Genomic DNA, 108,360 nt, shown 5'->3' with positions numbered 1-108,360 from the left:
GCGGTTACCAAGAGGTACCACCAACTTGGTGCCACCAAGAGTGTGTACCAACCAGGCCAGTCTGCAGTTGCCATTAGGGGAAAGGGAAGCGGCAGGCCCAAGAATGCCCCGGGGAGACTGCTGGATTTTCAAAGTCCTTGTGTGAACTCCTCACCCCACCCATTTGTCCTTCTTGTAATCTAGGGAGTGGCCAAGAGGAGATGCTTCCTTTCTGTGGACAGCCACATCCAGTGACCAAAATATCCCAGCTAATGTCTATGAACGAGGAGAAGGCGAGGGATAGCGAGTAAGAAATCTTTTTGAGTTGATTTCTGAAGTGAACTGTTCCAACACTCAACACTACCAGATGCCTGTGATTAGCAGAAAGCATGGGAAGTCCATTAAGTACCTTGGCCATTAGCCCGTCATTGAGTGGCTTTTGTAATAAAAAGTACACCATTTTCGGGCTGCAAACAGTCCAGAAAGCCTAACACGTGACACAGATTAGCTTCAAGGACCACATTATGTGAGTTGAGTCGGTCAATTGGACTAGAGCAGTGACACTGAAGCTCAAACAGGTCAAAGGCAGGGAGGTGCCCCTGGGCGCCTGGGGAGAGGCTCACAAGGCTAAAGGAATCCAGGAGTAGGCAGGGCCACACTCTCGCAGGGGGGCCTCCTTTGCTGTGAAACAAATGTGTCACATTTTGTCAGGGGTCCTGGTATGGCAGGCAGTGGTAAGGTAGTTTCTCTTTGCATGAGAAACATTAATTCCTATACTCTGCACCCAGTCTATGACTGGTGTGGACTGTGCCCAGCACAGTGACAGATGCAGATGGCAGTGGTGGTCAGGGCAGCACAAAGCTCTGCCAGAAGCTGGACTCTAGGCAGTCTCCTCAGAACGGGCCCTTCCAGGGACATCTCCATGAAAGACGCATGTGGTTGGCTCCACAGCTGTCGTTTGTTTCCATAGCTCACGTCCCCAAAGAGGAGCGATCTATTCCATCTGCCAGTCTGTGGCTTTCCAAGTTCAAACCAAAGAGCCAGACCATTGGCAACAGCCCAAGAGTCAATAGGGCAGAAATAGAGGGGCCTTGAATTCTGCCCACTGAGGGTCCCACTTTTGGTTCTACACGTTGACTTGACTTGAACGGCTGTTACAGTTCTGAAACTACAGCCAAACCATCAGTGAATCAAACCCAGGCATGCAGGGGGAACTGCGGATCAAGAGTTCCATTGAACCAGTGGTTTTGCTTCCAGCAGAGAAGTCAAAGGGAGGAGAAGGCAAGGAGAGAGCTTCTCTCAGGAGGTAGCTCCCAGTTGTTTGTATAAAGCCAAGGTGACACAAGGGCCAGAGCAGGCGCAGTCTGCTCAGATGGATATGCCATTTCCATCTGATAAGCAAGACTTACCGAGGCTTTCTCACTTGGACAGTCATTCGATCCAAGTTGACCCACCCCAAAATAGGAGTATCAAGCTACCAGTTGCAAGACCTTTACCAGTCAGGCCCTCAGTTGCAACAAGAGCTCAGGAGCTGCTCTTCAAAAGGGGTGGGGTATACGCAGTAGCCGGGTTAGGGAGGCTGGGTCCCAAAGCCCTCACTGGCACCTCTGGCAAGAGGAAGCTCTGATTGGCAAGATCATCAGACCCATGGACTTGTAGCTCAAACTGTGGAGCCTCAAAGGTACTAGCATTGTGCTAAGTGATTGCTCTTCCCAGTCAGGAGAATCTTGCCTGGAACTTACAGGAGAGGAACACAAACACCTGCTCATCAATTCCCATAGACATTCAGATGTAAAACTAATGACAATAACACTTTTGAACTGCCTGGAGTGCCCCAGCTGCAGGGTCCTGGTAGTCTCTCCCCCCAGAGGAAGCCTGCCCAAATCCTTTTGGCTTAGTCCAGATGCCAGGTCTCTGTGGAACTATTAGAATGGTGGCTTGGGCATGTTTCTCCAGCACAACAGCCACACAGGGGTGAGTTTCTCTCCTCCCCAAAGTTGCCCAGCATACTTGTTGGCTGCATAGATCTTTGGTTCCCCTTGGTGACAGGGCAAACTTGGGGCTCTCCTAATCATCTTTCCCTTAAAGCAGCAGAGGCTGGCACACAGGAAGAAGGAGGGATGTAAGGGGCATGGAAAGAGGGTGATTGCATGCTGGAAGCGAGGTGCCTTGACTGTGGGAAGTGCAGTGGTTGACTGCAGCTTAACCAGACTTCCAATGTCATCCATGTGGCCCAAGCCCTGTGTTAAGCAGCAAAGCCAGCATTCGCTCACATGATTCCAGCTTCAGGAGCTGTGTCAGGCCACTGCCATGTTCCCCAGCTGTGGCTGGGGTTTGTGTCCCATGGCAGATGACCTTTTTTGAGAAGTCCTCCTTAATCTGAGGCATCTCCTGCCTGTTATTGAAATAACATCTTTCAAATTCAATGTCAATACTAGGGGAAATTTTTCCATGATGGAAGGGCAGACTGTAAGAGTTTATCTATGTTTCTTTGGGTCTGTTTCTCAATCTTTGGGGAGTTACCTCATCAGAAGCTTTTGATCTTGATGAAGTCCCAAAAGTTCATTTTCGCTTTTGTTTCCTTTGCCTTTGGAGACATATCTTGAAAGAAGCTGCTGTGGCTGATATCGAAGAGGTTACTCCTATGTTCTCCTCTAGGATTCTGATGGATTCCTGTCTCACGTTGAACCCAATGTGAGATGCTGACCTCATCAGCATCGTAAACTCAATATGGGGTGGAGAAAATAGTTAAATTCTTTCCCACAAGAATTAGTTAGCCTCAGAAAAAGCTGAGGGGGCTAATCCTTTTTCTAAAGTTTGGATTGTAAGTGCACACACACACACACACACACACACAACAACAACAACAACAACAACAAGAACTCTGACCCTACTGTCATTTCTGGATAGATCTAAGATTAACATGATAGACTTAAGGGAAAGACAGCTTAGCAGCTGCCTTTTTAAAAAACTTTATTTATTTATGTATTTAGTAATCTCTATGCCCAGCATGGGCTTCCCAACTCATGACCCCAAGGTCAAGAGTCATACTGAGTCCAACTGAGCCAGTCAGGCATCCCAGCTGGTGCAATTCTTAAGAAGCATTGTAGGCCTACTCCCTCATCTTCCAAGCCAATCAGTTGAAGTTCTAAAAATTCTAAAAATTTTCCGGGTTTCTGCCCATAGCAGTTGTGAATCTCCCTTTCATGTTCACTGGTACATGTCTCTGTCACTGCTTTCTGAGTCATACCATCAGCATTTAAAACCTAAGACTTTGCAGAGACGAAGGCAATGTTCAGCTAAATGATGACCATTAGGTACACCGTCAACATAGCCCAAAATGCACAATCTGGATTTTCTGAATTCTTAGTAGACAAACACTCGCTAGCTTGTTGAAGGGTGCCTCATCTCACAGCCACCTGCACCTCACTTCAGAAAAGTTAGTTTTCCATTTAGTCGAAAGACTGGATAAGTAATACTTTTGAGTCTCTGATTAATATAAGAGCAATAAAACCATAGGAGCCTTTATTAAATAGTTTGAGGGAGCCAGGACAAAAAGAAAAAAATTTTCCATTAAATACTGATGACATTAGCCCCAAATAACCTGATAATTTGAAATAGGGAAACTGCCTCTGTGATTTCACCTCCAAAGATCAGAGGACAGTTGTATTCTCTCCTGGGTGAGCAATTGGAGGTAGAAATCAACTGTTGAGCAAACACAACTGAAGAGGGGGTTATTACTTCAATGATTTTTCTTTTTCCTATTAGCAAAGCTATCAGAAGGGGGCGGGGGCTTGGTTCAATGCATGTCATGTTCTGTTTGCTCTATTTTCCATCCTGCAGTTGCTTGTTTTCTGAGTTTTACTTCAGTTAAATTCTCTTGTTTGAGCTGCTTTCTTGTTTAAGGCTCAGGAGGCACTAGACTGTCTTGACAGAGTTGTTTGTCAAATACATTAGGCTTCCCTAAAGAAAAAGTTAATGAAGAAAGTTTATATTCAGAACTCTCATTCTGAGAGAGTTCTGAGAGAGAGAGAGAGTGAGAAAGAGAGAGACCTAGTTTCTTCTTAGAAGGATTTAAATAGTTATTTTTATTTAAGGGGCTGGGATCTAGGATCCTTTTCATTTTCTTGCATACCATGAACTTCCTTGTGCAGAGTATTTAAACAAGAGATACTTGCAAACAGCATCCGTTTTTTTACTAATTTTGTGATACATAATAGTATATATAAAAAGTGCATTATAGGGGCACCTGGGTGGCTCAGTGGGTTAGAGCCTCTGCCTTCAGCTCAGGTCATGATCTCAGGGTCCCAGGATCGAGCCCCTCGTAGGGCTCTCTGCTCGTCAGGGAGCCTGCTTCCTACTCTGTCTGCCTGCCTCTCTGCCTACTTGTGGTCTCTGTCAAGTAAATAAATAAAATCTAAAAAAAAAATCATTAAAAAAAAAGAAAGTGCAAGTGCATGATATATACATGTATGTGTATATATATGCATGTGTGTACACACACACACACACACACACACACACGTTAACCATATTTACATAGAGATATAATTATATCCAAGATCAGGAAATAGAATATTCTCAGCACCCCGGAAGACTCCATTAACTGTGTGTCTTCCTATCATAATCTTCTCCCATCTGCTAGAGATAATAAAGTGACTTTCAGAATAATCATTTGATTTTATGTTTTTATCTCCTAAAATAATATGCAATGAAGTTAATTTTGCCCACTTTCAAATTTCCTTTGCATAAATGCATACTATTTGTATTCTTTTCTGTCTTCCTTCTCTCATTTGGTATTACATTTGTAAGATCCACCCATCGTATTGTTCTCTATATGTGGATGGGGCTTGTTAATCCATCTTAGATGGACGCCCCCCCCCCGTTTTTTTCCTATTACAAACAATGCTCTTGTCAATATTCTTATACATATAAAACATAAGGTTCTCCAAGATATAAATACTTATGGGAGGAACTGTTGGGCTATGGGGTCTGTGAGTCTTCAGCTTTGCCAAATAACGCCAAAAGATCTTCCAAAGTGGTCACGACAATGTACACTCCTCAGCTTTGTATGAGAACTTCAATTGACCCCAAATTTCACCAACTATTGGTATTATCAGACCTTTACACTTCTGCCATTTTGGTAGTGGAATGGCTTCTCTTTGTGGTTGAAATTGTGGTTGGAATGTAAATTTTCATATTTTTATTGGCCATTTAGATTTCTCCTTATGTAAAGAGCCTGATATTCTTTTGCCTATATTTTTCTGTTTGGTTTTAACAATCTGCCGGCTACATAACTGTGATTTCAATTTTTATTTCCCTTATTACTAATAAAGCTAATCACTTTTTTATATGTTTGATGGCCATTTGGATTTCCTCTTCTGTGAAGTACCTGTTCAAGACTCTTGCCTATTTTGAAATCTCAGTCTTTTGTCAGTTATATATATTTCAAATAGCTTTCCATACTCAGTTGTTTGGTTTTTTAGTCTTCATACTATGCGTTCATGAAAAGAGGTACTTTTAATTTTAACTTAAGATAGTTGATCTTTTCCTTTATGACTAGCGCTTTTGCCCTTTTTTCAGACTTTGAGGTTATGAAAGTATTCTCCTACATTATGATATTAGTTCCTAGAGCTGCCATAACAAATTGCCACAAGCTGGGTGGCTTTAAACAACAGAAATTCATTTTCCCACAGTTCCGGAGGCGAGAAGACTGAAATTAAGGTGTTGGTGTGTTGGTTTCTTCCGGAGGCTCTGAAAAGGGAATCTGTCCCATGCTTCCATGCCAGCCAGCTCTCGGCTTGCTGTCAGCAGCTCTTGGCGTTCTTTGGCTTCTAGTTCCAGAATTCCAGTCTCTGCCTCCTGCTCACATGGCCTTTTGCCTTGTGCTTCTCCTGTGCATCTCTTCTTTCTCACATAAAGGCACTCACAGTTGGATTTAAGGTCCACCTTAATCCAGGATAATCTCATCTCGTTATCCTAATCTTAATTACATCTGCAAAGACTCTCATGGGGGGCCTGGGTGGCTCAGTTGGTTGAGCAACTCCCTTCAGCTCAAGTCATGATCCTGGAGTCCTGGAATCGAGTCCTGCATTGGGCTCCCTGCTCAGTGGGGAGTCTGCTTCTCCCGCTGACCTCTCCTCTCTCATGTTCTCTCACTCTCATTCTCTCTCTCTCTCTCAAATAAATAAATAAAATCTTTTTTTTTAAAAAAGACTCTTTATGCCAAAAAAGGTCACATTCTGAGGTTCCAGATGAACATTTTATTCAAGCCATTACAGTTATATCCTAAAAGTTTAGGGTTTTGCCATTCACATATAGTTCTTCAATCTATCCATAATTAATTTATTCCTATGAATGGTATGAGGTAAGAGGGTTTTTTTAAAGATTTATTTATTATTTTGGAGGCCAGAGAGGGACAGAGGGAGAGGAGTAGAATCTCGAGCAGGTTATTTCAAGTCTATAAATCCACTTGGAGATCATTAAAATCTTTAAAATATAGAACATAGATACATGTATTTATTTAGATCTTTATTGCCTCTCAGTAAACTTTTATACTTTTCTTTTTAGCAGTCTTGCACACCTTTTTTCAGATTAGTGTTATACACTAATGTTATCTTAAATTGTATCTCTTAAAATTTTCTTTTACATTATTTGGGATATATAGAAATGAGATACAATTGTGTGTGTGTGTGTGTGTGTGTGTGTGTTTGGCTAAGATGAATTTTAGTTGTTCTCTTTGCTTGTCCAGATTTTTTTTAACATGGAACATATACAGTAGGAATTTTTATTTATTTTATTTTTTTAATTCTTTCATTTTTTTACAAACATATAATGTATTATTAGCCCCAGGGGTACAGGTCTGTGAATCGCCAGGTTTACACACTTCACAGCACTCACCATAGCACATACCCTCCCCAATGTCCATAACCCCACCACCCTCTCTCCCTACCCCCCTCCCCCCAGCCCCCCTCAGTTTGTTTTGTGACATTAAGAGTCTCGTATGGTTTGTCTCCCTCCCCATCCCATCTTGTTTCATTTATTCTTTTCCTACCCCCCAAACCCCCCACGTTGCATCTCCACTTCCTCATATCAGGGAGATCATATGATAGTTGTCTTTCTCCGATTGACTTATTTCGTACAGCAGGAATTTTTTAATCTACTTTTTTGAGATATCATTTACACACTATAAAACACACTCAATTTTGAGTGCATGGTTCTGTGAATCTTAATATGTGTGCACCTGTATAACCACAACCACAACCAAGACAAAGAACATTTCTATCATCCTGGAAAATTCCTTGAGCGCTTTTCCAGTTAATCCCTTTCTCCCACTCACCCCTCACACCATGGGTCCAGGAAACTATTCATCCGTTGACTCTCATTATAGATCATCTTTTTTAGAGTTTCATATAAATTAAATCAGTATGTAATCTTTCATGTCTGGTTTGCTTTATTCAGGAAAATTACTTTAGCAAATTACATGTAACAATACATTAAAGAAATCATTCACCCCCATCAGATGGGATTTATTCTTGGGATGTAAGGATGGTTCCACAGACACCAATCAATGTCACATATCTCAACAAAACAAAGTCTAAAAATCATGATCATTTCAGTAGATGCCACAAAAACACTTGATAGGATTCAACAACCATTTATGATAAAAACTCAACATAATAAAGGCCATATATGAAAACCCATGGCTATCATCATCCTCAATGATGAAAAACTAAGAACTTTCTTTCTAAGATCAGGAAAAAAACAAGGATGTCCACTCTTACCACTTTTATTCAACATAGTACTAGAAGTTCCAGCCAGAGCAGTCAGATAAGAAAAAGAAATAAAAGCATATTGGTAAGAAGTTAAACTGTTACTACTGACAAATGACATGATACTACACATAGAAAATCCTAAAGACTACACCAAAAAACTACTAGGAGTAACTAATTTAGTAAAGTGGCAGGATACAAAAAGAAATTAGTAGTGTTTCTACACACTAACAAGGAAGTGGCAGAAAGAGAAATTTTAAAAAACAACACTATTTACAATTGCACCAAAAACTATGAAATACCTAGGATTAAACTTAACCAAAGAGATAAAAGACCTGTTCTCTGAAAATTAGAAGACTCTTAGGAAAGAAATTGAAGATGACACACAGAAAAATGGAAACATATTCCATGGTCATGGATTGGAAGAATTAATATTGTCAAAATGTCCATTACCCAAAGTAATCTACAGATTCAATGCAATTCCTATCAAATACCAACAGCATTTTTTGCAAAACTGAAATGATGCGAAAATTTATACAGAACCCCAGAAGACCTTGAATAACCAAAGCAATCCTGAGAAACAAGAACAAAGCTGGGGGGTATCACAATTCCAGATTTCAAGATACACTACAAAGCTGTAATAATCAAAACAGTATGGTGGGGCGCCTGGGTGGCTCAGTGGGTTAAGCCGCTGCCTTCGGCTCAGGTCATGATCTCAGGGTCCTGGGATCGAGTCCCGCATCGGGCTCTCTGCTCAGCAGGGAGCCTGCTTCCTCCTCTCTCTCTCTGCCTGCCTGCCTGACTACTTGTGATCTCTCTCTGTCAAATAAATAAATAAAATCTTTTAAAAAAAATAGTATGGTGCTGGCACAAAAATATAGATCAGTGGAACAGGATAGAGACCACAGAAATAAACTCACATTTTTATGGCCAACTAATACATGACAAAGGAAGCAGCAACATACAATGGGGTAAAGACAGTCTTTTTGACAGATGGTGCTGGGAAAACTGGACAGCTCCATGTAAAAGAATGAAACTGGACCACTTTCTAACACCATACACAAAAATAAACTCAAGATATATTAATGACCTAAATGTGAAACTTAAAACCATAAAAATCCTAGAAGTGAACCAAGACAGTAACTTCTCTGACATTAGCTATAGCAACATTTTTCTAGCTATGTCTTCTAAGGCAAGGGAAACAAAAGCAAAAATAAACTACTGGGACTACACCTCTGCACAGAGGAAGAAACCATCAACAAAGCAAAAAGATAACCTACTGAGTGGGAGAAGATAACTGCAAATGATATATCCAATAAGGAGTTAATAGAAAAAAATATAGGGGCACCTGGGTGGCTCAGTGGGTTAGGCCGCTGCCTTCAGCTCGGGTCGTGATCTCGGGGTCCTGGGATCGAGCCCCGCGTCGGGCTCTCTGCTCGGCAGGGAGCCTGCTTCCTCCTCTCTCTCTGCCTGCCTCTCTGCCTGCTTGTGATCTCTCTCTGTCAAATAAATAAATAAAATCTTAAAAAAAAAAGAAAAAAATATATATGCTCATACAACTCAACACCAAAAAAGCAAACCACCTTATTAAAAAATGGGCAGAAAACCCAAATAGACATTTTTTTTCAAAGAGGACAGACAGATGGTCTGCAGATACATGAAATGATGCTCAACATCACTCAGCATCAGGGAAATACAAGTCAAAACCAGGTATCACCACACATCTGTCAGAATGGCTAAAATTAACAACACAGGAAACAACAGATGTTGGTGAAGATGTGGAGAAAGGGGAATCCTTTTACACTGTCAATGGGAATGCAAACTGGCGCAGCCACTCTAGAAAACAGTATGCAGATTCCTCAGAAAGTTATAGAGCTACCCTACAATCTAGCAATTGCACATTTACCTTTAGATCTTAAAATCATTTCAGCTATTACCTAAGAAAATTTTCATTTTACAGATAAAGAAAATCAAAGTGAAATTGAAGTTTTGTGAACTTAAAATACTTGGGAAGTATTTTGGAAGTTGCCAATAGAAATGACTAGTATGTATACCAGAAAAAGCAAAGTTAATGTGGGGATAAGATGTGTAAGCTTTTCCTGGGGAAGTTTGTTAGAATTTTAGATACCCAGTCCTGCCTCCAGAAATACTGATTCACCACAGCTGGAGTGAAGGCCAAAATTATGTTTTTAACAAATACCACCAGGTAAGTTTAATGCAGCTGATTTGTAAACCACTTTGAGAAATAGTTACAGTGGAATGAAACTGCATCCAGAATTCTAGTTCCTGGCCCCATGATTTGGTCACAGGGTGACTTTGTGTAAATCAGTGGTTAATCTAATTAAAAACTACTGATATCCTGCTTCCACATGAAAGCAGCTTCCCTTTTATTCTTCTAGTGATCCCATTCATAGAATATAAATTATCCACAGGAAATAATGTTGCCTTCTGTCTCTTCAGTGGGGAGTCTAGATGAAGGTCTCCAGCCAAAGATAAAAAGAGACCTTCTTGCCATTCCAGGCACACACAGTACCTTGAAGGTGGGTGGGAAGAGCTGAAGAAGAGTAACTGTTCCATCATCCTGGGGTAGGAGAGGTGCCTCTAGGGAAGTCAGGGAGGAACAGTTTATTTACTGAGTCATAGCATATTTAACACATACTAAGTTGTGTGGCCTTCTTAATTCAAGCTGCATAGGAGTATAGGCCCTCTATTTTAGGCTCACTGGATGCCCTACTGGCTCTTAGTGTGAACTACTATGTTTGTGGCTTGACTGTGCATTTAAGTCACTCAACTTTGATATTTCTAAGATAGCATGTTTTACTGTATTCACACCACTGCAGTGTAACCAATTTGCATCACCTTTTTTTTTTTTATTACTGAGGCATTTGGCCTTCTCGTATGCCAGAGGTGAGTTTGAATTTTATTTTCTGTGTATTGTAAAGGCAATGAGGGGTTTTAGACAAAGGAATGGCATAGTCTGATCTACAGTTTTGAAAAGCTGACCTGGTTGTATGTGAATGGATGGTGTGGGCGTACGAACAGATGCAGGAAGACCGATTAGAGGCTTCTGCACTAGTCTGACATAGAGACGATGACTGGGGACACGGTACTGGCAATGAGGCTGGGGAGATATGGGTACATCTGAGATAGATTTGGAAGAGAATTTGACAGCACTGAGAGATGGCAGGATGAGAGGCAAATATCAATGACAAGAGAAGCATGTGGGTGGATATTTGAATTATTTACTGAGAGGAAAAAATTGGTGGGTGATAAAAATAGTTTTGAGATGTGCCTTAAAATATCCAGTAAGGATAAGTACAGTTGACCCTTAAACAACACGGGTTTGAACTGCGTGGGTCCACACATGGGATTTTTTTCAGTATAGTACAGTAGTGTAAATGTAGTGTAAATGTATTTTTCTTCATGATTTTAATAGCATTTTATCTAGCTTAAGAATACACTACATAATACGTAGAACATACAAAATGTGTGTTAACTATTTATGTTAACAGTAAGGTTTCCAATATCAGTAGTTAAGTTTCTGGGGAGTCAAAATCATATGCAAATTTTTGACTGTGCATGAGGTCGTTGTCCCTAACCCAGGAATTGTTCAAGGGTCAACTGTAATTGAATATGTTATCTGTAGCCAACCAATCTTTGAGAAGCCAGATATGGATATGTAAGTTTGAGAGACTTGAATGTACTACTAGTATTTAAAGCACAGTAATGGATGAACTCATTAAGCAGCATGAGGAAAACAGACAATTCAGAATGAAGTCATGGAGCGCCATAGCATTAAGAAGTCAGACATGGAAGGTCTTGCAGAGGAGACCATATGGCAAGATAGGAAGGAAATGAGAATTTGATGATGTAGATGCTTTGCTGATGTACTCTTCCTAGGACTGCCATAACAAATTACCACAAACTTGGTGGCTTAAAATAACAAATTTATTCTCTCATAGTTCTGGAGGCTAGAAGTCTGAAATCAAAGTGTTGGCAGAGCCATGCCCCCACTGAATGCTTTTGGGAAGAATCCTTCTTGGCCTCTTCTAGTTTCTGGTTGCTCCTGGCAATCCTTCCCATTCCTTGGCTGATAACTGCACCACTCCAATATCTGCCTCTGTTGAAACATGGCCTTCTTCCCTCTGTGTATGTGTCCAACCCCCCCTCCCTTTTCTCTTACAAAGATAACAGTCTCTGGATTAGGGCCTAATCTCTCTAATCTCACTCTAATACAGTATGACCTCATCTTAACTTGATTTCATCTGCAAAGACCCTAAGTCCGAGTAAGGTCACATTCACAGGTCTTGGGGGTTAGGACTTGAACAGGTCTTTTGAGGGGGAGGTGCACAATTCAACCCATTATGGTTGAATATTATCAATTTGTGATCAGCATCTGTTCTCACTTTCTTCCAAAAGAAAAGGTAGAAACTGTCACTCTCTTAAGGATAGGGATCATTCTGCCATATTCTGTTGGTCCAAGAATACTCTTGAACTACTCAGTTTCAAGGGACAGGGACACAAACCCCTCACCTTTCTGTGAGAAAAATATAAAAGAATTGGTAGCTATTGCTCTACTACAATCTGCCCTCTGACCATAAACCAAATACACTCATTCACTACCATGACTCCCAAGGTTTCATGTCATTGCAACCTCAGCTCCAAGTCCAGGATGTCAGCATCCGAATCAGGCCCAGGTGTAGCTCCTCTCAATTCCAGTTCTCTGGATAATCGAGGGACAAACTATCTGCCCCCTGTGGCCAGATATCTGCCCCCCTTGTGGCCCCTATCCACAAACAGGATAATCACAATACACACTTCTACTCAGAAAGGAGGAAATTATGAGACACTCAACAGTTACTGGTCTACTTAGCAAATCTGAACTCTAGTGAGGCATTTGTTGCCAATCCCTTGAGTAGAGCCTAATTCAGTTCTGTCTTTGGCTCATCTCTGAATCATGATTTTTTCTTTAAAAAAAAAAATAGTAGCCCTTATTTATGTTTGGGTAGCTTCCTCAGACTGCTTCCTGCCAGTAGAAGTTTGATGATCCGAAGGTCTTTTATTTTGTACTGTTCCTATCCCCTTCAGTTCAAGCTTTAAATTTTTTGTGCATTTCTTGTAATCAGCTTCACTAGAGAAAAAAACATATCCATACTTGTTTCAGAGACAAAAACTTCTCTACTCTGCTGTCCATTTGGCTGTAGCCCAATGCCCTTAGGATTCTCTGTAGCTCTGCCAGGCACTCCCTAAGTCTCTGAAGTCTTAACCAAGGGTCTTAAACAAATACACCTTTGAGATCTTTATCCTGGAATATTTATTGTTATCCCTCTAATTTGATCTTTGCCCTGAAGCCCTTTATTATTTTGAAAATCTTTGGCAGGGAAGCCCGAGTTTAAGTTTTATTTTTGAATTCCTGACTCCTTTATATTTTCTTTAAATTCTGCTCAAGAACTTGTTGCTTTAGTTCATCATTTTCTTCCTGTATTGTAGCACAAGCAGTTACAAAACACCAGTTGTAACTCTCTATATTGTATGAAAAACCCTCCCAGCCAGACTTACCTTCATGAGATCTTCTATTTTCCATGCTACTATAGGCAATAATGTTGCCAAGCTGTTGTCATTTCAAAACAAGAAGCCCTCTTTTTTTTTTCCAGATTTTAAGCTCTCACCAAAAGTCTCAAGTCCCTTCCACACCCATGAACAAGACCTGTAGGGTCTTTCCACCTTTGGCCAACACCAATATCATATGCACTGAGTTTTATTACAATATTACCATTCTTCTAAGTAATAAATTTTGCCTTGGTTATTTATTGGTGCATAACAAACTATTCTCAAACTTAGTATCTTAGGAAAACAATTTGTTGTATTTGTTATCTCTCACTGTGCTATGGGTTGTTTGGGCAGTTCTCACTTGACATCTCATGCAGTTGCAGTCAGAATGCAGTTCAGGCTAGGGTCATAATGAAGCTTCGACTGGAAGAGATGTCCCAAATGGCTAGCTCACATGGCCTACCATTGCTGCTGGCCATTGGCTAGGCTGTGGTCATCAGCCAGAGTCCCTATAGGTGGTCTTCCACGTGATTTGAATTTTTTAAAGCATAGAGATCTCAAAACAGTTACACATGGTATCTGATTTTCCACACAGGGAGCACTCCAAGAGGGTGGAAGTAGAAGTTGCTAGTGTCTTAAGGCCTAGGCTTAAAACAGGTATAGTGTTATTTTTGCCATATTCTATTGGATAAAACAGTCACAGAATCCACCCAAATTCAAGAGAAGGAATCATAAATGCCACTTCTTGATAGAAGATAGGTCAAATAATTCCTGGCCAAATTAGAGGAAGGGGCAGTCCAGAATATTTATGTACAATGAATTTCACACTCACAGGTATGCACATGCGTGCGCACATGCGCACATGCACACACACACACTTTCCCTGATTCTGTTTTTCTCTTTTTCATTTTAGCCCAGTGGTTTTCAACCTGGCTGGCAGAACTGACAAACATAAAGAAAAGTAGACAAACCCATAATCACAGTCCGATTTAACATATCTCTCATTAACTAATAGGACAGAGGGTAGAATCATTAGGGATATACTAGATATCAAGAAACTTGATCTAATTGGGCATACATAAAAAATAACTACAGAACACACATTCTTTTTAAGCCCACACATAACACTTACTAGGTAGGTTACAAACTGGTGCCTAAGGCAAATCTCAAGAAATATCAAAGCATGTTCACTTACCCCATTTATTGTGTGCAGTTGTATGTCAATTATATCTCAATAAGGCTATGTTTTAAAAAACTAATTTTATACAACATGGTACAATCCGTACTCACTATATATATTGAGGTATGGAGAAGAAAATTATTGCTTTCTTAAATTCATGATGAGAAGCATATTATATTTAGTATTTATAAAATTCACATCTTAATTTGTAATATGAATATCAAAAAAGTTAATATTGGAAATGTCACCAGAACAGTATGACATGGTTAATGGCAGTAAAACTTCTAAGATTTTTTAAATGGGAAGTAAAACAGGGAAACATCAAGCTGGTTGGTTAAATTTTATAAGTTTTCTTACAGCCATACATACATTCATATGATTCACAACAGTACCTTCTCTGCACCAGTTCTATTGTAATGAACTGGATTGAAAGATAAAACAAAACCCGCATGTCTCTTTAAAAATGTCTCTTAATATCTCTTAAAAATCAACATAATTCAACTGAACATGTCAATATAAGGGGTAAGTTAATACAACCTACTCCCATAACAGCAAATTACTTAACAAGTAAGTGTTTTTCCTTTTAATTACAAAAAACAGTACATTAGATGAAATTTGGGGGAGAATAAACAATTAGCTCATAATTCCCCATAACCCCCATCCCAAAACAAGAAGTTTTTTATTTCAGAATTATTACTTTCCAGTTTGTCCATGTGCACATATATTTTAACATAGCTATAACCAGTGTCCAAGTTTTTATTTGTTTTTATATTTAAACGTCATTTAACACAGTCCATGTTTTTATACAGTCATCCTAATTATAATTTTTTTAAAGGCTGCAAAATAAAATTTCCACTGATGTGTTATATTATTTAGTCATTCAAGTTGGATCTTGGGTGAGACATTGAAGTTGGACATTTGGGTTACTTCATGGTTCTCTATTATACATACTGTTATACCTGTCTGGATCTTTTATATTTTTTTAAATATTTTATTTATTTATTTGACAGAGGGAGAGAGATCACAAGTAGGCAGAGCAGCAGGCAGAGGGAGAGGGGGAAGCAGGCTTCCTCTTGAGCAGAGAGCCCAATATGGGGCTCAATCCCAGGACCCTGAGATCATGACCTGGGCTGAAAGCTGAGGCTTAACCCACTGAGCCAGACAGGCACCCCTGTCTGCATCTTTTAAAACTTATTCTTCTCTCAAATTATTTTCTAAGGGTAACTTATCCAATACCAGTCATTTGTGGGTATAAATATTTTTCTGGCTCTTGAAACATTACTATAGTGCTTTTCATAAAGGCAAAAACCAAAGTATAACGCTGCTAATAGTACATATAATGGTACCCCCTTCTTAGCAACCCCACTTGCAGTGGATACTCATGTTAGGTAACATTTTGAATTCAATTAAAAATTTACCCCAGGAAAACTCCTCAGTGTCAGACTTTAAAGAGTCTTAGACTATCTTTCACTTACCATCTTTCTTGTTGCTTCAGTAATTTTTCATTCCCATATTGTACAAAAGCTAAGTTATCAAAGTTTACTAATGTCTGTCTCATTGTTTCTTTTTTAAATCCTTTAGTTCTGCTCAAACATTCTTAAATTGTTATATGGAAAAGGTTATATAATTCCACTAACAGAGAGCAGCTTAGCTTAGAATTAAACTACAAATTACAGAGGGTTGATAAGGCAACGAAATTGTGTGATGGCAAGAAAATACCTAATTGGTGAGCTCACAAGACCATCCCTCACCCCCACCCCCAAACCCTTTGTTATCTCAACTGGCTCCTAGTGTTCATGAACTCTGCAAAGTTCTCCTCAGTCCCACAAAAAACAAACCAATCCTCAATCCTTTAAATTGCTAGAAGTGTTAAAGAGTTTAACTTGTTTCTCAATGCCTTGCTCTGTGCCACTGAAGAACTACTTTGAAGGTCATTCATGTGTCCTTCAGCTGTCCTATAGTTTTTTCCTTGGGCTTATAAACAGACCTCTCTACAACAACATTCATGACCATGCTACCCACCTAACTACTACCATTCCCAAAGTCTGTCCTCAGCAATACCTCTCTTCAAAAACTTTTGCCTTTGAGTGTGTCAACTATTCATAGACCTCAATTGTATGAATTACAGTTCATACTGTTAACTTTTCTCAAAAGGACCAGAACTGAATTCTTAACTCGATGGACTTTAATGTTAGATGCTCTGTGGCCAAATTCAATTTAACAAGTCAAAGCTCACTCTGTCCATTATGCTACATCCATTCCACCATCAGTCCACCTGCTAATGGCACTATCATTCTCACTCCCATTTAGGACTGAGATCCTGTTTACATCTCTGACGCTCTTGTTCATTTTCTCTACACAAGTTTGCTAGATTCCACCTTGGGAATATTTGTTACTCTATTTTCTGACTCCTACTGCCATCTCTCTAGTTCAGATGCTCTTTACCCCCTATTTCTATTATTGGAGCTTCCTTGACACTCTTCCAAACTAAATTCTTCTATAATTTGCTATTACATCATTGCCATTTCAATCTTCTTAAAGGGCAACTTGGATTACATCACTCCTTTGTCCATAAACCTTCCCATGCCTACAGATTATATAGAGATTTCCTAATCTGAAATTTAAGATGAATGATAGCTATCCCCCAAACACCTCTCTGGCTGTCTCATTACTGTCCTATACTCCAAGCAAAATGAAGGCAATCTCCTTCCTCAACACATTCTTTATCTTTCTGTTCCCGGAATACTCCATTGTTTCTGTTTCTTCCATCTTTTTTCCTCTTTCTTTTTCGTTATATGACCTATACACTTAAAAGCTGCCTGTCCTTCAGGAAGAAGTTAAAAAATATTATTTTTTCTACAAATAACATCTGACTTTCCTATCAAATACCTCTCCTTATGGAATCCACTGTATTCTATTTTGAATTTTAGTTACTTATGTGCTGTTTTTTTTTTAATTCCTATTAGTCTGAAAATAATTTGAAGGAAGAGATTGCATCTTAGTTTTTTTAACCCAATACTTTCACTAGCTGTTCTCATTTGACACCCAATTTCACTCTGTTCAGTCATTTATGGAATATTCACTATGAGTCAAGGTCATACAACTAATAATAGAAGTGGGACTTCAACATAGTTCTAGTTCCTCTGGCTTTACTAACACACTACAGAAAATGTCAAAAATCCCACAGAGGCAAAAAATATTTGCTGTATTTAATTAACCAGTTATATTGCCATAATCATATTTTAAGAAAGAACTTATTAATGGAGTTTGAAATAATTAAAATAAATTGCCTAAGGTAACCTTTTAAAATGGTAAGATGCATTTTTTTTCTGTGCTCCAATAGCAATCTGAATATATTACTATTATTTATTGGAATATTTTATGAGTATTTCTTTACATTTCTGTTTTCTTCCAATTGGCCATGGATATATTTGCATCTCTTGTACTTAGCACAACATCTAGCACATGATAAGCTATCAATAATTTCAATGAACATTCAGGAAATGGAAAAGAATCTAAATAATAATTATTAAAACAGAATGCCCAAGAAATCAATTTAATGGAAAAGAAACCCCAATGATCACTGATTGTGTTTTCTCTCCCTTACTAGATAAAGCTTTCCTGGATGAAACTAAAGTATCAGCCTAGAGGTGATAGATTAAGCCATAGAAGTCAATGTATCAGTCAAAGAAAAAGAATTCAGAGAGAAAAACAGAGCAATGCTTACAGTATCCCAACTCAAAAGAGGATGATCAATGATGTTTTCTATGTGCCCACGTGATTTTAAATCAAGATATCCCAGTAGAAAATGGCATAACTGTTCAGCGTTTACTATGTGCCAGGCACTGTGCTAGATGCTAGATAATGTACTAAATGGATGATTTGCAGGCATCAAAAGCAGATGATACAGTGTGCTTCAGTAATTCAGTTCATAAACTACTTGGGTAAATCAGTTATAAATGAAACCATTCAAGTTCTGTCTAGCTTGTTCATATAGAACAACATTAGAAATTTGATTTTGTTCACCAGAGTTGAAAACTATGGCACCATGGAATACAAACATATATATTTAATAAATTAATTAGGTTCTAATGGCACTTATTCTTAAAGGTAATATCAGGGAAAAAAAACTATTTAAAAAAGCTTTACCACTTTATTGAACAATTATTCACCATCTATTCTGTACCACACAAAGGATTAAGTGCTGGGTATATAGGGAAAGTAAGAAGTCACAAATCTTTCCAAGGTTCATGTAACCTCATGAAAGAACCCAGACATAAAAGCAATGATGACATTAAGTATTTTTTTCTTTCAAACACTTACATGAAGTGGAATTTTTCATATAATGCTGGTTTTGGAGGCCAAGGTCAGTATTTATATATTCATTTTTGTTGTAAAACCAAAAAACCCTTTGTATTTTAATGAATCATATTTGTATTTCACTGACTATACTAAAAACAAAGTAAATTCCATATACCACTATTTATTTTAGCTATTGATGAAAACCATGACAAATCTCTCATTCATTCCTCCCCCACTTTAACATTCTTTCTTTTTTCAGTGTGTCATGATTCTGTCCACAAGACAGACTGTTCTTTAAACGAGTATTTCGGTACAGATTTTGCTCCTTCTGCCTGGAATGCCTCTCAACAAATTTATAGCAAAGTTATCTACCCCCCTAAAACTACCTCATGCAAGTTTTCTCAATTTCCAAACAGTATGCTATCATACTCTAATATGTATGGTAATTATTTTTGCTGTTGTCTTTACACCTCCCCCACTTCTATGTCTCCTGAGCATAAGCTACTTAAACAATCCATCCAATTAATTAATAATACTTTCACATTGTTTCTGAAATTTAAAAAACCAAACATATTAATGGAAGAGTAAATTAATTTTATTGACTGATGAAAAACTAAAGTGATAAGAAGTATGGATAATAAACAATAATCATTGAGTTCTGCTGGAATTCTATTTTTCTTCTTTTCACTTTAAGCCAAAAAGACATAAAATTATAGACTGTCTGTTAGTGAGCTAATCATTTTAAAGTTTCTTCAACAAAAACTGCATAGTTTAGCAGTTGCACAGCATTAAATATATACATTTTGCAAAACCCTGAAAGTTTTAATTTTTGTGTTGACCTCAAAGGCTAATGGAATCACCTACACTGGTCGGATTCAGAGTTTCTTTTCCCTTTTCTGCCACCCTGTAAAGAAAAATAGGGTAAATTATTTAGGAAGTATCATTTTGGGGGCATTTTCATTTTAAGAATAAATGGGACAAGGGGCGTTAGAGAGGAGAAGGGAATTTGGGTGAATTGGAAGGGGAGGTGAACCATGAGAGACTATGGACTCTGAATAACAGTCTGAGGGGTTTGAAATGGCGGGGGGGTGGGAGGTTGGGGTACCAGGTGGTGGGTATTATAGAGGGCACGGCTTGCATGGAGCACTGGGTGTGGTGAAAAATAATGAATACTGTTTTTCTGAAAATAAATAAATTGAAAAAAAAAAAGAATAAATGAGACCAAAGGCATTTTGAGTACGAGAAAGAAGCAATTTTTTGAGTTTGTTGCAAATTTGAATGTGCATACCACTGAATTATTTTTACAAGTTTTTTTTATTATGTTCAGTTAGTCACTGTATAGTACATCACTAGTTTTTGATATAGTGTTCAACTATTCATTAGTTGTGTATAACACCCAGTGCTCACCACAACACATGCCCTCCTTTCTACAAATGGTTAAAACATGTTGTATGAAGCAGTTACTTCTACTTGAATTAGTTTAGACTTAGTAATATCACCAATATTTTATTTTTTAGAGCTCATTTGGACTGTCTCACGTTTTTAAAAATACGTAATTTTTGATCAATACTAAAATAAATAATTTGCTTCATATAATCAGCAAATTTGCTAATTCAGTTCATTACCTTTAAGAATAACTCAATTTCTAATCCAAGTTAGTCTTATTCATATTAGATAGGATTAGAAATCTGATTTTGTTCATCAGTGGGTTGAAAAGTAGGTTATACTCTTCATATTGCTCAGTGACATTTATGAATCTGTATTTAATTTGATCCAAATGAAACTCTAACCTATGAGGTAGGAGCATAAAAGATAAGAAGCATTTTACATTTATTACTTTTAACATAACATTTTCTGACTGATTTAAAAAGCAAATACTTGTTATAGAAATACAGAAAGTACGGTACAAAAAAGAAATTAAAATTATCCTTACCTACTCTACCCCCATTTTAACCATAAGTAATGGTTTGATGTATTTTTCCTTACAATAACTTTATAGTTTTCTCCTCTATTTTTATAAATTATGGCAAGAATACCCAAACTTAGTTGATCAATAGAATCACCTTAATGATAGTATTTTTCAAATTCTGATGTCTAGATTTTGTCCCAGATCTATTTATTTATAATTACCAGAATTGAGCTGAACAATCTGTAATTCAAAAAGTTCCCAAGTGATTCTTGGTCAGCCAAGTCTGGGAACTAGTACTTGTCTGTGGAAGTGCATTTCTTAAAGTGGTGGTGGTTCTGTCAGGGGCACATGGAATCCAGACCCACTTACTAGTGTGGGCAGCTACTCTTTGTTGCTTTCATCTTTATTCTGCTTATAACTTCCCTTTTGGTGGTCACAAACAATTCTACACCAACATTTTTTATTAAAAAAAAAATCAAGTGTAAGAATGCCCTTATTCATTCCTTACCACATTAAAGTTTTGCGCAGGTTCATTCAGAGGGAGGAAAGAAAAAAAAGTAGAAGAGGGTATATGGGACCTAAGATGTGTAATGCAATGTATTGAAAACAAAATTTATTTCCTGTAGCAGGAAAACACAAATATATTTACTAAAAACTCTTCTACAAAGTAGATATCCACTATGCGAAGGACCAGTGTTATACAGCTTAAAAGTCTTACCTTGTTTTTCAACAAGATTAAAAACAAAAACAAAACAGAACAAAAAACCCCCTGCATGAAATTCAAGGATCCTTTTTGAAGTCTCCCAAGCAAAGAGAATTCTCCTTCCTAGACGGGTAAGAGGTAAACCTCAGACTGTTCAAACTTCTATGTTCTCCAGGCCAACAGTGGTGGCTTTCAAACCTTTTTGATTACGACTCCCCACATTAACACATTTTTATATCATGACTTAGACACACATATATACATACAAATATATATGTGTGTGTGTGTGTGTACACACATATACATATACTGAAACAAATGACTGATTTTTTTTTTACTGCTTTGTCCAGAAAAAAAATGCTGAATGCCAGCTTGTAAATGCAGAAGAAATAATAGAATTAGAAAAAGTTTGTTTTGCAACCACCAAAATAATGACTGATACAAATATCATCAATGGATGCTAAAACTACTGGGTAAAAAGAAAAGGATATTCACACAATCTCAAAGTATCACTTCATATATTTATTAATTATAAAGGAGAAAAGATATCTTTACAATGGAGATATCAACTGCTGTACCCATGTGATCAAATTTCTATAGTAGGACAAATGTCATTTATGTACCTTCCCTCACTACGATTCACTGACACATATACCACATCATACCAAGGATTTTACTTTAGTTATTGCTGTATTTACCAATATTTAGAAAAACTCTAACATTTTCTAAAGTTTAAATTATATGACCAATAATAACAAAATTATTAATATGTTTGGCAAACAGATTTTGGACTGAATAAAATAGTGCTTTATTCTCACACAGTATCTATTCTAAAGGTATTACTTGTGATGAGAACACTTTCAAAATTATAAAAGCATACCTGGTATTTGGCTAGTTCTGCTTGTAATACTTTCACTTTAGATCTTTCTTGTTCTAATGCAGCATGAAGTGAAGTCACCTAAAACCAAATATTCAATTTAAAAGACTTTGTCTCTCTAGGCAAATACTCTTAATTCTTAACATTTCTCACAATGGTGAATTTGACTCAGAGAACCACCTCCCACCCATCAAGCACACACACAATTTCAGTTAAGCATTTTACTCATTTATATATAAAAGATAGGAGAAACTATTTTTTTTTAAATTTATTTATTTTTTTCAGCATAACAGTATTCATTGTTTTTGCACCACACCCAGTGCTCCATGCAATCCGTGCCCTCCATAATACCCACCACCTGGTTCCCCCAACTTCCCATCCCCCGCCCCTTCAAAACCCTCAGATTGTTTTTCAGAGTCCATAGTCTCTCATGGTTCACCTCCCCTTCCAATTTCCCTCAACTCCCTTCTCCTCTCCATCTCCCCTTGTGTTCCATGCTATTTGTTATGCTCCACAAATAAGTGAAACCATATGATAATTGACTCTCTCTGCTTGACTTATTTCACTCAGCATAATCTCTTCCAGCCCTGTCCATGTTGCTACAAAAGTTGGGTATTCTAAGAGAAAATGCAGAGTAAGGATGGGAAGGGAAGAAAGTCACATCCATGAATAAGGTAAGTTCTATTTGCTCTTTTTATTTCTATATTAGTCTGCATCAACTAATATACAACCTTATCTTCCCTTAGGCTTTAGGACATTCCTACCTCCCTCAGCACAGTAAAAAGAACCTTAATTCATTTGCTATTACATGATAATAAAAAGTATAATTTGTTTTACTTTATCACAGTGCTGATGGGCTATATTTTTATTTAATCGATTTCATAATTTAGGACTAAAGAGAAATAGCTTAAGAAAACCAGTCCTGTATGGGACGCCTGGGTGGCTCAGTTGGTTGGACGACTGCCTTCGGCTCAGGGCATGATCCTGAAGTCCCGGGATCGAGTCCCACATCAGGCTCCCAGCTCCATGGGGAGTCTGCTTCGCTCTCTGACCTCCTCGCTCATGCTCTCTCTCACTGTCTCTCTCTCTCAAATAAATAAATAAAATCTTTAAAAAAATAAAAAAAATAAAAAAATAAAAAAGAAAACCAGTCCTGTATATTTCAGTTTTTCTTACCTGTATAGTTAGCTCGTTCTTGATACTTTGTGATTCATCAACTTGCAGAAGTATTTCTGCTTTATCTTTCACTGACAAGAAAGGAAAAACAGCATTATTATCTTTTCAATCACTCAAATATTTGAATAATACTTTAGTGAACCAAGACAGCAGTGCAGTTGGGTGAAGACTAACTGTCCTTATACAGAATGGATGTATTTCTTAATTCTATATAGCTCTTATTTTTTTCCACTGGTAAATTCTGATCATGATTATTACTACAGCAGTTTTTCTTGAAAATTTTATATTTTTTGTGGTGTTAAAATATTAATTGTATAGATATCTTGAAAGATAAATTTTTTCCAGCTATTCTAAAGAAGACAAGGACATAACCAATTTCCCATAGGGATGAAGCAAATCTCTTGACTTATCTTAAAACAAGATTTTAAAAACAAGGTAGAATGTTTTTGTTTCGTTTTGTTAAATTGTCAGGGTGAGCAGTACTGTAAGGCCCACAAAAAATGATTTTTAACTGACTGTTCATACCAATAAAGCACTGTCAAGTAAATGTAGCTCATATGATATAACTGATTACATACACCTATGGTCCTTTGTCTAGAGGTTTTCCGTCTTTGGGGAAGCAAGAGATCTATCTACATTTCAACCCCTAGGTTTTCTAGGCTTCAAAGATCTCTACATGGCTATCAACTTCTTTAATTCATGGTAATAGTTATAATGTATGAACAAATAACTCCTCAATTTTGAAAAAAACTAGGAGAGACTGAAGAGGTAAAACTGTAATTAGTGAAGGAGGAAAAGATCAAATATATGAGTACTGTTCTCACCACAGCTCTACCAATATAACACTATAATTCAAATTTATCTGTCATAGTTTAATGCAGTAAGGTGAGACAGTGCATCAAGAATCAAATCAGTCTCTCAAGATTCAACTTGGTAACTTTTACATCCCCTCTCCCCAGAATTAGGCGTACTCACTGAGAACAAGTGATTTTTAATAATTATGTAACATTTCAATTATAGTCAATTTTCTAGTAACATGCTTGTTTTGAAAACACAACTTTGTTTCATTGAGATTGCTGTATTACGGAAAAACCTGAACAGAACATGAATTTTGCATTTGCTTGAGCATAATTTCACAAATACAGAAAAGAGCACCCATGCACACACCTCAAATATTGACCAGCTATCTCTGTCCACTGTTACTAAACCACACCAACTTTCCACTCTCCCATTGCTTCACAGTAACACACAATCTGTGGACTCTCTGAGGCCTATTTCCACAAGCAAACTAAAGGCAGCCTTTCAGGTAAAGTGCCATATTTATTATAGTATTTGTGTTTAATCACTTTAACATGTATAAAACTGTGTTACTGTTTTTATTAGGTTCCCAACTTTTTAAAAAATGTGTCTCTGATGACTTTTTTTTTTCCTTTGAGTGTTGCACCCTCTTAACCCCTTTCCCCATAAACTGTGTGGTTTTAACTGTGTGCTTTTGCAGAGATGGGTGATGTATGTGTTGCGTTATAAGGGAGCTGACTCTATTCACATTCACGTTATCAATGCTAGTATATGTGTGGTCTAATGTACTGTATTTTTCATGTAATGGTTCTACAGAAAATTCTTCCACTTGGATTTTTTTTAAATTTAAATTCAATTAGCCAACATGTAGTACATCATTAGTTTTTGATGTAGTGTTCAATGACCCATTTGTTGTGTGTAACACCCAGTGATCATCACACCACATGCCCTCCTTAATGCCCATCACTGATCTATTTGTATACATATTTTTTAAGTAATCTCTACACCCAACATGGGAACTCATGACCCCAAAATCAAGAGTTGAATTTTTACCAACCGAGCCAGCCTGGCATCCCTATTTGGATTTTTTTAATAGTATACAGTATGGACAACACTGATGTTATTTACTGGTAGCCATTTTAATGTATTTTTGACAGAAAGCTTTTATCAGTTAACTTTCTAACGTTTCACAAATGTTTCCCTAAATAGGAATATTACTTTGTTTTTACATAGTTAAAAAATCATGCATCCAATGTCCAATGAACCCCTAATTTCTTCAATTAGAAATAGAGCTTGTAAACAATTTTTTTCATAATTTTGTTCATTAAATGATCCACATGGAAATCTGAAACATGCACAGATCTAAATTAATCTCAGAATGTTGATATCTAATTGTTCAAATAATACCTTTCCCCATTATTCTTTAACTTCTATTTTATCATAGTCAAGCTATATAAGTTAGATTATAAAAAATAGTAAAGTTATTAAACAGTAAGTTCGAATCTATTTCAACACTATATATTCTTTTCAGCTGAACATGATTCTTGGTTTTTACTCATATGTTTTGATAACTGTTTTTTAATGTGGTTAAAATTTTTATTAAACAATTCCACTCCAGTATGTTCAATTTTTGGCATCTTGCTTATTCTGATTCAAGATGAGTTTCACAATTTCTTGAACACTATACAGTACTCACAAGAGATCTATTTGGGATATCACTGACACTTATTAACAGGGGCTTCATACAACATATACTTTACTAAATGTGATTATCTCTAATCACTTTTTATTGATTTCCTCGGCTTCCTGCTGGTGAAATATTGCCAAAGTTTAGAGTGGCTGCAAAAGTATAGTTGGGAAGGGGCATCTGGGTGGCTTAGCTCAGTTAAGTGTCCAACTCTTGGTTTTGGCTCAGGTCATGATCTCAGGGTTGTGAGATTGAGCCCTATATTAGGCTCTGTGCTCAGCACAGAATCTGCTTGTCCCTCTCCCTCTGCTCTTCCCCCTACTCATGTGCACACACACATACACACTCTCTCTCCCACTCTAAAATAAATAAATGATTTTTTTAAAAAAAAAAAAAGACTGGGATAACAAATAGCATGGAGGACATGGGGAGTTAGAGAGGAGAAGGGAGTTGGGGGAAATTGGAAGGGGAGGTGAACCATGAGAGACTATGGACTCTGAAAAACAATCTAAGGGTTTTGAAGGGGCGGGGGGTGGGAGGTCGGGGTACCAGGTGGTGGGTATTATAGAGGGCACAGATTGCATGGAGCACTGGGTGTGGTGCAAAAATAATGAATACTGCTATGCTGAGAATAAAAAATAAATTAAAAAAATAAATTAAAAAAAAAGACTGGGAGGAAGGGAAGAAGGAAAATTTAAAAGGATAGGCATTCTCCCTCTAATAATTAAGAAGAGAATCTTAAGTAAGGTCTATTCTTGTTTTCCTGCTGAATGTAGTCCAATACTTTATAAGAATTGAAATTTCAAGCTTTCTCTTACCTGACTAGTTGGAAACTTGTATTATACTAAGGTGCTGTAACACTAAGGTGCTGTAAGACCAAGTTGTAATAGTAAAATTATCAGCAACAATTCAATCTGAATCCCTCTAGGAAATTTTTTTTATTGAGTTAATCATATATCTTGAAAAATTACCTTCAAACTTTTTAAGGTTACTTTTAATTCAAAAAACAGACAAATCACTTACTTTCACCTTCCTGAAGCATTTTCAATAACTGTGCATTTCTTGCTTTTACTTCTTTATACTTTGCCTAATAGTCAAAGAAAAGAGATTAAATTTTTTAAAGTAAATGATGTAATTAATGACTTACTCTGAATTTATGGAGCTATGAATCTAGGCTTGCTGAAAGACAGAAACTACTTTTGAAAGAAATAGGATGGAGGAAAATGTATTCAGTATTATCTCCTTCTAAATTAATTCCATGGTATAATAATAGAAATTAATACTATAAGTGGTTGAAAAATAAAGAAGGAAGAGATAAAACTGGAGAAAATTGAGGATAATACTAAATTTTCTTGAAGTTCTTTTTTTACCTTAAGCAAAAACCCATAAAATATAAAATAATTAGATGAAAACAAAGAAGGATGATTCATAGCTCTAGATCAAGACTGTCCATTTCTGTATTAGAACTTTCTCCATCTGTTCTATATCTGCCATTTTCCAATATGTGGCTACTAACTACTGAGAGTGCCGAGGCACACACACGCAGTACTTACAGAACTGTACAGCACAGTCCTATGTCTCCTCATGTAAGGCTTTATTAATCTCTCATTATTTCATTAACTATACGTTGTTAAAGTAACTTTTCGCTTATATGAATTAATAACTTACTGGAATATCTTTCAATTTCTTTATCCATATGATTTAGCTTCTCCTCATACATAGATGATATAACTATACACTTACAAACAAGAGGAAACACCCTCTCTCATTAACATCTTTTTTCCAAGGAATTTTCCCCCTACAATACCCTTAATTCAACATATCTTAAACAGATTTATTTATAAATATTTAATATATTAATACATTGGCGAAAACAATACATTAACTACATTGTGGAAAAACAAAAGACCAGAGAAAGAAAGCAGATGAGTAAGAAACTTGTCATTTCTTCTCTTAACACATATGTACATAAGTCAGAAGTTGCTGATCCCAAAATCTTTCTTGTAAAACGTATTTACTGTATTTTACATCAAAGGCCAGTAAAGATGGCTTTTACTAAACACTATCCAGTAAACTGCTAATAATAAACCAGTAATGACATTCATAATGTTGCAGACAATACCCTGAACAGAAATAAACACCACAGTAAATACAAAGGGAGGAGAACTTCTGAGAAGCTTAGGAATGAACGAGGGAGGTAAGTCAGACAGACACATAAAAATATGAAGGGGAAAAACATACATAGTTAACTACAAGTATATTCACTATGAAAATTTATCCACTGTGAACATGAAACTTTCTAGGAAATTCTCTATCAGGGCCTCAATCAATGTTAATATCTTGCCAAACTCTATATCCAGCTCAAGCCTTTTGTCTAAGGTACACATCAGTGTCCCCAGAGACCTCTCATAGCAGACTTCAGGTCTAAAATCAGCTCATAAAGCAAAAATTGCAAATGAGCAAAATCACCTATGAAAAATCCTAGGCTGTCCATAAAAATAGCATATATAGTTTTGTATATACAACCAGAATAGCAAATGTATCTATAAAAACAAAACATACTAATGTCATGTATTTTATAAGAACATAAATGAAATATACAAGACCCTTAATAGTATTTTTAACTTCATGAAAAAAAGAGCACTTAAGCTAAATGATACATTGTGACTTTAGCTGCATTCTGAACATCTATGCCTACATCTATTGCCCTTTCAAACTTGGCATATACAAAATGGGATACTGGTCCCCTCTGCCCAAACCTGTTTGAAATGTGCTCTTCCTCTCACACTCCACACCTGTTCATTGCTTTACTACAGTGTCTTCACTTCAGGCCTCATGCATATATGTATATATATATTATATATACATCTTATAAATATACTTATATACATCTTATATTTCAGCCAAATTTTTAGATAAGAATTGAAGTATATATTCATTTAGCACCAGTCCAATGGTTCTCATTGTGGTTCTTTTTTTTCTGTCTACAATTTATGAAGCTTTAGGTTTATTTATTTAATTCTATTTTCTTCATCATGATAAGAGTACTCTTTTTTTTTTTAAAGATTTTATTTATTTATATGACAGAGAGAGATCACAAGTAGGCAGAAAGGCAGGCAGAGAGAGAGGAGGAAGCAGGCTCCCTGCTGAGCAGAGAGCCCGATGCGGGACTCGATCCCAGGACCCTGAGATCATGACCTGAGCCAAAGGCAGCGGCTTAACCCACTGAGCCACCCAGGCGCCCCCCGATAAGAGTACTCTTTAATCCCCATCACCTATTTCTCCCCATCCTTCCCCCCACCTCCCCTCTGGTAACCATCAGTTTGTTCTCTATAGTTAAGAGTCTGTGTCTTGGTTTGTCTCTCTTTTTCTCCCCTTTTGTTTTGTTTCATTTCTTAAATTCCACATATGAGTGAGATCATATGGTGTTTGTCTTTCTCTAAATTATTTCATTTAGCGTTATATGCTCTAGATCCATCATTGTTGCAAATGGCAAGATTTCATTCTTTTTATGGCTGAATAATATTCCATCTCTCTCTCTCTCACACACACACACACGCATGCCGCATCTTCTTTACGTTGTTGTGCCCAACAAAAGAAAAGGAAAATATAAATCACAAAGAAAAAGCTAAGGGAGATGAGTGGATATAGTCCAAAAAGGCTTTAGCAGGGATGATTCTTAAAGGCATGTGTAGCAGAGAAAGGAAAATATCATCAGAGCTGGGACTTGATTTATCATTTTTTTCACTATTACATTGTGTGGGGCCCAGAAAAGTACTTGACACGTTATAGGCACTCAATAAATAACTGTTGGGTGAATAAATATTAATCAAAAAAGAATGACACTTGAGATGAATAAGAGATTTTTTGAAAAGCCTAAGAAGTGCGTAGAAGAGTAACATGTAGGTTTTGGTTTTAAAAAATTGTATAAATAACAAGTGTTGGCGAGGATGTAGAGAAACTGGAACCTTTGTGCATTGATCATGGGAATGTGATGTGGTGCAGGTGCTATGGAAAACAGTCTGGCAATTTTTCTAAAAGTTAAACACAGAAGTACTATATGATCCAGAAATCCCACTTTTAGGTATATACCCAAAAGAACTGAAAGCAGGAACTCAGATACTTGTACACTAATGTTCATGGCAGGAATTGTTCAAAATAGTGAAATCATGGAAACAATGCAAGTGTCCATAAACAGAACAAATTGTAGCATATATACACAATGGACTATAAAAAGAATAGAATTCTGATACATGCAAAAACATGGATGAAACTTGAAAACGTTACGCTAAGTGAAATAATTCAGACACACAATGACAAATATATGATTCCACTTACATGAGGTATCTGGAATAAAGCAAATTCATTGGGATTAGAGGTCATGGGGGTCGAAAGAAAAGGAAAATGGGGAGCTACTTAATGGTACAGAATTTGGGATGATGAAAAAGTTTGGGAAATAAATAGTGGTGATAACTACACAACACTGTGAAGATAATTAATGCCAATGAATTATACACCTAAAAATGGTTAAAAAGGCAAGTTTAATGTTATATGCATATTCACATGATTAAAAAAATCATATTGCCATTCAGATTTTATATTAGTGAGAGTTTAAAAACCTAAACTGCAGAAATATTTCTATTAATCAAATATTATATATATTAACATATAGGAAAAACAGAAAAGTGTGATTTTATAGAATTAGTTTACAGCAGTAAATAATTACAAACCTCCCATTGAGTGATCACATTTTTCAGCTTCTGGATTTCAGCATCCTTCCTTTCAAGTTCCAACTTTAGTCTTTCAATTCTTCCATCTTTCAGAACTACTTCCTGTGGGAGAAAAACACTATTTTAGAATTAAGATAGTTCTGGGGCACCTGGCTAGCTCAGTCAGTATAGCATGTGACTCTTGATTTCAGGGTTTTCAGTTTGAGCCTCACTTTTGGTATAGAGATTACTTAAAAAAATAGTATCTTAAGGGAAAAAAAAAGAAAAAAATTAAGATAGTTTTTGGAATAGTTTTGGAAAACCAATTCTGGTTTACAATATTCCTCTGTGGAAAGTTTAACAGGAAAACAATTCTGATTTTCCTGATTTCAGTTCATTTTCTAGAGCAACCTCAAACTACTGACTACATTTCTACTTCTACTCAAATATATAATTGTAATTATTACAGTGAAAGCAAATAAGATATTTATGATTAATCTCAAACTACAAACATAACAGAATAATATCAAAGCTTCAAAATATTTCTATACTGGAATAAACATTAAAAGTACTCTGCTACAAGTTGTTATTAGTCTATCTTTAGAACCCAAAAGAATTTAAAACTTATGAGAAATAATAAATAGTAGCAAGTTTTTATAATTATAAAAAGTAAATAACAAAAAACAAACCGCAAAATTAAGAACTTTTTCTAAATCAGCAATTAGCAGATAGAAAATATAACTAGAAAAACCATTCCCCCCAAGTTGCTATTAAAAAATCCCTAAAAATATAATTCAGAAAGTTTTAGGATCTATAAAGAAATTTGTAAAATATTGAAAAGGACAAGGAACAACGTATGTTTGTAGATGGGAAGACTAATTGTTACTTTGTAAATTTAATAAAATTTCAATTGAAATTCCAGTCAAAACTTCATCTGGAAGAACGCAAGATAGAAACAAAAAGTTAAAGCAATGAAGGAGAATTTGCCTACCAAATAACCGTACACCAAACAGCAAAAATAGCTACAATAGTATGGTCAGGCACTTGAGTTGACAGAGCAATGTACCAGAAAACAAAGTCCAGAAAGAGATTTAAGATACAAGAATTTATTGTAATATAATTATGGTATTTTAAAGATGTGAGCAAAGGCTGAATTACAGAATAAATGTAGGTTATAGGATAAGTGGCTAACAGGGAAAAAAAAAATCAGGTTAAATAAATCCTTGACATCTTGTACCACATACCCAGATAATTTTAAATGCAAAAAAATCATTCCAAAGTCAAATGAGAGTATAAATTGGTTCTATTTATCTAACGAGTGATGTGGCAACTTTAACTTATTCTAAAGATACTCTCTGAGCACCTAACTACTAGGTATTGCATGTACTATGCTGAGGAGAACTGAAAAGACGCTCTCATGGGACTTGTCTGGGAGAGGAAGCAGATATAAACATAAATGCTGCAATTAGAAAGCGAGGTTTAAGCTATGAAGAAAAGAAGCATGAAGAAAAGCGAGCTCTCTCTGATGTAGTGACACTTTAAAACGGACTTTGAGTGATGGGAAGGAACTGGCTAAGCAAAACCTGGCTAAGCAAAAAGAGATTTCCAAGTAAAAAGAACAGTATGTTTAAAGGCCCCAAGGCAGGAAGGAGCCTAGAGAATTGGAAGAAAAAGAGGCCAATTTGGTTGGAGTTTAGGGAGGGGGTAGATAGGGTAGGACAGAGGACTCATCTTGAAGGGTCTTGTGAAACCATGAAGGAATTTGAGCAGACTATCAGCTTTCTATTAATGCTACATTTATGTTTTTAAGGGATCACTTTGGTTGCTGTGGGAAATGCATCAGAGTTGATAAAAGAGGTGGAAAACACCTTTAAGTGCTACTGCAAGCCCACGTCAGTTAAGATTAGGCCGAGATCAGAAGCAGTTTAGATGGAAAGAAGTGTATCTTGCAAGAAATAATTTGGGAGCAGAATCTACATATTTTATTAGCAGTTGAATGTGGCAGGTGAGGATGATCACTTCAAGATTCTAGTTTAAGGGATAAGGAGGGGGTGGATTCAGATTAGAAACATATATAATATTAGGCCCAAGAATTGCACTACTAGGAATTTACCTTAAATAGATAAGTGAGGTGGGGGCGGATATCTATTTGTGTTCACTGCAGATGTATTACAAAAAACTAGGCATCAATTTAAATGGCCAACAATAGGATATATACTAAACATATGGTAAATTTATAAAACTGAAAACTCTGAAATCACTAAAAATGATATAGAACTATAAATATATTCACATGGTCTCAATATTATGACACTATATTCAAAGAAAAAATTCTGGAAGGACATACATTAAAAATTTACTAACTCTTAGGAGATTTATTTTTGTGAGATTATGGAAATTTCACCTTATTGTTTAAAAAATTTCTTTGATCAAAATTGTTTTATGCTGAGTATAGAATCACTGAGTAATATAAAATATTATTCTAATTTTGAAAAAACAGAAACACATAAGTATTAAAATAAAATCTACGTGAGTAAGAATATCATCTTTGAGTAGGAAAGCCCTTCTGAACATAATACCAAATGGAGGAAACTAAAAGGAAAAGCCAATATATTTAACTTGATGAATAATCTCCTTATTGTTATTATTTAGTACTTACAAAGTACTAAAACAAAATCTAAAGATAAATGAAACCCTTATGGTTTGCCTCCCTCTCTGTTTTTATCTTATTTTATTTAAACTGGAAAAAACAGCCACAACCATATGAAAGGCATATAACCAATAAATATGAAGTATACAATCTCAGTAGTAAACAAAGAAATGTTACAACAAACTGGTACATTTAAAATATTTTTTTCTCGGGGCGCCTGGGTGGCTCAGTGGGTTAAGCTGCTGCCTTCAGCTCGGGTCATGAGCTCAGGGTCCTGGGATCGAGTCCTGCATCAGGCTCTTGGCTCAGCAGGGAGCCTGCTTCCCTCTCCCTCTCTCTCTGCCTACTTGTGATCTCTGTCAAATAAAAAATTAAAAAAAAAAAGAACTTTAAAAAATAAAAATATTTTTTCTCATTTTGGGGTACTGGAAAGCAATTTAGTTATTAAAAAACTCAATTACTTCATGTTGTAAGAATTATTACTCAAAATTCTCACCATCTTTAACTAAAAAGTGGTCCATTTAACAGTTTCTACATTATTAGAGGGGAGAAAAAAGTATATATCTACAGAAAAGTAGGACCAAAACAAACTATCAATAGTTTTCTCCAAGTGAATACATTTAAGGTCATTTTTTCCCACTGCATCTACAAACTGGGGACAGTATCTACCAACTTCATAGCTAACAGTGCAAATTAAATGAAATAACCATTTTAAGTACTTAATATAGTATCTGGCAAATATATAGTAAAACCCTCAAAGATTAATTTTTGCCATTATCATTTCTCTACTTATCAATAGTTCCCAAAATTTCTTTAACAAAGATTACTTTCTGGGATGCCTGCGTGGCTCAGTTGGTTAAGTTTCTGTGTTCAGCTCAGGTCATGATCCCAGAATCCTGGGATTGAATCCTGCCTGGGGCTCCTTGCTCAGTAGGGAGCCTGCTTCTCCCTCTGCCTCCTGCTCCCCCTGCTTGTGCTCTCTCTGACAAATAAATAAAATTTAAAAGAAAAAAAGAGATGACTTTCCAGGGGCGCCTGGGTGGCTAAGTTGGTTAAGCATCCAATTCTTGGTTTCGGCTCAGGTCATGATCTCAGGGTTCTGGGATTGAGCCCTGCGTCAGGGTCTGTGCGCAGTGGAGAGTCTGCTGGAGATTTTTCCTTTCCCTCTCCCTCTGTCCCTCACCACTGCTTGCACACTCTCTCTCTTAAAAATAAATAAATCTTGAAAAAAAAAGATCACTTTTTAAAAAACAAAACCATATTGTTTAAATGTGCATTCATGTTTTTATTAACATATAATTTATTATTTGTTTCAGGGGTACCGGTCTGTGAATCATCAGTCCTACACACTTCACAGCACTCACCATAGCACATACCCTCCCCAGTGTCTATCACCCAGCTACACTATCCCCCGCCCCAGCAGCCCCTAGTTTGTTTCCCGAGATTGAGTCTCTTCTGGTTTGTCTCCCTCCCTGGTCCCATCCTTTTTCATGTGCATTCATGGCTATTAAGTCTTATATTTCAATTAATAAATTTTAGAAATATTTTCTAAGTATAAAATGTTATACACTAAAATGAGGATACAAGGATGTACAAGATAAAGTTCATGTCCACAAAGGATGTGTAATCTGTTAAGAATGATAATAAAAATGTACTTGTGAAATGTGCCATAAGAAAAACAAAATGCTGTGAGGTAAAAAAAGAAGGAAAAATCACATCCAGATTTCTGTTTTTGGTGTGTGGGGTAGAGCAGTGAGAGAAAGCTTCAGGGAGATGACAAGCAACATGAATCTTGAGCAAAGCCAGGGAAGATAGAGCATTCTGTAATAGGTGTGCTTTGCTCTAGCTAGGAGAAAATCTGGGAAAGAATTTGGCTGAAGTTTAATTAGGTTGAAACTATACCATAGAACAATGATTTTATACTTATTTGACAGTGATCCACATTAAGGAATGTTTTAGATCATGACCCAGGATACACACAGGTCGGTGCATGAATATGTACTTAAGTGTGTATGCTGTGTATGTATATGTAGACACACAGATTATGAGACTGATGCGCTACCTACTGCGCTAACGAGGCACCTTATATGTAAACACACAGAAACAAATTTTGTAAAATACGAATAGATATCATATACTCTTGGTATTTTTCTTTTTTTCCCTATTATCTACTGTATTTTTCTACTACCTATCTATAAACCTACTAAATTGATTTCTGGATGGGTTAAATGAGGGGGAAGTCTCAGTTTGAAAAGCACAGCCTGAGGACTTTACATATCAAGGCAAGGATACTATACTTGATTCACCAGACACTGAAGTTTAAGGACTTGGTGTGGCATGGTAGAAGTCACGCTTTTTAAAAAGTCATTTGGTCGCAGTGTAGAAGAGAAATTACTCCTAGCGTTAGAAGGCAGGAGGCAGAAAGAGTTGTTAAAAATTACTGAAATAATACCAGTAAGAGAGAGAAAACCTAAAATAGAAACGTGCTCATGAAAATAGAAGATAGATTTGAAAAATATTTCATCAATTAAAAACTCCCAGACCTTCAAAAACAGAAAAGTGAAAAAGGAAGTTTAGAGTCTATATATCTGGCTAAAATGACAGAACCAAAAAACAAAAACGATGTAAGTCAAGCCAAATGCTTAGTTTGGAGTAAATGATGGACATGAGTTTGGACACAGTGAGTATAGGTATCAACAGAGCAAAAGAGCAAGATACACAAAGACAATGAATAAAACAGCTCTGAAGTCCATAAGATGAGCAGTGGATGATCTACCCAATGCTGGTAAAGTCGTGGACAATGTAATAAGCTCATAGCCTACTTCTAGAAGACAATGTTGATAAGAAGATGTTTATATCCTTTGATTCAATTACTATCTTTTTTTCCTTTTCCTTTTTCTTTTCTTTTTTGTTTTCTTAAAAAAAATATTTTTTAATTTCTTTCCAGTGGTCCAGAATTCATTGTTTACCCACCACACCCAGCATTCCATGCATACGTGCCCTCCATAATACCCACCATCATGCTCTCTCAACTTCCCACCCCCTTCCCCTCCAAAACCCTCAATTACTATCTTTTAAGAATTTTTTCAAGGAGCACCTGGGTAGCTCAGTCAGTTAAGTGTCTGATGTTTGCTAGGGTCATGATCTTGGGTCATGGGACTGAGCCCCATGTCAGGCTCTACACTCAGTGGGGAGTTTGCTTGAGATTCTCTTTCCCCTGTCCCTCTGCCCCTCCCCCCACTCATGCACACTCCCCCCACAAAATAAATAAATAAATCTTTTAAAAATTTTTGTTTTAAGGAGGTGTACCTGGCTGGCTCAGTGGGTAGAGCATGTAACTCTTGATCTTGGGGTTATGGGTTCAAGCTCTACACTGGGTAAAAATCACTTAAAAATATAAAATCTTTTTTTTATTAAAAATATAAAATCTTAAATTGGGGATGCCTGAGTGGCTCAGTCAGTTAAGTGTTCGCCTTCAGCTCAGGTTATGATCTCAAGGTCGTGAGATCAAGTCCACATAGCGCTCCTTGCTCAGTGTGGAGAGCTCACCGAGCAAGGAGCTCTTATCCCTCTGCCCCTGCTCGTGCTCTCTCTCTCTCTCTGACAAATAAATAAATAAATCTTTAAGAAAAAAATGAATTTGTTTCAAGAAAATAATTCATAGAAAAATTAAACATAGGAAGATGTTCAATGAATATCAAGTGACCAATTCTATACAACCTAAATATTCAATAATAGGGCAATGAATGACCAAGTGAATTATACTGTATTGACTTGACAATATAATGCATGGTTTATAAAAGGGGCTATGAAACTAATTGCTTATTATTATAATTATTTTCAAAATACCTATGCATGTGACATTTTCCTTTAAAATCAGCATTCAAAAATGAAACCATATGTTAAGAATAATGGGTGAATTAGAGTTGATTTATTTTGTACCTTTAACAATTCCTGAGTATATTAATGTATAGTAAAAGAGGATTTAGAGGTGTCTGGGTGGCTCAGTTGGTTAAGCAACTGCCTTTGGCTCAGGTCATGATCCTGGAGTCCCAGGATTGAATCCCACACTGGGCTCCCTGCTCTGCAGCTGACCTCCCTCCTCTCATGCTCTCTCTCTCTCTCATTCTCTCTCTCAAACAAATAAATAAAACCTTAAAAAAGAAAAAGGATTTAACCATGGCAGAAAGAAGAGCTTGCTTTCTTTGAGAAAGGAGTATAATGGAGAAAGGAAGGAGATAAAGAAAGAGAGAAATATTTTCCTAAATGGTCTCAATCTTTTCCTTTTCCCCATTACACTCAATGATACTCTCTGAGAAAATCCTAACTTTTTAATTATGAAAGATTTTGCATACGCAATAGAAATATATAATGACACATGAAGGTAAAAAGAAAATAAGCCAATAGGTAGATTAAGAATTTGAACATTATGGGGCACCTGGGTGGCTCAGTGGGTTAATCTAGGGTAGAATTTCTAGAACATATGGTCTTCCCACCATCTTCAACTTGAAAAGTTACTACCAGTTGCTAGAGTCTGGGGGACAACAAGGGAGAGGCCAGTAAAATGGTCCAAACTTACAGCTATAAGATGAATCAGGTCGGAGAATCTAATGTACGCCATAGTGACTATGGTTGATAACACTGCATTGCTTAACTGATGTTTTAAGAGGCTAGAACTTAAACATTCTTAAAAAAAAAAAGATAAATATGTGAGATGGTATATGTGTTTAAATAGATGGGAGGAAACATTTCACAATGTTTATGTATATCAAATCATCATGACACGCATTTTATTTTTTATGATGTATATTTTAAGTAACTTACAATTTTATATCTCAATTATACCTCAATAAAGCTGAAAAAAAACTGTTGCACCTTTACACACACAAAAATAAAAACTCACTACCAAACTGTTTTCCAAAATGGTTATACTAATTTACACTATACCAGCGGCAGTATGCTACTGTTGTTCTATGTCTTTAATAATACCGAGTACTGTCAAATTCTTAACACTAGTCTTCAACTTCATTCAGTTTTTCCTAGGCACTGCAATGAAATTATCATCATATAAAACTGTTCTCTGCTTAAAAACCTTCAAAAATTCTTTAGTGTCTACTAACTAAACCATAAATCAGGCCTTTGATCCTCCACAATCTTTTCCAACCTAACTTACCAAACTTACACTATTCTCCTCAAAGGTCCTTCTGTTTTAATTAGGTTGGCTTATACTTCACTGCCTCCATACTCACAGCATTCTGGTTTCTTCTCCCTCACCTGTGCATATTCAAATTCTACTGTTCTGTACATTCCAATTCAAAATCCATTTTTTCCTAAGAAAGCCATCTCCGATCTCCATTCCTGTGAATTACCATGGCACTTTACCAATATATCTTTTTTGAGACACAACATTTTCTACCTTGTACAAAAACAATTATATATTGAGTACTATGTACAACATACTCCGATAAAAATTTAAAATCTTAACTACTAATTAATTGCAACTCCTAACAATAGTACATGAGAGGCAAGTAATTTCTTCCCAATAGAAAAGAACTGATAAGCTACTGAAGCTGTAGTTTGTGTTATTAGGTTTGATTGAATTCAAAGTCTTTGTTTTTGGTTTTGCTTTGGTTTTATTAATTAGATCATTAACATTACTTGACTGAATGTTTATATGCCCAGATTTGTTCTACGAAGGATATGAGACACCTATATGCTGAAATACACAAATATAATTCTTTCTATCCAAAAATAATCTGAGATGGCTTAAAAAAATAAAAAAGATATGGACCACAAAGAGAAGAATCATAGTCGATGAAAAAAGCAGCAGCACATATCCTAACCATAAATGCTAACCTTGTTGCATGGATCATACATAAAATTTGACAGTCAAGGCAAAACTTCAAAACATTAAATTTAATTCAATGTTAGAAAGGAAAAAGTTCACAAGTACTTCTTGTACAGGCAAGGATTTCCTGCCACTAAGTTGAAAATAGATTTCCATGCAGAATTATGTTAGTGTTATTTATAAACCCATCTTACTGTTGCATTAGAATAAAAAGGGTCTGACTTCTTTTGTGTCCTATACAACCCAACACAGTTGGGTGTTTAATTCGTTGAGTGACTGAATTTATCAATCTTAATGAAACAAAGAGGTCATGTCCACTGGAGAATAGGAGGATAGGAAATGGGCTTTTAGATTTTGGAACAGCCACTCTAGGAATCTGTCGAAGTCAAATTGTACAGAATTTCTGAATCATTATATTGTACACCTGAAACTAATGTAACACTGTAGGTTTATTATAGTTTGATTTAAAAAAAAAAAAAAGAAGAAGAAAGAAAGGAAGGAAGGTGAACCAAAGGACTGTAATGTGGAAATGAAGACCTGGCAAAAGTTACATTGCACTGATTTTCAGAACAGAACAGTAGCATTGTCTTAAAATATATATGTATTTTCCAGCAACACCTGGCAGCCCAGGAATTAAATCAGAATAGGGAAAGTGGGCAATACTGCGGAAGCCAGTGCTGTGCACCTACAAGGGAAGAAGAGAAAACCAAGGAGGTAAAGGGAAAGCACTACTGCTGAACACCACTGAAATTGCTCACTACAAATTTCAGGCTGAGAAGTTATTGATGGATTGGAGGTCAATACATGGTAAAGAAAAGGTACAAGCTTAAGAATAAGTTAGACCCAAAAAAGGGGGGTAAATAAAACAGAAGACTAGCAGTTGTGGTGAGAAAAATAAATGCAGACTTATAGGTCTCTTTTGATGAGATCTTTTCTTTCTTTTTAGTTTTTGAGTAATGTATTTTAAATGTGAATACCATTTTTAGCTTGCGGACAACAGCTTGCAACCCGTGGTCTACAGGTTAAAATTCCAACTTCTTTGTTCCCCTTAAAAAGACCTTCATAATCTAAACCCAAGCTATTTCCCTGGCCCTGTCACCCCAGCCTCACACTGTGCATCTCAGTGCAGAACCTTCTATTTCCTGAATATTCAGTCTTGGGCTTGTGCAGCTCTTGACCTCTGCTATTGCACTTCCCATAGAGCCCCTCCATTTCTCTGCTTACAGTTTATTCATCATTCAATGTCTATCCCAAATGTCAATTCTTCAGACACCTTTCACAATTCACCCAAGGAGGGAGCTAGTACCGTCTCTATTCAAAACCTCATTTGTATTGTTAATCTCTCTCTCCAGCCTTCATCATGCTGAATGATATCTCTATAGGTCTGCCTCCTCTTATCCCCACTGCTCTGAGTATCTAAGGGCAGTCTCACCCATCTCAGTTTTCCCACTCCCTTATACTGGTGCCTAACAGTACACAGCACACACTTGATAAATATTCAATGAATGGGGTACCTCATACTTGTTAGTAGAAGTATCTATGCATGATAATGACTAATATCCTAAAACTTTAGCATTATATCATAATTGGATTCTACTGTTTTAAGTTTTTTTAAAAAAGGAAAATTGCATTTTAATTTCACTATGATTTTAAGAGAATTTTCTATTTTACATGCCTGGTTGTGTTCATGAGCTGCGCAATTATCTGTTCCATTATATTCTGTAAGCTGTTCTCTTCTTTTTTCTCTAATAAGAATTTTATGAACATCATCTTCCAGTCTATTGAAGAATCCTCCATCATGTGATAAAGTCTGAGAACTCAATTCCTGTCAAAAATGAATTACGATTTACTATCATTCAACACAAAAGTGTATTCATTTAATAAACCTAGTCAGCCACCAGAAGGTTGGAGAATGAAAGAAAAATGGTAACTAGGAGACAATCAACCATCTGATTCTTCTCTATCTCCAGAAGATAAACATTAGAGACACATTCTTAAATGTCCTTTTCTTCTTTTTTTTTTTTTAGTTGGGTATTGCTTGATTTAAAAAAAAAATTTATCCATCTACTGGATAATTTGCCCATTTAATAAGCACATTTCCATGGTTTTTAATATATCCAGAATTGTGCAACCATAACCCTTTTATCACCCCCAAAACAAGCCCTGAACTTTTAGCAGTCATTCTCCATTTCTTCCTAATACCTACCCCCCCCCCTCAGTTTCCCCTGCACAACACTAATCTACAGTCTGTCTGTATAGATCTGCCTTTTCTGGACATCTGATATAAATGAAACCATATAGTATGTGGTCTTTTGTGACTGGTTTCTTTTACTTAGTACAATGTTTTCAAAGTTCACCTATATTATAGCATGTATCAGTACTTCAATTCTGCACATAATATCTCAATGATGGATATATGATATTTTACATCTCCATTCATTGGTTGATGGACATTTGGGTGGTTTCCACTTTTGGACTACTATGAATAATGCTACTATAAACATTCAAGAACAAGTTTTTGTGTGGCTATGTTTTCAGTTCTCTTGGGTATATATGTATAAGTACAACTGCTGGCACATATGGTAACTCTGTGTTTAATTTTTTGAGGAATTGACAGATAGTTTTCCAAAGTGGCTGCACCATTTTACAGTTCTATCAGTAGCATGTGAAGGTTCTAATTTCTTCACATTCTCACCAACACTTGCCTTTATCTATCTTTATTGATCACAGCCATCCAAGTGAGGGTCAAGTGGTATCTCACTGTGGCTTTTAGCTGCATTTCCCTATGGTTAATGGTGCTGAGCATCTTTTCATGTGCTTATTGGATATTTTTATATCTTTTTGGAAAAATGTCTACTGAGATCCTTTGCCCACTTTTTAACTGGATTTGTTTTCTACTTTTAGGTTTTAAGAGTGCTTTATATATCCTAGATACAAGTCTCATCAAATATATGGTTGGGAAATATTTTCTCCCACTGTGGGTTTTCCTTTCATGTTCCTTTTTTTTTTTTTTAAGATTTTATCTATTTATTTGAGGGGGAGAGAGAGTGCCAGCATGAGCGGGGGAGGGAGAGAGAGAGAGGGAGAAGGAGAAATAGACGCCCCACTGAGCAGGAAGCCTGATGTGGACTCTGGGATCACGACCTGAGCCAAAGGCAGGCACTTAACCGACTGACCCACCCAGGTGCCCCATCCTTTCACATTCTTGGTAGTGTCCTTTGTATTACAAAATTTCTGAATGTTGACAATGTCCAATTTATGCAAGAAACTACTACTTTACTCAAAGTTCTGAAAATTTACTCTTATAATTTCTTCTAAGAGCTTTATCATTTTAGCTCTTTTAGACATTCAGGTCTATAATCCACTTTGAGTAATTTTTTTGTGTGTTTGGGGTGAACAAAGGGTCTAAACTTATTCTTTGGCATGTGGATATCCAGCATTATTTGTTGAGAAGATTATTTCTTCCCCACCAAGTTGTCTTGGCATTCTTGTACAAAATCAACTGACCATAAATTTAAGAGTTTCTTTCTGGATTCAATTCGGTTCTGTCAACCTACAGGTCTACTCTTATGCCATACCACACTGCCTTGACTAATGTAGTTCTGTATTGCTCCATCTTGCACATTACATTTAAAAAATATTTTCTACATAAATTCTACATACTCATGATAAAGAGATAAGATTTTATCACAACCTACTCAATTACATTAAATTAGATATTGTACATGTTCTCAATTAAGGTAGCATTTCTTCTCCAACTTCTTGTTACAGAGAGAATGAAAGGGGTGCCTGGGTGCAGTCAGTTAAGTGTCTGACTCTTGGTTTCAGCTCAGGTCATGATCTCAGAGTTGTAAGACTGAGCCCAGTGCTGGGCTCTGTGCTTAGCAGAGTCTGCTTGAGATAGTCTCTCTCTCTCTCCCCCATACCCATTCTCTCTCTCAAATAAATCTTTTAAAAAAATAGAGAGACTGAAGAAAATACTCTTCTTACTCTCATTAGTTTCATATATGTCCAACAGTCTTGAACTATAACACTCAAACTTTACTCATTTTAACTGTATTTGTAAGCAAATGATCCAAAAGTTCAAATTCCTTTCCCTATATATTATCTTAGAAAGTATTTGAAAGAAACAAAAATGTGGATCACTTCTTAATAAACAAATATTAAAAATATTTGTGCAGCACATTGTATTTTGCAAAGCACTCACGTAAAGCATCACTTTGACTCTCACTAACATCATAAGAGGTTGATAGTGCAAGAATTATTATTATCCTTAATTACAATTACAAGAAATATTATTATCCTTAATTACAAGTAATTAAGGATACACTAAAGTTAAATAACTTGCCCATGAGTTATTCCATTGCTAAGTGCTACACATACAACTCAAAGTCTACTGCTTCATAAAATATGTCCAGTACATTCTAGTAAGATTTCACTTTAAATAATAATTACAACAATGCTTAAAACAGTGCTAAGCTTCTACTCCTGGGTATTTACCCCAAAGATACAGATGTAGTGAAAAGAAGGGCCATCTGTACCCCAATGTTTATAGCAGCAATGGCCACGGTTGCCAAACTGTGGAAAGAACCAAGATGCCCTTTAACGGACGAATGGATAAGGAAGATGTGGTCCATATATGCTATGGAGTATTATGCCTCCATCAGAAAGGATGAATACCCAACTTTTGTAGTAACATGGACGGGACTGGAAGAGATTATGCTGAGTGAAATAAGTCAAGCAGAGAGAGTCAATTATCATATGGTTTCACTTATTTGTGGAGCATAACAAATAGCATGGAGGACATGGGGAGCTAGAGAGGAGAAGGGAGTTGGGGGAAATTGGAAGGGGAGGTGAACCATGAGAGACTATGGACTCTAAAAAACAATCTGAGGGGTTTGAAGTGGTGGGGGGGGTGGGAGGTCAGGGAACCAGGTGGTGGGTATTATAGAGGGCACGGATTGCAGGGAGCACTGGGTGTGGTGCAAAAATAATGAATACTGTTATGCCGAAAATAAATAAAAAATAAATTAAAAAAAAAAAAACACAGTGCTAAGCTTCTATGGAAGGAATAACAGGATGGCAACTAACTGGCCTCTGGATTTCACTTCTTTAAAGAGTGCAATTCCGGCCAGTGTCCTCTGTTATGTGATTGATACTACCATCACCAGCATGCCCATCCCAAAGGTACTCCGCCCTTGGGTATTTTTCAGCGAGGCAGAAAATTTCTTTATAGAGTAAGAACAGAATTTTTCAAAAGACAGTTTGATGAGAAACTAGGGAGAAAAGCAGCAAAAACAAATTACCCACAATTCCCCCTAAAACACCCACCCCCAAAAGACAAAAAAGTGGCAAATGTAAGAACACATATTCTTTAAAAAGTTGGGCCAATTCAATTTCAATGTAATTCAAATACTGAAATCTATTATGTGCCAAGTAAACAGCAAAAAAGACAGTATGGTATTTGTGTAAGTATAGCCTTACAGATTACTGGAACATACTTGAGAGTTTAGACATAAGCCTGCACATCTATGGTCAGTTTTTTCCCCCCAAAGATTGTACTTATTTATTGAGAAAGAGAGAGCATAAGCAGGGGAAAAGGACAGAGGGAGAGGGAAAAGCAGGCTCCCCATTCAACATGGGGCCTGATTGCAGGACCCTTAGTCCATGACCTGAGCCGGAGGCAGACATTTAACTGACTAAGCCACCCAGGTGCCCCTGCTCAGTTTACTTTTTACAAATGAATAAGGTACTTCGTTAAGGAAACAAGAGTGTTTTCAACAAGTTGTGTTAGGAGAACTGGATATACACATTCCAAAAAGTGAATGTGGCCGCTTTTTTCACACCATACACAAAAATTAACTCAAAAAAGAATCAAAGAGGATTCTGAGAAGATTGATAAAGAAGCACCAGGAATCTGTCTCCTCATCTAGACAACAACTGCACTGGCAGAAATGTGACTGCTTTAGAACTTTGAAATCTGTTGAAGGCTCGCGACTTTCAGGACAAGATGGAAATGGTAAACGAAGGTTAATTTTGGTTAATTTTAGCTTTTAGCACAGTAGCAGCTACTCATTCCCCAAACTCAGCCACATGGCAGGCAACTATGTGAATGTTTGTGGAGCAGCTTGCACAGTTTATGGGAACTAGGGTATTCAAAAAGGACCCTGTCCTCCAAACGAAGGGAAGCTGCTCTCGTTACTGATTGTGCTCTGACCACAGAAGTGCGAAGAGACAAAGAGGCAGGCAACCATTGTAGTCATACCTCTTCAAATTGTAGCAAGCCTCCAGCTGAAGTGACTTCTACTGGATTTAAAGCATTAGTGCCCTTTTTTCCTACCTTCATTTTTTACTTTTTCACTTTAGAGACCCAGACATTAAAAACTAGGTCATCGTGGGGTGCCTGGGTAGCTCAGTCGTTGAGCGTCTGTCTTGGGCCCAGGTCACGATCCCAGGGTTCTGGGATCGAGCTCTACATCAGGCTCTCTGCTTGGTGGGAAGCCTGCGTCTCCCTCTCCCACTTGGCTCTACTTGTGTTCCCTCTCTCACTGTCTCTGTCAAATAAATAAATAAAATCTTTTAAAAAGCAAAAACAGGGCACCTGGGTGGCTCATTGGGTTAAGCCGCTGCCTTCGGCTCAGGTCATGATCTCAGGGTCCTGGGATCGAGTCCCACATTGGGCTCTCTGCTCAGCAGGGAGCCTGCTTCCCTCTCTCTCCCTCTGCCTGCCTCTCCATCTACTTGTGATTTCTGTCAAATAAATAAATAAAATCTTTTTTAAAAAGTAAATAAATAAAAATAAAAATAAGAAGCAAAAACAAAAAACAAAAACTAGGTCATCCGAAAACAAATGCCTATAAGGGGAAAATTAGAAAGTAACTGTGCATGTCTATGGAAAAGGGCTCAGAAAAGACCTAAGAAATTAAGTATACACCTCATGTTCATACCTGGAACACAGACCACCTATAACAATCATAAAAACAAAAATAATTAAAAAACACCACTCCCTGAGGAAGGAGGAGACTTTGATCTCCAGAGTTTCCACATTATTAGGTTAAATATCTAGCATTTGACAAAAAAAAAAAAATCACAATGTATTCAAAGAAATAGAGAAGTATGGCCCATTGAGAGGCATAAAATAAATCAACAGAAACTGTCCCTGAAAAAGACTTCTGCAGTTATGTGAGACAAAGGCTTTAAAACAACTGTCATAAAGATGCTCAAAGAAGGGGCGCCTGGGTGGCTCAGTGGGTTAAGCCGCTGCCTTCAGCTCAGGTCATGATCCCAGAGTTCTGGGATCGAGTCCCACATCGGCTCTCTGCTCAGCAGGGAGTCTGTTTCCTCCTCTCTCTCTCTGCCTGCCTCTCTGCCTACATGTAATCTCTCTCTGTCAAATAAATAAAATCTTTAAAAAAAAAAAGATGCTCAAAGAATAAAAGGAAGTTGTGGAGAAAAACAAAATAATGTGTGAACAAAATGGAAATATCGAGAGACAGAAAACCTACAAAGATTTTTTTAAAATCCTGGATTTGAAAAGTACAACTACTAAAATGACAAAGGCAGAGTTGAGTAAGCAGAAGAAAGAATCAGTGAACCTAAAGACAGGACAATGAAAATTATGTAGGCAGAAAAATAAATGAAGAAAAGCAAACAGAGTCTAGGATACCATCAAGGAGACCAACATGCACAGTGAGGGGATCTCAGAAGGAGATGAGAGAAAAGAGCATAGAGAATATTTTAAGAAATAGTGGCTCAGGCGCCTGGGTGGCTTAGTGGGTTAGGCCCTCTGCCTTTGGCTCAGGTCATGGTCCTGAGGGTCCTGGGATCGAGCCCTGCATCGGGCTCTCTGCTCAGCAGGGAGCCTGCTTCCCCTTCTCTCTCTGCCTGCCTCTCTGCCTACTTGTGATCTCTGTCTGTCAAATAAATAAAAATAAATAAATTAAAAAGAAATAGTGGCTCAACTTTTTTTACACCACACACAACAATAAATTCAAAATGGATGAAAGACGGAAATATCCACAGGAAACCATCAAAATCCTAAAGGAGAGCACAGGCAGCAACCTCTCTGACCTTGGCCACAGCAACTTCTTACTAGACATATATCCATAGTCAAGGGAAACAAAAGCAAAAATGAAATACTGGGGCTTTATTAAGATAGAAAGCTTCTGCACAAGAAGGAAACAATGAACAAAACTAAAAGGCAACTGACAAAACGTGAGAAGATATTTGCAAATGACATATCAGATAAAGGGCTAGTACCCAGAATCTATAAAGAACTCATCAAACTCAACACTCAAAAAATAAATAATCCAGGGTATCTGGGTGGCTCAGTGGGTTAAGTCTCTGCCTTCCGCTCAGGTCATGGTCTCAGGGTCCTTGTATCGAGGCCCACATCAGGCTCTCTACTCAGCAGGGAGCCTGTTTCCCCCTCTCTCTCTGCCTGCTGCTCTGCCTACTTGTGATCTCTCTCTCTCTCTCTCTGTGTCAAATAAATAAAATCTTAAAAAATCATAAAATAAAAAATGAAAAAATAAATAATCCAGTTATGAAAATGGGCAGAAGGCATGAACTAACATTTCTCCAAAGAAGACATAAAAATGGCTAACAGACCATATAAAAATGCTCAGTGTCACTCATCAAGGAAATACAAATCAAAACCATGGTAAGATACCATCTCATACCTGTCAGAATGGCTAAAATTAACAACTCGGGAAAACAACAGAGGTTGGCAAGGATGTGGAGAAAGAGAAGAAAAGTCTTAGTAAGAAAATTTTACACTATCGGTGGGAATGGGAACTGGTGCAGCCACTGTAGAAAACAGTATGGAGGTTCCTCAAAAAGTTAAAAATAGAACTGCACTGCAACCCAGCAATTGCACTATGAGGTATTTATCTAAATACAAAAGTACTAATTCGAAATGGTACATGCACCCCAATGTTTACAGCAGCACTATCAACAATAGCCAAATTATGGAAAGAGCCCAAATGCCCAACAACTGATGAATCAATAAAGAAAAGAATATGTGGTGTGTATGTGTGCATGTGTGTGTGTGTGTATATATGAATGTATATGTGTGTATGTGTATGGATATTACTTGGCCATCAAAAAGAATGAAATCTTGGGGCACCTGGGTGGCTCAGTGGGTTAAAGCCTCTGCCTTCGGCTCAGGTCATGATCCCAGGGTCCGGGGATCAAGTCCCTCATTGGGCTCTCTGCTCAGCGGGGAGCCTGCTTCCCTTCCTCTCTCTGCCTGCCTCTCTGTCTACTTGTAATGTGTCTGTCAAATAAATAAATAAAATCTTTAAAAAAAAAAAAGAATGAAATCTTGCCATTTGCAACAACATGGATGGAACTAGAGTATATCATGCTAAGCAAAATAAGTCAATTAGAGAAAGACAAATACCATATGATTTCACTCATATATGATATTTTAGAAACAAAACAGATGAATACAGAAGGGAGGAAAAATAAAATAAGATAAAAATCGAGGGGCACCTGGGTGGGTCTGTTGGTTAAATGTCAGATTCCTGGTTTTGGCTCAGGTCCTAATCTCAGGGTCAAGGGATTGAGCCCCACATTGGCTCTGCACTCAATGTGGAGTCTGCTTGAGATTTTCTCCCTCTCCCTCTGCCCCTCCCCCTACTCACCCTTTTTGTCAATAAATAAAATCTTAAAAAAAAAAAAGATAAAAACAGATAGGGAGGCAAACCATAAAAAACTCTTAACTGGGGCACCTGGGTGGCTGAGTTAGGTTAAGTGTCTATCTTTGGCTCAGGTCATGATCTCAGCGGCCTGGGATTGAGCCCTATGTTGGGTTCCCCGATCAGTGGGGAGCCTGCTTCACCCTCTGCCCCTCCCCCTGCTCATGTACTCCCCCCTCAAATAAAATAGACTCTTAATTATAGAGAACAAACTGAGGGTTGCTGGAAATTAGGCAGGTGGGGGGGATGGGCTAAATGGTCAATGGGCATTAAGGAGGGCACTTATGATGACCACTGGGTGTTACATGTAAGTGATGAATAACTAAATTTTGCTCCTGAAACCAATACTACACAATATGCTAACTAATTTGAATTTAAATGAAACGGGAAAATATGTAGCAGAAAACTTCCCAAATTTGATGAAACACATGAGTATAAACATTTAAAAAGCTCAAAGAAGCTTCCACATTAAGATGAACTGAGAGAAAGCCACTCCAAGACCCATTATAAACAAACCTTCAAGGGCCACTTTGGTGGCTCAGTCAGTTGAGTGTCAGACTCTTGGTTTCAGCTCAGATCATGATCTCATGGGCTGTGGGACTGAGCCCTGCATTGAGCTCTGAGATCAGCAGGGAATCTGCTTGAGATTCTCTCCCTCTGTCCCTTCCCAGCTCTCCTCCCTCTCTCTAATAAGTAACTCTTAAAAAAACAAGACAAATTTTCAAAAGACAAACACAAAGAAAAAAAATCCTAAAACCAGTGAAAAGAAGTGAATTATCACATACAAGGGATATTTACTAAGACCATTAGCAGATTTCTCTTCAGATACTTTGGCACCCAGCAGACATGGGCCAATATATTTGAATGCTAAAAGATAAAAACCTTTGAACCAATTATTTTATACGTGGGAAAACTGTCCTTCAAAAATGGAGGGGTGCCTGTGTGGCCCAGTCACTTAAATGTCTGACTTCCCTAAGGTCATGATCTTGTGGTCTTAGGATGGAGCCCTGCACCTGGCTCCACACTCAGTGCGGAGTCTGCTTGAAATTCTCTCTCTCTTTTACCCCTGCCCCACCCCTGCTCATGCTCTAATAAAAAATATAATCTTTAAAAAAATTGAAGGAGAAATTGAGACATTCCCAGATAAATAAAAACTGATGCTGTTTGTGAACACTAGAACTGCTCTGCAAGAAATGCCCAAGGGAGTCCTGGCAAGGTGGAAAGGACAGTCATTAGACAGTATCTCAGAGCCATAGAGAGAAATATACATCTATATAAAGGTAAATATATGGGCAGTTATAAAAGTTGATATTACCACAACAATGACATTTAATCATATTTTTTGTTTTTGACATGATTTAAAAGATTAATACATTTAATGAAAAAAAATTAGTGTAAAAGGTAGTATTACTGTAACTTTGGCTTGTAACTCCAAATCTTGTTTCCTATATAATTTAGGAGACTAATGCACTTAAAATAATCATTAGTTTATGTTTTGGGGCACACAATGTATGAAGGTGTTATTTTGTAACATCAACAACTGAAAGGGCTAGGGATGGCAGTGTAAAGGAGCAGAGTTTTGTATGTTAATGAAGTTATGCTGCTGTAAATTCAAATTAGAGTGTTATAATAGGATATTAAATTTAATCCTCATGGTAATCACAAAGAAAATAACCAAAGAATATACACAAAAGGAAACAAGAAAGGAATTTAAACATTTCACTACAAAAAATCAACTACACACAAAAGAAAAGAGTAATGCAGGAAATGAGGGATAACAAAGCTATAGGGCATTTTAAAAGCAAACAGCACACTGATAGAAGTTCCTCATTAGCCATAATTACTTTAAATGTAAAATGGATTAAACTCCCTAATCAAAAGACATAGATTGGCAGAATGAATAAAAACAAACATCCAACTATATGGTCTCTACCAGAGACTCACGTGGGATCAAAAGACACAAACAGGTTGAAAGTGAGGAGTGGAAAAAGATATTCTGTGCAAATATTAACCAAAAGAGAGCTGGAGTGACTATGCTAATATTAGTCAAAAGAGACTTTAAAATCAAAAAAGGTTACAAGAGACAAAGACAGACATTACATTTTAATAAAGGGTTTAACATAGCAAGAAAATATAACAATTATTAATATTTACATATGCAATGACAGACCATAAAGATATATTAAGAAAAACCTAACAGAACTGGAGAAATAGGCAGTTCAATAGTAGTAGAGACTTTAATACCCCACTCAAATCAATGAAGAGAATAACCGGACAGAAGTAAGGAAGTAAAGAATTTAATACAGTAAACCAACGAGATCTATCAAATACATATAGAACACTTCTCAACCATAATAATATACACATTCTTTTCAAGGGCACTTGGGATATTTTCCAGAAGAGCCCACATATAGGACCACACATGAAGTCTCAATAGATTTTAAAAGGTATTATACAAAGTATATTCTCTGACAATGGGAAAGAGTTAGAAACCAACATTAGGTGGATAATTTACAAAATTACAGAAATTAAACAACATAGTTTTAAACCAATGGATCAAGAACAAAATCACAAGGGAAATTAGAAAAATACTTAGGGACAAATGAAAACCCAAACACACCACACTAAAACTTAAAGAATGCAGCAAAAGCAGTGCTAAGGGAAATCAAAGCAACAACTCAACTTTACAACTTAAGGAACTAGAAAAAGAAGAAAAAACTAAACCCAAAGCTAGCAGAAGGAAGGAAATGATAAAAATTAGAACAGGTACACAAAACAGAGAATAGAAAAATATCAGAGAAAATTAAAGAATCCAAAAGTTGGTTCTTCAAAGAGGTTAACAAAATTGACAAATCTTGAGCTAGAAGCATGAAGAAAAGACTCGAATTACTAAAGTCACAAATGGAAATGGGGACATCACAACTGGTTCTACAGAAATAGGATTATAAGAAAGTACTATAAACAACTGCATGCCAAATAAACTGGATAACCTATATGAAACAGACAAATACCTAGAAACAAAAACCTACCAAGACTAAATCATGAAAATAGAAAATCTGAATAGGCCTATAACTACTAAAGAGATTTTATCAGTAATAAAAACTCTCCTAACAAAGAAGAGCCCTGGACCTGACTGTTTCACTGGTGAATTCTACCAAATATTTAAAGAGCTAGTATCAATAAGCTAGTATCATGTGCCAATAAGCACATGAAAAAATGTTCACCATCACTAATGATTAGGGAAATGCAAACCAAAAGTACAATGAGGGGCACATGGGTGGCTCAATGAATTAAGCATCCAACTCTTGATTCAGCTCAGATCATGACCTCAGGGCCCTAAAATTGAGCCTCATATACAAAGCCCACTTAAGATTCTCTCCCTCCCTCCCTCTGCCCTATCCCTGGCCTGAATATGCACGTGCACTTTCTCTCAAAAACAAACAACAACAACAACAACAAAAAAACCCACTATAATAAGTTACCACGTCTTATCCATTAGAATGGTGCTGTTCAGAAAACAAGCGCAGGCAAGGATGTGGAGAAATCTGAACTTTAGCACACTGTTCATGGGAATGTAGTACAGCCACTGTGTAAAACAGCATGACTATTCCTCAAAAAATTAAAAGTAGAATTACCACATGATCCAGCAACTCCACTTCTGGGTGTATTCCCAAGACAACTGGAAGCAGGGTCACAGAGATATTTGTACAGCCATGTTCACACAGCATCATTCACGAGCTAGAGCATGGAAGCAACCCAAGTGACCACTAACAGATGAATGGATAAGCAAAAGTATACAATGGAATATTACTCAGCCTTAAAAAGGACATTCTGCAATAATGTATAACATGGGAGAAACTTGAAGATGCTATGCTAAGTGAAATAAGTCAGTCACAAAAAGACAAATACTGTATGTGATTCTACTTATATGAGGTACTTAGAGTAGTTAGTCATAGAGACAGAATAGAATGGTGCTTGTCATGGGCTGTGGAGATAGAAGAATGGGGAGTTATTATTTAGTAAATATAGATTTTCTTATTTACAAGATGCAAAGTTACAGGGATGGATGGTGATGCTGCTGCACAACAGTATGAATGCAGCTAATACCACTGAACTATACACTTAAAAATGGTCAAGATGGTAAGCTTTATGTTAGGGGTATTTTGCCACAATTAAAAAATGGATCGAGGCGCCTGGGTTGCTCAGTGGGTTAAGCCGCTGCCTTCGGCTCAGGTCATGATCTCAGGGTCCTGGGATCAAGTTCCGCATCGGGCTCCCTGCTCAGCAGGGAGCCTGCTTCCCTCTCTCTCTCTGCCTGACTCTCCATCTACTTGTGATTTCTCTCTGTCAAATAAATACATAAAATCTTTAAAATGCAAACTATTTAAAAAAATGGATCATAGACTTTAAAGGAATAACTAAAACTATAAAACTTCTAGGATAAATCATTGTGCACCTGGGTTAGGCAAGTGTTATTAAACGAATACCAAAAGCACAATCCCTAAAAGAAAAAAAATGATAATCTAGACTTCATCAGAATTAGAAACTTTTATGTTTCAAAAGACAACATTAAGAAAATAAAAAGGCAGGGCACCTGGGTGGCTCAGTGGGTTAAGCGTCTGCCTTTGGCTCAGGTCATCATCTTGGGGTCCTAGCATCAAGCCCCACATTGGGCTCCCTGCTCAGTGGGGATTCTGCTTCTCAGTTTCCCTCTGCCCCTCCCCCACCTGTGTGAGCACATACTCTCAAATAAATAAAATCTTAAAAAAAAAAAAGGCAGATCACATCCTGTGAAAGAATATTTACAACTCATATATTTGGTAAAGAACATGTATTCAGGGGCGCCTGGGTGGCTCAGTGTGTTAAAAGACTGCCTTCAGCTCAGGTCATGGTCTCAAGGTCCTGGGATCGGGCCCCACATTGGGCTCTCTGCTCAGCAGGGAACCTGCTTCCCCTTCTCTCTCTGCCTGCCTCTCTGCCTACTTGTGATCTCTCTCTGTCAAAATAAATAAATAAAATTTTTAAAAAAAGAACTTGTATCCAGAATGTGTAAAGGAATCTCCAAAAAAAAAAAAAAGATGACACACTTTAAAAATGGACAAAATATGTGAATAGACGTTTCACCAAAGAAGACATAAAGACTGGCTGATGAGTGCATGAAAAGATGGCTCAAAATCACTAGTCATAGGAAAATGCAAATTAAAACAAGATACACTATGTACCCACTAGTATGGCTATAATCAAAACAAGAAACAATATCAAGTGTTAGCAGGGATGTGGAGAAACTGGAACCCTCACACATCACTTGTGGGAATGAAAAATGGTACACTCTGGAAAACAGCTTGACCATATGATGCAGCAATTTCACTAAGTATCCACCTAAGAGAAATGAAACAAGTATCTACACAAAGACAGGTATGAAATTCACAGCAAATCCCACCACTTGTTGAAAAAACAACATTCACACAATGAAATGCTATTCAGCAATGAAGTGAGATGGACTATTGACACATACTATAATGTAACATGGACAAATCTTAAAAATGGACTATGGTTATGGTTGCAGTTTTTTCAAATTCATTATAAGCTACTGTACTGAATTATATACTTAACAAAGGGTGAATTTTATAATATGTAAATTATAACGCAATAAGACTTTTTTTAAAAGAACATCCATGATAGCACCATTTTACTTAAAAACTAGAACATTTCTAGGACCTTGTGCCCTACTGTAAGAGTAACTGTTAACATGAATTTAGTGTTTAGTATTTCCATATTTTATTGGTTTTATTAGATGTCACTAAACAATATTCATTTTTATTTTTTAATTTAATTTTTTCAGTGTTCCAAGATTCATTGTTTATGCACCATACCCAGTGCTCCATGCAATATGTGCCCTCCTTAATACCCACCACCAGGCTCACCCAAACCCCCAACCCCTTCTCCTCCAAAACGCTGTTTGTTTCTCAGAGTCCACAGTCTCTCATAGTTCATCTCCCCCTCCAATTTCCCTCAATTCACTCTTCCTTTCCTTCTAATGTCCTCCATGTTATTCCTCAGAAGGATGAATACCCAACTTTTGTATCAACATGGACAGGGCTAGGGGAGATTATGCTGAGTGAAATAAGTCAAGCAGAGAAGATTAATTATTATATGGTTTCACTTACTTGTGGAAAAACAGTCATTTCACATGAGTTTTGGAGTTTTTTTTTAATTTAAAAAATTATTTATAAAAAAATTTTACTTACGAAGTTAGACATTTTTATGGTTTTTGAAAAATGCTTGATTTTGTAAAATGCTTGATGTCTCTTAACTACATTTAAAATTTTCTATCCTTTGAGACAGCAAGAAAACAAGACAACCACCTTTTTTTTAAAAAAAAGATTTTATTTATTTATTCGATAGAGACACAGCGAGAGAGGAACACAAGCAGGGGGAGTGAGAGAAGGAGAAGCAGGCTTCCCGCCAAGCAGGGAGCGTGATATGGGGCTCAATCCCAGAACCCTGGGATGAGCCACCCAGGCACCCCCAACCATCTCCTTTTTAACCACGTGATAGGCGTTCTTTCTGTGTTTGAATAATAATATGAGTTGTGTTTTGAAAATATGTTCTCTCAATTGTGCCTCTTTTTACATTCTTATTGATATTGCATAATATTTTGATTCTGCCTAAAAATTTTTTCGTTAAAAAAATCCCTACCTAGACCATCACAAATAAATTCCGAATTTTCTAGTTCTAAGGGCTGTACAATTGCCTTTCACACAGAAGTATTTAATCTAGTGGAACAGATTTGAATGTGTGATGAAGGACTGAGATCCAATTTGGTTTTTCCCAATATGACTAACAACTGTCCCTTGCTTTTCCACGTATAAGACATGATGTTAAGTAATACGCACACTGTGGAATTAGCACAGGAACAAATCAACCACTGAAAAATACAGAGAGATTAAAAAATAGACCACTGCATATGTGGAATCTTGGTGAATGACAGGTAATATATTAAATATGGGTTCTTCCTTAGGAGCTCTTCGCTGTTTTTTAGCCTTTGTTCTTCTATATTAGTAATTTGCTGAGTTCTTGGCGGGGGGAAGCTTTTAGGATTTTCATTGGAAATGCAAAAACAATTTGGGGAAAACTGTTACTTTCCGTATAATAAAGCTTCTTATCCACACAAACAGCATGTCTTTGTATCTATGTAGGTCATCTTTGCCTTTCAATAAAATTTTACAATCTGTTCCATTAAGTTTCTGCATAACTTCTGTTAGATCTTTAGGTACCTTATAATATTTTGTTGCTTCTGTAAATAGCATCTTTTTAAGAAATAACTTTTCTTTCATACTTGCATAAGGAAAGCCCAATTCTAAGTTTTTGTTGTTTGAATTTTTAAATTGAGTATATTTGACACGCAACTATTGATTCAGGTGTACAACATAGTGATTCAACTTCTCTACATGTAATGCTGTGCTTACAAGTGTAGCTACCATCTGTCAACATACATTACTATTAGTGTATCATTGGCTATATTCCCTATGCTGTGCCTTTTATTCCTGTGACTTACTCATTCCGTAAGTAGAAGCCTGTATCTCCCACTGCCCTTCACCCACTTTGCCCATCTCTCCACCCCACTCTCCTTGGCAACCATCAGTTTGTTCTCTGTATTTGCAGGTCTGATTCTGCTTTTTGTTTGTTTCTTTATTCATTTGTTTTATTCAGTTCCACATACGAGTGAAATCATATCATATTTGTCTTTCCCAGTCTGACTTATTTCACTTAACATAAGATCCTTAGATCTATCCATGTTGAGAACATACAAAGCATATATACAGCCTGAAGAATAATTATGAAATGACATGCTTATAAGTTACTATCAAGGTAAGAGAACTCTGCTAGCACCCCAGAGGATTCCATGCTTTTCTTTTCTTCATTAGAGATGTGATTATTTGAACTTTTTGTGATAATCTCTTTGATTTTATTGCCTGTCAAGCTATGCATGCATCTCTAAATGCGTTTAATATTGCTTGTTTTTGAACTTTATATGGAATCATGTTGTTCCTGATAACAGTAAGTCAGTCACTTTCAATGCTGATTAGTATTCCATTGACTAAATTTGCCATAGTTTGTTGTTCATTTCATGGTTGATGGACATTTAGATTCTTTACATGTTTTGATCTTAATGAACAATGATGCTTTAAAGTCTTATATATGTATAGTGGTCCACATAAGCACATATTACCACAGAGCATGTACTCAGGAGTAAAAATACCGGGTTATGGGTTATGGGCATCTTCAATTTTATATGGTTTGGAAAACTAATGTTTCATTGAAATTTTTAAAATTTAATTTTTAATTTTTTTTTATCATGGTGTAATTGACATAGAGTATCATATTAGTTTCAGGTGTCTAACAATTCATTGTATATACTGCAAAATGATCACCACAGTAACTCTAATTAACATCTGTCACCATACAGTTATACAATTTTTTTTCAGTGATGGGAACATTTAACATTTCAAATATGCAATACAGTATTAACTGTAGTAACTATGCTATATTACATCTCCATGATTTATTCTGCAACTGGATATCTATACCTTTTGATTCCCTCCACCCATTTTGCCCACTCCTTCATCCGTAACAATGAGCTGGTTTTAAGGGCTCTGTAACTATGAGCTTGGTTTTAAGGTTTTTTGGGAGGGGGTTTTGTTTTTGTTTCGTTTTTTTTTAAGATTCTGCATGTAAGTGAGATCATACATTATTTGCCTTTAACTTATCTCACTTAGCACAATGCCAAAGTCCATCCATGTTCTCATAAATGGCAAGATTTCATTCTTTTCTATTGAATATTTCATTGTACATACATACACTACAATTTCTTTATCCACTTTATCTATTCATCCATTGGTAAAACTTGTTTCTACATCCTGGCTCTTATAAATAATGCTGCACTGAACATGTGGGTGCATATACCTTCTCCAATTAGTGTTTTGTTTTCTTCAGATAAATAACCAGAAATGGAATTGCTGGATCATATGGTAGTTCTACTTTTAAATTTTTGGGGGAACCTCCTTACTGTGTTCTATAGTGGCTGTACCAATTGATATTCCCATCAATGACGCCTGAGGGTTCTCTTTTCTCCTCACCCTCACCAACATTTGTCATCTCTTGTCCTTTTGATGATAGCTCTTCTAACAGGTGTGAGGTGATGTCTTATTGTGGTTTTGATTTGCATTTTCCTGATGATCAGTAGTGTTGAGCATCTTTTCATATCCCTGTTGGCCATCTGTATGTCTTCTTTGGAAAAATACCTACTCATATCCTCTGCCCATTTTTTAGTGAATTGTTTGGGTTTTTTTGTTACTGAGTTGTACAATTTCTTTTTTTTTTATGTGTATATGTACTCCTTTTTTTCCCCCCAATTTATTTATTTTCAGAAAAACAGTATTCATTATTTTTTCACCACACCCAGTGCTCCATGCAAGCTGTGCCCTCTATAATACCCACCACCTGGTACCCCAACCTCCCACCCACCCGCCACTTCAAACCCCTCAGATTGTTTTTCAAAGTCCATAGTCTCTCATGGTTCATCTCCCCTTCCAATTTACCCAAAAGCACATACCCTCCCCAATGTCCATAACCCTACCCCCCTTCTCCCAACCCCCCTCCCCCCAGCAACCCACAGTTTGTTTCGTGAGATTAAGAGTCACTTATGGTTTGTCTCCCTCCCTATCCCAGCAATGTCCACAATAGCCAAACTATGGAAAGAACCTAGATGTCCATCAACAGATGAATGGATCAAGAAGATGTGGTATATATACACAATGGAATACTATGCAGCCATCAAAAGAAACGAAATCTTGCCATTTGCGACAACATGGATGGAACTAGAGCGTATCATGCTTAGCGAAATAAGTCAAGCGGAGAAAGACAACTATCATATGATCTCCCTGATATGAGGAAGTGGTGATGCAACATGGGGGCTTAAGTGGGTAGGAGAAGAATCCATGAAACAAGATGGGATAGGGACTGAGTTGTACAATTTCTTTGTATTTTTTGAACATTAACTCCTTATTAGATCTATGATTTGCAAATATTTTCTTCCATTCAGTAGATTACCTTTTCATTTTGATGATGGTTTCCTTTGGCATGCAGAAGTTCTTAGTTTGATGGAGCCCCACTTGTTTATTTTTGTTTTTATTGCTTCTGCTTTTGGGGTCAAATCCAAAACTCATTGCCAACAGCAATGTAAAGTTTACCACCTATGTTTTCTTATTGGAATTTTTTTAAATTGTAGCTGACATACAGTGCTACATTCGTTTCAGTGTACAACACACTGATTCAACAGTTCTATGTGTTTCACAATGTTCACCACAAAAGTGCAGTCGCCAATCAGTGTTATGATATTATTGACTATATCCCCTATGCTGTACTTTTCATTCCTGTAACTTACTTATTTTATAACCAGAAGTTTGTACTTCAGTTTGGCCCATTTTTCTACCACCCTCCCATCTGGAAACTGCTAAGTTGTTCTCTGTTTATGAATCTTCTATTTATGAGTCTTATTTGCTCATATTTTTAGATTTCACATATAAGTTAAATCATACGGTATTTGTCTTCCTTTGTCTGACTTATTTTACTTAGCTTTATTTTACCCACTAAGTTCATCATGTTACCACACTTGGCAAGATTTCATTGTGGGTTTTTGTTTGTTTTTTGCTAACTCTTCTAAGAGTTTTAGGGTTTGGGGTCTTACATTCAAGTATTTAATCCATTTTAAGTTAACTTTTGTGTATTGTATAAGATAGTGGTCCATTTTTCCCAGTACCATTTATTGAAGAGACTGTCCTTTCCCCATTGTATATTCTTGCTTCCTTTGTCATAAATTCACTGACCACATAGGTGTGGATTTATTTCTCAGCTTCTCTATTTTGTTCCATTGGACTGTGTCTTGTTTTTATGCCAATACCATACTGTTTTGATTGCTATAGCTTTATAGTACAGCTTGAAATTAGTGAGCATGATATCTCCAGTTTTTTTTTCTTCTCTAGATTTCTTTGATTATTCAGTGTCTTTTGTGGTTCCATACAAATTTTAGGATTGTCTGTTCCAGTTATGTGAAAAATCCCACTGGAATCTTGATAGGGACTGAGTTGAATCTGTAGATTGCTTTGGGTAGTATGGACATTTTAACAATATTAATTCTTCCACTCCATAAGCATGGGATATCTTTCCATTTATTTGTGTTTTCCTCAACTTCTTTCATCAATGTCTTATAGTTTTGAGTCTACATGTCTTTCAACTCCTCGGTTAAACTTGTGCCTAGGTATTTTATTCTTTTTGATGCAACTGTGAAAGAATTGCTCTCTTAATTTCTCTGATAGGTTATTATTAGTATATAGAAATGCAACAGATTTTTGTATATTGCTTTCATATTCTGCAAGTTAATGAATTAACTTATTAGTTCTAATGGTATTTTGGTAGAGTCTTTATTGGGCCTTTTCTAAACCCAATATCATGCCATCTACAAATAGTGACAGTTTTACTTTCTGATTTGGATGCCTTTTATTTCTTTTTCTCACCTAATTGCCCTGGCTAGGACTTCCAATACTATGTTGAACAAAACTGTTTGTAACAAGTTACCTCTTCATAACATACACAAGTCATCAGATGCTTGGATTTTTGCTAAACTGGAGGTTAAGTAATATTCTCTTTGTGGTTTTAATTTGCATTTCCATGATTACTAATGAGATTGAACATCTTTTTATATATTTTTAAGCCATATAAATATCCTCTTTTCTGAGTACTTGCTTTTCTATAGATTCTTCAATGACTTATTTTAGAAAAAATCTTTTCCTACTCTGAAGATCATCCTTTCATTTATCTAATATATTCTGATGGAAAGAAGTCCTTAATTTATAAATTTAAAGCTATTGGTTTTGTGTCTTTCCTACCCTAAAGTCATAAAAATATTCCTGTCTTAGGACCTATAAGCTTTGTTAACAGAGCCTTTGACTTTTAGGGCTTTAATCCACTGTGAGTGAATTTTTATGTATGATATGAAGAAATAATCTAATCTTTTTTCCATAAAAATACTCAATTGCCCAAAACCATGTATTTTTAAAAAGTTCATCCTTTACCCAGTACTATTCCACATCACTCTGTTATAGATCAAGGTTACACTCATGGTTGGGTGGTTGGCCTGTTTCTGGGCTATTTTGTTCTAATGGTCTATTTATCTATCATTATGCCTATACCTTAGTGTATTAATTATTAATTTTATAAGAAAATCTTGATATATGATTGGGCAAATTCTCCTTTTTCGTCATGAATGTTTTGATTATTTTTGGTCCTTTGCACTTCCACATTAATTTTTTTTTAGTTTAAAAACTAAATTGTCAAAATGAAACAAAACAGACTCAAATACAGAGAACTGGTGGTTGTGAGGGGGTGGGTGTGTAAAATACATTAAGGAGATTAAGATGTACAAGCTACCAGTTATAAAATAAGTAAGTCATGGGGATTTAAATTACAGCATAGCGAACATTTTCAATAATATTGTAATAACTTTGTACAGTGACAGATTGTAACTTTACTTATTGTAGTAAGCATTTTGTAATGTGTACAAATATTGAATCATCTTATACTAATATAAAATATTACCTTATATATCTTAATTCTATATAGATATATCTTATACATCTTATATATAATATATTACTATATCATTCTATATTATCTTCTACTAATATAAAACTAATATAATCTTGCAGGTGAACTTCACTGGTTGGAACTTCACTGATTTTACAGATTAATTTGAGAAAAAGTGATACCTTTATAATAATAAGTCAAGGTATATTCCTCTACCTGCTTGCAATAAAGTTTTGTAATTTTCCCAATATAGGTCTTACACATTTTTATGAAATTTATTCCTAGGTATCATTATATTACTGTAAAAAGCATTTTGATTTTAATTAGCTAGTGGCATACAAAAATACAAGTAATTACTGAAACTGTTTCTTCATCTATAGAGAAAGGAACTAAAGCTAGGATAATAAAAAACCTTTTGTCAACCTTTGTACCAGGAATGCAAAAATAACTTCTCTTATTTCACAAACTCTTATACCTCTAACAAGTCTAAAATGGTATATCCACTTTGGAAAACTCTTCAGTAGTCCCTTACAGTTAAACATAGATCAAGAGAATAAAAGACACAGCATAAGGAATATAGCCAATGATACTGTAACAGCATTGTAGGGTGACAGATAGTAGCTTACACTTGTGGTGAATATATAACATATACCTTGTCAAATCACTATATAACCGAAACTAATGTAACACTGTGTGTCAACTATATTCAAATTTTTAAAAATGAAAGAAAAACAAATAAGCAAACATACATCTACCCCATGACATAACAATTTCATTCTTAAGTTTCTACCTAAGAGAAATTAAACATGTAAAGACTTGTACATGGATGTTCATAGCAGCATTATTCATAATTTAAAAAGTGGAAACAAGTGCCAAGTGGGGCACCTGGGTGTCTCAGTCGGTTAAGCATCTGACTCCTGATTTCAGCTCAGGTCTTGATCTCAGGGTTGTGAGTACAAGCCCTGCATTGGGCTCTAACACTGTGCAAGGAGCGTACTTTAAAAACAAAAAAAAGGTGGACCGCCTTTGCTGTATCCCATAGGTTTTGGACCGAAGTGGAAACACTCCAAATATCCAAGTGATTAATGTGTAAATAAAATCAAATACAACGGAATACTATTAGTGATAAAAAGGGGGCGCCTGGGTGGCTCAGTGAATTAAGCCTCTGCCTTCGGCTCAGGTCATGATCTCCGAGTTCTGGGATCTGCTTGGCAGAGAGCCTGCTTCCTCCTCTCTCTCTCTCTCTCTCTCTCTCTCTCTCTCTCTGTGCCTACTTGTCATCTCTTTCTGTCAAATAAATAAAACCTTAAAAAAAAAGGAATTAAGTACCGACAGATGTTACAATATGAATAAACTTTTAAAAAATCAGGCTTAATGTAAGAAATCTCAAAAACCACATTCTTATGATTCTATTATTTTTTTAAAGATTTTATTTATTTATTTGACAGAGAGAGATCACAAGTAGGCATAGAAGGAGGCAGAGAGAGTGAGAGGGAAGCAGGCTCCCTGCTGAGCAGAGCGCCCAATGTGGGACTTGATCCCAGGACCCTGAGGACCATGACCTGAGCCAAAGGCAACAGCTTAACCCACTGAGCCACCCAGGCGCCCCTTATGATTTCATTATATTAAATGTCCAGAACAGGCAAATCAATACAAATGATATAGCAGTTACCTAAGTTGGGGGAGGGGGTTAGGACAGAAGAGGTATGGGCAATAACTGGTAAGAAGTTTATTATGGGGATGACAGAATTATTCTAAAACTAGATTACAGTAATGGCTGTACAATTCTGTAAATATACTAAAATCAGCTGAACTATATACTTTAATGGATAACTTTGAAGTATGTAAACTACACCTAAATAAAGCTGTGTTTTTAAAATATTTTATTTGTTTAAGTCATCTTTACACCCAACATGGGACTCAAACTCATGACCCCAAGTTCAAGAGTCACATGCTCTACCAATTGAGCCAGCCAGGTGCCCCTAAATAAAGCTGTTTTTTAAAAAAATCTTCTAATAGCCTTACTCAAAATGGCAAAAAAACAAAAACAAACAAACAAAAAACCCACGAAATGTCTATCAACAGGAAAATAAATAAACACATTATGATGTCATGGAATACAATTTAACAATGAAAAGGTACACACAACAACATCAATGAACCTTCAACATTCTGGGAGGGAAAGAGCCAGACCAAATAATAACATACTGTATGCTTTACTTCAAATAAAGAGGCTCTTGCCCTATCCTCCTTCCCGGTTTGTTATACCAACCAAATAAGCATCTTTTTCTTGCTTATGTTGGATTGAGTTGGGCTTCTCTTACTTACAACAAAAGAGAGAGGGTTAATAAGTATACAAGACCAGTGCTCTAACCCCTGAGCTATGAAGCCAGGGTTAACAACACAAATAAGGGAAGTATAATCAAGACAAATAAGGGAAGGCATGGGAACAAGAATGAGTTCAGGACATTGAAGAGTAGGAAACAGGTTGAGTTGCTTAGCTAAAGCCAGATTTTAGGTGAAATTTTTAAAAACTATGTAGAATTTATTTGCTTTTAAATTTTAATGGGCTATTATTGCTGTTCTCCTGTGTTTCGGTAGTGTTAACTGTAGGGTTCAATTTTTAGCATCTAATATTTAATCACACATTGATCACTTATCATAATTTCAGAAATAAACAGAGTCAACTGTACTTTTCAGCTAATATGGTTAGGACCTAAAATGAATAAATTATTCATCCAAGCTCATATATCTAAGATAGACATGTAGGAAGCACTGTGCAACAAAAAGGAAATAGGGTATGGAGCCAGATAAGACCAGGTTTGTTCCCTATTCCCTCTCTCACCCAGTGCTTTTTATTTTTGATGTAATTTTTAAATACACAGACAGACTAGAAAACAAAATTTACATTGTGAAAAGCCTTTCTCCTATCCCAATAAGCCCTCCTTCCCCAACCCTTTGACAACCACTGTTACAACTTCTTGGGTACTCTTCTAGAGATAGTCTATTCGAGCACATTGAAGACTTGACCTTTAAGACCTTAAGACAGATGATGGCCACTAAAAATTTTAAAGCTACTAAATGGTACTAGAAGGACTGGGGCTGGGAAAGCAAGATAAGAGTGGAGCTAAGAGAAGCCCTGCAGCACCAGTATTTAAAAAGGCAACACGTGAAAATTAAAAACACATTTAAGGATCAAATAATGCTCCTCAAAAAGCATGATTAGTTAAGGCTTCTAAGAGGTATATACAAGCACCTATTTTTTATTTATTCTGCTTGTCTAGAATTCTTATGGGATGTTCTTGACTATACTGAAGAACGGAGAGGGGACTGGTGTAGCAGTGGCAACCAGCATTTCCTGGTCATTTAAGGAAGAAAAATTAATTGTTCCCATCCTCTACTCCTACAAATGTCAATTTTCTAATCATTTCAAGGTGAGAAAGATTACAAAGAAAGCACTGAGATTAATAACGTCATCAAGATGGATGGAGAAAGAAAAAGGAGAATGATGAAATCAACCTGAGAACAAGTTTAGTCAGCAGTTAGAGGAATATATAGAAGTTCAAATATTCCTCATCACCAAGCAATAAAGTAAAAAAAAAACCTTTTCTCTTTTGAATTTTATCCAGCAAATACCTGATTTAAGAAGAAATGGATGAGATGCACACTGTTCTCAACAGAGGTTAGGAATTTTAAAGTTCCCATGGAGGGGTGGAATCTCTTGGCATAAGTAACAAATTACAGATGGAAAGAATAAGTCAATTATTGAACATACATATAACAAAGACTTGTATGTTTTTAGGAGTAGAAAGCAGATCTCATTTTAGACTTGAAATCAGACATTTTTCAGATTTTTGAACTCTGAAAAAATTCTTCTAGATTCCTAGATTCATGGCATAAATGCTACAAAGCCTAAATATTCAAGTCCCAAGAAAGTGAGTAATAACTCTACTGAAATGGAATAGAAGAAGTTTGGTATATTTTTAACAAGTATCAAGGAGAATGTGAATTACATGTTCTTTTGACCAATTTCTTAAAATAGTTAACATAGGAAATAAGTTAGAATTAGACAGCATTTACAAAAGTAGAAAATGTCTTAATCATTAGGATTATTCAGAGTGAATTTTATTACATATCAAATTATTTATTAACAGAAGACAATCAGAACACAGCTCTAAAACTACAATGAAAGACAAAATATACGCTGTAACACCTATCTATGCTTGTTTAAATACAACACAGACTGAATACATTAAATACATGAGCTCCTGTCAGTTCGATTTTTTTTTCCTCTTTCAAATCAGGAAAGAAGAAAAACCATGGCACAGTTTATAAAAATTATTTTTCCCTCCACTAACAGTTGCTGGCAGTCTCTTAGAAATAGGTGTACCATTTGTATATGCTTTCTTATTTACACAAAGCTATCCTCCAAATAAGTCAATGGATTTAAAAAAATGGAATCAGTCCAAAAGTACATGTTTTTCACTTTCAAACATAAAATGAATACTCAGACTCTATTTGTGGTCATTTAAATTTTAATCTAGAAAATGGTGACAGTGGTTTTCAAACAAAAAGAATTTCCACCATCCATTTTAACATATTGATTTTGTGCTTCTGTTCATAGTTAAGGACTATAATTTTAACATAGTGACAATTATTTAGATGTGGTTTTCTAGAGATGATTTCATTTCCCTAACCTGTCAAGTAAATACTTGAAACAGATTCAAAAATGGCCAAAAATCATACATATATTATAAAGTAAAAACAAGAAACATCTCTGACCATTCAAAAAATCAACTGATGGAATTACTAACAAGAATACATATGTAACAGAACAGTGAAACTTTCAGATTAGTAGTCAAAATAACTTCCAACATTTTTTTATATCTTCCTCAATATTAGAAGATATTATAGTAGCTCTCAATTGTAAAAGGTTTGTAGGATCTGGTACTGGAGTCTTAAAAATAAAAGTGATCAAAAAAAATAAAATAAAATAAAATAAAAGTGATCAAAAGCCCTAGGAAGTTATGTGTAGGCTGCACTACCCTCTAATGGTGAATGTTAAAAGTAGTAAATGATCCATAGCTATAAACTACGGAATCACATCTTACCTCACAATTTCCATAATTCCAAAATATCTTGAGACATTGTTTCAGGATATCAGGATATTTTTAATAAAGACTGGAGTGTTACATCACTTTTCCCTAAAATTTTAAGCTTACATGTTGTAACCTTTTGGTGTGGGTGGGTGTGTACACACTCACAAATTAGGGTACTAAAGCCAAATAATATTATACCTCCTTCATGTGAATAATATTTTTATCTTACTGTAACTTATTTTATAACTTTATAATGGCCAGATCAACATGACTGAATTCATCCACAACAAATCTATGGGCTATCCTTTATACGGCTAAGTCTCAAAAAAGACTTATGGCCAAATAGTGAAGTATTATTCATAAAATCATCAAATGTTTTCTAGAATAAAGATAGTTACAATAACACTTACCTCAGTCTTTTTACTAATGGGATCTGTAAATGAAAAAAAATCATGAAAGTTCATTGAATAAAATTACCATTAATATTTTATTAGTATTAATAATTATTAATACCCAATAGGTAAAAATATTTAAAGTAATTGAGAAGAATTTAAAAATCATAATAAGAGTTACAAAAGTCACTTGGGGGTCATCTAAGATATCATATTTCCCTCTCTAGGTATAAGATGTTAAATTTCAACATATAATTACTAATTTGCTCAGCTTAGGGACCGTATCTTGTAACTCAGTTAAATGCCACCCATACCACAGGGTATTATTAAATTTTAAACATTTGAACTCCAAATAATTTGGTCTTTGGCTTCACATAATTTTGGGGGGACGAAAATGGAATCAAATATGTTTAAGATGAAATCACAAGGTAATACAACTGCAAAATTGTATAGAACACTGCCTTTGTGGGGAAAAAAAAAGCAGAATAGTATTTGTCATTTAAACCTCTTAGTTTATTTTAAAAATATACATCATAGGGTTTTGATAATACTGTAAAAAATCTTAAAAATTGATGTATATTTATAAAATGAATAAAAGAAAGAAGGTAATATAAAATATACCCAGATTAAGCAAATCATTGATTCTGTAACAACACAGCATTTCTAGAAAGGGATTACAGAATGAGGAAAACTAAGACAAGGGAATCCACACAGATTCAAGGTTGAAACTAAACTACAAAGAGGGAGCAAGTGTTATTTAAATTAGAGATGACTGGGATATCTAATATTTAACACTGCTTCTTGTACATAGAAGAAAATTTATATTCTCAAGGACTAACAATAATTTAATAGAATAGCAATCTTATGACTGAGAATTTAAAACAGCTCTCTAAACCATCTTTTAAGTATAATAAATGTCCAAATCACAGGTTTCAGCTCAAACTACAAAATCCTATTTATTCCTAATTTCCTCTTTATTCCTAACATCATAGCCATTCTTCTAGTGTGTTTTACTTAGCATACAACGTGATGCCAGAACCTGAGAATCACGACTGCTTTAACCATGTCTTGAAATAGTCGTCTACCTTCCTTTTAACAGTACTATACTGATGTCCTTCTCATTGTAATAAATTTACATAGCACTTATAATCAAACATATGAGAAATAAAGAAGTTCTTAAAAGCATTCTTTTCATGTTTCTGCCTAGTTTTTAATTATATTTTATATAAAATTCTTCTTGCCAAAGTTGAAAACGCTAACATACATCTGACCTTTTAACCTCAAATAAGAAACTTAGTAAGAGAGGCAGACTAGAGGAAAAACAATCCTGATCCTTAAACCAAAGCAACATAATGCTCTAAATTTATTCCTAATTTCACAGATAGGCTTGCTTCTGAAAACAGTAAAGTATTTCATTGTGGGGTTTTTTTAAATTATTGCTACAGTATTATTAATTCTCACAGAATAAATTCCCAGTGTATTAAGGCTAAATTCATAGGAGTCAAATAGATCAATCTGTCAATGAACAAACAGCAGTTAATTTTGTCAGCAACTATTCTGACTGGTGTAAGCACAATGCTGTCCAAAAAAATTTTCTGTAAGGATAGTAATGTTCCATACCTGTGCTATCTAATGTAGAAGCTACCAGGCACATGTAGCTGAGCATTTGAAATGTGGCTAATGTAACTAATGAATTTTTTTATTTTAGTTCATCTTAATTAATTTATATTTAAATTGCCACACATGAATAGTGGCTACCATATTTTACAGCACAGACAGGGTTTTCATGATTCCTCACATTAAAACAATGTACTTTATGGTCTGTCTTCAAAAGTTTGGTGGATGGTGTAGTTTCCTTGTCTTCTCTGTTCAATAAAAAAATACAAATGAGATTATAAAGTTACAAAACTTGCATTTTAATTTTCTAAGGTGTAGTTCCAGATAATTTGAAGAGGTTGACCAAAAATGGGTGAAATACTATTCTTGATCTAGTGCAAGTCCATTTACTTTATAACGGCAATAATCATGTTTCAAGATGACTCAAAAACTACAATTTTTATTTTCAGTGAATTTTAGAAAATGGACAAATTCAGATACAAAAAGATAAATTTGTACTGAAATTTTATGGGGATTTAATGACTGTTTTTAAACTACCCCTCACAGTCTTTCTTTCTAAACAGGTCTACATTTTTCCCAATCTCAGTAACACATCACCAAAACGATTTTTACTTAAAAATTAGCAAGGAACTTAAAACTTAAGTATACAAAGACTTAAAATAGTCTCTCTAGCATAATAGATTTTGTACATAAATTACCTTCAGATTGAAAATCTTTTAGTGATACTGTGAGAGGTTTGTCTTTTCCCTGATGAGTCTTTCTTTTATCTTTTTTATTCATAACCTTTGACTGAGTTGAAGCATTTTCAGCATTTTCATACTCCTAAAAAGAATTACCAACGATAATTAAACTTGGTTTACCACAGGTAAAAAATCAATATACCATTATAGGTAATATATTAAAGTTTTTTTTTAAGGTAAACTGCAAATTTAAAAAATCAATACATGAAGCTAGCCAAATTGTATAAAAGGATAGCTCTTTTTAAGAGAGAAAGCACACATGCCAGTGGGGAAGGGCAAGGGGAAAGGGAAAGAGAGGATCTTAAGCAGGTGCCATTCTCAACACAGAGTCCGACGCAGGGCTGGATCTCATGACCCTGAAACGATGACCTGAGCTGAAATCAAGAGTCAGACACTTAACTGACAGAACCACCCAGGTACCACCCCCAGGGATAGCTCTTTTTTATTTATATACTCAATCTCTTGCCTCTTAAACATTAAAATAAAAACAAAAAGCTATACTTTGTGGTTTATGACTTCTCCTAGTTGCCACCTCTTCTTTACTTCAGGACCAAACTTAAGACAATCATTTATAGTCAATTTCCTTTCTCACCACCTCCGCCAAATCTGGCTCCCCCTGTTCTCTGCCACTAAAATTAAGGTCAACCTCCCCCACAATGCCAGATCCAAAGACGTTATTTTTTCAAACACCTCTTGGTTTTCTCAATACACTCTGAATACTCCTTAGTCTCCTTCACTGGCTTCTCATTTCCAAACTCTTCTCACCATTATTCCATTCTTAAGATATTCTTTTGCTTTATACCCATTGTTCCTCAAAGTTTAAAGTTCTACCTATATACTGATTTTTGTATGTACAGACAACTCAGCTGCACTGTTTAGTAAGCACAGCCCAACTAAATATGTTCATCCTGCCTGCCCTCCTGGATCCTCCAGTAAGTACCTTGTTTAATGCCACCATCATCTATACAACTGCCTAGAGTAGAAACCTGAGTCACCTGTGTCTGCTCTTCCTGCAGACTTTATATACAAATCAGTCACGAGCTCTTGGGGAGTTTATCTCCTAAAGATCTCTTATATCTGTTCTGTTCTCTTCAGCCCTTCTGTCATTTCCTTATCTTCTTTAGCTGGACACTGCAACACCCTCTAATTTTAGCCCCTCAATTCATCTTCTACACAGCTACAGCAAAAGTTTCTAAAACGAAAACCTGAAATCAATCTAAAAGTTAAAAATATTCAATAGTTCTCAGCCAACAGATTTATAAAGCCCAATCTCCTTAGCCTGGGGCATGAGATTCTTTATATCCTATCCTTCAGAAAGTGTCTTTAGCAACTTCAAATCAAAGATGCTATACTCTGGGGCACCTGGGTGGCTCAGTGGGTTAAGCCGCTGCCTTCGGCTCAGGTCATGATCTCAGGGTTCTGGGATCGAGTCCCGCATCGGGCTCTCTGCTCAGCAGGGAGCCTGCTTCCCTCTCTCTCTCTCTGCCTGCCTCTCTGTCTACTTGTAATCTCTCTCTGTCAAATAAATAAATAAAATCTTAAAAAAAAAAAAAGATGCTATACTCTTCACATGCATATATCCTGTACACTTGGCACTCTCTCCCTGACAATGCCTACTTTCTCTGGCCTACACTTGACCTTTTAATACACCTAGTTAAGACTCCTCTTTAATAATCCTTCTCTAAAACCCATCCCCATCAAAGGCAAAGAAAAGTCTTCCATATTTCTGAATTTGCACTGCACTGGGACCATGTCTTTATCTTTCTATGACGTGCTTTGCACATTTTGGCTATTCAAAAAAAATATCTGGCAAATGAGTAAAAGAACAGAAAACAAAATGCTATCACAGGGGTGCCTGGGTGGCTCATCAGGTTAAGCATCCAACTCTTAATTTCTGACACAGGTCCATGATCTCAGGGTCATGAGGCTCAGCCCCACACTGGGCTCCACACTCAGTGAGGAGTGTGCTTAAGATTCTTTCCCTCTGCTCCTCCTCTCCATGTGCACTCTCTATTCTAAAGTAAGCAAAGAAATAAAGAAAGAAAGAAAGAAAGATGGGGTGCCTGGGTGGCTCAGTGGGTTAAGCCCCTGCCTTTGGCTCAGGTCATGATCTCAGGATCCTGGGATCAAGTCCCACATCAGGCTCTCTACTTGGCAGGGAGCCTGCTTCCCCCTCTCTCTCTGCCTCCTTGTGATCTCTGTCAAATAAATAAAATCTTAAAAAAAAATAGAAAGAAAATGCCATCCCAAACTTTAGTTCCTAAAAAAAAAAATGCACTGAAAGAATTATAGTTATTTTATTGGAATACTGACTTAAAATTCAATTACTACATTAATGCAATCACATCAAACTAACCACTGCATACAATAAGAGTTCCTCCCTTTTCTGAAAGTCATTAATGTCTGATAGAACCAATGCTTTTGGGTAACAGACCTATGACTGTGCCAAGAAAACTGGCTGGGAGCATATTTTATCAGCACCATCTACATAAGGCAATATAGATCTAAAGATATAGTTAGTTCTTTTAGCTTTAGAATCTAGACATATATCTCATAACAATAAATTATTATGTGATAGTGCTCTATTTGATAAATTTTATCTCTGAATTAAGCAAGTCAGAAGAACTTTTTTTTTATACTTTTCCAGTATAACTTGAAAGTCCATTTTTTTAAAAAGATTTTATTTATTTATTTGATAGACAGAGATCACAAGTGGGCAGAGAAGGAGAAAGGGGGAGGCAGGCTCCCCGCTGAGCAGAGAGCCCGATGCGGGACTTGATCCCAGGACCCTAAGATCATGACCTGAGCCAAAAGCAGAAGCTTAACCTACTGAGCCACCCAGGCGCCCTGAAAGTGCATTTTAATAATTGAATAATACAAAAGCTCGCTGTAGTCATTTTTCTAATTGCCAGCTTTGTGTTTAAATGGGCAACTAACAATAAGGATCATAGTTATTCTTGATTATTCAGGATAACACGAATATGGACACTGAAAATGAAATGAACACATATAATATACAAAGTCTTTCATCCTTTTCCCTTGAAATACAAATAAAAAGCAAAAGCACCTGCTATAAATTTTAATTCCTCTCTTCCCTTCATCTTAAGTGAAGGGGCTAGTGTAAAGGCCCTTAAGCATGACCAGGATCTCTTATGACTACAATCACAAACTGAATATATTTTACAGACCAAAAAAATTTCCAATGCATATAAAGAACTAAAATGTCAAATTATATGAAAATAATAAATGCTCAATTTAAATATAGAAACTGGAAGCCAACACTACCTTTTACTTAAATATTCCTATAGTTTTGAGTTGTACAATGCACTTCAGCACACAGCCCAATATTACAGTTTAGATAAAATTCAGAGTTCACAAAGTCAAAACATCAGGAATGGCCTCCCATTTAATTATCAGGTTATCTCCAGCAGAGAGTCTCTTAGTGGATGCCCATGTACTCATACTTACTTAGATTTTTAAATCTACTTATTTCCTGTGTTAATTTAAAAAATAAATTAAAATAAATCGTCTACTATTAATTTCATTTCCCCTCTTCTCTTCATCTTGGGTGGACGAATTTAAGGAAACATTTCAAATCACCAAAGTTCAGTTTGTTGCCTCTCAAAATCTAGGGAATAATCTTATTACAAAAAAATCTTGGAACACTGAAAATAATAAAATAAAATTAAGATGTTTAAAAAAATAAAAAATAAAAATGTTCCAATCCACTGGGTGTTGTACATAAACAATGAATCTTGGGGGGAAAAAAACTGTAACAGGGCACCTGGGCGGTGCAGTCAGTGCTCAACTCTTGGTTTCCATGTGGGTCATGGTCTTGGGGTCATGGGATCAAGTTCCATGTTGGGCTCCATGCTCAGCACAGAGTCTGGTTGGGACTCTTTCTTCCTCGTCTCCTCCTCCCCACCCCGCTCTCTCTCAAATAAATAGATTTTATTTATTTATTTGACAGATATCACAAGTAGGCAGAGAGGCAGGCAGAGAGAGACGAGGGAAGCAGGCTCCCCACTCAAATCATGGGATCATGACCTGAGCCGAAGGTAGAGGCTTTAACCCACTAAGCCACCAACCACCCCTAAATAGATAAATCTTTTAAAAATTTATTTTTAAAAAACTTCATAATAATATTTTGTTACAGTGGTGAATCTTTAGGACAAGCTTTAATGGAGAACTCTTATACAAACTTCAGAAAGGTTGGTCCTAACCTCTGAACACTTAAACTTCTAAAATATCTAAATTAATAAATGTGTAAATACCTTTTTGTGTTCTTCATATTCTAATTTACTTAGCAACAATGCCTTCTCAAGATCTGCTTCAAACATTTCAGATGTCAGCTAGAACAAAAAGAAAGTTTCACAATTATGCCACAATAGCTAAATAACCATGACAATATATACAGGAAAGGGAAACACACATTCAAAAACAATCTGTGTTCTCCAAATTTATCTGTCCACACCAAAGTAGAGAACCTTGTAGTTTTCAGAAGATACAAAAGCAAACTTCCAATTTTGAGATTTCTATTTCCCTATTCACTGTCAATGATATATTACACATCACATTATTTTTTTCTTTAGTAAAAAAAATTTTACAAAGAAATTGACACTGTATTAGAGGTCAATGATGGTGTCCAGTTTAGGACACAGAAAACTTTAATAGTGATCTCCACTCAAAAATGTAACTGAAAAATAATCAATAAACATTATAAAACATACCATTCCCTTAGTATAAGTAATCCACAGAGGTACAGAAACTTTAAATAAGGTGACCAAATGTTCTGGTAGATCTCTGATGTTACAGAATAATTATTTATAGTGCGCCTTTCTACCTCCATCCTTTTATATGACTGTCCAACCTTTAAGGTCATCTAATACGATAAAAAATAATTCTTTAATTTGTGATCTATATCTTTTGGTTCCTCTTTCCCACTACTCAAAATCATCTTAATTTCTTACAATCTAGCTCCTACTATCAACTGATCAAATTACTCTCCAAAATTACGAGACAGAATTGCTATGGTAGCTGAATGAAATTTTGGTTTCTACCATTGGAGACAAGGTTGTAACTGCAGCTGAATACAGGAGTTGCTGCTACATGACAGGAGTAAGCTTCCTAGATTTGTGTACATGGATGTGTCAACCTATGTGGACTATATACTAAAGGCACAAATTTAGTGGACATCTCTAGTGTTTGTCCAGAATCCCTTCCTTTTTTCCTGTGAATAGCTATACTTCACCCCAATGTCCTGTGATTCTGGTAGGACAGCCAATCACATAACCCTGTATACCACCTATCACCAAACCCACACAAACATCCAAGCTACCATCATCAAGGACAAGGTGGTGGCAAGGGATTCAACCCTTTTTTGATGTCCTAGGAATTAAATTTTGAGAACAAGTACAAAGCAAGTGGTGTTTGATCGTCTGATGTGACAGCCTCTGTAAGTGAGCATACTAGTTCTACTGGTTGACACCTCTAAGCACTCCAGAATGTTTAAGCTTCCATCTCCCCCAAGGCACACTTGTTTAGTTCTTAATTCAAATCGGTGAATCCTTTCAACAAATTACTTCAGCCAACAGTAATCAGAATTATTTCTATTGCTTAATGACAAAAAAATCTAAACTAAAACAGAAACTGACTCCAAAAAGGAATGATTTATTTCCAAGGAATAACTTAAAAATTAGAAAAATGTAAACACTGGATACCATGAACTAAAGTTTTGTTTTTTTAAGATTTTATTTATTTACTTGACAGAGGGAGATCACAAGTAGGCAGAGAGGCAGGCAGAAATCGAGGGGGAAGCAGGCTCCCCGCTGAGCAGATAGCCCAATGCGGGGCTCGATCCCGGGATCATGACCTGAGCCGAAGGCAGAGGCTTTAACCCACTGAGCCACCCAGGTACCCCTGAACTAAAGTTTTTATTCCTAACTAAGCTATCTCTTTGAAAGCATCTCATCTAAACCTACACTAAGACAACAAAAAGAAAGGGGGAAAGATTACATTTATCACAGAAAAAACTAATCTAACTCAGAGAAAAATGCAATTAGAATTAAAATGGTAAATAAGGCTATATAGCACAAGAAAATATGGTTAAACCCAGAGTAAACTGTACATATTTCTATAAAACTAAAATGAATTGAAGAATTTTATTATTTTTTTTAAGATTTTTTATTTATTTGTTTGAGAGAGAGAGACAGTGAGAGAGAGCACGAGCGAGGAGAAGGTCAGAGAGCGAAGCAGACTCCCCATGGAGCTGGGAGCCTGATGTGGGACTCGATCCCAGGACTCCAGGATCACGCCCTGAGCCGAAGGCAGTCGTCCAACCAACTGAGCCACCCAGGCGTCCCAAATGAATTGAAGAATTAATCCAAGTTAGTAATCATCAGGAAAAAGTAGTAACCTTCCAAATATTTATAATACAAGAGATATTCAAAAACAGTATGTTATAAAGTAAAAAAGAATTGGATTCATCTTAGCATTACACAAAAAATTTTACATCAGGGGTGCCTGAGTGGTGCAGTCCACTGAGCGTCAGACTCTTGGTTTTAGCTCAGGTTGTGATCTCAGGGTCATGGCACTGGGCCCTGCATCAGACTCCACAATCAGCGCAGAGTCTGCTTAGGATTCTCTCCCTTTCCCTCAGGTCCTCCCCCCACCCCTGCACACTCTCTCTCTAAATAAATAAATCTTAAAAAAGTAAAGTTTACATTAATTTCTCCACCTAAACTTAAAGCAAACAGAGTATAAAATATTTCTTTGTAAGTAAAGTCAAGAAGTCATCCCAACACAGATAAAGTAACAAAACTATTTGTTTATTCTGATCAAAGCCAGTTCAATTTACCACTGAACTTTTTAATCCATATTAATGACATTTAACATTTATAGAAAGGGCATTTAATATTATTTCCAATATGTTAGATATTCTGACTGATATTCCAAAAATTAGTTAATAAGCAGGAGAACAGATTAAAGAGTTGGGAGTCAACTAGAAGATATCAGTATTCTTTTTCCTATTAACTCAGGAACTTAAATATTAAAGTAGCTGATTGTAATAGCATGAAAAAAAACTGAATGGAACTTTTAAAGTGAAAAGTCTCCTTAACATTTGGTTCCAAATGCAGCAGTTCAGAACTTTTAATTTTTAACACAAACTAGTATACAAGGAAACACAAGTAGGCAAAAATGATTTAAGTTTCAATTTAAATCTTTAAAAGCTAGAGCAAATCTTCCAAAAATGTCCATATGATCAATCAACTAATAAGATAATAGACAACCTTCTATGTGCCTTGCTTGTAGGGCTTTAAAGCAACTTCTGCCCTCAAAGAACTTCTGCTCCAGTTGTCGACAGAACACTAACACATACGAAGCACAGGAAATAGAATAAAATATTGAAAATGCTACAAAAGTGGAGGAAAAAAACATACATGACAAAATTCAGAAAGGCATACAGAAAAGACATTGTTTGTCCATAAATGGTAGATATAATTTGGAGAGGTAGAAAAAGGAATAGAAGAATTTCAGAAGAGCCAAGTGATATTATTATTAAAAATATGATATTAAAAATAGATGCATTATGGGATACACCAAAGAAAGGGGATACCTGATAAAGTGTGAATTCAATAGAGAGAAATGTAGACAAAACCTAGGCTTTGGGAGAACACTTAGGTAGATCATTTAAATTCCAATTCCATGTATGTTAACTGACCTTGGGCAAATTACATATTACTCATATAAAAATGAGTTTCTTCATATATAAAAAGGAAATAGAAATATCAATGTACAGGGCAGTTTTAAAGATTTAAAGCTATTAATACATGTTAAGTGCCTAACCCAGTGCCTGCCTGTCACAAGACACACATACAGTAAATTGGAATTCCCCTCCTCTACAATGGAGAATAGTGGAAAATGAGGTTGCTTAGGTAGGGCAGAATTAGACTCCTGGCACTCCCTAAAAAGTAGGGACTCAGGACAGATGAAAGAGAATTGCTGATGAAAGTAATTTTAAAGAATTAAACTGGAACATCAGAAAAACAAAGGCTTAGAATCAATGTGTGGCTAAACATCTGTAATCTCAGCATACAGAAACTTGAACCAGAACACAAAAGTGCAGAAAATAAAGAAGGCTATATCCTAGAAAATAATGACCAAGTTTTAGAACACTGACTGAATATGAAATATGAAAGAAGAAAGAATAAAAGATAAGATTTGTGATCCTAGATAATAAAGAAAATGATAGCACAACACAAAAACAATAAGAAAGAGAAAGAAAACATGATTCTAAACTAAACATATCTCACAGCATTAATCATAAGACTACTATAAATATAGTTGTCAACCTAATTCATCAGTACATGTAGAGACAGAACTGAGAGGGGGGACAGTCTGAGCCTAAAAGACAAGTACCAGGGCAAGAAAGTGCAAAACCACCATGATTTTTAAAAAAAGTATCTTCTTTTTTTTTTTTTTTTTTAAAGATTTTATTTATTTATTTGACAGAGAGAAATCACAAGTAGACAGAGAGGCAGAGAGAGAGAGAGAGGGAAGCAGGCTCCCCGCTGAGCAGAGAGCCCGATGCGGGACTCGATCCCAGGACTCTGAGATCATGACCTGAGCCGAAGGCAGCGGCTTAACCCACTGAGCCACCCAGGCGCCCCTAAAAAAAGTATCTTCTATTAAGTCTGCAGATTGAGATTTCCACAGCACTTGCGGGGAGGAGGAAAGGAAGACAAAGAAGAAATAGTAGGCACTACAATGCCTACAAGACTGAAGAAGAGAAGTGCCCAGGAAGGAGCATTTCAGATACCTTTTCAGTTGGCTTCCTTCATTGCCTACTCCCACTCCCCATCTAGCAGTAAAACATGTTTTTTCTATTTAAACAAACCTATAGCTCAAGGGCTTATGATCATTTAATATGAAGAACCAATGAAAAATGGGAAGGCCAGCAAGTCTTTTGGAACTAGATCTAAAAAAAATAATTTGTAAGTCTAAGTTCCATAACAATTTTACCCATTCTACATCCAAGCAAAACAAATTCCAAATGAAGAGTTACTCCTCATTTCCCACAGGCATCATGCAAACAGGATTTTGTAACACAACACAGACACCATTCTGAAGACAATCTAATGCTTACAGCCAATTGCTTCTTTAGCCACAACAGCAGCACTGCCCTGTGGTCCTCTAACTCCATGAGCTTCAGAGTGTGGACCACATATCTTTCACTAATTGGGAAGGCAGAATTATTTTTCCAAAAATCTTCTAATATTCTTATTGAACATTACTATTTTAAAGGCTGTCAACATTCTACAAAAACTGGATCTGTGTGTACACACTATTTAGGTTCAGCTTATTTTGATAAAGTATCTTCATGTCTTCTAAGTGTTGTTCACATTTTTAAAATCTGCATATTTGTTGTATGCTTTATTATGCCACCCAAGTAACAAAAATGGTTTAATGATTTACTGAAGGATTAAAAGTAGGAAGGAAAACAGAACTGTAAATAATGCTACTTATAGAAACACCATGAATTGTTAAGTGAACAGAACTCTAACACAGTGAATATAGAACATAAATCTGTATGTGTCAGACTATACATTATAAGTAGAAAATTACGATAGTAAGCATTTGAAATTATGATAGTGAGCATTTGAAATTTTGATTTATTGAGTCAATATATTTGTTCCTAGCTGCCTGCTATGAAACATGGTCAGACCAGGGGCCTGAAGACACCATAGTTTTTGTTTCACTTTCGGAGCACAATAACTTGTATAAGTCTTTCCAGAACAAGCACCACATAATGCTTTTTCCAGAACAAAGGTGATGGATTTTTTTGCTAAAGAAAGAGCCAAAAAATACAGAGGATTTATGAATTTGCACTCCTTATAGGGAAACAAGTGCAAGTTAAAAAATTGCCAAGGGACTTCTCATACCAGCCATGATGTTAATGACAAATATCACAATCACAAACAAACAAAAAACATAACAAGCTATTGGCAAAACACCTTTATCAGATGGACCGGAGGTTTCACTGTACAAGAACAATTACAATTGTGCACATGCTAGCCGGTACTTCACTTTAGAGCTGGACAAAACCAGTTTCAATAAGATACTGAATCAATAAGAAGAAATAAACAATGATATTTTATCAGTTTATCACTAAAAAATCCGTGAGTAGAAATTTTTCTATTCAGTTAATTTGCTTTTGAGCCATGATGCGGACTTAACATAAAGTCCACTAGAATCAGCAATACCAATGTATCATGAATAAAGAAAAACAACGTCTACACAGAGGTTTATTCCCAGGCAACAGATACTGGTGAAGAGGACGTTTCTTGATCTTAATTGATTTTTTTTAAAGATTTATTTATTTATTTATTTGACAGAGATCACAAGTAGGGAGAGAGGCAGGCGGAGAGAGAGATTGGAGGAAGCAGGCTTCCTGCTGAGCAGACCCTGGGATCATGACCTAAGCCAAAGACAGAGGCTTTAACCCACTGAGCCACTCAGGTGTCAGGTGTCCCTTAACTGAATATTAAAAGGAGTAGCAAAAATTATAAATATAACTAAATCAAAGCCACAGACTATTCATCTTTTTTAAAAATGGCTTTACTGAGATATAATTAACGTATTTCATATATCACATAAAATTCACCCATTTCAAGTGTGAAGCAAGTACCACTTTTGATGCATACAACTCTGCAAAGAAAAAGGAAATATAAGACTATCTTTCCATGCTGAAGTACACTAGGACACATACAAGTCTATGAGAGGGAAAATGAGATAGAAACAGTTCTTTAAACACTAATAGTGCTTTAAAGATTATCTCTACAATTTCCAGCAGTTTTCATATCATACCTCAGCAAAACACACAGTATCCTGAATAGCCTGAACCTATTCCTGAATTGTGACACATTAATGTCAAGGAAATGTTAAGGAAAACATAAAAATTAAGATCAGGGGCACCTGGGTGGCTCAGTGGTTAAATCCTCTGCCTTTGGCTCAGGTCATGATCTCAGGGTCCTGGGATCGAGCCCCACATCGGGCTCTCTGCTCGGCGGGGAACCTGCTTCCTCCTCTCTCTTGCCTGCCTCTCTGCCTACTTGTGATCCCTGCCTGTCAAATAAATAAATAAAATATTAAAAAAAAATTTAATATCAAAATGTGGTCCAGGCAGTTGGTCTACATTGGTCTTTTAATCAGTAAATTCAACTATTTACATTTATTAAATGAAATGCTTATTATTGTTTTTTATACCTTATTTCAAAGGCTTCCTTGCATATTCCTGGGCTTTTGTCACTTTGCTTATATGGACAAGGTTTAACTTTTTTTCTTCAACTGACTTTAAGCTCATAGAAGGAAAAATTTTTCTCTTTAAAATTTAAAAAAAAATCACACTTGGAACTATGTATCTTGTTCCCATTATGAAAAATTTTAAAATACCCACTGGCTGCTCCAACCAATTTCCTTCCTAATTTTCGTATTCAAAAACAGGGATTTCACTTTAGACAAATTTTTCACGTGAGTCAATTTCTCTTTAACAAGCATTTACAATCACAACTTAGAGTTAATTCTGCACTAAATTGGTTTCAATGCTTGCCACTGATGTTTTCCAATTGTTGTGCTCTTTATTTAAATTTGCCTTTTAATTGGCAGGAGCATATTTCAGAAGAGTTTGCAGAAAGGATACTGGAGGTATGCCTCCTTAGCCCTTTCATATCTAGAAATGTATTTCTTTAGCCTTCACAAAAATGACACCTTGGCCAGATATGGAACTTCTGGTCCTAGCATTTCAATTCTGGCATTTAAAGTAGCCAGCCTGATTTTTCATCTTGTTTTCTCCCATATGTGGGTATATACACATACAGAGTATATATATATGTATGTACACAAACATATATGTACACATATATATATATATACACAGAGTACTATTTTGTCTCTCATTCTTGAAATTAGAATCTTTTTAAAAGTCTTTTTAAGAGTTTTCCCAAAAAAGTCTTTTAAAAAGGCTTAAATTCTTTCAAGCTCAGACTGGAGAACTTTACTTAGCTTAGGAAAATTTCTATCAGTATTATCTTTGTTTTTTTAATTATTTATTTTTAATTTATTAACATATAATGTATTATTCATTCCAGGGGTACAGATCTCTGACTCGTCAGTCTTAACACAATTCACAGCACTCCATATCCACAGCACAATCCATAGCACATACCCTCTCCAATGTCCATCACCCAGTATCAATATTATCTTTAATGACTGCCTCTATTCTGGTTGTTGTAGGGACACTAATTATGCCTCTGTTGGATTTCACTTCTGTGTTCCAATCTATCATGCTGATTATATTGGCAAAATATAGCTCAAATTTCCTCCATACAACTGACTCAATCTTCTTCAGTGTATAGTCTGTTCTTTAATCTAATGAAACTTTTGATTCTGCTATGATTTTATTTCCCTAATTTTTTATTTCACCCACTTCCCTCCCTTTCAATTTCTCTTGTCCACTTTTCATCTCAGTCTATCACCTCACCTTGCTTTATAACATTACTAATCTCCTTGACTTTTTTTTCCCCAATTTATTTATTTTCAGAAAAACAGTATTCATTATTTTTTCACCACACCCAGTGCTCCATGCAAGCCGTGCCCTCTATAATACCCACCACCTGGTACCCCAACCTCCCACCCCCCCGCCACTTCAAACCCCTCAGACTGTTTTTCAGAGTCCATAGTCTCTCATGGTTCACCTCCCCTTCCAATTCACCCAAATTCCCTACTCCTCTCTAACGCCCCTTGTCCTCCATGCTATTTGTTATGCTCCACAAATAAGTGAAACCATATGATAATTGACTTTCTCTGCTTGACTTATTTCACTCAGCATAATCTCTTCCAGTCCCGTCCATGTTGCTACAAAAGTTGGGTATTCCTCCTTTCTGATGGAGGCATAATACTCCATAGTGTATATGGACCACATCTTCCTTATCCATTCATCCGTTGAAGGGCATCTTGGTTCTTTCCATAGTTTGGCGACTGTGGCCATTGCTGCTATAAACATTGGGGTACAGATGGCCCTTCTTTTCACAACATCTGTATCTTTGGGGTAAATACCCAGGAGTGCATTTGCAGGGTCATAGGGAAGCTCTATTTTTAATTTCTTGAGGAATCTCCACACTGTTCTCCAAAGAGGCTGCACCAACTTGCATTCCCACCAACAGTGGAAGAGGGTTCCCCTTTCTCCATATCCTCTCCAACACATGTTGTTTCCTGTTTTGTTAATTTTGGCCATTCTAACTGGTGTAAGGTGATATCTCAATGTGGTTTTAATTTGAATCTCCCTGAGGGCTAATGATGATGAGCATTTTTTCATGTGTCTGATAGCCATTTGTATGTCTTGATTGGAGAAGTGTCTGTTCATATCTTCTGCCCATTTTTTGATGTGTTTGTCTGTTTCGTGTGGGTTGAGTTTGAGGAGTTCATTATAGATCCTGGATATCAACCTTTTGTCTGTACTGTCATTTGCAAATATCTTCTCCCATTCCGTGGATTGCCTCTTTGTTTTTTTGACTGTTTCCTTTGCTGTGCAGAAGCTTTTGATTTTGATGAAGTCCCAGAAGTTTATTTTCGCTTTTGTTTCCTTTGCCTTTGGAGACATATCTTGAAAGAAGTTGCTGGCCAACAGGATCCAACAGCACATTAAAAAGATTATACACCATGATCAGGTGGGATTCATCCCTGGGCTACAAGGATGGTTCAACATTCGCAAATCAATCAATGTGATACAACAAATTAATATGAGAAGAGAGAAGAACCACATGGTCCTCTCAATTGATGCAGAAAAAGCATTTGACAAAATCCAACATCCGTTCCTGATTAAAATGCTCCAAAGTATAGGGATAGAGGGAACATTCCTGAACCTCATCAAATCTATCTATGAAAGACCCACAGCAAATATCATCCTCAATGGGAAAAAGCTTGCAGCCTTCCCATTGAGATCAGGAACAAGACAAGGATGCCCACTTTCACCACTCTTGTTCAACATAGTATTAGAAGCCCTAGCAACAGCAATCAGACAACAGAGAGAAATAAAAGGTATCCAAATTGGTAATGAAGAAGTCAAACTCTCTCTCTTCGCAGATGACATGATTCTTTATATGGAAAACCCAAAAGACTCCACCCCCAAACTACTAGAACTCATACAGCAATTCAGCAACGTGGCAGGATACAAAGTCAATGTGCAGAAATCAGTGGCTTTCTTATACACTAACAATGAAAATACAGAAAGGGAAATTAGAGAATCGATTCCATTTACTATAGCACCAAGAACCATAAGATACCTTGGGATAAACCTAACTAAAGAGGTAAAGGATCTGTACTTGAGGAACTATAGAACACTCATGAAAGAAATTGAAGAAGACACAAAAAGATGGAAGACCATTCCATGCTCTTGGATCGGAAGAATAAACATTGTTAAAATGTCTATACTGCCTAGAGCAATCTATACTTTTAATGCCATTCCGATCAAAATTCCACCGGCATTCTTCAAAGAGCTGGAGCAAATAATCCTAAAATTTGTATGGAATCAGAAGAGACCCCGAATCGCTAAGGAAATGTTGAAAAACAAAAATAAAGCTGGCGGCATCACCTTACCTGATTTCAAGCTTTATTACAAAGCTGTGATCACCAAGACAGCATGGTACTGGCATAAAAACAGACACATAGACCAGTGGAACAGAGTAGAGAGCCCTGATATGGACCCTCAACTCTACGGTCAATTAATCTTTGACAAAACAGGAAAAAATATACAGTGGAAAAAAGACAGTCTCTTCAATAAATGGTGCTGGGAAAACTGGACAGCTATATGTAGAAGAATGAAACTCGACCATTCTCTTACACCGTACACAAAGATCAACTCAAAATGGATAAAAGACCTCAATGTGAGACAGGAATCCATCAGAATCTTAGAGGAGAACATAGGCAGTAATCTCTTTGATATCAGCCACAGCAACTTCTTTCAAGATAAATCTCCTTGACTTTTACAAGATGTTCTAGCCCCTGGGTTTTTATTAAGGCAAAAGAACAGGTAGTGTCTACAATCAACTTTTGCTTCCTGTAATAAATTTTTTTCAAAGTATACTTTCACTTTGGACACTAAGTACAATGTTCTTTTCCTTTCGTGGGGCACAAACTGCTTCAGTTGATGTGAGATCAACCAAGATCCAGTGTTTGCTTACATGGAGAAGGAATGGATGCTTCATTACTGTCCACCTAGCTGCTATTTAACACCAGCTCTCAGATTTTATGCTCAAGCTTTAACTGATGTAAACTTACCTTATTGCCTTGATGATTTAAGAGTAGGAAAGTTTGTCTTAGCAAAATTCCTCTTTTGTGTTTGAAATAAGTAGTCACATAACAAACAAGCTTTCTACAGCCATCTCTCTTTCTTATCTCCCTCAATACTGGAATTTCTCATTGTGTTATTCCTTTACTGTGTCAGGGAGAACACCCACCATACTATGTGCTTTCTGCCTAGTCTAGTCACTCCCTGGTTCCTACTTTTAAAATCTGTTATGCCACATAGTAAAATAGATTCCAAATGGTTTACTATCCATCTGTTCCAAAGCCTGCCCTTATCTATTCTTTACTTACCAATATAATTATCTGAGGATCTACTCTATCTCCCAAGACCTTGATTATTTTCCTGCAAGTGAGAATTCCAAATATAGTACCAGGTTTTCCTAAGTGACCCATCAAGAGTATACCCAGCAGAAATCCTCTGAAGTTCCTGAGCCTGGGATAACATTCTTGTACAGGGTCAGAGCCAAGTCAACTATTTCCTTTTCATAATTACCTGGTCATTTTGGCAGCATTCAGTGGGGGCAGGAAGAAGGGCAATCAAATATCTGTGCTCAAGTTCCCACATTACATGAAATTTATTTTGGTGTAAATTTGAGTAGTTTTCCTTCATTAATTTTCCAGTGCCCAAAGGGAGAGAAATTCTCTCTGGTGAAGACACTGGTCAATTCTATTACTGTCTAAACATTACATTTATACTTGTAAACCGGAAGAATCTGTCATAATGAATGCTACAGAAGGAAAAAAGAAATAATCAAATAAAAACTAGAGGTTTGGGGTGCCTGGGTGGCTCAGCGGGTTAAGCTGCTGCCTTCGGCTCAGGTCATGACCCCAGGGTCCTGGGATCGAGTCCCGCATCGGGCTCTCTGCTCAGCAGGGATCCTGCTTCCCTCTCTCTCTCTGCCTGCCTCTCTATTTGTGATCTCTGTCAAATAAATAAATAAAATCTTAAAAAAAAAAAAAACTAGAGGTTTTAACACAAGATGATTTATCCAGTATACCACTGTCTGGAAATATCGTTTAAGCAGCATTTGTGCACAGGTCTCGTGTAATAATTGACACTACTGATGATGCACCTAAGGCATTACAAAATCCTAACAAAAATGTTATAACTAATATAGTTTTTGTCTTAAGAGTGCAGTTTAGTATGTTCTGATTCTTTCAAAACTGGTAACCAAAGCATGAAGGGTATAGTACTCTACTAAACCAAACATCTGCTAGAACAATACCTATTCCCAACATATCAACTGCCAGTTTGACAGGTAAGCAAATAAATTACTATTCATTTCCCATACATACAGCATCTCCTAGAGTACATTCCAGGGTTAGTATGTTATTTTCCTGAACAGCACACACACCAGAACTGATTGATCTTAAAAATCATCTATTTTGTTTTGTTATTAGTAACATTTATTTAACAATAGCACAATGTGTCATGTAAATAGGTTAAAGAAACTAACAAATTCCATAAACTATTGTACATCAAAGTTAAAAACAAGTGGGCGCCTGGGTGGTTCAGCAGCTTAAGCATCTGTCTTCATGATCCCAGGGTCCAGGGATCAAGCCCTGCATTGGGCTCCCTGCTCAGCAGGGAGTCTGCGCACAATGTGTCATGTAAATAGGTTAAAGAAGCAAACAAATGCCATAAACTATTGTACATCAAAGTTGAAAACAAGTGGGCGCCTGGGTGGTTCAGCAGCTTAAGCATCTGTCTTCATGATCCCATGGTCCAGGGATCAAGCCTTGCATTGGGCTCCCTGCTCAGCGGGGAGTCTGCTTCTCCCTCTTCCTCTGCTCCTCTCCTCTGCTCATGCTTTCTTTCTCTCAAATAAACAAATAAATAAATTTTTCCCAAAAAAGTTGAAAAGGAAATCTTCTCCTTTAAAGTCTTCCTTTTTGAAGCAAAATTGTAACTGAGTATTTTTAACAAGAGACCTTGGACCATACAAATACTGATTTTTTTTACCTGAAATAATTTAATCCTGTTATTTTACCTTCCCTCACTCCCCCATTTGTAAAAAGGCAGATGAATTGAAAACTCACAAAATAACCGCTTTGAATTGCCAAAGGTAACAAAATAATAAATGTATCAATTTTTTCTTAGTGGATGAAAAACAGAACCTCTTATTAAAAGTACAAAGATGTGTGAATTAATCTAATATAAAATGCTCCTCAGAACAGTGGTGTCATGGACTCAGATGCACTATCATTTTAAAAATGCATAAATTCACTGAAATACAAAGCAAAATAATCTGATTTACTTAACTGTACCTGCTCATCTCTTTGCCTCCACTCTTGCCAATTTTCTTCTCGTGAATCCTTCTGCACTGGGTTTGGTAATGAAAGCTCATGTTGAGCATTACAAATGGCATGGGAGGATTTCTGGGGAATTTTCTTAAAAGCAAGATTCCTGAGCTATGAAACAAACAAAAAGCATATTAAAGTCAGTCTACCAATTCTGGAATACTAATGATTTTTTTTGTAAGTTAAAAAAATTCAATAATATTTTTATATTCCAAATACTATTCCATTCATTATGTTCTCAGAATCACTGTGTTCTTAGTCTTTGTAAAATATTAATTTCATCGTATTTAGATAACATTAGTGGGTTTTAAAATGGATTGTATTCTATTATACCATCATTTTAATGATTCTGATTTACTTAAGAAGTTTATAGGAAAACAGTATAACAAGTGTGCTTTTGACTATGCGGTACACCTGAAACTAATATGACATTTTAAGATTTGTGGTAAGCATAGTATAATGGATAAACTTGTTGAATCACTATATTGTACACTTGAAATTAACATAGCATTGTGTCAACTACCCTCAAATAAAAGAAAAAAAATTTTAATGGGGATAATGATAATATGATTTAATGCACCGATTACCTTAAAGGATTGTTGTGAGGAATAAAAGACTCAATAAAGGCAGAGTGCTTAAAATATGCCTTTCTTATAATTAACATTGTAAATTTAAGATAGATATATATATACGACATATATCTACTTTAAAAAAAGGCAAAATCATGGATTAAAAAAGATTCAAGTTTAATGGCTTACAAATTTTACAGTTTAAATAGTGAGAGAAAGTACTTTGGTAGTCCTTAAAAATACAGGGCCTAGTCCACAAAGTAACATAATGAGCTAAAACTGGACCAGCCAAACCACTCCCAGCAAAGTGTCATCATCCTCACCATCACCATCACCATCTGAGATGCAGTAGTTCGAACGGAGAGAGATTATTATGGATTGAATTGTAATCCCCCAAAAGATTTGTCTTAGGCCTGAAAAAAGCAGGGTTTCCGTGAATGTGACATTATTTGGAAAATGAGATCTCACAATGTCATCAAGGTACCTCATGAGGGGTTACACTGAATGAGAGTAGGCCTAATCCAATACAACAGTTGTCCCTATAAGAAGAGGTGAAGACAGAGATACACAAACAATGCCAAGTAAAAGCAAAGGCAAAGACTGAAGTGACACAGCCATGAGCCAAGGAATGCCAAGGACTGACAGCCACAAGGAGTAGGAAGAGCCCAGGAAGACCACACAGTCTCACAGACAGCCTGGTCCTTGCAGACTCCTTGGTTTGGACTTCTGCTTACAGTGGAAAAGTAGACATAAACAGTTACAATTTTTACCTCATTTGCTTCACTCTGTTGCTGTTCCTTCTTTTTTCTTCTTTTTTCTCTCTTTTTCTCATTTGTAGTTGATTTGCTTGCTTGAGACTTTCCAGTATTCCGACCTTTGCCTTTTCCAGGCTCAGAATCAGAACCACTGCCACTATCTACTTGCAATAGGGCAAAACGAGAAGCAGTAGTGGGAACAGAACTAAGTACTGCTGAGGCCATTGTAAAGATTTCTATTTTAAGATATTTCTATCAAGAATAATTCCTGTGGGGAGGGAAAAGAAGGGCCAGATGAGTAAACATAATCAGTAAAATATGTTCTAGATTCTAGAACAGTGTTACACACACACACACACACACACACACACACACACACACTTCTCCTGACACTGGATTTAGTCATATTTGGATTCATACCCACCTACTGGCAATAACATTCTTTTTTGAGTAAACAATATTAAATTGTATAATATAAAATAGATAAAGAAACAAGTACACAGACAACTTTTGCAAGACTACCACGAATAAAATGTATTCATTTTTCCAAATATGGTTTTTAAAAACTCATTATTTTCTTCTTTTAAATATACTGCTAATAATATATACATATTTACAGAGAACACCCTAAATCAATATGGAGCAGTAGGAATATTTTTCACTGCACACAGAGGCCCTTAGTCCAACTCCATGTTCATCTCTGACTTTCAAGAGGGGGAAAAAGGAATAGAAAAGGAAGAACACTCTTATCATACACAAAATATTGCCTTTAGTTTGATTCTGGAAACTACTACTAAGTCACAGAACTGACAGCAGAACAGAGAACCTCTATTTCCTCAACCAAAGGATACTTATCAAAATCATGTTCCACATTATCTTCTGCTTCATTAGTTTCAGTGTACCCTGAGAGACCTTTTAGACTCAGGGTATTAAAGGTGCTACAGTAATATCTCACTCAAATCATTAATTTAGTTTTACAGAGGAGGCAACTGGTGCTTGGACTGGATAAGTGTCTTGCTTAAGGTCATTCTGCAAGTTAGAGGCAGAGTCATTACCTAAACCTAGGTTTGTTGAACTCTGCTCTCCAAGTTCAAAGTAAGAGGCCCTATAACAACTAGAAGACTCTGTGCTCTTTCCATTCAAAAAGAAACAGATTGTGAAACTCAGAAATTGGTTCATTTTATTTTGAAATGTATCAAGTACACAACCGAATAAAAATTGTTTGTAAATAAATGAACACTCCAAGATCCCAGCACTAAGATTAAGAAAATTTTAACCATTTTGGAGGGGGGGGATGTTGGGAGGGCCTGGTGGTGGTTATTAAAGAGGGCACATATTGTATGGAGCACTGGATGTGGTGCATAAACAATGAATCTTGGAACACCGAAAAAATAAAATTAAATTTAAAAAAATAAAAGAAAATTTTAACCCACCCTGTGCCTCTCACCAATAGCGTCCCAACTGCCCCGGCCAGAGATAACTATTACCCTGATTTTTGTGTTAATCATTTGCTTTTCTTTATAGTTTTAACATATCTATCTCAAGCCACAGTACCCCTATCCAAACTAACTACTGTCACTTCTAAAATATCCTCGTTTACACAGATTACACCACTCAATGTGATATGTGACTATGCAAAAGTAAAAATGCTAGAAATGAGAATCATTGGGGTCCATTCTGAAAGCTAACCACATGCTACAGTTTGTTTGTTTTTAGGAGGGAACAAAAAAGAAAAGGAATCTTCCATTTTAACTAAAAAAAATCCAGAAAATTGTTTGGAAATCCTTGAGTTTCCTGTTAAAAATAAAGAAAATAAGAGCTGATATTTGAAGATACCACCTAGTAGTTATTAAAGTATTTTTATTATAAATATCATGTTAAGACCTATTGCGCCTATGCTCAAAAATACACAAATCAAGATAAATACCATAACATATAGAAATGACTTCATACTGACAAATTATGACATATTTTTAGGCTTAAATCTTTGCTGCAAGCATGAGAATTAAGACTTTATAAGTTCCTACAAGGGAGAAGACATGAAAAAATAAAAAAGTTCAAGACTCAAAAGCACTATGGAGGGGCGTCTGGGTGGCTCAGTGAGTTAAGCCTCTGCCTTCAGCTCAGGTCATGATCTCAGGGTCCTGGGATCGAGCCCCACATCAGGCTCTCTGCTCAGCAGGGAGCCTGCTTCCCCCTCTCTCTCCTCTCTGCCCACTTGTGATTTCTCCTTCTGTCAAATAAATAAATAATCTTAAAAAAGAAAAAAAATTCACTTAAAAAAAAACAAACATTATGGAAAGCATTAACTCTACTTCAACATGCCATGTGAAAAATTCCTTTAAGTTTTAGCTGCTTTGAGTCCTTTAAGTACAATGATCCTACACAGTTGCTCAACAACTATTAGTACATTTAATTTTAACTATTGGGACTATAACCTGCATGGGTTAGACATTCACAAATATTCACTGACCCTCCCTGAAGGAGAATTATGCACCACTCTCCTACTGAATGGAGACATGACCATGTGAGTTACTTTGGCCAGTGAAATATAAGCTTCAAAACCTTTAAAAGTCAGAATACGGTTCCTGCTCCTGTGATTGTTGAAATATAGGTTGAGATAGGAGTCTCCACTGGTCAGGTCTGTTGGGCCTGAAATTATAATGAATAAAGTCTCTTATTAACCTGAAATGGATACACAGCTTAAGCAAGACAGCAACTTCACTGCTTTAAGATGCAGAAATTTTTGGGTTGTTGTTACAGTATAACTAGTTTTATCATGACTGATATCTTACACAAATTTCTTTTCCATTCTAGGACTGATATCAAAACAATGAATGTCACATTTAGACTGCTCTACTTGCGTTAAACGTTCGCATATGTCAAACACATCTCCACAAAGCTCACAGAATTTTCTTTCTGTGGCACAGCTTCCTTACCAATGTATCCTCCAATAAAGTTTCCCTTAGACCTTTGGGCACCTAAGAAAGCTCTGGAGCATTCAGAGATGCTGGGCAGGCCACCACCAGATGCAAGCAGCCTCATCGGGTGCCCCGAAGGGGGCAGTGCCTGCACATGCTGCGCTGTGGTTACCCGTCAGCTGTGAAGAGGGAAGTACGTGAGGCCCTGGAAATCTGTTTCATCAGACCAGCACAGGATGCACTTATGCCTGTCAGGGTAGGCAGGCCCAGGAAACTGTTGGGAAAGTTTGTGCTCTAGCTACCCCAAATGCAATACATGCAGTACAGGGAATAGCAGCTCTTGTCAGAAGTGGGAAAGTACAACGTCTCCTAGTAAGCAAGGTTCCAAGCAATGGCCTGAAAGCTCTCCATTCACAAGGCGCAGATACTTCCTCTCACTTGTCAGTGGTACGCCTTTTTAATGGCATAAAGTGTAGCTGCAAGGTGACTGCTCAAACAATGCATGTGCTTTCTGAAAATAAGAGCTCAGTTATTTTAAACACTTGAAGTTAGAAAGTCCAATTGAATCTGAACTCCTTTCATTTTATCACAAGAAATTCTTACTACAAAAAAATTTAAGAAATTCTTTACTACATTTTCTATGAGAAAAACTTCTGGATTCTTTAAAAATAATTTCAACTGTTATAAATGATTGAATACTTATTAAAATTGTTTATTTTTATTACCTACTCGTCTAAATAAAATTTCAGTGGGAAAGTCTGGATCAGGAATTGTATGTTCTTATTTCAGGGACAAAACTTATTTATTTATTTATTTATTTAAGATTTTATTTATTTATTTGACAGAGGTCACAAGCAGGCAGAGAGGCAGACAGAGAGGGAGGAAGGGAAGCAGGCTCCCCGCTAAGCAGAGAGCCCAATGCGGGGCTCGATCCCAGGACCCTGGGATCATGACCCAAGCCAAAGGCAGAGGCTTTAACCCACTGAGCCACCCAGGCACCCACAAATCTGTTATTTAAAAACTTCTGGGTGGCTCAGTTGGTTGGACGACTGCCTTCGGCTCAGGTCATGATCCTGGAGTCCCCGGATCGAGTCCCACATCGGGCTCCCAGCACCACGGGGAGTCTGCTTCTCTCTCTGACCTTCTCCTGGCTCATGCTCTCTCTCACTGTCTCTCTCTCAAATAAATAAATAAAATCTTAAAAAAAAAAAAAAAAACAACTTCTGTTCATGGAAGCAAGCAACAATTTTCTCATGCGTAACCCTGAAAAGATTCTAAAGTTTTATACAAACTCAGCATTTAATATCTTTCCTAATACTTTATATTTTGTTTTACTTATCCTAATCATATACTATAAAGAAAACGTAACATGTTTTTTCCAGCCCGCTCTACATAGACACTGAGGATCCCTTCCCAGTTTGGGGGCAATGAGATGCTCTGGTCTTTCATGTTTGTAATGCAGAAATCAAACGGCAGAAAAGCACTAGCCTATGATGCCAACCTGGAACAAGAATCCCTAGTCAAACCTGGTCAACCTGCTGCTTGCTGAGAGCTTCCGAGCAATCCATCTGATCTCTCAGTTTCCCCATCTGTGAAATGGGGACAAGAATACATATTTCACTGTGATGTTGTAGAGATTAAATAATCTATGTGATGTGCTTAGAACAGTTGCCAGATCAGCAGAAGCACTCAAATGTAGATGGCTGCTGGTGTTCTTAATACAATTACGAACCAAAGCATGACCTGAGGTCCTATGAGGCACAGGAGAACTGGCACAAGCTGTCTAAAAATTTGGCTAAGCATGTCTGACTCAAGTGCAAAAAGTGGTTGGAAACTTAAATCAACATCTATCCCTTCTCAAAGTTAAGACTTTAACCTATGAAATGAAGGGAAAAAGTGTTTAGGCCCTGAGAAGTAGGGGTCAAGCAGTCAACCACTGAAAAGAGAAGATTATACCTAACAAACTGCAGAGGGAAACACCAATCTACCTGAAACCCAAAAATCACAGAAGGGACTATGTTTTCAACAGTTGGCACACAGCAGACAGACAATAAACAATTCCTGAATGAATGAAAAGAAGTAATAAAAGAATGATAAACTGAAAAGAAAGCATGAGAACAAAGAGTATTAAATGAGAAACAGTAAAAAAACAAAAATCATTTTTCTGAGGCAGCTACCTATGATACATCTCAGCAACCTGAGTGTCAAAATACTTTAACTCAAGACATGGTAGACAGAAAGAAGGAAATGTTCACCTATAATGATCCCTTGTTTGGTCTGGGGCAGGGCTACATAACAGAACAGAATAGTGGCCGCCCCTTGCACTATACAACTGAGGGAGTAAGGAAATGGGACAACTGGAAGAGCTTCATCATCTATGCTACATACTATACTTTAAAAGGCAGGGGGTAGGGGGGTGCCTGGGTGACTCAGTGGGTTAAGTGTACAACTCTTGGTTTTGGCTCAGGTAATGATCTCATGGGTCCTGGACTGGCTCCATGCTCAGCATTGGGTCTGCTTGAAAGATTGTCTCCTTCTGTCTTCCCTCCATTCACATGCACACATGCGGTCACATGCTCTCTCTCAAATAAATAAAAATCTTTTAAAAAAAATGTAATAGCTAACACATCATCTACCTTAACAGCCAAGAAAGAAATCGATGCAGCAAGTAAAAGGCACACTAACCAGTACTTCAGAAGTGCGGCGGGGGGATAGTAAATTTTAACTGAAAGGAGGAAATAAAAATATTTAAAAATCCCAAATTTGTAAATATGTATATTGCTTTCATGCATACCAAAAAGAAGGAAATGCACAGGACTGTGCATTATGCTTATTTCCTTTTCAGTAGTTTTCACTCTTTCCCCAAATATTCTATAATGACCATATTTCTTCTATAAGAAAAAAAATCATTTTGGAAAGGGCAAATGGCTATCTATACCTAAATTCAAAAAGATAAACATAATGTACTCAATGCAATATTGACTTCTCTGTCCTTGATACTCTGGTCCTTCCTGTTAATGATGCACAAAAGACAGAGAACAATTATCAAAGACTGCTTGGTGCATGCCTTTAAGAGAACACTACCTTCATTAACAAATTGTTCAGAATTTGCAAAAAGATGGTTATCTTACACAATCCAGGGATTTATTTGAAACTTTTTTGGTAAACATTGGAGAGAAAAAGGGATAAAAAGGCAGACCATGAAAACACCAGGCTTTTTTATTTTTAAAGACACTATTTCAGGGAATGGCTAGGGTTAATATACCTTCAGAATACTATTCCTTCAGTCTTGTGTTCTAAACTTCTGCATCTCCACCTAAGGTCATAGCTAAGAGATATTAGGATGAGTAGGTTTAAATAGAGCACTTCTCATCCTCCTTACCATTTTCCTTTTCTTTCTGTCTCATGTGGTCTTTAAAATACAAATACTCAAATACTCAGATGTTTATATACCCTTAAGTGATAGAGACATAATTAAGATATACAAAAACTACATAGCAGACATCTTGTAAGCTACCAACATTGGTCAGTCTATGAATGTGGTGGCTAGTGCTATAAATTAAATAGGCATTTACATACTACTAAGATTCTATACAAATCAGGTTTTTAGTCCAGAAATATAATGATTACTCTTTAAGCTTCCCCTCTTCCCTTTGAGTCTCCTTTTAAACATAAGTTAAAGGCAAAGAACAAAGCTGGAGATATCATGCTTCTAATTTCAAGCTATATTACAAAGCCATAGTAATCTAAACTGTATGGTACTGGCATAAAGATAGACACATAAACCAACAGAACAGAATAGAGCCCAGAAAACCGATCCCAAACAAGGTTCTTTACAACAGAGGAAGAAAAAATACACAATGAGAAAAGGACACGCTCTTCAATAAATGGTGCTGGGAAAACCATTGTTTTATGCAAAACAGTGAAACTGTACCACATTATATCATACACAAAAATTAACTCAAAATGGATTAAACACCTAAATGTGAGACCAGAAACCATAAAACTCCTATGGGAAAACAGGCTGGGACAACTGGGTGGCTCAATCATTTAAGTGACTGCCTTTGGCTCAGGTCATGCTCCTAGGGTCCTGGGATAGAGTCCCACATTGGGCTCCCTGCTCAGCAGGGAGCCTGCCACTCCTTTGCTTGTGTGCTTTCTCCCTCTTTCTCTCTGACAAATAAGTAAAATCTTTAAAAAAAAAAAGAAAAAAGAAAGAAAGAAAGAAAAAGAAAAAGAAAAGGAAACACAGGCAGTAAGCTACTTGACGTCACTCTTGCTAATATTTTTGGATCTGACGCCAAAGGCAATGGCAACAAAAGCAAAAATAAACAAGACTACATCAAATTAAAACGCTTTTGTACAGAAAAAAAAAAATCATCAAGACAAAAAGACACCCTACTGAACAGAAGAAGATATTTGCAAATCACGTATCTGATAAGGAACTACTATCCAAAATATATAAAGAACTCACACAACTCAGTGACCAAAAAAATTCAATTAGAGGGCGCCTGGGTGGCTCAGTGGGTTAAGCCGCTGCCTTCGACTCAGGTCATGATCTCGGGGTCCTGGGATCAAGTCCCGCATCAGGCTCTCTGCTCAGCAGGGAGCCTGCTTCCTCCTCTCTCTCTGCCTGCCTCTCTGCCTACTTGTGATCTCTCTCCGTCAAATAAATAATAAAATCTTTAAAAAAAAAATTCAAGGGGCGCCTGGGTGGCTCAGTGGGTTAAGCCTCTGCCTTCAGCTCAGGTCATGATCCTAGGATCCTGGGATCGAGTCCCACATTGGGCTCTCTGCTCTGCAGGGAGCCTGCTTCTTCCTCTCTCTCTTTCAGCCTGCCTCTCTGCCTACTTGTGATCTCTGTCTGTCAAATAAATAAATAAAATCTTTAAAAAAAATTCAATTAGAAATGGGCATAAGATCTGAATGATGCTTATCCAAAGAAGACATACAGATGGCCAAAAGGCATGTGAAAAAATGCTCAACATCACTAATCATCAGAGAAAGTAAAGTCAAAACCATAAAGAGATGTCATCGCACACCTGTCAGAATGCCCATTATCAAATAAGACAAGAAATAACAAGTGTTGGAGTGGTTGTGGAGAAAAGGGAACCCTTTCATACTATTGGCAGGCTGCTATGAAAAAACAGTATGGAGAGTCCTCAAAAAATTAAAAACAGGACTAGTATATGATCCAGCAATTCCACTAGTAGGTATTTACCCAAAGAAAACAAAAACACTAATTTGAAAAAATATAAGCACCCCTATCTTCACTGCAGCATTGTTTATAACAGCCAAAATAAGGAAACAATCTAAGTATCCACTGATGTCTGAATAGATAAAGAAAATGTGGTGTATATATACATAATAGACTACTACTCAGCCACGTAAGGAAATCTTGCCATTTGTGACAAAAAGGAATGGACCTTGAGGGCATAATGCAAAATGAAATAATTCACAGAGAGAAAGATTCCACCATATATGTGAAATCTAAAAAGCAAAACAAAAGAACAAATAAAACTCACAGATACAGAGAACAGACTGGTGGTTATCAGAAGGGAAAGGGGTTGGGAGATAGGTGAAAAGGGTAAAGGGGGTCAATTGTATTGTAACAGATAGTAGATAACTAGACTTATTATGATGATCACTTTGTAGTATATATAAATATAAAATTATTATGCTGTACACCTAAAACTAATGTTATATACCAATTTTACTTCATAACAAAATAAAAATAACTTAGAAGTACTTGGAGAAGGACAGAAAAAAATTCCCAAAGATAATTTTTTTATTTTTTTTTTAACATTTTATTTATTTGACAGAGAGAGATCACAAGTAGGCAGAGAGGCAGGCAGAGAGAGAGGAGGAAGCAGGCTCTCCACGGAGCAGAGAGCCCGACGCGGGGCTCCAACCCAGGACCCTGGGGTCGTGACCTGAGCCGAAGGCAGAGGCTTTAACCCACTGAGCCACCCAGGTGCCCCTTCAAAGATAATTTTAAAACAACTGTTTTAGGGGCACATGGTGGCTCAGTTGGTTAAGCATCCCAACTTTTGGTTTCAGCTAAGGTCATGATCTCAGGGTTGTGGAATGAAGCCCCATGTCAGGCTCCACATTCCATGGGGAGTCTCCTGGAGATCCTCTCTCCCCCTTTCCCTCAACCCCCACTTGCGTTTTCTCTCTCCCTCTCTCACTCTTTCTAAAAAAAAAAAAAAAATTTAAATGTAAAGACAATTGTTTCAGGTCAAAATGCACAAGAATTGGGTGCCTGGGTGGCTCAGTGGGTTAAGCCGCGGCCTTCGGCTCAGGTCATGATCTCAGGCTCCTGGGATCGAGTCCCGCATCGGGCTCTCTGCTCAGCAGGGAGCCTGCTTCCCTCTCTCTCTCTCTGCCTGCCTCTCCATCTACTTGTGATTTCTCTCTGTCAAATAAATAAATAAAATCTTTTTTAAAAAATGCACAAGAATTAAAAAGAAGTTAACAAATATAAATATGCAGGCAGCTCAAAACATTGACATACAATATTCTATAATTTCTTAATGACTACCATAAGTAAAAACTATTAATTTCTCTATAATCAAATCTCTAAAATCTCTGAGATCATAGTAATATCAAATTATAGTGAATCTCCATTTTAATATATACTCAATACTCGAAAAATCCAATTATTTGACTTATCAAATATTATAGCACATGTTAGGGCTTCCTACAGTAACTGTCCTTCCTTAGATGTTGTACTATAGCAAAATAAACTACATAAAATTTCCTGAATGCGCATTTAGTTTTACTTGTTCATATCTTTTTTTCTGTTGCCTCTGGCTAAAATGCCCTCCTTCTTTTCGACATAAAACTTCTATTCACTCTTCAAAATCCTGCTCAGGGGCTAGCATCTCTATGAAACTTTCTCTGACCTGCCCCTCAACTTAATCACTCCCTTCTCTGTAATATGTCTGTACTTTATATTTATTATTAAGTGGATTCCGTTAAAATTATGTTTGTTCTTGTGCCTAGCCACCTACAATCAGGAGTTCAACATTCTGAAAGTCAATCCCTAACAAAACCACAGGACTAAGCACCCAAAAGATAAATTTACTGAATTTTAAAAATATATTTGTATTCCTCAAGTACACAGCTATCTATGCATTGAAATACATGCTTTAATATGGAATGTACAGCAAAAGAAAATGCAAAGTACACTACAGATAATCCTCAATTCCCATAATGTAAATGTGAATTAACAATGATTATTAGCAGTTCACACTTGTTTCATTAGAAGTGCCATGCTACTAAGTGATCACCACAGCTAATTTTGTTTAGGAAACATATTTGCTTAAGAAACATAACTGGTAAAAAAAAAAAAAAGAAACATAACTGGTTTTAAAGTGTTGATTTAAAAAAATTAGGATACATCAGGTAAACTCTAAAAACAAATGGTCTAAATGGTGAGGGCAGGATTTCTAAATGGCTGGTATTCTTGGACTCCCCCACCAAGATTCTGAGGACCACTGCCACTATGACCTCATCCCGCCAGACTATGACCTCTCTAGGGTCAAGAAAAATGGCAGCAGTAGCCATACCTCAGTCTAGAGCAACCAGATATATTCCTTTAGTAAAATGATAGTCATCTTCCATTAACCATCAACCAGTTTGGCCTAATCAAACAATAAATTAATATGATGTAGATATAATTAGTGTGGCGTCCTAGAAATGTAACTTAGATTTAAAAAGACAGATTGAGCATAAAATGAAATGGCACTGAGTATCAGTTATTTAGTACCTGGTGAAACTTTAACAAATATATTATTTCATGTTTCGTGTTCCTCAACACAACTAAACAATATCTTTCACTTTGGCTTTTTATAAAGTTCACAACCAACAACTGCCAAGTGCAGACCAAAACCATGCTCCCAACACACTTACGTCCTAAATTACATTTTTTTCTTCACAGTTAAGTACTGCTGCCCTAATCCTTCTGCACTTAATTTCCGGGGGCTGAAAAATCAAAAAGTACAAGCAGGTATTGAGTGAGGATCTAAAGGATTCTCCCACAGATAAAACACGTGTATTTTCATTTGCCCCAATGTTCTTTTGGTCAATTCCAGGTTTTTGCGCTTAGTCCACAGGGTGAAGCGACTAGATTGGTATTTTACAGATAAGTCTGTTGTAACCCTTTATGACAATTAAGAATATCTCCCATTAATGAGGATTTGACTAATACCAAGTATAGTTACAAACCTGTTGAGAAACAAAATCTAAACTTCCACAGACTGAACATTTTTAATTTTTCAATTTCCCATGAAGTTTCTCTAATATTCTCATGGCTCCAGGTCAAATTAATTAAGCTGATGATTCAGGTTACAATCACAAGCACCGTTACTACATAAAGAAATAAATAATACTGAACAATGTAGAAAAAAATTCATGGGCTTTTCCGTTTAAAAAAAAAAAAAAGTGAGCTTTCATTAGTGCCTCTGGTGAAAGCCGTAGCACCCACTCAACCGTAAAATCTAAGGTAAGAATGAAAAATCTAAAAGAAGCTGGAGAGAAAAGACAATTTAATAAGCCATTTTTGTCATTACTGTTCCGTATCTACTAAGCCCCCTACATGCTAGAGATCTGACAAAAATTTTCAAAGTCTGCTGTTCCCAAGAATAACGGCAAGTAACAACACTCAAAACCCCTCTCATTTACTTTTCAACAGCCAGCGGGGAGGAGGAGGAGCACTTTATTCAAAAAGTAATCCACCATACCTCATTCATGAATGAAAGCCAAATTTCACCCATAGGCTGTCAACCGATGCTCCAAAACTTACTCGCACAAAGTATACTGAGAAAGAAATAGGGCTGGGCGAGCCCTAACTCGGGCAGAGAAGCGGCTTCCAAACCTGAAAGGGAGAAAACAGCGAGTCAGGTCGTGGCTCCAGAAATTTCTGAGCGCCCGGCTCGGGCTCCGGGCGAAGGAGCGCGCTGCCCGCGGCGGGGAGGGGGCGACGGCACCTGTCACTCGGCGGCCCCGCCACCACCGTAGCCCCCCCACGGGCCCGGGCCCCGCGGAGTCTCGGGAGGCTCAGCCACGGCCCGGGCGCCGGGGCCTGGGGAGTCGCGGGTCCCTCTCCTCCGCCCCGAGCCCTGCGCCGAGCGGCGGGGCCGCGGCCCTTCCCGAGGAGCGGCCCTCCCGCGCCCTCTGCCCAGCGGCTCCGGCCAGCGGGGCCCGTCGCCTCAGGCCGAGTCCCCAACCGCCGAGCCCGAGGCGCACGGAGCGGCGCGGCCGAGGTGCAGCCACCGCCTCAGGGGCGCCGCAGCGGGCCCCCCGCGAGGCGGGCCCGCCCTCCGCGTACTCACCGGGCCTCCCCGGCCGCCGGCTCGGCCCTCCTCTCCCTCCTCCCCCCGCCGCCGCCGCTCCCGCGGCTCCCGGGGCGGCCGCACTGGGCGTTGGGACTAGGCTGGGTCAAGGGGCGGGGGCGGGCTCGCGCCGGGCAGGGGTCGCGCGGCGGCCCCGCGAGCGGGCGCCGGGCACTAACGGGCCCCGCGAGCGGGCGCCGGGCTGGGAGGGCTGGAAGGGCTGGGCGGCCCGCGGCGGGGAGCGCGGCTGCAGGCTGCGGTGAGGGGCGGGGAGAGCGCGGCTGCGAGGCGAGGGCGGGAGGGAAGTCCCGGCGGAGGGGGCGGTGTGAGAGCCGCGGGGCGGAGCGGGGGCGGGGCCAGGCGCGCCCGCCGCCGCGCGCGGAGGTTTGTTTATTTTCTCGGTTGGTTGCGGCGCTGGCGCGTGGGTAGAGGTTTGCCGGTGACGTGAGCACCCCGAGTTGGGGGAGAGGACCAGAACCACCTGCTGGAGAAGGGGAGCTACGGGGGCCGGGCAGGGTCCAAACGGCTCGCGTAGGCGGCGGCGCTGCGGTCCTTCGGGTCACCGGGAAGAGAAGGGCTTTCCCTGGGCGTGTGGAAGGAGGGAGGCCTCCCGAGAGAATAGGGCGCCCGGCCATCCCCCCCTCAGTTCGGCGGTCTCACCTGCGTCGCCGAGAGCAGTCTGGGGACTGTGGAGTGGAAGAGGGCAGTGAGATCTGGTGGGCTGGGTTCGACCTCCAGTTAGTGAAGTAGGATAGTCCTAGTAGGATAGTAGTGAAGTCAAGACTGCATCAGCTCTTCGTAAGATAAATAATCAGCGTTGCTCCGTTCTCCGTAGAGTTACACGGCACTTCAGGGTTATCTCCCTAGGTACTCCGTCAGGGAGTAGGATTCTCATTTCACGAGCCAAGTACCTCACCCACAGCCTCACCGCTAATAAATGTCGGAACCAGAACCCAGCTGTACTCACTTCACATTCTGTACTGCTTACCACTGATCACAGCATCTCCCTAAAACACTTCGATTTAACTCATAGACATAAGCTCCCATAGGTAACGCCGGCAGGGGTACGGACGGTAAAGATGTTAACCTTGTCTTCGGAGAGTAAGGAATAAAGATAAAACCGTTCTAATAAAAGACAAACCGTGCTCGGTGCCGTATGAAAAACACAAAGTACTGAAGATCAAAAAACTGCTCATATCTGTCTGGGGGATCTGGAAAGAAAGGCGGCACGGAGGAGGAGCCATTTGAAATTGACCCTGAAGGAGATGGGGACGTTTTTATAGCAAGAAGGGGGTAGCATGAAAACATTTATGAAGATCAATCAATGAAAGTCATGGAAAAAGTAAATGGTTAAATTCCAGGGCATGTCGAGAAGTAGCAGAGACAAAAGGGAATGGGGCCCTATGCCAAGAGAGAGAATTTGTATTTAACACAGTACTTTGAGTTTTCCTGGTTTAAAAGTTTTGGGCCTCTCTGTGAATGGATACGGAATTCAGAGGTGAGAAAAACTCCAGACAGACCTGCAATAGGCCAGATGAGAGGTATTGATGAGTCTAAGCTAAAGGTAGGGCAGGAAGATGATTTGGAAGCGAAATCTACAAAATTTGGCAATCGATTAATTGGTTTTACAAGAAGAAGGGATAACATGAGAATATATATGAAGGTGGAAGCAAAGAACTGAAGATAGTGGAGGTTCTGAGTGTGTAGGTAATTATAGAAAAGACAGAAGTAGGAACTGCTTTTTGGGAGTTCAGTTTAGATTTGGACACTAAGAATTTGAAAGATCGTTGAGACAGCCAGCTAGAGGTGGATACTAAGAAGTTAGAAATAAAAACTTTGAAATATAGGAAAGATGGTTGAGCTGGAAAATAGATTAGTAAGTTAACAGCCTAGTGGTGATATCACTGTGAGAGAAAAGAAGAAAACAAAGGTCAGAACCTTGGAGAACATCTTCTTTAGAACTTTGCTACTTAGAAGTGTGGCCAATGACCCAGCAGCCTTGCCAGGGGGTTAGAATGGTAGAATTTCAGGCCCCTCAACCCTGAAACATGCTAAATCAGCACCCTCAATTTAACAAGAACTCTAAGTGATTTGTATTACATCATAGTTTGAGAAACTCTGACCTAGATAAGAGAAGCCAACAAATAAATAAGGAATCTAATCTAGATGAGAGAAACCAGGAAAGAGGGAAGAGGAAGTAAGAGGAGAACCAGGGTAATGCAAAATCACCAAAGCAAGGTAAATTGGAGTTTCACAAAAGCAGGAGCAGGCAAGAGTGTTTATCGTCACTATCTAATATCACAAAGGTTAAGGAGCACAAAGAAAAAGAGTGTGTTTGAAATTTGTAATTGGGTGGTATGATCATATGACCATGTTGTTCTAATTGAAAGCTTGGCAACTACTCCTTTGTGATGGGGACAGCCTAGAAATATAATCCCCCCTACTCCCCCACCCCCATGTATATGGGACATATGGAAGTAGGCTTGTGGATTTGATAGAAATTCTTTTCTAGTTGCTTCTATTTTCTCAGTGAACTAAGAAGCAAGATCATTTTGGCAGACTGCTAGTTGTCCATCACAATCTCTTCTTCCCTTCCTCTAGGGCACACAGACTATTTTTCTCAGCTTTTCTTCCAGTTAGTATGGTCAAGTATTAAGTTATTGCTAGTGGAATGTGAGCACAAATGATGTCTGCCACGGCCAGGCCAGTGTGTCTCCATACACTTTTCCTTTCTGCCAGGTGGATTATCGAGATGACTACAAGCCCCTGGTGTTGATAGAGCCACAAAAAAGAAGGCGTCCCGATGGAGAGTTGCCCCACCGTCAATTATTATGTGAGCAAGATCCTAAATTTCTCTATCAGGTTGGAGCTTTAACGTTTTGGGGTCTGCTTTAGCCTTACTCTATTTAATGTAATCAGTGACTGATGGGGGGCTTGGGAGAGGGAGGAGGGAGGAGAGGTGAAAAAACATTCTGACTGTGGGAGACTGACTGACTAGGGAAGCATAGTAGGGTTTTCAGGCACTAGGAAGGGCCTGCCTGAGGGAGCGGTCATGAACTTACAGTCAGACCAGTCAATATGGTTGTGCATTTTCCGCTAGCCATATTCCATTGTTTATGTGCAAACACTGAGTAGGTGGTTTGGGATTAACCAGGACTGAGTAGAATGGGGAGCAAGGGGCAAAGTGGCTGAGGGTAGAAACAAAGGAGGCACCATCATTTCAGAGGAGGTAAGAGGTAAGGCTGTGAGAGGGGTGGGGAATAGTGCAAAGGTGGGAGGGCAAATACATTGGTGATTCTGATCAGGTTGAAGAGGAGTTGGGGTTTTGTTACTATGAAGAGTTACTTGGAAAGCTAAGAGGTGGGTTGGAGAGTAGGAGGCTTGAAAGCAAAATGAAAAGTGGGACTACAGTTGGTAGTAATGTCCAAGTGTAGGGAATGATCACGAGAGTGGGGTGTTGAGAGCTGCGGGTATAAGATCATTTGAAGAGGGCTGGTCAGGGAATTGAGAGTGTTGGAAAGATATGATATATATGTATCCGTCTCACAGAGAATTACCAAAGGACTGTTAATAATGTTGGAGTGGCAAAGCCTTGGAGACCGTGGTAATGAGCCTGGTACTAAAGTCTTCAAAGACTGAGGGGTTGAATTCTCTGAATTAGTGTTTCAAGGCCATCAGTGAGTGCCTCTCTGTGTTAAACTCTTACTGAGATCATGTTTCATTTAAACAGGCGCTTTGAAGTATTGTGTTACTAATGTGGGATTTGTAATTGCTTCTCTTTGACCTCTCCGATTACAGATGGTAACTGCTTTCTTTAAGAGGAAATGCCCATCTGTCTGTATTATAAAACAAACACATGCCAGGCTTCCCAGTTTAAATGACTGTGCTTTAAAATTTGTCATAAACTACTCTGTTCTACCTCCAACATGTATCCTCAAAGAGATCCATCCAATGTGATGCTCGCTATGCTATGTCAAATAATGGGCTGTAATGTTCAAAATCTGTGTGAAAAACCTTAAGTATAACTTAAGTCAACAATAAGTAGGGATTGATTAGAGACCTGACCAATTGAAAATGAAAAGATTGCTTATCATTTAGAAAATCATCTACCACGTTGTATACATAGGGACTCTGGAGTCAGATTGCTGGGGGTTGAACATAACACCCATCTAAGGGGTTATTGTGAGGATGAGATATGTAATATATACAATAAAGATAAGCATTTAAAAGACTGCTTAGCACATATAAGCCCATGATAAAAGTTATAGTTATTCTATTACTGTACTATAATTCTTATAGAATTGCCTATAACAATATTTTAGCCTTTTCTACTTAGAAGATATGTTCATTACATCTATCCATGTTAAGACCTATTAGTAGGGAGATTTCTGGTTAAATGTGGTGCATCAAACACACCCTTTTCTCCACTTACTCCCAATACCCCATTGAAATGACAGCGAAGCAGGGGTGCCTGGCTGGCTCAGTCAGTACAACGTGCAACTCTGGATTTCAGGGTTGTAAGTTGGAGCCCCACATTGGATATAGAGATTACTTAAAAATAAAATCTTTAAAAAAAAATAAATTAAATAAAATAAAATCTTTAAAAATAAAAAAATAAAGTGAGGGGCACCTGGGTGGTTTAGTTGGTTGAGCATCTAACTCAGTTTTGTCTCAGATCTTGATCTTATGTTTATGAGTTGGGGCCCCTGTTGAGCTTCATGGCCAGCACGCCCAGCATAGAGCCCATTTAAGAAAACAATAATAATTGGGGCACCTGGGTGGCTCAGTCGTTAGACATCTGCCTTTGGCTTGGGTTGTGATCCTGGGGTCCTGGGATCAAGCCCCGCTTCAGGCTCCCTGCTCAGAGTTCCCTCTGAAGCCTGCTTCTCCCTCTCCCACTCCTCCTGCTTGTAGTCCCTCTCTTGCTGTCTCTCTCCATGTCAAATAAATAAATAAAATTTTTAAAATAATAAAATAAAATGAAATGATAGTAAAGCAATAAAAAAGGTATAAAACCATAATGTGAAGCAAAGAGGAAAATATCCCTGCTAAAGAAGGATGTCAGCAAACCTTAGGAACATGGAAAGCAGATGAATGAGTGACAAGTGACTTACCAAAACCCAGAAAGTTAATACCTATGCCTTTGGGAGGGGTAGAGCCAGCCAGAGTGGATCCATTCACAACACAGACTCTATATGGGAAGGCTCTGAAACTAGAGCTGCCATAACTCTGAAAGCAGAGGTGAAATAGGACTAGAAACTGGAATTCATTATGGAAGTTGTATAAAGAATAGTGGGATACTTCCTTCCCCTGAATCCCTACCCCTTCCATGCTGCCCTACCTCAGTAGAAGATGGGATGTTTACTTTCGGAAGAGGTTGAGTCAGAGCTCCCCTGGACACCAGGCAGGGCTGAGGATAGGGGTGACTCATTCCACAGAAAAGCAGAATTAAATGAAGTTTTGCATGTTGAATCACAAGACATATCCTTCCTGATTTATTCCCAAATTCAGGTTCTAGCTGTTTGAAGAAACCTCGCAGGAAAGTGCCTCAAATGAACTAAGAAAAGAAAGAAAGAGAGAGGAGAGAGAAGGAGGTGGGAGGGAGGAGGAAGGAGGAAGGGGAAAAAGAAGAAATAGAGGAAATAGAGCTAATGCAGGGAACAGAAAAGGATGTCAAAATGAAAAAAAAAAATCTCAAAAGTTCTAACTCGGGGCGCCTGGGTGGCTCAGTGGTTTAAGCCTCTGCCTTCGGCTCAGGTCATGATCTCAGGATCCTGGGATCGAGCCCCGCATCAGGCTCTCTGCTCAGCGAGGAGCCCATTTCCCCCTTTCTCTGCCTGCCTCTTTGCGTACTTGTGAGCTTTCTGTCAAATAAATAAATAAAATCTTTAGAAAAAATGTTCTAACTCAGAAATTCTAACTCACATATGCTCAGGTGGCTACTGAAGGGAGGTACCTCACCAAAGTCAGGGTATAAACCAAGACACAGAAACACAGAGGACCTGATAAAACAAGAGCTCTGACAAAAGGAGAAAACAGAGAATTCCCAAGATGAAGGTGAAGAGAAGGTCCAGGTTGACACCTGTGTGGCAGCCTGGGGAGCAACCAGTCCATTTCAACATGGGAGGATGGACCGCTCTAGAGGGGATGTCACCAAAAAGCACAAAAACAAAACACGGAACCGATCCATTACCTAATGTGTTCAAGCCTTATGAACAAAATCTCAAAGTTCAGATGGAACATAGAGAGATGAAATGGTGACAAGGATGGAGAACAGTAAGCAACCCCAGGAAGAGGGGAATATAAACTCCAGGGGAAACCAAAGATTTGTGGTGGACTGTGTAGTGGTTTAAGAATTTTTGATGTTGGGGTGCCTGGGTGGCTCAGTGGGTTAAGCCTCTGCCTTCGGCTCAGGTCATGATCCCAGGGTCCTGGGATCGAGCTCCACATTGGGCTCTCTGCTTGGCGGGGACCCTGCTTCCCTCTCTCTGTCTCTGCCTCTGCCTACTTGTGATCTCTGTCTGTAGAATAAATAAATAAAATCTTAAAAAAATATATTCAACATTACCTCCCTGGAGGAGAATTATACTTCCCTGCCCCACCATGAATTGCAGTGACCACTGAAGTAGGGGTACAAGTGAATATGTCACTGCCAGCCCGAAGCTTCAGGAGCCATGTCTCTGCCCCTGCCACAAGACAGGCACTGTTCGGAGGCTGCCTCTGGCCATCTAAGTCCTGAGTGAAGACACATGGCCCCAAACTCCAACTGACCTGCCATTGGCTGGGCAGCATCAGTGAGAAGCCAACCTTTATTGTTGTAGGCCACTGAGGGTTTGGTGGTAGTTTGTTAATGCAGCATAATTAACCACTCCCGACACCACACGGAGCAATGTGGCAACATATAATAGGCATTACAATATATACAATAAACACCCAACAATATGATAGAAACGTATTAGGCAATTAGTAAATGGCACAAGGTGTCTAAAACTGAAAAACTAAGATGTGGCCGTAGAAATAAGATCTTTAGAAATGTGGAATAAAGTAGCAAGACAACTTTTTTGGAGGGGAAGCAGGCATCAGAGTGACAGTTGGAGCAGGGACTTCTGTTTATCATTATGAGCTTTGTAGTCATTTGACTTTTAAACTGTATGCATTGTCACTTGGGGAAAAAATAAAAAATACATTTATTTTTTAAACTGGGTGTTAAGTGAAAGGAGAGGAAGGTTGTATTATTGTCTTTGACTCAGCCAGTTTAATAAACTGACCATTAATCATCCCAACAGTAATAATAGGATTGTAATCGGAACCTAATTCTTGATAGTACTTTAAAAATAACTTTTTTTCCCATGAATACTGAATAAATTGAAGCACCAAAAGCTAAACTTTTTCATTCTACCTTCACACTGTACTCTGCAAATAAAAATGTTTATGCTGCTTTCCTAGTATTTTGACTCAGCTACCTCCTTCCCTTGCCCTTACAGTGGTGTTATTTACAGTATACTATCTATATGAAGTCTATTGTCACTAACTTGAATTTGAAAAATGACCTGCATGTATATGGAATTATCTTGTGAAAAACTATTTTATACTTTAAAAAATGATTATTTTTTAAAAGATTTTATTTATTTGACACAGAGAGAGAGACATCCAGAGAGGGAACCCAAGCAGGGGGAGTGAGAAAAGTAGAAGCAGGCTTCCCACCGAGCAGGGAGCCCAGTGCGGGGTTGGATCCCAGGACCCCAGGATTAGGACCCAAGCTGGAGCAGATGCTTACTGAGC

At 37.3% G+C, this 108,360-nt stretch overlaps 1 protein-coding gene across 2 annotated transcripts; it reads right to left on the bottom strand.

Moving 5' to 3' along the window:
• Window positions 1–19,356: 19,356 nt before the first annotated feature.
• Window positions 19,357–100,596, bottom strand: GKAP1 (G kinase anchoring protein 1). 2 transcript variants are annotated; one of them, XM_044265809.1, is made up of 13 exons: window positions 100,579–100,596; window positions 99,988–100,121; window positions 88,335–88,587; window positions 86,963–87,106; window positions 73,609–73,686; window positions 69,293–69,416; window positions 66,996–67,018; window positions 40,816–40,965; window positions 30,664–30,765; window positions 26,957–27,020; window positions 23,449–23,519; window positions 22,276–22,353; window positions 19,357–19,687 (listed from the first exon to the last, which is right to left on the bottom strand). In XM_044265809.1, the coding sequence occupies exons 3-13, from the start codon at window positions 88,542–88,544 to the stop codon at window positions 19,640–19,642; spliced, it is 1,092 nt and encodes a 363-aa protein (XP_044121744.1). In that variant the 5' UTR covers window positions 88,545–88,587; window positions 99,988–100,121; window positions 100,579–100,596; the 3' UTR covers window positions 19,357–19,639. The 2 variants fall into 2 exon arrangements, with proteins under 2 accessions (XP_044121744.1, XP_044121745.1); XM_044265810.1 differs by lacking the exon at window positions 40,816–40,965 and having other exon boundaries at window positions 100,579–100,594.
• Between the last annotated feature and the right edge of the window lie 7,764 nt (window positions 100,597–108,360).

The sequence above is a fragment of the Neovison vison genome, chromosome 9 (genome assembly GCF_020171115.1).
Source record: "Neovison vison isolate M4711 chromosome 9, ASM_NN_V1, whole genome shotgun sequence".
NCBI lineage: Eukaryota > Metazoa > Chordata > Mammalia > Carnivora > Mustelidae > Neogale > Neogale vison.
Note: the sequence above shows the minus strand (reverse complement) of the source record. Positions and strands in the feature narration are given on the sequence as shown.

Coding starts and splice junctions, on each gene's coding strand:
- GKAP1 (XM_044265809.1), bottom strand. CDS start 88,544: ATGGCCTCAGCAGTACTTAGTTCTGTTCCCACTACTGCTTCTCGTTTT. Junction 27,021..30,663: donor ATGTGATCACTCAATGGGAG/GTTTGTAATTAT, acceptor TTTGACTATTAG/GCAAAGTATAAAGAAGTAAA. Junction 22,354..23,448: donor AGAACGAGCTAACTATACAG/GTAAGAAAAACT, acceptor ATTTGGTTTTAG/GTGACTTCACTTCATGCTGC.